We start from the raw sequence: 140,209 nt of genomic DNA, 5'->3' as shown, positions 1-140,209 counted from the left end.
ACACCATCGGTCCTGCGATGTAAATGAACGTATAAACATACTAAGATTTTACAACTTCTTATATCTACAAATGACTTTCTTCAGTCGAGTCTTACAATTGAAAGTGTTTTAGTTCGTCAAATACGTAAACTGTTACATTGTCGTTCGTCTGTCAGGCGTCGATGTCAATAGCGTTTACAACTTCTTCACTTCTTATTTACAAATGATATTATTTTATCTCACAACTGTAAGTTCTTCGAATACTAAATATCTGTTCCGTCTCATCGTTCGTCAAGTCTCGGTGACGGTAAAACGTGTGGCGAAAAATAACATTCGTTAAGTCTAAAATTCAAATGTCTTGTCAAAAGAATAAGTCGAAATGATAAAATATACCAAGATTTCCTGTCCTGTTCATTTAAGCACGCTCTCCGCGGATTCTTCTGGCAAGTTGAATGTCTTTAGGCATAATGGTGACCCGCTTAGCGTGGATGGCACAGAGATTGGTGTCTTCAAACAGGCCCACGAGATAAGCCTCGGCAGCTTCTTGTAGAGCTAACACAGCCGAGCTTTGAAAACGCAAGTCCGTCTTGAAATCTTGGGCTATCTCGCGAATTAGACGCTGGAAGGGCAGCTTACGGATCAACAGCTCTGTCGACTTTTGGTAGCGGCGAATTTCTCTCAGGGCGACAGTTCCTGGTCTGTAGCGATGAGGCTTCTTCACTCCGCCAGTTGCTGGTGCGCTTTTTCGCGCTGCTTTGGTTGCGAGCTGCTTTCGGGGAGCTTTTCCACCGGTTGATTTACGAGCGGTCTGCTTGGTACGAGCCATGTCTTAATGTCTAGCAGCGTTTTTGTCTGTCACAACAGCTTCTCTCGTCTTGAACAGGTCTTCTTGGCAATGTGACTTGTTGAATTTGGCTTGGCTTTATATTTCCTGTACGACACGTGTGCATTATGCAAGAAAAGCTGTCACGTCTGCACGGAGTATTACAATCGCATCTGCTCATTGGCTGTTGCTCTAGCAACTGAAATGCTTGTCACACACAGATGTTTGTGTGGCAGAGAAAGAATACTTATCGTCCGCAAGTTAACCAATCGCTACTACGAATATTTTGGTGGGAGAGTTAATTAGCACCAGTGTGACTTGAATTACTGCGTGAGTCCCGCCATTTGAACGGCGCAAACAACCTGGAAACCAGCTCTCATTGGTTAGTCTCTAGTTGTTTGTCTTTAATGTGCAGGGTGACAAATGTTTTTCGCATTTATGTGTGCTGTATAGCACTTTCCTGTTGCTTCCTTTGTTTTTCCTATAGCTCGATGAAAATGTGATGAAAAAATATATTGCTCCAACAACTGTTGACGATAAATTTTCAACCTGCATTTTTCTTCAACTTTTGTGAGTTTTGTACCTTATAAGAGTTTTCGCGCTTGCTGTGGTACACTGACTTAGAACGAGCACCAAGGCAGTCATTTTTCCGTCTCCGATAGAACAACACTATACACACATAAATTATCGGTTGAATGTTCATATTTTTATTGAACTCGGGTGACAGATTGCATTGTGTGTAGAGCTTTTGGGTATAATATAAGATAACACCAAAAAACAGCTCTGTTAAAAATACAGAGAAATTATTATTTCTCTTCATTGTGGTTATTGTTTGAAAACCGTCCAAACCATTGCCATTGCCGGTTCTGCTCCTTTATTTGTATGTCTTCAAAGCATCCTGCAAAACAAGCGAAACAGTAAATTGGTGTAATTTAAATAAGAGGAAGGAATTAACCGACATTGAGCACCTCAACCCGAATTTCACATGCAATTCTAAGGAATCTTCATCAGTATAAATAAAATAAAATTTTCATGTGATACTTGTTCTTTTTCTTTGACGGTGATGGTGATGATGATGATGATGATGATGATGATGATGATGATGATGATATTTTTTGTTAACGTGTGAACACGGCAAATGACTCAAAGAATATTTTGACATCCCAACTCAACAACTTTGTTATGTGAGCGATTTCACTTGTGATTCCCATTTAGTATTTCGCGCCAAATTTCTCAACCAATGGGAAGCTAAACCAAAACCAAAACCAATCGTGACTTGTTCGCACGCCTTTTCCTGCGCTTGGCGCCGATTACGACTTCTGCTTAGTTCACTGCACTGTTTGCATCTGTTGTGATTGGTAAGAGGTTATTACTTTGGTTTTCGTTTTATGACACTGAATTGGAAACCAGTCTGAATAGAAGCTATGTAATAAACCCAATGCCACAAGAACTGCAACTCTTGCCAACAGTTTTTTCTTTCTAAAATGTAATGTAAGTCGTAAGGTAATGAGAATAATCCAAGAATTGTGCACTATTACTTGGGGTTGGATTTCGACTTGGTTATCTCAAATTTTTTACTTACCTCAAATTGTCGCAACAGCGTGGAAAATATTCCAAATAATTCCTCTGGTTTGATCAATTCTTCGCCGAAGTACTGAACTAATAGGTGAAATTTTCTTTTCACGGTTTTCCTCAGCGCCAACACATCATTAAGCTCTTCTTTGGCGGTAACGGCAAACAGCTGAAAGCGTTGTTAAAGACGTTTTTCCCATCAATTATTTTACTTTAAAGAAAAAGCGTTCAATTTACATGAACTAATTTGCTTTGTATCCCCTTGTCAGCTGTCCTGGGGTCGGCTAGAGTTCATTGACTTTAATGTTACCATGTCGACCTATTTTTTGACAGGCAGATTTTTCAGAAAATGGAAAAGCACTTTCTAAAATGAAGAAAGATTACTTTTCGTACCGTAAGGTTTGTTTTTAGCTCATATTAATGTTCTTAATTGTATTTGATTACCTCGTTCAAATTTTTACACTTTTTGTGAAGGTTTCGGGAAATCCAGAAATCCAATACGGCCGCCATATGGTAATCATGATGTAATAAGTACGTCACATTACGTCATCACCTCTTGTTATTGACCTCAAAGGAAACATCTTTGGACCTACTATTTATCCTCCAAGTGTCACTATCATAGCTTTAGCCTGGTCTACTTAGTGTTAAAACTGAGATTAATAACGACACACCTGCCCTTGCCTCGTATTAATCTTTCCTGAATGGTTTCTGAATGTTAATACAATTTAGATGCAATTTCTGAATAACAAATATTCAATAAAGGCTCTGTAAAGGATACTTCAATGCTTGAACGGAAAGCATCTTCTTCTTCTCTTACACATTCGCTATTTATTTTCTCAACATCTTGTTCAAGGATCTATCAAAGAAATGAATAAAAATGTAAACCTATTCTCACAGCCAAGGCTGCGGCTCGTAAGTATCAGGAGTCTCGTTCTCCCACGTCTCCTCATGTTTTGAAAACACGAAAAATGTTACTTTCTATTTCGTAAAGTTAAAATCTTTCCGACTTTCTCACCTCAATTTCCGAAGTTAGCTGGCCTATCTCTTTGTCCACTGTCTTGAGTGGAACTGAAATTAGACGAGAATAATCACGTTCAAAACCTCAGTGAAACCGGCGATGTGGAGGAGGAAAGAAAGGAATAAACGTTACTGCGTGAGGCAACAAATCCTTACATTGTTATTTGAAATTTTTTCTGTACAATATGTGTTAAAATCAACGTTCAACTTTGACATCAGTAAAAACAAACTGAGTAATTAAGTGTAAATTTATTACAATTATAGCAATGTAAAGAAAAGTGTCGTAATAGATTATAGAAACGTAAAGCACAGAGAATTCTATTGAAAACCAGGAAATTTTAACAGTTTTGTTGCAGAAAGTATGCCTAGCAAAGCGATGTTTTCATGCATGAAAATATCACGTGCTATAAACCTAAGTCTCCAATAAAAGCTCTCATTACCTCGTGACGCCTGTTGCACGTGTCTAAGATCATCATCTAGAGCTGCAATGTGCGGACATTTGTTGATGATGACTCTTGTTAGGTAATCCAGAACTGAGGTGGTCTTATTTACAGACGATTTGTAGTCCATCAGCTGGGAAAAGTACGCATGCGTGAGAAACCAATACTCGAAACAGCCATTTTCGACCCTAGAGACCGCACAATGCTGATACAGAGCCAACGATTCGTTTGTTCAGAGGTTATAAAACTATTGCAAAACCGCTGAGCTTTGAGGACTCTTATTAGCAACAATCAGTTTGCAGTTGTTTGGTTATTTTCTTAGGTAAAATTTGTGGGTGAGTTTGCTACGTTTCTCATGTGAAATCAACCTCGTTACGTTCCCAGCCTAGGGCTTTTCCCTTGTAAATTGGGAGGGACTGAAAAAGATCTTGGCATTGGCTGGTCACGTGCCCTACAAACACCCGAAAATCTAGCTATTACCAGATTATGCATAATTTCTGACATTGACTCGCGTTTCCCGTTAGGTCGCAAATTGTTCGTGATAACGGCGTCTAAAAAATTGTTCTTTCGGCTTGGAGTAGCCCTCATGCAGTAAATTTCCTATGGAAAGTAAGGTAATAAATGTGAACCGAGTCTTCCTTGCTTACCTTAGTTACAAATGTTATCTTAAAAGCACAAGCGTCGCTTCCATTCATAATGTTTCCCATTGTTAAAAGCAGCTGCAAAACAAAAATATCTGCCTATTTACTGAATAAGTTTAAAAGTAACTGATTCTGTTGATATTACCCACCAAATTCAACTCCGCATCATAAAATTCGCAAGATAAGCCCTCTTGGTTACAAAAAGTACACAGGTGTATAAAAAAGCTATACTAAGGCTATTAAAAAGGTTTCTCTAAAATTTACCATAATCTGATTTTCCTTGAAACTTCGTTGCTGCTTCCTCTTAGGTAATGGCCTTACAACTTATAACGAGCAAACTATAAGTATCAACAAGCCATAGACGCCCTGCTATCTTTAAAATACTTTTTGTTCTACCAATATTGTCAGCATTTCGCCTATTTCTTTAAGGCTTGGCGTTATTAACTGTGGAAGAGAATTTTTGTTGTTTTTATTGTATGTGTTTGTTTGCCGGTTTCTTTTTGTTGTTGTTGTTGTTTTCAATTTTTTCTTTTAAGTTTATTGACTCATTTACCTCAATAAATGTTGTGAGTTTTTCACTGGAAATGAGCTCCTGACAGGCTGTTATTACTGTTTCAAGATGCTGAAATAAGAAACAGATTTAATTCTATTAAAGTTGAACGTCAAACTAGCTTTACAACAAAGTTTAACAGGGCCCAAGTGTACGTGGAAGATCCATGGTGCGCACTGAAACATCGGATATTAAGAAAAGAAACGAAGAACACTGAATTAGTTCTAGATTATGGATGATGGACGGTGGAAGAGTACAGATTATGTAGATCATGATCAGAAGGGCCCAACAGTCAATTAAAGCAGCAATTGACAAGCATTCCACGGGTGCGCGTTGGATACGAGATGATGGACAGCCAACGAGGCGCGTAGCGCAGAGTTGGGTAAAATCATCTCGTTATCAAACAAGTTCGAGTTGGATAACTGACCTGCTGACTGGTTGGTCAGCTAATCGTTTTAGGAACTGATTGGCCGGCGGATGGACTGAATGATCGCCTGTCTGGCTGAATGACAGACTGACTGGCTGGTCATCTGAACATCCCACTGACTTATAGACTAGCTGACTGACTAACAGACAACGGCGAAATATCGCTAAAACTTGCTGATTTAGTGATATTTTCATTTCTCGCTGATGCGTTCAGTTACCATGTTTGTGGGGAATGGTGTGATAGCTCACAAACCATGGCTGCTCAACCGGGCCAATCAAAACCGTTACTCTTGAATTACATTATCCAATAATGCAGTTTTATAATTCCAATTAATAAAGGGCATCATTAATATGTTCAGGCATTAGTTATCTTTATCGATTCATCCAGCAGTTGTTTTCCTCGCAACTGGTTTCTAGAGAAGCGTCAACGCCACAGTAGAACCAGGGCAACATCTATCCGCCCTGGTAGAACTGCACCCTTCAAAATCTCTGTTTTCACTGGACGCTGATGGCCTGCAGCTGTATTGTTTTTTATGCTGGGAGAATAGTTCTGTTGTTCGTTCCTTTATCCTCCCGACCAACCATGTGAGACGTTGCAAATGGCGCGGGTCGCTCCTAACCCCACCCTGAGAGTGTGTCTTCTGCCTCGACTCCAGTCGTTAGACACGGAGTCAATAAATTGGGTCAATAAATGAGTGGATGTGCCTATGGTTATTTGCTTATTGCTAAACGTTATTGTGTTCACCTCTTTGCTTGCTTACTCGTTTGTTCTCTTTTATATTATTGGGTCTTACTGGTTTTATTTGGGAGATCCTTTCTTGAAGCTGATCTTTCAGTAACACTGTTCGAAGTCTTTCTTTATACGAAGGAACAGAAGCTGCAATCTGCCAAAATTTCAGAAATACAATACACTTCTTAAGTGACGTCTTAAGTAATACTTATATCGTACACACTAAGTTTATTTTCTCAGCTGCTAGATAAATTTAAAATAATTAGTTTTATCCCCTCTAAATTTTCGTTTTTAAATCTTATTCTCCCAGCTGCAATTTACCACCTGTCTCATTCAGAACTAATCCCCTATAATGCTAATTAAATTTTAGTACAGTGTCACGAATATCTCCCATGATACGGTCTAGACTGTGAAGTCAAGTATGAGGAAACTGACGAGAAAATCATTCATTCTATAGTGGTCAGTAATCATTGGCAGACGGTTCACTGTGTCAGTGGACCTGTACCCTTAATTGAAAAGCTCCATTTTCACTGCACCCTTATAACCCGCAGCTGCATTGCTTTTTAGAGCTGGGAGCATTGTTCTGTTGTTCGTTCTTTTGTCCTCTCGACCAACCACGTAACATGATGCAAACAGTGCTGGTCGTTCCCATTGTGTCCAATCCCTGTAAATTATGCTCTGTCTGTTTGCTTGTTGACTCGGCTACGGAGTAATATCCCCTAAAACCCCCAAGGGAAGTATACAAAATTTTTGATCCGTAATATGAAAGTAATATGAAAGCTCCATTACCTCCAGATAGAAGCGCTCGGCAGGTTCCAGTAAAGACTCGTCTTCTCTTTCTTGTTTTCTGATAGATATTGCCTGTTCAGCCAAAGTTACAGATGGGATAACGAATCAGTAATTTTAATACTTCATCTGAACAAACGAGTTTTTATCAAATCAGCTAACACAACACACAACATTTCCAAAGCAGAACGATAAAAAGGTATTATTAATGCTGGACGTAAGCCTTGCGCAATAATGATGATGATAATGATAGTAGTCGAGACGAACGGGCAATAGATGTTGTCCGTTTTACAAAACATTTGCTGGGAAAGTAGGACAGGACGTCAGCTTATATAGGCGCCCGGGGCACCCGGGGTCTGAACGTTTTCATGCCTGGATTCATAATTGCAAATATTAATCTTGATATTTTGACATTTTATGAAAATGTGTGGTATCCTTAAGCATTGTCATGATACCTGATCTTTCTTAATTAAAAAGATGCTATACATTATCCATGCCAATCAATAAGCAATATTCATCGTAAATTACAAATGTAGGCCTCCGTTCCTATTTAGCCGAATGGGCACTCGCCTACTCAAAACGTTCAGGTAAACTCAGTTGTCTGGGCTCGTAGATAGTGCAACACCCCTCATTACAATTAAGTATACTATCATAAATATAGGAGTAAACTAAACCGTCAATGAACGCGTTCTGTTAAAGGTGCTCGGCTCTCCTATCATTAGTCTCTCGGTGTTACCATAGTTACCTCTCGTTCATCGGGTGCAAATGCCAGCAGTTGTCTGAGGACGTCAGAGGTCAAATCAGAATTCCCGGATATAAGGCATTTCGTTACTTCTTCTGTTTTCAGCTTGTGGTGAGTCATCACTATTGCTAAATGAGATTATGGCGACAAAAAAACCAAACGTTATAAAAAAAGGACCATAGAATCACACTTGAATAGTTATTGCGATCACCTTTATTGTGGTTATCGCAAGAAATTGTGATCGTGATCACTTTCTCTGGTATTTAGTTAAGGATAAAGCCTCGTTTCGCTACTGCGCATAAGTTCTGCCCAGCTACGGCCTACTAAAAGGTATTTTTGCGCGGCTTGCGACTGTTCCGAAAAAGTAGATCTTAACAAGGGCTGTTGGAATTGAAAAGGAAAATTAGGGGTAACCACGCATTCCCAAAGATAACCAAGCTTCAATTTTGAGAAAAATGCCATACAATGTTTAAAAATATCTTAGTTTTTTTCGTTTTCGATGGTCACAAACTGGGGGAAATGCTTCTGTGTTAGGAGGCACTGCACTTAACTGATAAGTTACATATAGTTATTTAATAATCTGCTCAACCTGTAATCAAGCGAATCTTATTTGTGCAAAAGATAATTCAGTTGATACCTACAAACTACAAAACACTCATATCCTCAAAATACTTACAGATGTTGAAGATCTTTTTCTCGTTCATAGCATTTTCTCGTTTGGTTTTCTTTAATGATCCTGTGGAGTAAACATGACGAGTAACCTATTACTGATATAATCGGATATGTCACAGGTATCAAACTGAGAAATGCTGATATCACAGTTGATCAATTTGAGTTTGAATAATAGAATTGAAACCAGTCTACGCCTCTTCAACCCCCATACGTCAAAAAGCCTTCTTAAGATTTCTTCCTTTTAATCTGTGGGAGGGGGAGGGGAGAATAATTTATCAAGTTATCAACTGAGACGAAATAACCTAGAATTGGAGCGACCTGCACCCCGTCCGTTTGCGACGTCTTAAATGGTTGGTCGAGAAGACGAAAGAAGGAAGAACAGCCCTAAAAAAAAAATAAACAATGCAGCTGCAGGTTATCAGGGTCCAGTGAAAATAGAGCTTTAGAAAAATGTAAGTCTGCTATAATTAGCTTAGCTTATATACCTTGAGATGGCATGATCGAAAATTCCCGTATGATGTCTTCAGACTCAAAAATGCCCTCTAAAGGCAAATGTTTCCTAACCTGAGAACGTTTGAAAAAGAAAACAGAACAAGTAATTTGCGTTTAAAGCAATGTCATTACGGGCCAACTAAGCCCGCATCGTACTGTTTAAATTGACGTTTCCTTCTAACTTGACTGCACGTGCTTTGTTATTAAAATTACTATCTCCTCATAGAAAGCGAAGGGGAAAGTAGGAGTTTTTTTTTTTTGGAGTGAGTAGAATTTGTTGACAGCGTCTTTAATACTCCTGCGTGCTGTATCCTCTGTCAGTTTGGTTTTAAGCAGGTTTCTTACACCGGCAGCAAATTAACCGATACTGCATGCTTATATGGCAGATGTTTTAGTTAAAATCACCAAACGTAACCCAAAATATAATCACCGTATACAATTTTATTTTCAAAGCATTACTGCAATGACATCACTGACGTTAATCACTGAACTGCAACTAGCGCAATAGACCAAAGAGTATAAGCGTTGAACAATTAACGTCCGGTGACAAACACTCGCTGCCTAGTGTGGGAAATGCATTTACGTCAATCTAAGTTAGTTTAGTTTTCAACCAAAAAAGATTGAAAGGTTTCTGGATATTTTAAACGTCATATAATTTGAACCGATTACAAAACTTAAAAGCAAACATACAGAAACAACAACAACAGCCAAAAAACCCAAACAAAAAACATTAAACTAAATCGGGTTCCTGTTGTACTGACCTTTTTCCAAATTGTGTCCCGGTTTAGCAGGTCTGGGCTGAGTGTTTCCCAGGACAATTTTCTGCAATCTAATCTGTGTCTTCTGTGTCCGTTAACAGTGTTTGGGGGTGGAGGGGGTGGGGAGAAAGGTGGGGGTGGGGGAGGAGGAGGGGCCGGTGGGACAACTGTTAAATAAGGTGGTTGTTGTCCAAATTCTGCAATTCGTAAATAAAAAATGCCTAAGAAATAAAGTTAATTCTTCTTTCAGGAATACTCGTACTCGCTTGGGACAATTCTTTTCTGCAGACATGCAAATTAGAAGAACGAAGCCCTTGTGATAAGAGCGAAAACTTCAGAACGTTTTTAATTTTAATTTGCTTGTCTCTGTAGAGGTGAATTGCCACAAACGAATATGTAAAAAAGTCATATTAGGATTATTGCCTTATCAGGAGGATTTATCTTCAGTATGTTTATTCAGAAGCAAAGAGGATGAATGTCAATCAATTGCAAATCGATTCCAGTTACTTCCTCATACCTAAACTCATAATCTGCCCGTCTCTAATAACGACAAATCAGTTATAGTTTAGTTTTCGGTTTATTTTCGTTTTATACATACCTTGATGCCTGATTGGAATCCATTTATGAAGTTCTTCTGAGCATACAAAGGAGGCAATAAGAACAGCGAAACCTGTAACGACAAAACAAATAAAATACAGTTCGTTTGGTCACATGAAATTCAGTGTTAGTCCTTAAAAGTATGTTATTGGTGTAAGTATCCGCTTACACCCGGAAAAAAGGAGAGAAGGTTAAAGGTCGGATGTGAACGAACGTCGATTCACCGACTTTATTTTATTTTTTATTTATTGATTGATTTGCTAGTGCCAACATTTCCAACAATATATATTTTACATAAAGATATGCAAGAAACACAGCTCTACTCAATTCAAGAAATTAACCAAAAAAGTACATAGATCTTGAGGTAAAAAAAAAAAAAATGGCGCGTAGCCAAAAAGAAACTATAGAGCCTGTAAATTAAGTCTGCCTCATCATTCCCCTGACATTATAGGTTGAAGCATGGCTATAGCGCGCGATATCAGTATTAAGCTCGTTGAATGATAAGGAAATGATCGCTTGATACAAAGTGTAGGCATTAAATAAATGATCACAGGAACACTGCTTGATGGGTATAACTTTCATAGCTGAGACCTTTTCTGGGGAGACAGAACAATGAAAAGGAAAAAAAAAAAAACGAAAACCATGACTTACCAGGAAAGACCCAAATGTTGACAGCAAAGGTGATATCCTTTTTGGTGAAAAAAGTAGCAGAAAACAGAAGAACCACAAGAGTAAAAGTCAGGGTTAATTTCCAGTTGCTAATAAGAAAGATGGCACGAATGGTTAGAAGAGAGAAATTAATGCAAAATTAACATATGATATTTTGTACTTTTGTATTTCCTTACAAATTTCGTTGTTCTTGTTGGCCTTAAGGCTATTCCTCTCCTAGTTATTACAGCTCATCTTAAGCACCTGTAACGATTATTTTGACCCATCTAATGAATTTTTGTATATGTTGATTTGTTGCATGTCTGTTTGATTATTGTTTTTAAGGTATTAGCGAAAGCTATCCAGAAGTGATAATCTAAGAACAAAGAACGATAATTGGAGGTGTAATAACTACGATCGAGGTTACAAAATTTGATTTCGTTAAAAGCAGTTGAAAATGGGAATGAGGTTTTATTTTTTGTCTATGTCATCAGTTCCCTGATTTGAGTACAGAAAATTTGACTGAATTCCTCAGCTTGTATACCTTTATTGAGAGACAAAATATGTTTTTCACAATCGTCTCAGCCAGTTTGAAAAACTGCTAAATTAAGCAATTATTTCTGGGTCTCCTCAGTCAGAGCTATGCTCTTATTACGCTCAGTTCTCAGGCTTAAATAGCCTAAGTGTCACCCTTTTGTCATATATGAACGGAATCAGGAAAGTAATGTTTATTTAAATAAATACCACTTGAAAAATTCAGTAATGATATTGATGAAATGCCAGTGATCCGGTCTCACATCTGAAAATGGAAAATAAATTTGTAAAAACATTACAAAAACACACACATTATACAAATAATTATAGGGAGATTGGAATCATCCTGAGCCCACAAATTGCAGGCGGCATTCGCTTTAAATATTCCTAAATTATCAGTAAGAATAATTACTGGTCAACGAATGATACATACGATATCCGTCTGCATCCTTTATCGCGATTTTGTTCTCCTTCTATATAGGATATCCATGCGCCGCTCTCCTCCCCTTCCCTCCCCTCCCCTCCTCCCACCCTCACTCCTTGGCCCGCAACCATTACGAGCCTAAGTAAACCCTTTCCGTCTCCTTAAATAGAAGTTTCTGTCAAGTTTGTAAACGAATGCTATGGACTTATGTATCGAGAAACCACGATATCTTACTTTAATTTTACGTTACTCCGTTAGATAACAGCGCGCCAAATGTTCAATGGAAAGGAATAAAACAATGATACAATACGATACGATAACTTTATTTAGACACGGTAATTACATCAGCTTATAAATTAATCATTATCAACTAATTGTCCATCTACCTAACTACAATTATGAAAGAAAAAAATTAAAACAACAAAGACTGCTTTTCCAAGAGGCCGTGTTTAAAATCTCACTTAAAATTTATTTAAAACTGTGGCGACTCAGTTAAGTCTTAAAATCATTCAAAGAAGTCAACTGCTGTAATATAAATTCTAAGGGTGAACTGTTCCACAACTGAGCTCCAAAATATGAGAAACTTCTCTTTAGATAATCAGTGCGGGGTTGTGGAAGAGTTAGTGTGTTTTCAGTATTCCTTAAATGATAAGAATTCACATTAATTAGGTAAAACAAAACATGGTCTAAAATATTCTGGTGTCATCCCGTGTAAGGTTTTATACATCATAATAGATTTCTTGTCTAATCTTTGATGACAGAGGGCAACGAAATCGGGAAACAAAATCGAAAAAAAAGATACGAATCGACAGACTACTGAAAAAGGCTTACCTGACTTTTAGAATAAAACTTAATAACTCAGGGGCTTCAGTTCTGCGCGCAAAATGTATTTACCTAAGTTACTTGATAAATACTCTTTTGTTTTGAGTAATTATTTTCTGTGAGCTGCCTTTCGATGTCTTTAACATGTATGTAAAGTTTTATAAACTGATTGCATTACTCCTTACAAATCTCGAGACCAACTTTTCAATGGAATCCGGCTTCCACAAAATTGCTAAGATTTGTAAGTTGTTTTTGTGCAGGGTAAATGACAAGTTGACAACACTTGAATCAAATTGGAATCTAGGGATTAAGCTCGAGTCTTAATTGAATAAATGTTTGGATTCATTTAACAAAAAAAAGTTAAGTTAACTGAGCCATTGATAGTTTGTTGTCGCCGTTTTTGAGACAAAATGAAAAACACTTCATCAACTATGCATGTCATGGTGGCAACAGTGTTAAAGTTAACAATATACCTGGATAATTAAAGTTCAGCTCTTGGACTGAAGTAACTAATAAAATATTCTGACTGTCAATTATGTATCTATTTTATTTAAACTAGACCTGATATCTAGGAGAAAATTATTTTAGCTTTCAATTATCCAGCCAATCAGTTCCTTTAATGCGGTTTCTTTGTACCGAAATTAATAAAAAAAAATTTTTCCAGATGCATTTACTCTGGATTAGTTAGGAATCGTCCTGCACCATATCACACCACACGAATAAATTCAATGCAACTTTAAGACTTTCCATTTTCTCTGAGTTAATTGTCTTTTTGTTGTAAGGATCACTTTCAAGACAAAGCGCACAGATTTGCACCTTCTTTCAAATTAGCTTTCAACTGGCGCCGCGGCCACACATATTTTTAGAAGTAAATGTACAAGTCCGGTCTAAAGTGAGTACTTTGCTGCATGGTTTTATAGCTTGGTAACATCGTCCTTAAATCACTCAGAGTCTGTAGCATAGGGATCGATAAAGACACTCACTGAACCACCAAAAAAACGTTCTCGGTTCGGAATGAGGGAAAACTTGATAAGCACTTACAGTAAAACTAAATTAGCTCAAAGAGTTCTGCCACATACCTCCTTCTTTTGTTGATTCACTATCCTTTTCCACCGATTTTCTAATCATGCCAAGAAACGTCTTCGAGCTTTTTATGCATGCTTGCAAAACCGCGAGATTTCTATGAATACTACCGCGGGGCTTTCATTTAATTCTGTCCCTTTTTGTAAGAACTTTGTATGATGCAGATGTTATTGTTTACATTGCCCAAGTTATTACTGCATGCAGTTCTAAGCTGTGTTTGTGACGTTTATGATTGTTGCGTCACTGATTGCTTGACGCGCGAGTGATTCTCGCGAGCTTCCTTGTTATCCGCGCGCCCACCAGTCCCGTCCGCAGATCGCGCGCGCGTTTTGGCCGGGTCAGCTGACCGAAAGGATTGCAGCCTCTAGGGTTCGCTCTGTCAAAGGGCTAATGCTCGAAACCTGAGCACTCGAATCTCTTTACGGTGGCCAATTCTTTAGTTATCAACTCTGTTGGTAAACCAAACATTCATTTCGACTCCCCATCGACGCAGCAACACAGTTTCTTTAGAAACTAACCCCCTTATCGGTCCTTATTCTCTTGGAACGAAATTGCGCGCGCAGAAGAAACGCGAGTAATGCACATCATAATAGGCTGGGTTTTTTTGGTCCAGGGAAACTACATGTACAAACGACCTCGTATGGCACGCTGAGTCGAGAAGTCGCAAATTGCATTTTCCTCCCAGCTTTGGTGTGGTGGAGGAATACGGAATAGCCGATCAATTTTTGTTCGTTATTTACAGTATTTCTAACGCACGATCATCAACGTTTGATTGTTTAACGAAAAAATTTTTATCAGATTTTTAGATAACAGAAGTTTACGCCTGGGTAATTTTCCCGGGGGGGGGGGGGTACTCCCCTATATAAGGTATATAGGTATGTGCCGCCCCAAAGGGTATGGTTTTTGAGCCGTTTTGGTCTGAAAACGGGTAAAGATTTTGACAATTACCGTCTGAAATCGGGTCGGGTTCTTGGATCGGGGAACATTTACGAAAGCTTACAAACATATTTTTCTTCTCAGTACGTAACTGGAACGACTAACTGATAGCGAGAAAAAGAAATAGATAAACTATGTCATTCCAGCTTACTTTTACTCCTTGCGTCAACTTCCGTTCGGCACTGATGCATAATTATCAGGTCTGAAAACGGGTATGAATTTTAGAGGTCAGGTCTGAAAATGGGTGTGGAAAATGGCATGTTTAGGTCTGAAATAGGGTCGGGATTTGAAGACCCGGGCGGCACACCCCCACCAAGAATTCCGAGGAGTACCCCCTCCCCCCGGGGTTGTTTTAGTTTTAACTGTGTGTCCGAACCAGATACGCCAGTAATTTTGTCTGCACTGGAATTATAAAGGTGTTCACGTCAAAAAACGGCCGCCGCAGCATCTCTCAGAATCTGAGATCATGAGAGGCTTATGTCAGTCATAAAATGTCTTAGGTCTTCAGTCTATTCCATTTGATTCCGAACTGTATTCGGTTCTTTAAACTGGTCTCCCTAATGAACGTTTGACTAAATATGCATACGCTATAAGAATAGTGATAAGTGGCGTCTGGACGGCAACAAGACTCAATCGGCTTAAACATCCATTACTGGAGTCACAAAAGAGAGGAGTTCACTCCGTTTTCACATTGCTAATATTTCTATTTTCCTATCCCAGTGTTTTCCACTCGAAGACTCAGAAGTCTGGCCAATCTTCCTTTGACTGGCAAAATATTATTTCTTCTCATATTGCTTGTTTTCGAAGTTGACGCTTTCTCTGTGTTCACAACCGGTTATCCATTTTAATGGGGTATATGAATGAGAGTTTTTGTGTATTCGGTGTGCCTAAGCTGCAGCAGATTAACGGCTATTATACCTGACAGATTACTTAAACAATGCAATGCTACACGCCCTTTTTTGTGACAGACATTTCCTTATTACTCCCTTAGGAGACTAAACGGGAAATAACGAATAAAAATAGTTGTTAAATGTTATGAAGGAAAACGACAGAGCCAATACAAGAAGAATTAGGCCGGAACATAATTTTATAAAAACAGAGAACTGACTAATCACACTCTCTTTTTATAAGAACGTCGAATTATGGAATTGAGGCTGAACGTTCTTATTACTATTCTTCTTCTTCTTCTTCTTCTTCTTCTTCTTCTTCTTCTTCTTCTTCTTCTTCTTCTTCTTCTTCTTCTTCTTCTTCTTCTTATTATTATTATTATTATTTGAGCCTGATATTCTTAAGTCACCTATTATAGTATTTCAATAAATCTATGCGGACGCGACCAAGACACCTATCAAAATGAACTATGACTGAATATAGATTGAAATTTTACATGTATTATTTTATCCGTATTTATAATATTCATTTTAAAAATATTTGATCAACTTTGGTTACTTATAGAAAACGTCCTTATGAAAGAAAAAGTGTGTGATTTGATTCACTAACTAACTAACTAACTAACTAACTAACTAACTAACTAACTAACTAACTAACTAACTGACTGACTGACTGACTAACTGACTGACTGACTGACTGACTGACTGACTGTCTGACTGACTGACTCACTGACTAACTAACTAACTAACTAACTAACTGACTAACTAACTAACTAACTAACTAACTGACTGACTAACTAACTAACTAACTGACTGACTGATTGACTGGTAACTCACTGACTAAATAACTGATTAATTAGCTTTTAAGCAGACAAATAAGTAAATAAAAAAGTGAAAAAATAAATTTTACGGGATGTAAGGTCCAGCAAGATGGCAAAACAAAAAAATTAACCGGACGTTTTCATGTCACAGACAAACGCAAGCTAACGCAACAAAGGAGCGGGTGTGTGTGACCAAACTGTTCATATGATGCCTTTCTTTCTTTCTTTTGAGTCTGTGACGAGGGATGTACTTCCTTCTGAGTCTGTTGAGTATTCAATGGACCCACTGATTGTGCAAATTGCACAGATTGTTTATTGTAAATCAGTTAGAGTTTACTGAGCCTACCCCGTGAGCAGAACAGTTCCTTTTTATTTTCCTTGGTTTTTCTAAGAACTGATCGAAAAGAACAGCCTGTTCGAAGGGTAACCTGGGTAACCGGGAAGTCTGTTAAAGCCAGACTTGAGTATCAGGCCTTTCTAAGGGGAGGGCAGAGGGGGAAGAAAGGTAAGGATTCCCCTTACTTCCCCCCTCCCTCCGAAAAGCCTTGTACTCAGGCTGACTTGATACTTGGACTCCATCAGCTCCATTGTAATATCTAAACCGGCAATGTCTCATTCAGTGTTTATTATCAGTTGTATATTTATAGGCTGTGTTATTGATCATATACCGACTATTCTGAACTGAGTGGATGAACTGATAACTGAATTCCACTCAGATATTCAGTTGCTATTGAAAACCAAACGACTGCAACGCATGCGCATCAATGAACGAAACACATCCTGCGTCCTGTTTATTATCATCAAGGGGACTTTAGCCAGTCAGTTGTGGTTTAAACTTAGTTTTCTCTCAGATAGGATTTGTAATGCAAATTCTCGGGTCACACTACGTAAATATCCATTTGATCTGAGCCGGCTATCAGTTGAATTTCAGTTAAGTTTCTATGTCATCATGATTCAAACTTTCATTTCAGCTTTTCTCAAGCTCGGTTCATTTTCGTGTTCATTTTCTACCTCTTGAAGGCAGGTCGTTATAATGTTTTTTTAATTTTGTTGTTGTTCGGCTTCGTGACTGAGCGACATAAAAATTCAGAAGCGACTGGTTGATCTCAAGCTTCTTTTGTTTGATGGGATTAGTGAAAGTCGCCGTGTTTGTTGAAAACGGCGTTGTTGAACTTTCGGTTCAATCAAACCGCTTGTGGGCCGCACTTTTGAAAGAAAACAGTGAAACGTGGGCAAAGGTACAAATGGCGTACAAAATTGAAATTCAAGCAAGATCTCACGTTTTGTAGGATGTCTTACTGATGCAGACGCCTCCACTCTTATCCGCTAAAGGATCAGGAAGACGACATGAGTCGGAAAAAAAGAAAGGAAGTTGGAAGCTCTCCCGTGTTATTAACCTTCCGATAAGACTGCTCTCTGCACTTAACACGAGACTTCGTTAAACAAATTGATTGATAGCTAGATAGCTTGATTGGTTAGCGGAATGCTTTTATCTTGGGCAAAAGAGTTTATAGTAAATTATCTTTCGTACTACAATAGCTTGATTATGAATTGTGATCACACAAGTCAAGGTTCGGTTGTGTCGATTAAAATAACATTTTAAAAGAGACATATCAGAATTACTGATTGTTCCAAAGGCAATTTTTTTGGGCGGCATCCTTTTTGACGTCACACGTATACGTGACGGCTGATTGGTGACGTCACCTAAGTAACATCACTGGCTAATCGCGTGCATGCCCTCACTCAGTCAATTAAATGGAGAACAATAATTTGCCACACTTGCTTGGTTATGGTCATACATCATTTAGCTGACTAGGTCAAGGCTGTGTGCGCTGAGTGGATTTTGCCTTAGGCTACTGCAGCTACTGTAGCATTTTGATCAGTTTGAAACATGAAGTGAGCCTAGACACCGAAGATCGGGTGCTTGGCTAAGGAATCCGCCTTCTTCATAGGCTGTCTTATAGCTATAGCTCTATCAATGACTCATTTTAAAATATACCATTTTGAACTGGACTGTCCGCGAGACTAATGCACCATGCAAAACTATTTTATCTGATACAAATATAAGTGTTAATCATCTAATATTTTTAATAGAAATATACTGATGGAAAAAACGCACGCACGCACTCACCCCCTCCCCCGTCCACCTCAGGAACAAAGTAGTGAGTTTTGTAGTGGATTCATGCGAAAATAAAGCCGTTTTACAACAAGACAAAATTTGGGAGCTGAATTGCAATTCCTATTTACCTCTTGAACTCCTTGGGTTTTCCATGGCTAGAAACTAGAGAACTTCGAAGCAATGTTCGCTAGTTAGTTTCTTCTTCGAAAAACAAAATGCATTTTGTTTGCCAGTCACAAAGTTTACCGTACGCTGAACATGTTTCAGTGAATTGAATCCACCATGCAGGCTTTAGAAGCTTCACGACACGAACAGTTTATGTGAAAGAAATGAGATATCATTTTTTTAAGAGAAGAATGATAATTTTCGAATTTTTGTTCCTGGTTTTCTAGGCGTGGTTCAAATCTAAGTTTTTGTGATGTTGAAAATAAACAAACTTTTCGAAGAAATATCAGACGACAATACTCTTGAATAAATAGTGCAATTGATATTTTAAAATTGGTTTGAATTTTGCAGAGTACTTTGAAGTTTTTATAAAGCAATTTTAATGTGTTTATAATTTCAAGACTGAAGGAATATTTGTTAGTTTAATTCACCAACCGTAGGGGGTTCGGAATTTAACTTTATTCAGAAAAACAACTTGTGGTGTATCAACGCTTTTGTTTCCTGAAAGGCGGCGTGAGGTCAAGAGTAGCAATCAAGTTTGTTTATTATTTCATGGAGGTTCCATAAAACCAAAGGATCGCACGTATGAAACCGTATACTGCATTCCTCGAGTGTAAGCGCCAAGTAAGGACCCTTGAAAAATATACCCAGCGTCCTCTCTGGTTGGGAGCAAAATCTTTGCGTCTATCAAACTTTCATTGTGATTGAATTACTTCGCTTCTCTCCGTTGTAAAAATATAATGCCGAGGATGCATGACAAGTTCGACGCTATGCATTTTAAAAAGATGCAAATTGCGTCGGAAAGCGCTGAAATCGTCATTCATTTGCATGTGTAATTATGGCCACACTGCCGTGTGCGCTAACAGCGTAATTGAGAAGTGAATTGTTTTAAAAGGTGATCGAGCAGCCAAAAAACTAAACAAAGACAAGTTTTTTTCTCAGCGGAGTCTTTGTGGATAAAGTCTTGGTTGATAGAGGAGGAAAAAGTCATCACAACATTGCCAATTCGTCTTCAAGAACACTTGCTAGTGCATTTCGTTGGTATCTGCGTCCGCTGTGGCAAACGGCGAGGTCTTCGTTGCTTGGTTTCACATTTTGGCGTCGAGGTCTTGTCACTCAATACTCACAGTTCGCAAAACGTGCATTGGACTACGTTTTGTTTCAGTTCTTATAAATGTCATCAGTTTGGCGTGGATTTCGATAGCGAGGATTCCAAGCTTGCAAATTCAGTACTGAAATAAAACGAAAGTGTTCCTGAAAGTTTTGAACGACAACAAGTTTTGGAAAGGAGGGCACCTGCGTTATTGTTGTTGCGCTCATTAACGGGATGATTTAGCCCAAGACACGTCAATTTAGCGATAAATTATCGACTTTGTGATTGTAAAAAGCCTCAAGAATACACACAGCGGTGCTCAAGAGTTTCAGTTGTAAGTTAAAGCTATTTTATCGACATGAGGACAAACGAAAATTGGCCAGAAGCCTTTGGTTTCACTGTCGGTGGAAAAGCGCCTGTTGTCATCTTGTCTGTGGAGGAAAATTCTGTTGCACAACGAGCCGGACTTCAACCCGGCGATCAGATCCTCGAAGTTAATGGAGAAAACGTCCAAGGACTAAGCAAAGAGGAAATTATTTTGCTGGCTAAAAGGTCCCGAACAGTACCTCCAGCTTTGGCCGTCATCTCGAGAATGAGAACGTTTGATCTTCGACGTCGAAGAGGTCGCTTTGGGTTTGCAGTTCGCGGCAAAGGTCCTGTGTTTATTGCAGACATTGAGCCAAACAGTCCAGCTGAAAATGTCGGTATACGTCGTGGAGATCTCGTTCTTCGTATAAATAATGTTAATTTGAGACATATGAACGAGCACGAAGTCGGACAAATGATTGATTCTTGTGGTCCCACAATTTCAATAGTGCTCATCGCCGGCGCCGCAGATATCGGAATTACTGACAAACGAGGAGGAAAAAGCTCATCTTCGAGATACAAGCGAGCTAAAGACTTCTTTATCCAGGTACCTTCTAAATCGATCGATTATTGTTATTTATCAAAGTTCTTGTCTTTTTGTTGATATTAAACACAAAGTTTACCTTTCGACCGGGCGAATATTTCTATAATTTCTGCTAAAGCGATTAAGCTTGTATACTCTAAACTTCACAGTTATTTACGTTTTCTATCTAAGTAGGTTGTGGTTTTCATGTCCGTTAGAAATAATTGCAGTGTGCGAGGCTTCGATTTACCAGCTAATTGATGAAACAGAACATATTACGAACGCACTTGTTTAATTTGCAGATTTATCGTCGAAATTAAGCTCATCGAACGTCACGTTCGGGCCGCTTTTCCATGGAGTCACCAGCAATGAGTGACTTTGAAATGCAAACTATGTCAGTGTGTTTATCGAAACGGAAAATAATTGTATTTTCAGAAAGTACATTAAACATACCACCCTTTGTGTTGTAACAGAACAAAGTTGTCGATTTCATTCTTTTAGCTTTAAATGCTCAGTAATTTCGTATCCAAGGTTGTAATAATTGAATTAATATTTGTGAGTTTAAAAGCAAACATAGCTCTCAGTGATATTAGCCCCAAATCAGTTAATTTATTTGGACCTATAAATTATTCGTTAAAAACAGTTGTACTTATAGTTGTATCATACGTTATTTCAGAACCAGTATTTAAATATAACTTTGTTGTTTAATTTGTGGTTGTTTTCAAGATGAATTATTATCTGGCTGGCAACGAGGAGAAGAAAAAAATGCTCATCAAGGCTCTGAATCAGTTTGCAAGGGACAGATCTGTTGAGGTGCTTGCACAGAGCCTCAAAGGAATTCTTCAGCTGCCAGTTGAGAGGAAGCTGTTGAAAGAAATAAGGTAGAACAAAATTATCTTTTGGTATTTTAGTAGCTGTTTGGTAACCTGAGTATCAGACCTTCCTAAAATGAGGGGGGAGGGGGGGGGATGAGGAATTAAGGGAATTCATATAAACCTTGTATTGAATGTCCAGATTGTGGATGTTACGCTGACTGGATGAAACGCAAATGCCTTTTTTGTCACACTGCTGGAAATGAAAACTGGCAACTGCGAACTGAAGTAAAAGTCACATCGTAGCTGATATTTTTAGCCTTACATTTATAAAAACGAATTTAAAGAAGAACAAGAAGAGTTCCTTAAGGTTACTGTATACCTATAGAGGTTTCTCGCGTCTAAGCAATGTAGCGCGTCTGGTTTAAACTGAAGATACCTAAACCTATATATCAAATTAAAGCTTTAAGAGCTGGCTATCAAACTAAACCGAGAATTTTGAAATAAAATGAATTGTCAAATTTTTCACAACCTCCAAATGCAAGCGTCTGAATCACCTTTTGAAAGCTACAAGTCAAAGAGAATTTTGTTTTTCGCTAATTTAATTTGCTCCTCAGTTTCCAGGCCCAAAGTGCTAAAAAAGCGTGTCTGCATTTTGCCATATTCAATTGCAGTGAAAAGTTAAAGAACATTTTCGAAATAGGATTTAAAAAATGTGGAGTGATCGTACAACAATCACTCTCGGAGAAAAATATTTCGAAAGAAAAAATTTGCAGACATTTTTGTGTTGTTTATATGTTAAACTAACTACTGTCCAAATTTGAGGGCAAACAAACAAATTTCCTTTGAGTTTTAGCTCTTAAAAGAATCCCTGTCAAGTGAAAAAAATGATTCGAGAAAACAGCGCTAACAATTCGACAATTCATTGTATTTAAAAATTTGTGGTACAGTTTGATAGCTTGCTCTGTAAGCTATAATTTGATTTGGGGGTTTAGGTATCTATGGTTTAAATCGGACGCACTACATCGCTTGGAGGTGAGACACCTTTAAAGGTAGTTGAACTTGGTATTAAACTGTGTTTGCATAACTAAAAACTGGGTATTGAGAAATCCTTTAATTAAAGTCTGAAGGCATGTAGCAATTGCCTTTGGTCAGCAAATACTGATTTGAAAATAACAACAATAGCAAGAATGGCTTCACAAAGATTCTCATGTTGTTTGAGGTTCAAGAGACATGTTCATGTTTTATTGAAAAGCACAGTCAAGATAAACTTGCAATGGTTAATTTTATTGCAAGTGAAAGTTTTTAAAATAAATTCAGTTTGTCCGAAGCATAGAACCTGAGAAAAGATACATTCATTTTGTTGAGTCCCCTTTCTGGGTCAAATCTTTGGCCTCCTGTCTGTAGTAGGTTGGCCAATGCTCTAAACCACCAACTGGTTAAATGTAGCTTGGTTGAGTACCAGACTTTGTTGGTGGTTGACCCAGGTTAGATTCCCAGCCCAGACCAATGCTTCGGGTCTTAAAATAACTGAGGACAAAGTGCTGCCTCTACTCTGACACCTACAGATGGTTAGACTTTCTTGTCTACTCAAACAAGGATTCAAAACTATAGGCCCTGTCTCACAGCATGTCACTTATAGTCACTCTTGTGGGAAGTAATTTAAAAGAACCACAAGGGGCGAACAAATCTCTGGAAGTGACCCACCCCTGGTGTCTATCTCAAGTTTGTTCATTCACCTTATGCTGGTTCACAGTCATAAAAAAAGGTGGGACCAACAAATGGACTGATAGACTGGCAGCCATTTGTGCCTATATAAGTTGATGTCTGGTCCTACTTCCCAGCAAAAATAATGTAAAATGGACACTTCTGTTGCCCACTTATCCAGACCATCGTCATCATAATCATCAAGCAATAGTTTTGCTGTTCTGATTTTCTGTTGATTCTGTTTCTTTTTCTGCTTAGGGTATTTATTCCCAGGAAGGATCAGCCATTGTATGACATACTTGTTGGAATGAATGGCGAAATCATGCATACAAGGAAAGAGCAAGTTGACGATGATTTATTCCAAGATTTATCGGCTTCCTCTGACCTGGAGTTTGCAGAGTATAACAGCCATGCCCACCACAACACTGCTCCTATTGGCCGGTTTGGGTGAGTAACTTTCAACTTCCTTGAATGAGCACTGTTTCACTACAGTAAAAAGCCGTGAGTATTAAAACCTGAATTTTAAGAACCTGTTAGGGTAAAATTTGTAACTTAGACACCCTTTAAATAAAAACCAGTTAAGTCTTAGAAATCAATTTTATAGATCAAATAAGAACCTGATAAACACTTAAAATTTATATAAGTAAAATAAAATAAGCCCCCACGCATAGGAAAAGGCCAACATTTTATAACACATCTCTTTGTTTTGATGGTGATAAAGAAGACATAACTTACGGTGCACACATTATGCCACTAGTCACTTCAATACACATTAGACACTACCACTAGATTCTCCCAGCCACTATACTATTTTGTTATCAAAAAGTAAGAATCTGTCTGAGAACCTATATAGCCTGCATTTCTGTTAAGCACCATTTATTTAAGAACCTGTTGAGACTACCTTGGAAAATACAGATTCTTACTCATAGACTTTTACTGTACACCATGCAGGCTAAGTGCTATAAAATATTGAAGCAGTAATATTAATAAAACTTAAATTATATTTTGCTTTTTTAGTACTTGGTCGCATGGAAGTCATTTGACAAGACAGAATGTGCGAGAGAACACTGCTGGGCCTCCAAGGTGAGAAGCTTCTGAGCGTGAAAGAAAACCTAAATATGTCAATAAATTGTTATAATATTATATGCTTCATACACAGTATGTATTTCATTTTTTTACATCTGAATTTGTGCAAAGCAAGTGAAACTAGTGTTGCAGCAGTGGGGCAAATGAGTTGTTTGGTTGGTAACTGCAAACATAGAACAAAATTAAGCACTAACCACCTTTATTGTTAACCCTTTAAGCCCTAACAGTGATCAGCATCACAAGTTTTTCCATTTTCCGACATGTTTGTTATTTATTGTATTTTTTACCATTATGTTTTCGTACTCGTCTTGTCCTGCCTGACGACTAGCTTTGTGGCTATTTGCGGGACAAGCCCCTTATATCGTCTGAATTTATAAATAAATAAATTGTTGTTGACTTAGCATCAAATTTCTCCTTGTAATATCAATGTTTATTCAACCCTTGAGGTCATGAGAATCACCCAAAGTGATTTTTTTCTTGAAGTTTTTATAACTTCTCCCCAATACTTTTATAAGAAAGGTATGGGGACAAGATAGGAGAATTTGATCTTTGATATTAGGGGTTAAAGGGTTAATTCTTCTGACCAGTAAGCAAGGACTATAAAAATCATTTATCACCATTATGCAAGTTTGCAGGTATAAGCATTGCTGTAAAATAAATGGGTTGCAATTCAATTTAAACTGGCTCAGATATATTTTACTTGAAACCAACTTAAGTGTCTTTGTTTGGCATCCTTTTTGTTCATAGTTGATTAAATGAGTTTTAATGACTGTGCAGGAATTATTCAACATTATTCGTTTATCAAAATTGTGTCATAATGATTCTGAAACGTTCCATTTTATTTGTTGATTTTTTTCTTGCTTATGTATTACCAAACTTTTGCTAATATCTATATAAATTTGAACACATTTCATCAGAGAGAACTCTGTTTTGAAAACCACTTTTACCACTGCTTTTTTCAGGACTGTGCAAGTCACAAGAAAGGGGCCTGGTGCTGGGTTTGGATTCACTCTCAGTGGAAGTTCCCCTGTGTTCATCAAAACTGTTGACAGAGGTATGCTGCAGCTATCTACATAGAGCTATCTCTTTTGTTGTGATGCTCAGTGGTTATACATTGTATCTCATTAAAAGATAGTTTTTGTGAATGTAAGGGTGTAATTAACTTAGCAGTGGAAGATTTTTTTGTCTATATACCAGTGTGATGAACAGAATTCTTATTTCTTGGAAATGAGTAAGGTAAAGCATGCTTTCATTTTTCTTAAAGGAGGAGCAGCTTTCCATGCTGGGCTTAAAGCTGGAGACCATGTTCTGGAAATAAATGGGCTGAATGTCAGGTACAGTGTAGAACAGTACTTTATCACCTCTTTGTGGCCAACTCTTTCACATTGCTGCATGCCCAACCTTAGTCTATCTTATACTTGAGAACATTTTCTTTTCCTAACTTTTAACAAGTATTTGGTATCCTGTGAACATATTTTGATGTCCTACACTTCAATGCAGAATTCAAAACGCATAACTTGAAAAGTTTCCGGGGATGACTAGCTAAGGATTTCCAACAAGTGAGATTTGTAGCCGATCACAGGCAGAAAATATAGGGCCGTATTCAACAAAGAAAAAGTGTTAACCAAACTCCCTTTTGCAGCTGCAAATTATATACCAAGAAAAGGCAAGTCCCCCGATGGCTTTGTTATGCCTTTGAAGCAGAAGGGCCAATGAAAAATCAGGAAATTGGAGTTTAACTGCCACAGTTAAGTCCCTTTATTGTGGACACCCTAGGACAGTGAAGTAGTGTCCTTAATAGTGAGAGTCCGTAATGGCTGGATTTTATTTCAGCCAAACGTCTGTACAGTGGAACCTCTCCTTACGGACACCTCTCTTAAAAACAGACATTTCACTTGGTCCCTGAGAGAGCGAAATCCATATAAAGCCAACATCTCTAAGACGGACACCTCTATAATACGGACACTTATTCCTGTCCCCTTGGTATCCGTAATAAAGAGGTTTGACTGTACTCTATTTTTGCATGGGATTTATCTGCTGTCTAAATTATCAAGGTGTCCATAATAGCGAGGTGTTCACAAGGCGAGAGTTGACTGTAGATGACTTGAATAAAATTTTAAAACACTTTGGTTGGGATACTCAAAGCAGTCATCTTTTTAAATTCAAACCCATGTTACTGAGGGATTGCCAGTTGCTACATGTACGTTAACTTTCTTTGTAGCAATTGACAAGGCTGCTCCCCCCCCCCACCCCAAACATTTCTAAGTTCTTACACTGCATGTTTTGTTGGGCAATTGGATAATGCATGTATGTAATTGACTGTTGCTACAGCATTCAATTGATAACAAAATGCTTTTCTCACTTCAGGGGCAAACCGCACAGCCATGTAGTGCAGCTTTTAAAAGGAAGTGGCTCACGTCCGACCCTACTTGTTCAGTGGCGGCCCACGAGTGCTTTGAAACACCAATCGTCAATGACATCAATTCCATCATCAAGCAGGTCCTCCCAGCTGTCTGTGACATTTGAAAACGAACGACCTGCGACTGTGTCACGGTGTTCATCTATGGCATCAAAGCCATACTCTATCAGAAGTAATTTGTTTGTGAATGGGACAGGTTTTAGCAGAAATGATCTTCGAATGTTGGGCAGGCAGTTCAAAATACAGGTACAATCTTATGTCAAAGGACCTTAGTTTAGTATCAAATTTTACATAAGAAATCCCCCTCCATCCCATTAGCACTTAAGTCCCCTGTATCCAGGCAACACTTTTTTTTGTCGCTTGCTCACTCTCATCTGCATGTAATCTCCACTTTTCAACTTAATGTTGCACTGAAATAACTCAATTTTACAATATGGGAAGTTGTCTTTTGTATGAAAAAAGTGATGATGGAGGCAGAATAGCAGAAAGAACAGAGATTACTCTGCAGAGTCATCTCCAAAGATTTTCTGTATCCAAAAATAATGCAAACTGAAAAGGATAATTATTGTCTGATTGATCTTTTGGTGAAGGTTGTCATAAACCTTGGTTATCCCTGTTGTCCACCACCTTTGTACCGCCTTTTGTACACAAAGAAATGAAATTGAATCTATTTGAACTTTTACATGGGACATTTTATTTCTGTTTCCATTTGGAAAATTAGGTCGAAGGTTGAAGTGCCGTCACTGCAACTTTTACTAACGAGTCATCTGTATATTTTTATTATTTTACAGATGAGTCAACTTCTTACACGTGGGGAGCAGCTAATGGTCAATCAGAGCCTTAAACAATACAGTAAAGATAGGTAAAGATAGTCATTTGTACAGCAATCATTAACCCCTAGACCAGGGGTTAATTATTTTTTGTACATTTAAAACAGGAATCGTCATATTTCTGAAAAACCTGCCTATCAAAAATATTATTTATTGGTTGCCATGGTAACATCAAATTCAGTGAACCCTTACCTATTATACAAATTTGTTTCCAGATGCATTTCTGAAAAAGTCATGATGCATTGTGTCACTTAAGCTAATATTAAAAAAGTTATAGACTTTCGAAGTCCGTGTGGCCAAATGCCCCCCCCCCCCCCACACACACACACACCCCTCCCCTAGTCTAGATAGGGTTAAACTCTCTACGATCAACACTCTTGAAATGACTCTCTAACATTGGTTCAGTCCTTGCTACAGAGGTGCCCATTTAGTCTTAAGCCTGCAGCTGGTTCATGCATCATGTTCCTGTTATATCAGATTGTCTTCATCTTGCATAATAATGTTTATAATACAGTGCAACAAACTCAACCGGGGCTACCGATAAAACCAACACTTTGAAATTTTCTCGTTTTTGATTGGCTTACAAACTACCGAAGCCAGACTCCTTTGTTGTAAACATGACCTGTGATTGGCTGATCAATGTTGGGTAGCCCCGGTTGAGTTTGTTGCACTGTAAGTTTGGCCCCAGTGGGGGCACTCAGGTGTGAAGTCCTGTCAACCTGATTTCCAGGGTCTTCATGATATTTAAAGTGCCAGACAGTGGTAAAAGACCCCTAAACACCCTTCAAAATACAAGTACTCCATAAATGGTGGACTATTATGTCACGTGGCATACCCTTGATATTCACCTTCACCTCCCTTTTGTGGCTCAGCTGGATAATTATTCACATAGAAAACTTAATCAGCCATGTAGCTGTGGCTTATTGAGCTCAACATTTGAATCAACTGTTGGTTGAATTTTACATTAGTGAACTGTAGGGAAGATAAGCATGATTTATCATCCTTTGGTTACTTCTATCCAATACAATAGGAATGTGCAACGTCTTATCAATGCCCTGGAACCTGTTTTGGATGATGGAGCCAAGCTTCAGCTGTTGCATTATTTGAGTGAGCTTCTCCCAGCAGCTGAGCAGCAAGCATTTGACAAGGCAGCTGCAAGAATGATATCTAGAAAAATGGATAGTAAGGAATAGCTTTTCTTTTTTTGACAGTTACATGTAACTGCACTGTACCATAGACCATTGGCAGTGATATTTAGTTTTTTTCACACCTTGCAATTGCATGGAAATTCAAATTATTATTGATCGTTTCTGTTGTTCAATATAGCCGGTGTTGTTCCAAATCTGGAGACCAACAATGACGAGGTTGCTGATGTGCTGTACCGAGTGCAGGCCATGCGGCTTGCCGATGCACCAAGAGCTCGCACAACCACACCAGGAGGAGGTAAGGAGCCTGCTACTCACACCTGACTGGCTGGTGCTGTATACCTGGACAGTTTTGGATAACAAATTTTTCCAAATTATCTAATTCTGGGTCTTCATACATCTGTGCATTTATCATCAGTTTGTAAATTTGCTTGGGCTGAAAGCTGTTCATATTATTGCTATTTATGGCTTGGTGTTGTTTTCACTCTTTTAATGTATGGTGTTATTGTTTGTTTGTTTTTCAGTTTTATCTGATGAACCACGTGGTAACTGGCCTGCTACAGGTGCAGTCAGAGGCCGACGTAGTCCAGGGTTTGGTTATGGTAAGTGCATGGCAATAATTGAGTGTTTTCCAATATGACTTTTGTACATTTACAGTCAATTCACGTCACGTGTGACCAGTATTTCCGAGAATGAAATGAACATTCAAATTCCTCTTTGTAATGTCTGACATGTGAATGGAATGTTGAACACTTCTCTGGAAATCTTTCCAAAAAAGATGCATTAACAGAAAAAAAAGATTTATAAAAATACAAAATTTACAAAAATACTTGGGAAACAATTGTTATTCTTGAAATACTTAATGCTGTATGTAAACTGATTATACCATCAACAAACTTGGGAAATTTCTATGGGAACTCTGAAATCTTGTTGGCGATGTTCAAAACTGACGTGTAAATTTCAAAACTCCGTTCAAATTTCAAAAAAACCAGCCATGCGTGACATGACTTGACTGTAAGGTGCTGCCATGTGGTGTGTACAACTGAACTGTACAGTATTAAACACATTCTTCCCCAGTCTTGTCTGATCCACATCTGCACCATTCTTTGACTTTCAAGTTGAAAGAAGGAAAAGAACTAGTCAATATTTCACTTATGTATTTCCTGCCACATCCTATCAATGTTGTACTTCAACAATTCTATGACAGGTAATAATAATATTGTTGTTTTGTGTTTACACAGGAGGGTACGACCTGGATACTGTTCCAGTGCGTGACACATCACCCAGGAGGAACGGTACACCTGACTCTGGGTGGGATGATGATGATGAGGAACTTGATCTTGGACTTGGTAAAGATTGTTTTGTTCGTTAAACACTTCACACAGGGTTTTACTTAAGAGGCTTTAGTCAGTTGTTCAGTTAGTATTAATTTTAAAAACATCATTAATTTTGAAAGATATACAATGTACACTGCATATGACCCAAACATAACTTAACATAATGGTTCACTGTTTTCATAATTTATTTGCAAGTTCAGTTAAACAGTTACATGATTGTAAGTGTTTTGGGCTGTTGTAGATGGTCTAGGTGGAATTTGATTTCATCATTAAAGAGTTTGTCCAATATTTGAAGTTCTTTACTTATGTCATTTATGGTTTGAGAATGATATATTATTCAGTGATTGGCACAGGTATACTCGGAAAAAGGAATCCGAGTGCTCCTATCATGAGTCAAACCTAAGACCTTCTGATTGCTAGTTCGGATGCTCTACCACTGAGCTACAGGAGACTCGTGGGAGCTAAGGCCATTAAACTAGGTTCTGGTTTGTTCTGAACTTGAAAATTCATGTGATATCTTTCTTCGAGAATAAACTTCCATGAAAGTATGAAAAGTATAAAGGTTCTGACTGACAGAATTTGTTTTCACCATCAACAGAAGAACTAGCAGATGCATTATTAGCAGATGAAATGAGAAAGGCGAGTGTAACAAGTGTTCAAACACAAGCACAGGTGCACAGCCCAATATCAGCATCTGGAGCAGCAGTGCAGCAGTCACACCCTGCCGGACCTGTTACATCAACCCCACGTTCAGTAGGTTCAGGGATGTCCAGTGTGAGTGTAGATAGTGGCATTGGCGGTGGCTCTGGGGAGGGCTCTGAAGAATCTGTTGAAAAAATCCAGCATCAGTTGGCGATAACTACTCAAGAGCTAATGGAGACCAAAGAAGCTTTGGATAAGAGTGAGAAAGTCGTATTGGAGTTGAAAGAGAGAGAAGAAGCGCGAGGTAAAATTCCAGATAGTGCTATTAAAGTTTGTTAAGGCACATTCTCACTAAAGGTTTCAAACCATTGTTGGCAAATACATAGCTTGCGCACATTTCCAACCTGTGAGTGACAAATTGAGCTACTTTCTCAGCAAGCATTTGGGTTTGGCAAACTCGCGTTTTATGTGTGAACATTAAATGTTTTAGTATGTGTTATTGACATCATAGATGAGCCAGAGAAGGTTGCTACTCTGCAGACAGAACTCAAGTTCTGTCAAACTCAGATTAAAGCAATTGAAAGCTTTACAGGGGTTTGTTGTGTGAAAACATGGGTTTTTCACGGTTTGTGCTTTAATGACAGCATGAGTTTGCCAACTTATGGTAAGTTTAGCATGTGGCGGCGCCATTCCTAAACAGAATGAATTTCAAGAAAACATGAATCATTTTTATTGTGTTTCTGTTCCTTTTCAAGATCATGGCAGTGAACCTAGCTCTCCTAACACGACACCAGAGAATGCATTGGAAGCTGCTGTGAAGGCACGGCGGAAAGACAAAGAAGAACAAAAGGGAGGTAGGATACTAACACAAGATTATCTTTTTATTTTGAGTGAATCCAGGATGAAATCTCTCTGTACAAAAACATTTCTATAACATATTTGCAAGAACAGATCGAACTTGGTTAAACCCTTTTATTTCCAATAGAGGCGTGTAAATTAAATGGCGTGTAAATTGCACGCAGTGCGTGTGGATTACACGCATAATACACGCGCGCAATGCTGCTATGTTAAACAATCATCAGCTTAGGACTAAAATTGGAAAGTGGAAAGTTTAACTGTCACACATTGCAGCTTATAAGTTTTCCCAAATGTTAAAGACAGTCAAACTTGTTTGACTACCAACTCTCCTGTACTTTCGTCAAATACACGCATCATGAATTAATGCTTGTTTACTTTCAGTCGGCCAAAACGTTTCCCAGAATTGGCGAGAGTTCAAGCTCTCTCTCTCTCTTGTTTCACTGTAAAAGAACCTCTTGCGGGCTTCTTGTCAAGTTCCTTTCTTGTTTGCTTCAGTTTTGGTTGTTGATGGAATCAACTTTTGCCTTTTCCTAGGAAACCAAGAAGCTCCTCCCCCACCCCCACCCGTCATGGCACCACCACCCCCACCCCCACCTCCCCCTCCTCCGCCACCTCCTCCCCCATCGTCAGCGCTACTTTCACCTTCATTGGCGGGTCCTGGAGAACATATGCAGCTGAAGAGAGTCAACTGGGAGAAACTGAGCATTGCGGGACTGGAGAACACAGTTTGGGCGCGGGTATGTGTCTATTCAATTTACTGTTACCCTTTTACACTATATGTACCTCTCGACCTTTTGTTTAAATGGTCACATCTATTGATTTGATACACTGACTCAAAAGTTTGAACCACCTTGTACAGCTTGACAAACAGCGTCACAGGAAAATACTGCTGAGAAGCTTTCATTTGAATCGCTCTGACGAAGGGCTAAAGCTCGAAACGCCAGCACTCGAATCTCTTTACGATGGCCAAATTATCTTATCTGTTGACAAAACCAATCGTTTGTTTCACTCACCACCGACGTAGTACAACAATTTCTTTAGAAAACTAACCCCCTTTTATTTGAATGCTCATAGTTTAGGATATTATCGACAGACAAAGGTTAGACTCGCCTAAGTTCTAATTTTCATACTAGGATTTCAGCCACCAAAAGTACTGTAGACCTACCCGCAAAGGAACGTATTGCTCAACGATTTTCTCGTGACGCGAACAGTTACGGTTTAAGGTTTGAAGATGGTTATCAAGGAAAGACCTGATGCTTTCGCGTGCATGTTTCATTTTTCTCTTGTTTGAGCTGAGTTACCACTTTTTTTGTATTCCGTGAGGGAATTGAAAGCTTGTGCTTGAACATAAATTTTCGATCCTGAAAACGAAACTTTTTCGTTTCAGTTGATATAATATGACAGGATCAAGGAACAATTTTTTTCTCTAACATAAATGTTTGACTTTCGTTTACAGCTGGGGCAAAACGAGCCTTCTGAAGAAGTTATAGAGTTTATCCAACTCGAGCAGAGCTTCAGCGCCATACAGAAAGCCTCAAGTATGTTTCTTCTCTTGCGTTCTGGTTAAATTTACACGTTTTGATTATCCACATTATTAACTACAAGATATTTCTTGATGTTATTATTTCTGTTATTCTCAAAGGCAAAGAGGAAAAGAAACCGGAAAAACCAGCAGTAATGAACCCCAAGAAAACTTACAACATCGGTAAGAAAGTCCTTTTCAGGTTTTCTTTCTTTTGATTCCTTTGCCGTTATTTACGTAGTACACACACTGGTCATTGTTTCTAAAATGTCAAATAGAGTACAGTAAACACTCACCTTTAAGAACCTACTTTTTTCAAGGTCAGCCTGAATAAGTCTTCATAAATTTATTGTAAGGTTCTTACATAAAAGGTGTCTAAAACGACGAATTTCAGCCTGGAGGTTCTTAATCCACTTGTTCTTTTATGCGGGTGTTTACTGTATTTGTTACAACAGTAAGCTTGTAAATTTTCACATTAGGGGATTCAGAGCTGGCTTCAGTCGGATATTGAAAGTATTTTCACATTTGCTTTGGTGTTGGTTTACAACGCTTTGTGATTGGTTACAGAACTCCTCAGAATTATAGTTAGTTCATTGGACACACCGTTCCCCACACATTTCTGTTTTGCAGTTTTATTGTCAGCAAGATACGGTTGCTTACAATTTTTTGTTGTTTTTGTGTTTTAGCAATTCTACTCGGTCACCTAAAAATGCCATTTGACGACATAAAAAATGCGCTTTTGGCGATGGACGAGAAAACATTCAGCGAGGCTCATTTAAAACAGCTTCTCTTGTACGCACCAGACAGTAAGGAGGTAAGAGAAAAAGGCGCCATATTCCTGTTAGTCTTCTACGCAAGCGTTATTAGGGTCGTCACGGAACGCTTGTCCCCACCAACTAAGATTTAAAGAGATGTTAAAGAGCACTTCAGCAAAGTATTGACAACTGCAAAGTGCATGTGCTTTGTACCTTTCTCTTGAGTGACTACACAGTGGACTAAGGTTTTGAGCTACAGTAAGGTGACGAATGAAATTAGGAAATAAATTCTCGTGCGTTTTGTCAAAATTCTAATATAAGGCGAGGAAAATTATAAGACTTTTAACCAAAAGCAAGTGAAATTATTTCCTTATTTCACGAGTATACCATTTGATTACCCTTTTTAAAATATCACGAGTACGCTCACAATCGTGAGTTTTTGACTTGTCTGTTGAGATATAAGAAACATTGCCATAGCAATTTTGCCACGTGAAAATATAAATTAACGCTGAAATTTGGCGTCAAAATTACAGAGTAATTTCGCAACCATGATATTATTATAATAGTTTTAATTATTATTATTGTTTTTTTTTTTTTTTTTTTTTTCAGCTTCAGAAGTTTAAGTATTTTGCCGATGATGTTTCTAAGCTGGACAAGGCAGACAGGTTTTGCTATGAAGTACGTAGGTCATGCCTCAATTACTCTTTCCTGTATTCTTGGCTTCGTTGTCGTTATTTTCACTAATGTTTTGTTTGTTGATCAATTCCTAATTTTTACACTGTATTATTGTAGATGAGCAAAGTATCTTGGTACAAACAGCGTCTGAAAGCCTTGCTATTCAAGGCTCGCTTTGCTGACAAAGTGGATGAGATTAAGCCGGTAAGAACTGAATCGTTTATTCAAACATGTGTTGCTGTGCAATTCCTCAGTATTGATTGGATTCCTTTGACGTTTGGTTACTTAACGAGAGCAAACGGAAGTTTGGCCACTTGTATGGTTTTTCCTTTTCCATCCACATCGGCAGAAATGAAAAACAAAGCAAACAAATAAAAAAAAAACGACAACAACAACAAAAAATAGGCAAACTTTCCGTATGAATCTTATGCAAACGCTCTCCGCACAAATTTCAACAACTTTCGTAAACTCAAATTGTCTTGTGCATCGATGGATTAAGTTGGTTACATTTGAAAACAGAGACGGTTCTCGTTTTGATGAAAACGGTAAATACTCGTTATGTCACATCTTGTTTCACGTTGCTTTCGTTTTCTCAAATCCCTTGTTCTTATTTAGGACCTTGAGGCGGTTCTTGATGCTTCAGATGAACTGAGGAAGAGCTCGAAGTTGCAGAAGATCCTTCAGGTACTTGTTTTAATAAGGTCTTGTTTGGATGATATCGTACATTATTATTCAACACATTGTAGCACTGCCCAAGCATGGTGCAATGAGTATTCGTTGTCTGTACACAGCACTAAGATATCCTGCGAGAATTTTGTGTCGGGGAGAAAAATGGCAGAGCGCTTTAAACAACTAACGACCTCGGAAGATCGTCTCCATCTTTCCTGCTTTGCTTTGATATCAATGTATTGAATAATAAAACAATTATCCTGCTCAATCTTGCGGAATATCCCCTAATTTTAACCAACTCGGCCCACTGTTTCGTCGGCTAAGTATCAGACGATAATTATGCCAAACAATTCAGTGGGTGAAATGAGTGATTGTGTGCGTAAGCGTTTGTTTTTCCTCTTGGCAATCGTGGTTTCATTTTTCCAGTTGGTGTTAAAAATGGGGAATTACATGAACAAAGGGAACACGAGAATAGGATCTGCTGCGGCATTCAAGATTGAGTATTTGAACAAGGTAAGTTTCTCTTTATGTTAGCGTCTTCCCCCGTTTCTCTCATCTGCAGACTTTAAACATTGTTTGGATATTTGAATGTAAAACATATGAAACATACATTTTGAACCGCGGATAAAAGATCAAGTAGAAGAAAGATGCTCGCAGTTAGAACGCAACTAAAGCAGCTGCGAAAAGAAAGCCTGAAAAAAATTCAGGCTTGAACGGGACTCGAACCCATGACCTCTGCGATGCCGGTTCAGTGCTCTACCAACTGAGCTATCAACCGGGAGCTGGTCATATTGTGAGTTCGTAATATTCCTCGCGAAGGATGAATAAATGAATGGAAATATATGTTTGGATATTATTAATGACTGAGCTAATGTCATCTCTGTGTAATCAACGAAACACTCTAAGTCGATCAGCGTGTGAAGGTGATGAGCTAGGCACCTCCAGCGAGTGCAGCAGCAAGCTTTACGCTTTTAAAATACATTATCGTGTATACCGTATTTCCTCGAATAATGGCCGTCCCTCGGTTTATCGCCCCCCTTTGACGAAAATATTTAAAATAATCGCCTCCCTCGAATAATCCCCCCCCCCCCCCCCAACCCCCATCTCGCTATTTTCTCTTTCTTTTATCGCCTCCCTCTCAAGTTAAAAGTTGACGTTTTGGGTAACAAACAAGAGTTCATTTAATTGTTCACAACTGGAGTCTGATCCAGTAAAGGTAAACAGTGATAATTCAGGCTCTGACGCCGAAGATGTTGACCTTGAACATTGATTAATCAACGAAACGAATTTGGAACTCTTAAAAAGCCTATATTCGGTTTATTTTTGATGTGATCAGTTTTTTGATCTCATGGTATAATAAAACAAAATATTTAGGGCACGACCTCCTGTGAAATAATTGAAATAATTGAATAATCGCCTCCCTCGAATAATCGCCTTCACTTGAATAATCCCCCCGGCTATTATTCGAGGAAATACGGTTAGTGAAGTTACATCTCAGGCAAAACGTGATTCACCTACCCACCCACCCAACCACCCACGCACCTCCCTCCCTCTCTCAGTCATCGTTTGCGACTTTTACATTTCAAAGTGTCGGTTAATTTAACCAACAAAAAGGTCCGTCATGCAGGCCTCTTTTCCAGTGATAATTTTTTCGCTCTTATTAACAGATCAGCAACACTAAAACATCAGACAACAAGTCAACCCTCCTTCACTTTTTGGTGCAAACAATTGAGTCTAAATGTCCGGAAGTTTTGAACATTAAGGAAGAACTTCCCTCGGTGCCAACTGCGGCCAAAGGTAGGAATTCTTTAAAGCTGTTGTTTTTGTCTGAGAAAGAGCAACAACCTGAGTAAAGAACAAGGTAAATTTAAAAATAGAGTTGTCTGTTTGGATCATGGGCGTAAGTAAGCAACTTTTTTGGTGTGATGGAGAATTCAGAAATGTGAAACTGTTGAAGATGAACATCCAGCGACAATCCCGACATGCTGAACATGTATACGATAGCGGCTTTATTGCTGGTTTTCTCACATGCTCGTGACAAAAAAAAGACTGTTAAGGGATCTATAAGGTTAAAAAATTCAGCTTGTCGAGGAATACCTTCTTTGAGTCTTCTGTTTTGGTCTTCTTCTCTTAGTGTCTGGACAAATGGTCGCTTGTGAAGTGGAGGAATTGTCTGCCGGAATGAAGGTTTGTTTAAAAAGGTTTTGAGTAAAGCTCGAAAATTATAAGTTATGGCTAACGCTTTTTGATATTATGTCATGTTACGTATTTATGTTTGCCGCTCCTAAATTATGGAATGCTCTCCTTTGTTTATTCGGTCTACGAGAAGGCTCACTTCCTTTAAAGTTAAAGTTCAAACTCTTTTATTTAGGAAAGACTGATTTTACACTGTAAAGCGCATTGAAATATTTTATGGTTAATTTGCTATATCAAGTATTTTTACTTAGTTTAGTTACATTTAGCAGTTTCACGTAAGGCCGAGGGTTCGGTCACAGACTCCCCATTGTGGCTTTTTCCTTGGGTAGAAGTTTTGCCTTCGTTTTGTAGGTTTCCATGCATAGTGACGATTTTAGTTACTTCGGTTAAACTTGCATGAACGTTTCCATTTGAGACATGATTTAACACTGTTGTTTATACAGGAGCTGCAGTCAGATCTTGGGGCTTTCAGATCATTGAAGTCGCAGGATCCAAATGATCGATTTTCTCTGGCGGTCAAGGTGAGATTTACATTCACTTGTTGCTAATTATCTAAAGAAACAGGAGAAAATTTGATTTTACCTAATAACCAAACAGACTTTTTTCCCTTTCATCTGTACCGTCCAAAATTATAGCTCGCTTTGAGAATCTACCATTCATAATCTTGCATCTCGTCTTTTGACTCGATATTTTACATACTAAAACAAATGTAAGAGGACTTAACTTTTGAACAAGCCCCTGTCATGTCTAGTCCAGTTAGTCGTGTTATAAGGAAGGCATTGTGGCCGAGTGGCCACAGGCGCGGTCTTGCAATCCAGAGGTCCCGGGTTCAAATCCTCTTCCTGACCACTAGCTTGGATTTGTTTCGTGGTACGCCCCTGTTTCAAATCCTCGGACACTTGTTGTAAATAGCCAACTGGTAAGCCTCTCTGCTAGTTGGGATTTTTTAAAGAGTTATATTGAGTTGGTAATGTTTCTTTGAGTCTTTTACAGTGTCCCAATTTAGTACTGCAATGCTGAAAACATTGACACTCAAAAGTGATTTATTTATAATTTAAGGTGGAGCTTGCCAGTAAGTGAAAAGGTTTCACATTAAAAGTCTAGATCAATCAACCGATCTTATTATTTCCCAGTACACAGTGTAACAGTTTGTCTCCAAGAAATGCAAAGGATATGGGCCCTAAAATCGCTTTTGTTCAAACCCACAGAGTATAATCGACGACACCGAAGGTGAACTGAACGAGCTGCTCGGCTTACAGGAGAAGTCAACCAGTGAATTCCGTGAAACGGTGAAATTCTTTGGCGAGAAACCCACCACTGCTACCACGGAAGATTTCTTTGGCATTTTTGCTGCCTTCATCATGAATTTTGAAGTGAGTAACTATTGAACTATTAAATCTGTAAAAAGTTTCGTTTATACTTTTTTGACTCGTCACAAAATCTTCCTCCACCCTCGAATGCAGCAGCACGTAGGCCTAATTTCTTCGAGAAGACTGCTCAATGAAAGACACTCGCTTGACTTACATTAGCTTCACAACATCAAGCAGGTTAAGGTCCGCAGGTTTTCATAGTGAGTTCCACCATATCTTCGGCTGGACTACCTAGAAGATGATGAAATTTCCCCTGCGGAAACACTTCAGACTTGGTCTTCTTTTGCGTTAATGTATCAGTTTGATCATGTGATACATCAGGTAATCATAGTTAATAAATTTACGTAGTAGAAGAGCAGTAGTTGGACCACACACGGGAACACAGTTTAATTGTGAGATCTATGCTGGTAGTTACCTGCGTGCATGTTGGTGGTAGGTCTTCTTCAAACAAACTTGCTATGACCAGTGAGTTCGAATCCCGAAAGTAACTATTATAATGATTTCCTTTGTTCTGCAGAGAGCGCACGCGGAGAACTTAGCCAAGTTAAAGCTCAAGGAAGAACAGGCGAAAAGAGAGCAGAAAAAACAGGTCTGCATCCGTCACTTGTAACTCCTTTTAAAAATTCAAATAAAGCAGTTATAAGGATGTGATATTCCGCACCTACAGCCGGATCGTTTCACTGTATTTCATGAGATCAGGGATAAATGGGATAGGACTAGGGATCATACATCTGGGATCTGAGATTACAGGCCGTGGCAAATCCTTTAGTCAGAATCAGCAGTTTCTTGTAAAGATCGTGTTGTATTATTTTTGTAAGATCAGGGATCAGCGTTTGTCACGCCACTGGAATCAGGGAGCGAGGATCACTGATGGGAAATTTCTGTGCACACATAACCTTGTGAACATCATGTTTTCTGTACCTTGTTACAACCAGGCTTTCTTTTCGCAACTGCTTAAGGACGGTGCCTACTATTGCTACTGCGCATACGTTCTGCGCATCGCGAGATACTCAGGTTTCCTATGGGTGGTGCCTACTAATACAGGGATATTTTTGCGCGGTTTAAAACTATTCGGAAAAAGCAGAACTTACCAAATGCCTTTGGTATCTCAAAAGAAAATTGGGGGTAGCCATGCATTTTTCAGAGAAAATTAAGCTTCAATTTAGGAAAAAATCCCATACATTGCTTTATATTTTGGCGCTTTTTAGAGATATTGTTGCTTAATTATCTCTGAAAAATGCGTGGTTACCCCCAATTTTCGTTTTGGATTCCAATAGGCCTTGCTAAGATCTGCTTTTCCTGCATAGTCATAAACCGCGCAAAAATACTTCGGTATTAGTAGGCACCGTCCTTAAGTTGCGTAAATAAATGTGAGGGTCTTTCTGCTATCTGATCTTTCACCCGCAATTCAAATATATGTTTCATATATTCATATTCATTTACAGACTTTGTTTTGGTGCTTTTAGGAACGTGCAAGGCAGGGGAAACTCTCCACACAAAAGAGTATGAGCGACCCAGCTTTGGAATCCAAGGAGGAACTGAGGAAAGCTGTTGAAGCGGTTACACGGAAACAGAGTCAAAGCAGCGAGGAGCTGTCGCCTGTTTCACCTTCTTCATCTCTCGGTGGATCGTTTAGTAGTGCAGAAACGAAAATTGCGATGGCGGAGTCCTCAGTTGTGGAGTCACAGCCAGATGGTTGGACTGTTGTAGATGTCAATCGAGATGCGCCGGCAAAACCGACTCCTTCAAACAGCAGCAGTGAAGGAACAAGACCGCTGGTGTCTCCCAAGCCTAAACCAGCACCGCCTCTAAAACCAAAACCGAAATCACCTGTCTCTGATCGCGGCAACTCCGTTAAAAAATTCACTTTCCCAGTAACAACATCAAGTGGAAATGACAAGACTAGTAAAACAGAGCAACCGAGGATGCCCGAAACGACAGCTGCTAGTAATATTGAAAGTACGAAACGCTTCAGTGATTATTCAGAGATTCTGATCAACGAAACGGAAAGCAAGAAGACGGCTAGCGCCTTCCCGGGTGCTGGAGTCAAAAGTAAGACGTCGTTATTTGAGGGCGGAGGACCGGTAAAACCAGCAGTTTACGCCAAACCAGACATGTCCAAAAAGAGTACAGTGGCTAAGAGTACTGTCAACAACGACACAAAACCTGTTACTGTAGAAAAGGCGAAGAAAGAGGATTCAACTGAACCGCCTCCTCTGCTACCTGATCGCCGTTATACACAGGAGGACCTTAAACGTCTTAAGCCTTTACCCGTCCCCCCTTCGGCACGTAATGGTCCTCTGGAAACTTCCCCCAAAGAAAATGGTATCGATTCATTGCAAACTGGCAAACCCCCAGAGCAAAGCTCTGAAAACACCACGGAAAATCCTTACGAGATTGTCGAAGCTCGAAACTTGAAACCCTCAACTGTACTCCAGCAGAAAAAGCCCGTGGTGCCTTCACCACCGCCTCATAACAAACGCGTTGAAAAAAGAAAGGACCTGCCGCCGGCTCCACCCAGTCCTTTCATGGATAGAGTACCGCCTGCTCCTGTGCGTGGAGTTAGCCTCTCTACAGCTTCAATACCCTCTTCTAAACAGCAGGATGAATCGGTGGATTGGAGAGACGTGGCCAAGAGTGGTCCAACCGCGAGTGAACGGCAAGTTGAACCGGACTATTGGGACGTCGAGGAAGCTAAAAGTAGTCTAGCCAAGAGTGAACAGCAAGTTGAACCGGACTATTGGGACGTTGGGGAAGCTAAGAGGAGTTTAGCCAAGAGTGAACCAGAGTACTCGTCAGTGATGGAAGCTATGAGCAGTACACCTAAGAGTGAAAGCCCGTACTCAGAAGTGGAAGACTCAAGAAAGCCAGTGGAGGAATTGGCCTACTTCACAACAGATATTGTTCGTAATTTGCCGACTAAAGGCGGAGTGGAGACAAAACGACAACAACCTGCTATACCTTCACCTTACAAAATGAAGACAGCTACTGAAGGTGAACAACACCTCCCCTCTTCATCTGGAGTGGAGAAAACCGCCACCCCGCCGCCCATACCTCCTCCATACCGGCCTCAAAATATACCTGGGGATTTAGTCAACGCGGCTACCTCATCGCGCGGGGATCAACTTCAATCTCCGGAGACCTCGACTTCACCACTCCTTCCTATTGTGGTGCCCGGGTCCCCAAGGCTTCATTCCGCTAAACTTGTTTCCGATTCTTCGCCTTCCTCGATTCCTTCCTCTCCTGTGCTTTACAGATCCTCAAAGTTTAAACCACCACCTCCCCCACGGGTGTCGTCAATAGCAGATGTGACGAAAGAAGAAGTGACTGACCATGCCTCCGTCGCTGATGGAAGATCTTACTCTCCGGTAAATGGGATCACAGAACGCGAAGATATTAACGAAATCCCTACACGGGATGTCAATGCTCGATTGACCTCTCCGAAGCCATTTGTTCCACCTAAACCTCAGTTTGGATCAACATCGATGTACATGAGCGAAGCGAATGGGCCGCCGCGTTTTAAACCTCCTCCACCTCCAAAATCGTCATCTCTCATCCCCAGAGCGTTTGGTGCAAAACCAGGTTCGATTACGTCTGACTACGAGAGAGGTGCATCTCAAAACGGTACAGATGCGTTTGGGATTATCGCACCACCTCCTCTGGGCTGGATGGATACAAAATATGAACGATCAACTTCTACGACCAGTGTAGACTCTCTAGATCTGAAAATCGTCCCTCCTCCACCCGTGTATTTCAACGAACTCGACCCTGTCAACTTGACTTTTGAAACACAAGATATTAAACCACCGCCTGATTGGCAGTGGGAACGGGATAAAAACGCTAACGTGCGGACGCCGAAAAAGGGATCTCGGAAAAGTGACAGCATTTCAGACTTTGATTTCTCTATTGTCCCCCCTCCCCCTCCCCCAAGCGATCCACCCCCCACACTACCCGCGAGCGGGCCAGTTGATTACGAGTTAGATTTGGTACCGTCGCTTCTTTCTGGCGGACCAGAAGGGTTGAACATTGATGACATCCTTGGCAATCTCGATAAATCTCTCTCGTTGCCATCAAATCATTATGATGGGGTTTCTGATGACGAAGATTCTTTACCTCCAGCTCCACTCCCCCCTGGGGAACGCTATCCTGGAGTACCACCTCCTCCTGGGGATTTAAGAATCAAGCCCTTGGTACCACCACTCAGAAAGCAAAGATAACAATTACCACTGCTTTATACAGTCACTGGATGAAGTACGCCATGTTGGTGGGAGAGAAACAAGTGTGTTACTTTTTTACTGAGGTTTTTCATAACAATGCGCAGTTTCTTTTAATTTTATTTTGTGAACAAAAACCGAAGTAAAAATGAAAGGGTAAAGCAGGGTGAACTAAAGTTAAATCCGTTCTCTGGTTAAAATATCGAAAATTATAATCTTTTGGCTATTAGACTGGCGTATAATTTTATCAATTTTTGGCCAAAAAACGTTTTCAACTTTTAATTATTGAAGCCAAAGTATTTGCTTTTCTTATAACTGTAAAGGTAAATCTCATTACCGGACAGCTATTTTATATCTTTATTTTTTATAGCGCGATGCGGCTTTTTACGCTTATTTATGCGAAGAACATAGATATCGTATGGATAGAGGAAATTAGATGGGTAGCAACGATTGAATTTGTAATATTTACCGCAATGAGTGATCCAAATTACTGGAAGCATTTGTACAGCCCGCCTCTCATAGTATTTGCTTAGAACATGTAAAATATACAATTGCGTTAGTTTGACAACGGTGTGAAATAACAAATAACTATTTTTTTTCTAGAGATAGGTATATTATGTGATTTCTCTTTACGCTACCCAAGATGGGGTTCTTTATCTTCCATGTAGCCTCGAGCGGTACTTGGTCTTGCCCTTCATCAAATTTGTACATCAGCTGGACAATCAGCTGTGTTTATGGTCAGCCTGGTTCCCAGGGCCTCTCCTCTTCACGTCGCAGGGACTGAGAAAGGTGCCCTGGGTAACAGAGGCTCTTCTCGTATACTCTCGTGGAGAAATCTTGAGAAATTTAATTTCCCTTGAGCTCAGGGTTAACACAACCGAGAAACAATATATACTGTATATGTTGTACAGGTAATAGTGTGTTGTGTAAATATTCATGGCAGTGCAGAAGCTGACGATCTGTAACTTTCTTTTACAATCGAGTGAACGTTTCCATCGAATAAAATATTTTAGTGTTTGGTTTGATTAATCTACTTGCATTCCAATCGAACCAAGAAAATCATGGTACGAGGTCAGAGCCATTTCGCTCCCAGATCCAACCGCGTTCAGGTGCCGCTTCGGTCTGCCTCCTGACATTTGGGATTTTTAACGTGTTTATGCTTAATAAACAGCCCCACATGAAAGTACTGCTCCGTAGCTTTCCTTTGAATGGCCACACTTAAGGATTTCACCCACAGAGCCAAAACTGACTTCTCAAACTCATTAATAATTCATCAAGCCAAAACAAAGCAAATCACTACCGTGAAGGAGGTTTAGAGATGTGATCTTAATTATCATAAAATTTTGTGAACTTTTCCTTCGAATTTCTCCAAGAATTATCAATAGTTTGAGAAGCTATATCAAACACTCGAAAGAGTGTTTCCTCGTATTTCCAAACACCTCAAAGTTGGTTAAAAAAAACTCGACTGCACCTCGTTTTTTCAACCTTCTTCTCGGTGTTTGGAAATCGGAGGAAACACTCTTCCTCGTGTTTCATCTATTACTTCAAAGCACATTACATGACAAGGAGTTTGCTAAAAAAATGTGAAGGTTTATTTGTGACATCTGCTGTTGTAAACTAACAATAGATCAAACTACCCTGTTTACATCAATTTGTCGTGTTACACAACTGACGAATGCATTAAGAATATTAACGTAAAGTATGGTGCTATCTTTTTTTTATATTTCTGACATTTCAACCACTCCAACCCGAGTTAAACCATAAACATTTTGGCGACACAGCAATGACACTTTTATGAAAAAGTGCTGACATTTGAACACAACCTATCTTCCATAATTCCCTCACAAACTCTTGATGAAACCAAACAAAATGAGTTGCGTGACGCCCAAAATACCAGTCGTCAAGGAAACAACGGCCTACTTTTGCGTGACGCGTTCTATCAATTCTCATACCATTCACCTCTCATTAACCACACAAACTACAAGTTTGTAGTTTGTGTGGTTATTGAGTTAGTTTCCTGGGGGGAGGAGGAGCCGGGAGAAAGTACCCCAACCTTCCCTCCCCCCTCACCGGTTATGCCTGCTACGCAAGGTAGGATTTTTGCCAGTCTTTAGAGTTTGAATCACAAATCCACGCATGTTATACCTTGAATGCTTCATTCCGTATTAGTAAGAAGGACTATTAAACAGTTCCGGTTGAGATTAAGGACGGTGCCTACTAATATCGAAGTATTTTTGTGCGGTTTGCGACTATGCGGGAAAAGCAGATCTTAGGAAGGCCTATTGGAATCCAAAACGAAAATTGGGGGTAGCCACGCATTTTTCAGAGATAATTAAACAATAATATCTCTAAAAAACGCCAAAATATGAAGCAATGTATGGGATTTTTTCCTAAATTGAAGCTTAATTATCTCTGAAAAATGCATGGTTACCCCCAATTTTCTTTCGAGATACCAAAAGCGTTTGCTAAGTTCTGCTTTCTCCACATAGTTTTAAACCGCGCAAAAATATTCCTGTATTAGCAGGCACCACCCATAGGAAACCCGAGTATCTCGAGATGCGCAGAACGTATGCGCAGTAACAATAGTAGGCACCGTCCTTAATTGTTTTGAGTGTATCTTTTCAAAGCCGTACGGAATACTTCAACGCCAAAGTCCACGTCTTCTTTTGTTATACACATAGGCGGCTTGACTCGAAATACCTGACAAATGAAAGAAAAAATATTTGAACTGTTTAGCTGGTTTTTTGCGCTAATCTTAAACTTGTGTAGGGAGAGTTTAATAACTAAAATGTGGGGCTTTTATAGGATAGACAAATGGCCGAGAAAAAAAGTGTGTATAAACATATTGTAGGTAGCTTTCGCGACAGCCGAATTTCGCGCTTTTTACAGTGACATGTAGTGACTTCAGTAAGGTAGCTACAGTACTGACCAGTAGTTTCCATATCTCAATTTCACTTAAAATTATACAAAGCAAAACTTATTTCAAGCTTAGCTTAAAAGAAGAAAAAAAGTCAGAATCTTGATAGTGTATGTGCGTTTTGAACCCGAGCCGTTTGCTTCACTCATCTATCCGCAATCTCTACACATATGAGGACTAGCTGTCGAGGATTGTGATTATTAACTTACTTATACAGTTACTGTTTTCAAATCCATGCTTAACTTTAAATCTGACTGTTCCTCGCCCAACTGGAGCTCGCTCTATTAACTTAATTCCCTGCCCAATAAATGGGGCTCTGTTCTCGTGTACGCCAGCACTATGACGATAGGGAATACTACCTTATGTAAACTTCGAATGGTGTCCAAAGTCAGTTTGAGATATGGAGAATTGTGTTGACCAGCGTGGGGTGGGTTTTGAGCATGCGTACTTACATTTCCATATAACCCTCCTTTGCCTAGCAGCACTCCCATATCTTTACAGTCCTCCCATATGGGGACAAACTTTTCGGGTGGTAACGGGGTCTTGGATTCCTGCAACGACAAAACAAACGATTCTATCAGTGCGGAATCTTCTCTCTTTTCAGCTCAAAGTTCTGGTGCCTCTCGAAAATAAAACACCTTTTATTTTCACAAACTTCTTGCACAAACAAATTGGTCAAATGTTATCGAGGTAGAAACTTATAAAATCGACTTTCACAATCTTGCGTCAGCCGGAGTAGAATGAGGTAATACAAAGCAACCGTTGTTCACTGAAAATTTGCGAAGGCAATTTTTTCGCGATCCTCGCGGAAGCCCACGAAAAACTATAGATTACCAGTATCTGCAAGGGAAAGCTCTTTTAACGATTCAGGGCAATAGAAACTGTCAACAAACACTTGCAGGTATCTGTCACCATTTCAACGCAAATTTTCAAACCCTCTCCTTTGACGTCACTTCTACATGGCCTCGCGAAAATGCACCCATGACGATTTTAGGACGGTAAAAACGAGCGAGTAATTCAAAATATTGTAAAAAAATAATAAGTAGACGTAACTTACTTTATCTGTCACCATTTCGACGCCAATCATCAGTCCTTTGCCTCTGACGTCACCCACTATATCCGGGAACTCACTTTTGACTTCAAGGAGCTTCTCTAGAAAGTATGTCCCTACAACATGCGAGTTCTTCTGAGTCCCATCTTGATCTATGGCCTGGGAAAAGAACAGAAAGAGCGGTCGTCTTTATACTAGTACCTGACCAATTTAAACGCCAGTTATTGTTTAGTAAGCCGATTAACACACTCGATCACGTGCGCCACACCTCCGTGGCGGGATTTCAAGTGAGAGTAGCTGACTTGGATCAATTTCCAGCCAATCAGAGTTTGACTTTTTGTTTAGTAAACCGATCAACAGGCCACATCCGCGGTATGCCACGCCAGTGGCGCCAAAACTGAAAAGCTCTGCTAGTTAATTACTTGTAAACCACTCAGTGAGTACTGTCTGCCATGCACCGACAGTTGCCGGAGTGCATGGAAAACACACATTAAGCTGCAATATTACTCAACCATATGGTACCTCTAACACAGCCTTTCCAACTGCTGAAGCAATGGGGTTTCCACCGTAAGTGTTGAAATGAATTGCTTGGGCGAAGCTTTGGGCAATTTCTGAAGAACAATTATATAGGACAAAGTGTTCTTTAATTAATCTACTAATGTTAACTCCAGGACGTTAAAAACAAAACACCAACAAAAACAAAAAGCAAAACAATTCATAAAACTGAATATGAAGATGGTGCTTAAACATCCTTGACTGAGTTCAGTCTTTCTTTCTGGAACAGCGATGTTTATATTCCTTGTATCACTACGATTTGCAAATCTCGTTAATAACTAACTATCCCGGCTGCCACGCGACAACCTCTCAACTGACTCCAGTATCTCTCAAGAGGACAACTTTGGGGCTCTCACTCACCGACTGAAGGCAGCAAGCCGAAGTCGTGTCTCGTCTTGTTGCAATCTCGACAGTGCCTCTTGGGAGGCTGCCGAAGAGCTCGTTGTTGGAGATATGACGTAAAAGAGCCATCCTCAACATTCGGGAATAACTATTGCAAAGAGATTTCTTGGAAGTTTAGCTGAGAGACCAAGTTTTGCACCCGCGTGAAGCAAAATAATCTCAAAGACAAACAAGTTGGCTTTCATATCCTTACTCGTGGTTGATTTCCATAACTTCACCTTATCATGGCACACCTAACAAGCAGGGCCTTTCGTACTTAGATGCCCCGCTCGGAGGTATTTACCCATGAACCAAGTTATCTAATACTTACCAGGTGTTGTTACGACTGCAGCCAGGGGGAAGCCGTTTCCAATACCTTTAGCCATGGTCACTGATAACGAAACGCATGCGCAGTGAGTCCAGTGTACAATAAAAGAAACCTAATTACTGACAAGGGCATCGTGCAGCCGAAATTAATAGCACGAGTCAAAATCAGTGGATTATTCAGATACGCTTTACATATTTACTGGGGAAACATTGCATGGTTAGTAAATCCTCAATAAACACCTCCAAAAGTGCACGGGACACGATAACCCTTTCAAAACGTCTTCAACTTTAGTGAAAACACGTCAAACATACGGTATACAAACCCGCTTGCTTGTACGTCTACGTTTAACAAAACTCCACATTGTTGGTGCAGGGGTTGTTGTTTTAACGTTCTTAGCACAAAGCCATAGCCTGTGATAATTTTGCTGAGAAAGACGGTCTGGAAAATGTATGTCTTACGGGAGCTGTGAGATTGGGCCCTGTATGAGCCAATCAAAATTAAGTCGTGGTTAGGAACAAATGAACACACCTGAAGTCGCTTTTTCGTGTTTTATTCTGCTTAGGGTCGGTATACACCTCTCTACTTTTTACTAATGTTTTCTTCTAGCAACAACAAATATAAATAAAAATCGCTCTTGAGATCTTAAGCAACTTAAATTATCAGCATTTTGTGGCATACCAATATCAGGAACAACATCTTGAGTTTCAAAACCCCAGTAATGGGTGCCGAGACGACCGAATCCTGTTTGCACCTACAAAAAAAACAAAGCAACAGTTCACGATCATACCAATAATCAACTTGCAAGTTACACCAAAAATAAAAGTAAAAAGCTGCACTAATATATACCTCATCTGAGATACAGACACCACCTCGCTCGCGTATGAGCTCGTATGCTCCCTTCAGGAATCCTTTGGGAAGGTGAACTGAGCCTCCAACGCCCTGAAAGAGCGACAAAAACAGCACATAAGCAAACAGTAGTGGTTTTCCTGACGAACTATTTCAGATGCCAATCAGATCAGCGAGAATTAAGCAAAAACACGAACTTCGGGAATTGAATCTTGGTAACTTTCCAAACCTGCTCAAAGGATTGAACACGTTTTTGTCAAGGGACATGGGGTTGACATTACCGCGTAACAAAATGGTAGATAGCCATCAGTCACGCGTTGGGTGGAGAGGGGGGTCCGGCACAGGATTTTAATGGCCTCACGTTACAAGCTTTCTTTTACTGTATTGGTTGAACACACTATAACGTTTTTATTCTTACCTGAATGGGTTCAGCAATAAATCCAGCAACCTTCTTCCCAGTGGAGTGAACCAATACATCTTTAAGTTGATTAACGTACATCTTGGATGCCATGCACTCACCTTAAAATCAATACAAGCTAAATATCGTTAGTAAATGCTCTGATTTTCCACTATCCCCGGCACTCCTTGTATCATGCTTTCTTTTCGCAACTGCTTAACTTGCTTATATAACTGCGATGATCATTCACTTATTCACTCATTCTTCCGCAGTTCAAAAACATAAACCCGTGTAGTCTTTTCCCTCTCCTCTCTCTTCTTTCTCCTTTCTTCTCTCTTTCGCGTCATTCTGAGCCTTCTTGGAGCCAAATACCCGTGGTTCAGTGCCGTTTCACGAAAAGCGCTCAAGTTTTCATCGGCCACCTTTTCAAAAATCCGGAGATGCACTGTTTTTAATTACAATTTTTTGGAGAAAAATGGTTTCGACTTACCTGGTGAGCAGTTGCAGGTCCTGTCCGTCTGCAAAAAAAAAAGGAAAAGTTCAAAATTATTGGTGAGTTTTATTTCTTTGTTTAAGCACCCACTGGTAATTTCATAAGTGCCTTCCCCTGGTGACAAAAAAACTGTTAAGCCTCTCACTAATAAGGAGTAAGTTATTCAGAAACAGAGTACTGGGTATAAGGAGATGATTCAATTAACTATCACTGTTATTCTGTACATTAAGGAATTTTGCAGACGGTTTCAGAAATTTCTCAGTGTCAAATTTAATTAAATTACTTTGAGAGGGTAGCCTCCATAACAGGCATTATCAGGGAGGGAGAGGGACAAAAGTGGGAGAAAAACAGGGACTTTTTAAGCCCCCACTCCCCGTCCTCTACCTGGTTACACTTGTTATGCGGCATGCTAAGATATGCTACGATAAAGGAGAATGTTTACTTCCAATGACAAGAAAATCATTGTACAAAATTCAAGCCAGCTTGCTGACTTTAAAAGGGAAAATACATTAAATATATTCAGAATAAATCAAGTACCATGAGGAAATCATAATCAATCCTATTACTGTATTTTAAAAAAGCTCAATTTAACCAAAAACCTACCCACGAGATTGCGCCTATACAAAAAATTCCTCACCTGTGCAATAGAATCTCGGCAGTTTGCCCCACCCCATGGTCCTTGGTACACATCAGGGTTCATGGTCTAAATAAAGATGTGTTTGGTGTTATAATCAACAACAAACTGAAACAATTTGGATGCTGACAAAATTTAAACTATAATTTCACAAATGCGCACATCAAGCCATGTGCAAGGAAAATTGCAGAACTAACAAGTTTTGCCTGATTTCTTTGCTCAGTAAACTATGCTATGAGAAATGAATGATGTCATATAGATCTGCCAACAGACCAAAACTTCTTAAACAACAGTATTTTAAAGTTTCTTTTTTATTAAATCCACTACTGGTAGCTTACCTTTCTGGGATCCCAAACAGAAAGTATCAGTAGTTTCTTGCACAATTTAAGTTGTCCCAAATAGTCAGAATTCACTGTTTACCCATAACAACACTTCCACTTTCTTATAACTAAGACCTGAAGCACTCTTACAACAAATATAAGGAAGGTGAATCTGGAATGCGACTAAAATGCAACCAAGAAAAATTAAACCTTTCGATTAAATTTGAAAATCTGGATAATCGGGAGTACAAAGTTGAAGTTGGCAACAGTGTGATTTCTATGTTGTAAGTACTTACCTGATAAAAACCAAATCCCACAGGTACATTGAGTTTCCATGTATTGTGAGCAAGGATTCCTAAAGTGTATGGACTGGCACCGTGATATGCATTCCTACCACAAAATGGCACAACAACACTATAGTCAAGTTGTCAAGAACAATACATGTATGCAATGACAGAAAAGAGGCCTATACATACTTTCAGACTGGGGGGATGGGAAGAGTGGGCTTAAAATGCCTTACAATTATTTATGTGTAAGCTACTCACTGGTACATGTATAATATTATACTTATAAAGGTAATAATTACTGTACTGCCCTAAGGGGTACAGATCTTGAGTAATTTTGGTCTGAAAGTAAAAAAAATGGGTACATTAGAAACCTGCATATAACCTGACAAAATAACACATAACAAAATAACACCTGACAAAATAATTTATGATGCAAAGCATGAGTAACTGTCTCACCTGAGAGAGAGGAAGTCATAGTTTCCAGTGTGCGCTCTGGCCATCATGATAGCCATGTCATTGGCTTCTGAACCACTGTTAACAAAATAACACACCTAAGCAGAAAAAAACAGCAATGTTGTCTCATAAGTAACACTATCATCTGAAAAGTCTGATGCTGTATAATAAATGTTGCATGCAAATACATGTAGTGAACAACCTGTTAGGTACTCAAGTAGCCAAGACGAGCAAGTTACCGAAAATTAAATTTTAAGTCGCATGGTGCATTGTCAGCTACACATCCGTAACAAACTGGTTTTTTTTTTTGTGAGTGTGTTAAACTTCATTTGAACAGACAACATCATCCATAACATCAAGGTCCCACCTAGTGTATTAATTATCAGCTGTTATGATCAAGTAATCTATCGCAGAGTTATTCCACCATAAATCACAACCCTGATAAGAATGAACATAAAAAGAACAGGCATGCTCAATGTTCATAACTCTGGCTTCATAAGTGTCTGCATCTTCCTAATATACAAGATGTTCCTACCTAACAGCTAGCTACATGAAGAGCGCTCTATCATCCAACCAAAATCTTCCTAATGTCACTGAGGAGCCTATCAGAAGTGATGAACATGAGTTTAAACATGTCTAAATTTAAATAGTTTTATTACAACTGTATTTTCTTTTTTAAATTAGGAGCTGGCCAATTACATCAACATGTGGCTAAATGAAATTTAGGCTAAGTTAAGCTCGAAACAATGCGGGTCAGCAGTCTTCCCTCACAGTGGTCACAGGGGCGGCCCAGGAGATCTAGCAGGGACACGCTGTGACGCTTTCATGCAGTTGTTTTCGTCGCTTTGCTCGCTCAAAGGTCATTCGCTGTTTGCATTTGCTCGGCTGCAGTTAGCTGTTTGTCTGCTGCTGTGATTTTGCTCCCGCTCCCTCCCTCCCTTCTCTATGGTAAGTTTTAGGTAAGTATTCCACTGATTTATTTAGTGTGACGGTGCCGGGTGGTGGCCGTTCGCAGGGTTGCCATGGATACCTCCTTGCCGCCAAATTTCAGCCTGGCTCCACCACCTTTAGGCACCTGTTCCCAAGCTCATCTATTGATGATGAGTTTAACACCTTTGCTCTGGTTGTCATAATTAATGCTAAAATGAGTTCCTGCCCTGTATCACATGAGGTGAGCCAGCCTAGCTCCTGCATATGTTTAAATTTTTGAAGAGGAAGGCATTGAGTAATTTTATCCTCACCTAAGCTTCATAAATCCACAATTTGGCTGCATTATTCTTTTAGATTCAAACAGGTTATTATTTTAAATTATTATATTTATTATCAGTATTATTAGTCCCATTGAGACATAAATATAAAGAAATTTTTTTGCAAACTAGTCTTATCTGTACCTTAAGGTTTCCAGGCAGCTTAGAGGCCATGAGTTCAGCATATTCATGAACCATAGGATGGTAATAGATGTTTGTCGTATGCCACAACTTGTCCAGTTGTTGTTTAGCAGCATTTGTAACATGGCTGCAATTAAAAATAAAATGTTAATGTACTAAGTACAATAACTTGCTAATAGTTTGCAAATGGAATTTGAAGTAATTCCGAGTCAAATTTCCTGAGTATTAAACCACTGTACTTCAAGAGGCGCTGATCATCATCATCATCATGTGACTAATAAATAACATTTGTACACCTGTCAATCACTTTGTAATGGTCATTTGTTTTACTGCAGAAATAGGTAACTTTAAGTCATGCAAGTAATTAGCAGACAGTCGTGCACACCTTTAAATAAATTGGCCGAGGGTTAAGGTTTAATAAAGATACAACAATATGGAGATGATGGATTTGGATTTCCCTGTTTGGGGCAACAGATGAGTTAGTGGACAGATGTACAGTACAGTATTTAGTGGATGTGACAATGAGGACCTATCTTGAAGGCACACATTTTGCCACAGATGGTGCACTGATCAGAGGCTTGGGAAGAGGTGGGTCTTACTTCGTCCTTAATCTTTTTTCCCTGTATGGTGACAGCTCTGATGTAAACATGATTCAAGAGGAACATACAGTGTATTGTAAACATGAGTGAATTAAGTCACTGACAAGAGATTATATTCTTTTAGAAAGGAAAAGGGAACAAAATTAATGTCTAGCAAGTTTTAGCCTGGAAAACTTACGGATGGCAATGCCCTACACTGACAGTCACAATACCAGCAAACAAGTCCAGGTATCTCTTGCCATCACTATCCCACAACCACTGCATGTGACCCTAGAACAGAAAAACATCTGAAGTTAGGAATTAATGAACAATTTGCAGCTCCTGTATAAAGTCTTTACAAAATAGAGATACAACATCACAGTAAATGTAACAGAAAGCTGGACAGCGGGTACCAGTGAACAATAATTATCGGCATGACAAACAACTTCCAATGTGACTGATAATTTTTTTGCAAATAAATAAACTTAATTAAAAAAATACAAATTAAAGTAAAATATTGACAATATAAGTCTTGTATAAAGCTGAAAATTAAAAACAAATTATCTGATTTTTTTTTTTTTTTTATAAATTAAGTAAAAATAAGTAAATGTATACACAATACATACTGTAGTACCTTGGAAATGAAGACAGGATTCTTGTAGTATGTAAACATTGCAGGGTTAAGATTCTTCTTTCTCACATCTTTGGCATGTTCAAATGTGATCCCCTGACATTGGTACATGCAAGTATTATTAATGTTGCATTCTATTACTGCAATCATGGACACTTAAACTAGTTCAGAAGAATGCGAATTTTGCACCTTTATTTCAATCACCCTTATGGTCGAAAACACCATCTAGAGAGTGGCAAACCTTCACTCCCCCCTCCCACTCACTCAATGTTGCTTTGAAGGCTGGACAGTCACCCAGCCTTTTTTTTCTTTCAGCAACGAATCGACATTGATGAGGGGGAGGGGGGAGCTGTGTTGTTGATGTATCACTGTAGCGGTCAAGTTTGTAGATTGACTAAAAGTTTCTTAACAGTTTTGTTCATGATTGTGGTATCCAGTATCAAATTTTGTTGCCAAGTAATTTCCTAAACATGTAGAGGACTAAGCTAGACATTCTTTAAACATCTGCAGTTTTAATTAAACAATGAAAAGAAAAGAAAGAAATGAAAAGAAAATTGCAATCACCTGATATGGCTCAGGCTCAAAGTCACATTTTGGCATGTCCAATCCAGGATCCAATGGTGCTGTCTTTTGAAACAAAGGCCCTAAAAAGGAAACAAAATTAATACTGGTCACAGCAAAGATCATGATAAATGTGAATCTCACAGGAAGTCATTTCAAGCTTTGGAAAAACCAACTCCACAAGGAAAGTAGCTAACCATAAATTCCCATTCTTGTTAATTTTTTTTATTTTTTATTATTATTATTATTATTATTATTATTATTATTATTATTATTATTATTATTATTATTATTATTATCATCATTATTATTATTATTATTTATTTATTTTTTTATCATTTATTTATTTCAGCATGCATGTTACAACAAATTCAAGGCAAAAAGAAAAACTTAAGAAAAGGTGGAGAAGATCAAAGCCTTAGAAGGCTTCTAGAATAAAGCTTCCTCATTACAATGCTGTTACATGAATGGAAAAAAAGGTATATACATAGTAACTGTGAGATGGATAATCCAATAACATTACAGACAGATTTAAATGAAGTACAGTTGAAACAATCATAAACAAAACATGTGAGGTTAAAAGGTTAACAAATTTAATGATGATAACAGATAAATAGTATATAGTTTTTTACTATAACTGAGTTTGAAAGGCCCTTTTAAATATCTAAATGACAGTTTTCCCTATCCTCTTCTATACTTCAGCTACCCTCTTTTAGTATAAATCTACTAGTGTTCTATCACGAATGCCGTTCTCTGATTGGCTACACTGCTCGCCATCTATTCTGTGATAGATAGTGAGTAGCAGTTTTCAACAAAATGGCGGCCACTTTGTCGCGTTTTCGAAGTGTCTGTGATGAGAAAATGGATACAGGTAATTTACTTGTTTTGTTTTGACCGACAGATTTATACTAAAACGATAGGCCTCATCACGGTTTTCGACGCCATATTGACGGGTAGGCAAACAGGCTTGAAATAACAATGTTTGTATGGAAATCCGATGTCAAATAATTCTCACAAAACATCACTTCTGAAAAATTCATGAATTGGAAACTTTTAGCACTAGGAAAAGGATTTTAAGAAAGAAATTGGAGGGATGTAGCTGTGCCAGAAAGCATCCAGTCGTGTTTTGAACTTTCCATACATTTGTCTGTAAAGCGAACCAGCCGTGAACTGCCACTAAAAATAGTTCGCGGGAAACAAATACCGGGAAATGTATGGAAAGTTCAAAACACGACTGGACGCTTTTTGGGCACAGCTACATCCCTCCAATTTTTTCTTAAACTCCTTTTCCAATTGCCAAAAGTTTCCAATTCATGAATTTTTCAGAAGCGATGTTTTATGAAAATTATTTGAAATCGGATTTCCATACAAACACCGTGTTATTTCAAGCCTGTTTGCCTACTCGTCAAAATGGTGTCCAAAACCGTGATAAAGCCTATTAGATTATGAGCTCGAGATTTCTATGCGTGATAACTGATTCGGGATGCGCCCTACTCAGCTATCACGTGATAGAAATCTCGAGCTCATAATTTAATTGTTACATATATCTCCATCCTGAAAAAGGTACCCCTTTCAGGTGGAGCCTCCTGTATAGTCCATTATAGGGAGTACCCTACAGACTTTTCTCATATAAAGGCAGGCTATGTTTTAGCCCAGCAGGACAATAACCTGGGTACCCATGTCACCCACCTTACATGTAAACAGGAAGCACAGCACTCAGCCTTGCATATTATTTTTTTTTTCCCATACTGTCCCACCCTGAGACAGTACGTAGTCTGCATAGCAGACGTGGAAGCACGAGACATCTTATCGCAAAGCACGAGCGCGCGCGCGTGCCTTGTGCTCGGCTAAATGAAAGTCTGTTATGCAGATTAAACAGCACGGGGCAAGAAATAATTAATTAGTGAGCTAATGCATAACAGGTGAAAGTAATTGGGAACAAAATCAGTTGAAATTTCTAATCATATGAGCAGTTGGCCAAAACCTAACCAACCAAAGAACAGCAAAAACAAGCACAACGAACACATCTGCAGAAAAATCACCGGACTGAAGTTGTCAATCAAAGATAAAATACAGTAAAGGGTCATTAACAAGACAGGCAAAAAATGGTACGAAAATGCGGTACGGTCACACAACCTTACAACAATTAAGCTTATTATTGTGAAATGTACAGTGTACGATCGCGAGCTCCTCTGTATATTAAAACACAGCATCGCCAAGCAGGCCAAGCAAGATTCTGGACTCGCCGTCCACTAAAACGTACCTGAACATGTTGCAAGACATCTTCGCACATATTCAAGCCTCGGCACCGCAGCGCGGTGGCGAATTTGGTTCAAAACTGCGAGTTTATAAAACATCTTCAGCACAAGGCACTTCCCAAGGGAAAAGGACTGAGACGAGGCCTGGAGGGAAATTTATTTTCGCGAATTTTCGCGAGGAATCTGGGGACAAGTTTGGTAATTAACCCGTGGGGGACCGTGGGGACGAGAATAACCCGTTGGCAAACTTCATCTCCTATCAAATGTTACCGTATCATTTACAAATGCAGTATTTTTTAATTGTATCCTTCATTGGATCCTCCCTTGTAACCTACTAAGTTGGCCTGTGACGTGCCTCATTGAATTTAAAAACGTGGAATTTAATACCAGTATAACAAAACGATAAGCATAGGCCATTTTCATGATGGCGTCATTTTACTACAACTACCAGAATTCATTTTGTTTTCCTTTTCAAATGCAAATTTTGTAATCCCAGGGGAGAGCAAAGAACAATAACTCCAACTAGCATGAGAAAAGAAAAACCAGAAGGATTCTGGTAGTTGTAGTAAAATGACGCCATAGTGAAAATGTCCTATTCTGAAATGTTCTTCAGGAGTTCTGAGCCGGGCCTTGTAGTAAATTTTCCTGAATTAAAACTGTAACAGGCTATCCGTCCTTGGAGCATGTCTGTAATCTGTAAGGTATTAAGCTGCTGTCACTTGGAATAATATTTCCAAGAGCTTACGATCCTTAAAAACAATATCCTCTTTTTACAAAGCTGTGCGTCGCCTTAAATTCTAGTTGCTATTATTGTATTTGTTATTTCAAGATAATTAATGATTTTTGTTAATTTATTATTGTCCTGAAATTTATTTTCTCGGCAAATCAGCACATCTTGTTGCTAGAGGTCTAACCCACCTCACTCATCCCGTGCCGGTAAATAAATAAATGTATGTATGTAATGTATGTGATGTATGGAAACATCTTTCCGGTCTTGTGTTCGACTAGCACTCTTCTTCCGATTCACTCACGGTTTTCTTCAGCTTGTTATTCTGCCTAAACCTCTTTACCCGTAGTACAGTCATCAAAGTTAACATTTGTCAGCTCCTTGCAGTTATATTGAACCAGATCTTTGTATCCTTCCAGAACTTTCTTATTGCTTGATTCAACAATGATTTTAATTGGAATTTCAAGACCACTCTGTGAGTCAATAGCCTGCTATAATGTCACCCAGCTGGACACCTACCAAGGGAGTTACACGCTTTATGCAATTTTATGAGGTGGTGTCATAAATGTTGAGATTATTGACGACCTCCTCTTGTACAGGATGGTCTTGAAATTCCAATTAAATTCAAAGTTGAAATGGATCACTCGTCAAAGAATAAGGAAATACTGTACTGGAAATATTTTTTATTGTTATTTAATGACAAGCACTAGTGACCCTAATTACAATATAATACTTACAGTTAACACTACTTGGTTAACATACATCATGATCAAAAGAAAACTAGCGACAGTACAGTGCTTACATATATTGCTACAGAAAGGCATTCAAAACTTACAGAGTGAAATATAAATTATTTGCTACAATAGTTACATTTCCATACGATGCAATACATGTATATATCAGGTAACGTTACAATTCGCAAAGGAAATGCGCAATTGCTGATTGCTTATTATTCATCCTAGCTTATCCTTCACAGTTATTCATTCCGAATGAAGGCTTCATTGAATATTAAGCTTTTGTCGAAATTCAGCATTTTGAGGGAGCTTTTCCATCATTTTGCACTGATTCATTTCTATATTTCTTTACCATGAGAATTCCTAATTTTCGGCTCAGTATAGACGTTTCTGAACCCTAACGGCATTATATTGTATAATCATAAAAACGACCTGTTGTTTACTCAGATGAATGAGAATTGTGTTCGTCATTGAACCAAAAAGTCAGTTCTTCACGTCTACCAAAAAATTTGGAGACCGATCGTTGGAGAGATTTTATCTTGAAGACACGAAAGATATCAGTAATATTCATGATCGATATTTCATATCATGACATATCGATCATAAATATTAAATCACGTTTTCGTGTCTACAAGGTAAAATCTCTCCAACGATCGGTCTCCAAATTTTTTGGTAGACGTGAAAATCTTAGAGTTTCAACCCACATATAAAGTTAAACTTCATAATCGCCAAATTTAGTACACTTTTGCTTTATGCATTGACACTAAACACATTGACACTTGATAAGATGATTTAGTTTTTTTACTTTTATTTTTATTATATCTCGTCCAGTCGACAGTATAACCGCTTCGCCTTAGGCCAAACAAAAAGCGGTTATTGAATGGTCTGTGCAATTGTATTTTACTTCATGGTCTAATTGGTAGCTGTAGAATTGCAATATATATAAAAGTGAAATCCGTCCATATATGATTGATCGGAAACTTTTCTCAAATCTTTCTTTCTTTCCGTCACACAGCACGATTGAAAAGCCGCCTTTAATAAAACGAGTTCCACTTAAGAAGCGAAGTTAATTGTGTCTTGCTATGAATCTTAGAAATTAATTTTTCTACAAATCCATCGGCGGCGCAGAATTGCACGAAATTAAAACGTTCACCATAAAGGACTTTTCATTTTTGGAGATCAATATAAAGCCTCCAGCCAAGGCAACTGCGCTGCGGTAGGTTTTGCAGTTATCACTCCGATCTTTGCGTCTAGCTCGAATTGGTAGCCAATACCACAAGGAAACTTAAGGTAATTTTGTCTTGATACTTTTAAGGCTTTGTCCTGTTTAACTCTTGGCTGGCAATAAGGGTAAATTAAATGCCAGTTACTGCCAATGACTACTCAAACTATCATCAGGCCTAGGTTAGCTCTGTCCATAGTACACCTGGTCGCCGGATTTACCAGAAGTTTTATTCAGTCGGTTCCTTCTTGGCTCAAGCAACTCATTGATGTCATATAGGACCACAGCCAGCAGGCCGATTTTTTTTTTTCCAAGAATAGACATGCAGCAGTAAAAAATCAGGGCGCCGAAAAAATTAACAAATTCCGCATACTTTTACCGTAAGGCCATGAGATTTTAGAGCAAACTCCATCAGACAAGTTTGTGTCCGGTCCGGCCAACAAATCGTATTAGTTCTCGTATTAGCACTTCATCCTTACGCGCGGTCTTACTGCTCTTCATAAATTTAGTCGACAAGGTAAATATATTCTTTTCCAATAGCTTGAATTCACAAATTGCTTACTACCGTGCTAACAACTAAATCTTCAACTGAAGGAGTACTGCAACTGTTAGCGGTCTAAGCAATCACAGACCTGTGCGAGCCTTTTTTGTTGTTATGGTAAGTCCACTGGGGCCAAAGTAATGGCAAGACGTACACGCAGCTGTAGGAAGAGTATCAATTTAGATTCACAGCTAATAACTAATTTGGTAATTCCACTGTACAAAACGGAAAGTTCCCTGTTTTACAACGTACACGCAGTAACAATATCTAAAAGCCTCACGGCGTTTACAGTTCGATAAAATAGACCTTATCACGCTATAGTTAGCATCAACCAGGGAACATGTATGGAAATTGATTACCACTAGATCTAAACTCAAAAGTGTATTTCCCCTTTCAAATCTAACCGATACGAGTCACACGAAGCAACCTTATAAATTTCTGGGTCGTAAAGCTGACTTTTTTTAATTCACAAAGGTGTTTCTCCATGCATTCTCTGCACTTCGGTGGCACAAAAATGACAGGAAATAATTTGGGAAAAGTAGTGGAACCCCTATCAGGCGGCCACTGTCAGGGAAAGGCAGCTTGAAATGACTGCTTTGAAAAGCACTTCAAACGCTATCAGGGTGATAGAGTTGGCCTCTAAACAGGAGTTTAATTTATCAGAAACAGTAGCATCAGTACCCCTAGAAACGCCACTTTATTTGAAAACACATAGGACAACCCATTCCTCGCGGATTCAAAGTTACACTGATAATTGTCACAGAAATACTGCAGGTATCCTTTAAAACTAGCGCAACATTGGCCTCTCAAGAAAATATTGTAGATTGGGTCTTGACTCAGATCAAGAACCATATAACGAAAGTCGACATTAACATGGTTGGAATCAGTGCTTCAAAAAGAGAATTGTATTCGGATGTTTCCAATGCGACAGGGACAAAGCCTGAGTCGGCAAACTCAACTTTTATTAACTTTTTGGCGACCACTTAATCGGGGTAACAACAATAACAATTCAACAATTGGTCGCGGCCTCTTAAAACAGGTGACCACTGAATGGTGGTTCTATTCACAGTTTTTTGCTGACCGAACAGTTTTGAGACTTTTAATCACTGGCCGTTCGATCAGAGGCTGAAGCAGATTAATAAGTGGCGGCTTAATAAGGGTTTCGGTCCCTAAAAGAAAACGCGTTAGACTCTATCTTGTCATATTGATTTCCATTGTTGCTAAGTACACGGTAGAGTAAACAAGCCATTTTATTGTTTTGTTTATAAAATTTAAATTTTCACACAAGCCAAAAGTATGATTAAAGACGGACTGGAATAATTTTTCAGATCATAACGCTGACTGGAATCACAGATTGCTGCATGAGCTGACAGTTCTGGCACTGTCCTCGACATTCTACTGTCCACACAATTTCACTCCACATGACAGTCCGGCTACTGTTCACACCATTCCACTGTCGACAAAATTTTACTTTTCACGACATTCCTCCGCCGGTCCACTAATTTCCAAGACATTTCATTATCCAATCCACTGTCCACAACATTACACTCCCTGCCGTCCTCGCCTTCCATAAGATTTTCACGGGATAATTTGCGGTCCTACTCTAGGGATCATTTGCGGTTCAGTTTGGGGGTCATTTCTAGTCGGGGATCATTTGCAGCGCGTTCAGGCAAAGACTACAAACCCATGCGCCCGATGCATGAAGTGAAGCAAGCGTTTATCCAATGAAAATTCAGCTTTATATCGAGTTTTGGCTCAGTCGTGACCATTCTCCCTTCAATGTGGATTCACAAAATGACTAATGCCCGACGAATGCCCGAAGACTGGTCAGGGTTGGAAATGAGTCATTTCATTTTGAAGTTGGTAGTTTCATTTGAAGATCGGATCACGGAAACGAATAATGAAATCAATAAATTGCAGTAATCGACTTCAAATTTAATCCATGCTAGCAACACTCAACCTGGAGTCGAAGGTCTTCATGGGGGTACTGAATTCTCTCCTGTCGGGTTATTTTCATATCAATAGTATCCCTCTCATTAGCCCAACAGTGATGTGGATCATTCGAAGATTTCCAAAGACTTTCGAGTGATTTCAATCGTTTTCGGGACTTGGCCGAATTCACGACCTCGTTGTTAAGTTATTTGCAAGTAAAATTCACACTCTAATCAGGCAAAGTTTAGTCATCTAAACTAATATTAATATTTCTCAGCTATCAGTTTAAAACAACACCCTTCCTTGGTTGACAGTTAAAATTTTTGCCAATTCTCAGCTGTCAGCCTTGAATGCAAACCCTTCTACCATTAATGACCATTAATTAATGCCGTGGGAAGCATATGCACTTACGTAAATGTCGACCATGGTCACCATGGTAACGTTAGACGGAGAAAATGATATCTCCAAAGGGAGATATGTGACTTGTTAGTTTCAGGTCATGGGCTTCTGGGATCGGCTCATTAGCCTTTCCCTTATGCTGATACCTTGGATGGAAAATTTTTGGAGTGAAGTGCTAAAAAATATTTTTCCTGGAGGTATTGACTACTTAAATTGAAGTAGTGTTTTTTTCTATCTTCTTCTTCTTAGAATTTGACGGCTGCATCTTGTAGGAACTCAAGACAAGCGAATAGATTCTATTCCAACAGAAATATGAACATGACAATCAATGGCACACTATTAGACGTCTCCAAAAATTCATCAAACGACACAACTTTTAACCCACAGCAATCTTCGCCATGTCTTCCTCCTCGGATTCTGAACGCTATTAACATCAAGTCTGTGTACGTTAGTGACGTCATGATAACTATTGTCAACTTTCCGTCCGCCATCTTTGCATTCCTGGTCAATCTGATCATCATTGTAGCTGTCATCCGTACTCCTTCACTTCACCGCCCAGTCAATGTGCTGCTGTGTGGCCTGGCCACCGCTGATTGTCTTACAGGCCTGGTGACCCAGCCAGTGTATATAACATGGCGCCTTTCTTTGCATCATGCCGAGAACCCATGCGCATTAGTACACCTCTTCCAAGCAAGCAAGTCTCTTCTCTTCCTTGTTGTCGGCTGCACATTCTTTAACTTGACAATCACAAGTGTCGAAAGGTTATACGCTGTGTCCAAGCCCCTTGCTCATTCGACAAGGGTAACATTGCCAGGTATGTTCTGATCAATTCTGAACAAAACACATCCAAACAACACCGAAATTGACTCAATAGTAACCAAAACTATCAAATAACGCTAACTGATAACCATTTAATTTTTTTTCTGCTTTTCATCAAGAAACCACTAGAACACGAAAATTAAAGCTTTCAAATACCTGCCTGCCAAAACACAGTTTGTAGTTATGCTATGGCAAGAAGTTTTCAGAAAAAGTGTAAAAATCGCGAACCTTGGCGACTTTTTGGTGAATATCGAAAAGAAACGTATAAACCGGTTCACATTTCCTTGAAAAGAATTCGTCCACACTTGGTCTGAATAAAAGTTAATTTACATATACGAACCAATTTTTCGGCCCAATTACTAGGTTCAATCGCATGAGCTAACTCACATGTTACAATTTGTCGACCATTTTCTCAGTTTTTCTGTTGGTGTAGCATGGGATGGAAATCAGCCTGATTCAAAAAATCTTTTGCATTGCCACAGATCTGTATAAACTAGGCCAATTTCCATCCGCTCACTCATTTTATGAACCATTCGGAAGGGAATAGGTAACTCGGGTGGTAATTTTTTCATATGATTGCGTTATTTCGCATGCAAATAACTGTAAACACATCAACCGTGGAATAAATCCTACGGGTCAACGCTAAATTCAATATCAACAAAATATGAGTACAATCCACTAGCATATTCTGTGAATTTTGTCAACAGTCATTTTGCTTGGACTAATTATAGAATGTGATTACTGAAGTACATGTGAGTGGGTTTTTCAAGGCCATAAAGTTGATAAGAAAGAGAAACAAGCATTTAGATTCATGCACATGCGCTGAAATGTGAACCCCTCCCTTTAATGTTTAATAGAAATTATATTAGTAAATTCGGCTATGCAAGGATTTTTTAAAAATATATATGTTTTTACAGGTATGGTGAAGACTGTGGTTGGTGCATGGGTTATCTGGTTAGTTTACACTGTCCTTCTCGAGACTGTCGCTCCTAAAGTCATCTATCAGCCACTGGAAAGCATCACCCTCACATCAGTCATGGTCATTCCTATTGGCGCCCACATTCTGACCTTCCTTGCAATCCGTGCTTACAACAGGAAGATCTTTGATGCCACTCACAATTTGCAACAGGTGATTCTCTTCAAAAGAGAGAAAAAGGCCTTCAAAGACATGGGTTTGTACACGGTGACAACGCTATTGTCGTTGCTACCGGTACTTGTACTCCTAAATATGGAACGAAACATCGTCACGTCCAATATCCTGTTTCCTTGGGCGGTCACCATTAGCTGTCTTGTGTCTTCCTTGAACCCCGTTATTCAGATTTTGCGGAATACTACCTTGCGTCAAGCGATGAAGGCGATCATCCCCAGTAACCCCTTTCTGTAAATTCTGACGCTGGGAAACGTTTACCTGAAGATTCGATGTATAAAAACTTCAGTGGACTCTTTTACATTTATGATTTTAACAACCTCATAATTAATAAATGAAAAAAATTGCATGGAGGTTTTAAGCAGAGGATTATATTCGTAGTAACACCTGTATCACACCTGTATCGATTACTTGCAGGAAAGCATTAAAAATTGCCTGGCAACTAATCGTACTTTTGGTTCCTGTTTCTTTAAAAAGTAAAAGTGAACAAAAATTCACATTTGACCATTGTGTGTTCTGGGTGGCGACAATTCATGGACACTATACAAAAAACTTAATTCAGCTGACACAGGATCCCTAAATAAATAGTAACCAAACAACTGCCAAGTGCTAGCCAAACCGTTGAAGTACGCAAAACTAATTATGATGATGTTGATGAGGATCGACAAGACAGTCAGATATTCATATTTGCGTATGGCCACTGCGTCTTAAAAAATTCAAAATGGCCGCCACACTAACAAGAGTCACGTTAGATGAACTTTTTTCATTCATTCGCTCTGATATGAGAGCATCCTATGTTAAAATTGGTACTAAGTTAATTAAAAGGGTTCCTCAACCACTAAGGGTAAGGTTAATGAAAACAAAGAGACACATTTTCCAAATTTTAAACAATAATAAATCAAAACAACTTCTAAACCGAGATCTGATGAACTCTAATAACTATTGTTATACAAATGTGCAGTTGATCAAGTTAATTTCTGTCACCCTATTTTAATTTGCGTGAAAATTCGTTATCAATCGTCGCTGATGTAGTTTAGGTTTACTGTTTGTGCTTTTGCAATACCGTATAAAGAATAGGTTCACCCGAGGTGTAGTGGTAATATCACTGCTGCCTTGAATGGTAGCGACACTGTGTGACAGTAATTAAATCGTATTTTCACAGAGGAATTGCCCCTGCACCTTGTCACAGAGACTCATGCATCCTTACCTTGTGTTATAATATCGCCGATTGGTTGCAAGAACTTTTCACTTCAGCAACTCGTCCCCTTGGATTTGTCCACCCAATAAGGTCCCTCACTCAAAGTTTTTTCTTTGAACGTCTGGATCTTCAGTAAATTTATTAGAAATCTAAGGAAAATTTAAAGTCATCTTTGCATCGAAAAAAATTCTTTCCGGTGTAACAGAATGGCCGAATTGTGTTAAAATCACCTGTTTCAGTCGATAACAGCTTTTAAGACGTAAGTGCTTTAAAACTCCTCATCCGCTTTCACGTTCAGGGACATTACAATACAATGCAAACTTTAATGACACTCCCTGAAAAGGGCTTTTCAGTGACAACAATAAATATTTTACAACATTATATATAAAAACGATAGCAAATCTAAAAGTTACAAAGATGCAATGATTTATAAAAGAAAAGTAAAAATTAAGCTAAAGAATGGTCGCTAAAAATAACGAGAAAATCTTTACGTAAAAGCTAAGACAGACTAGAAAGGAAAGCGGCGAATAAGTTGGCTCGAAGTTTACGCTTAAAAATAAAAACAGAGTTGCAGAGTTTAAAGGAATTGTCCAAACTGTTCCACAGACTTACTATACGATAATAGGATGTCCTTTTCAGCCTTTTGTCCAGATCTAGATTTAAATAGGGGGATTTGCAAAAGTTGGGAGCTTCTAGTCGTGCAACCGCTTACTTCACCACGTATTAGAAACACTCATTCGTATTGTGTACATGACAAATGCTCAACTTTGCATGGAATGGCCTCGCCGCCAAGGAAACATTTCTGTTTCAGTCGATAACACTTTTTAAGACGTAAGTGCTTTAAAAGTCTTCATCCGCTTTTACGTTCAGGGACATTCATTCAATTGTGCACATGACAAGCTCAAATGCTCAACTTTGTATGAAATGGCCCCGCCGCCAAGGAAACATTTCAGTCGAAATAAAACATGAAATGAAACATTTCTGTTTCAGTCGATAACAGCTTTTAAGACAAAATGGCTTTGCAGTTTTACCATACATCAAAGGCGTCACTGAACCACTTACAAGAATTCTTAACAAGAACGGTATCCGTGCCACCACCAGACCGGTCAAGACCCTGCAACAGGAATTTGTGTCTCCTAAATCTAGACCCCCATCAGATCGGCAAACGAACTTTGTCTATAAAATCCCCAGTGTGGACTGCACATGGAGTTACATTGGAGAAACGAGCAGATGTTTACACGCTAGGAAAAAGGAACATATTCGAAACACCAAAGCTTTTAAAAGTGGTTCCAACGTTGCCAGCCATGCGTGGCTCGAAGGCCATACTATTGATTTTAAGAATGCGCGTGTCATCGACAGAGGCAATTCACGCGTAAGAAAAACGCTGGAATCTTGGCACACTGCGCTAACGAATCTCGTACCCTGATCTCAGTCGGTTCGGGAATGTCGAAATGTGAGATCTGGGTACGAGATTATGCAATAACTAGCCAGGCAGACAATAATGCTAAACATCTGCAAAGACAATACTCAATTTTATTATAACTTTATTCGATTCATGTCATCAATATTTTTTCTTCACACTAGTATTTCCCTTGTATTATTGTATTTATTCATATTTGTTCGTTATATATTTCTGCCTTCGCTTTTTACATCTCACTTTTTAAAGATTGCAGACTGGCAATCGAAAGCTTAGTGTTTTTAAACTTTAACCAGAGAACGTCTTTAGAAAGCTTTTAAGACGTAAGTGTTTAAAAGTCTTCATCCGGCTTTCACGTTCAGGGACATTCATTCAATTGTGTACATGACAAGCTCAAATGCTTAACCAGCTGCTTAACTTTGCATGAAATAGCCTCACCGCCAAGGAAACACTGCACGCAAGAATCAACTTGGTTCTGTTTCTCAACTCTTAGCTTTATGTTCTTTGACATCTTGTTTTGCTTCCCTCTGGTGCAACCGAATGTTCAAAATCTTGATATTCAACGTGAAATTTACTTTGTTTAAGGAAAACGAGTCGGTCAAGTGGGTCAATATTTACATGGTTACCAAAATTATTTATGGCTTGTTTTGACATTTAAAAAGGATCATGCTTCTGGCGAACTAATAGGCCATTTCCGAGTTGCTGTGAACCTCACTATGAAAGCGAGGCTAAGTGCAAAGCTTTTCAAATGAAAATTAGTTTTGTTTGCATACGAATGAAAACTAATTTTTATAACAAAAACTTTGCACTTAACCTAGCTTTCATAATGAGGCTCAAAGCAACTCGGAAATGGTCTATCGCAATGGATTTTCAAAGGATCACATTTGGTGTAAATTAAAATCGCATATAAATTAATCAGTGGGGCCACTTTGCAGGATATTTTGACAACGCAACTGCCACGAAGCACGGCATGAAATTTTAGCCGGTAAGGATTACGTCCATCGCAAAATTACTAACTTAGACTTTATGATATTCAAATTTAATTGCTTTTCTTTTTTAAAAAACGAGAATTTACGTATTTTTAGCCTTTTCTGTAGTAACCCGACTAAATTTGGTAACAAATCTCAGTTACCACTGAAAACCATAAATTTCTCCGCTTTAGCAACATGAAAGTGATAATGATAACGATAACGACACTTTCTTTAACGAGGTATTTACACTTAGCTTAATCAGCTGGTTTACAGGAAAAACCACGGCTTAGTATATACTAAAAATTAGAAACTAAAAAATTAACAACAATTCATGGTATAAAAACTGTAAAAACTAAGAACTAAGAATCGGATGAAAAAAAATTCTGATAACAGTCAAAACTTAAGCGATCGGATTTTGTTCTTCACTTCATTAGTGCCGGCTTTAATTCTAATATCATTTGTTAGCTCGTTCCATATCTTTGCGGCAAAATATCTCCATGATTTTAGACCGTATTTAGTCGTGTTAACTTTTGGCAGAGAAAGCCGGGATATAATCATGTCGAAGCTCATACTTGGTCGAGCGTAAGGTGATTTTCATCATTTAAGTGAGATTTCATTATCATATGTTCCCGTTCAAGGCTAAATGTTTTTTTAGCTTTCTTTTCGCAGCTGCTCAAGTTGAGCGCATGACTGCTATGATCTCCCAGTTATTACTACCTACTTTTTCATGTAAATAAAGCTACGTACAACAACAACAATTTATTTGCATTCCCATATACATAGATGGTATTGCATACAAAAAAAGAACATAAATAAAAGTACAGTAGTAATTATATTAAAAAAAAGTACATAGCAGTTGAATCACAATCATGTTCTTTGTTTACTTTTCTGAAAAGCCTCAGAAATGAAATAATCTAGTTTTTTACAGACATAAGGGTCAATGTTATTAAAGAGAAATAATATTTTCTTTTGTTCACTAAGAACATCAAACTCGGGATATCTCAAAATTATATCATTGAAAAACGTTTTCCTTATTCACTCAGTGCTCATGTAAATTACAGTGAAAAACAAAATGGGTTTCATTTTCTACCTCGTCAGAAGAACAATGGGAACAAATTCGTATATGTTCAAGGATTTTTGGAGCACAATGTCTACCAATTTCAATTTTTAAGTCATGGTTACCACATCTTAGCTTTGCAACAGATTGCCTGTGATTTACGTTTTTAATTAGGTCAAGTGATCAAACAAGAGTTTTTAAATATTGGGTTCTAGAGGTTTTACAATGCACAGCAACTAGTATCAATCATTTTTGTCTGCGGGTGGCTGCGGTGAAAATGGATTGCAACTTGTATTGTGGAGAAATCGCTAAAAGCAAATTTTAGTCTATTCTTCCTCGGAGAAATCATTTCATATTTCCCTCCCGGGTTCTCTAAGAGCGATTCCCCCGGGGGAATGGAGTTTAATTACCCCTGACCACCTTGCATGGCGGCTTGTAAACAGACAGACAAGTAGACAAATGGTTCGAAAGCTAGTCAGCCTTGTTTCCTCTTTACAGTAATTATTATGATCATTATTTATGTTTAATATAAACGGTGGTCAAGAAAAAGCCCGGAAGCCGCCCATTCGTGTTGTATTTATGAGGAATTCACGCTATTTTCACACGTCTGAGTGAGTACTTTAGGTACATCAGGCCATTGTTATTCGTCTACATTGGCAGAGTAGAGAATTAACTCACGCACAGACTATTTACCTCTTCAAATGCAACTTTCTCGCTCCCAACGTTCACTCATAATTGGTACCCAATAAAATAAGTAATATTGTAGGTAACACTGTGTTCAGCAGGTGAATCAATAAACCGAGGGAGGGCTAGTTTGACAAGACCTTTCTCAGTAATGTCCACAATTTCCGAATACACTTCTGCAGGCCTTTTTTTAATTAAAATTGAGTTTAATAAACGACCTTCAGAAAGGAAGTTACTGCAATGTAGTGGAAATTACATAGTTGGTGAGACTTCAAATCCATCCCTGAACGGTGTTATTCTGCTGTCTTGGCTAAAATAATATTGGTAATGTTGCGCCCTTAGGCCATTTTAATTTTCATTTAATAACTGACCAGAAACTTAACTCAGGTGAGGCAATATAAATGCAATATATGCATGTAATATTTATAATTATTGGACTCTTTACATTCTGTCAACAAAATATATTTAATTAATGAAAGGAATATTGGTATAGCCTTATAAACGTAACGGCCGGAAAAACATTCATTTTAATAAGATTTTGCAAACAAACCTAGAATGTTCTTTCTAAAGAAATTTTAAAACACTTAATTTATATGGTCTTGTTTCTTTGCAAAGCTTTGAAAAGCTTTTCGTTTTCTTACTTAAGGGAGACCCTGGTAGAGTCAGAAATTGAGTGCCGGCAAACGCAACGAGGCTTATCCCGAGAGACAAGAACGGAAAATATTTGAGGTTAGTAATCATGCATTTAAATGTTGGTCGAAAAAGCATGCAAGCTTTCCCTTTGCATGTTATCTTAAATGTAATAGCTGTATTTCGTTAAGGAATTTAATTTTTGAACAATGACTTGTTTATTGAAAAAAACTAGAAAAATTCAAAACCATTTATTGACAATTCTAGATAAAGAACATTTCAATTTGCAAACGTGGAACAAATCACGACCTTGTTGGATATAAGCTAAGGTTATCTTAAGAACTGAACACCACAAGCTAATGTTCAATTACAAACTAGTCTCCTGCGGTTCTTGTTAAATGCTACAAAACGTGTTGTGTTTTAAAAAGAGACCTGCAAATGTACAGTTAACTTTTGTAAATAAATAGTAATTATGGAAGTTCAGCATCTCAGTGATGAGTGGCTTTAAGTGTTTCTTGCTGTGGAGAAAAAGCAAATGTTACATAGCTCAGTAAAGAACAAAATATTGAGAGACGATTTTCAGTGGTAGAGCTCTTGTTTCATGTAATTCAGGTTATTTTTCTACTTAATATCAAAATCCTTTCGCCAATGTAACCAAAAAATGTATAACAAAAACCTCGATGTAGCTTTACATCTTTCGCTATACGTAGTTGTCGCAAGGTAAGCCCACTTTATCAGTAATTGTGATGACATTTTCACATTTTTACTAAGGCAAATTTGTCCTTCTTTTTAACGTAATAAAATGATTATCTATCATTCATATGTAACTGCAAGTGTAAAACGCAAAATGTTTTCTAGGAAGTGACTTATTAACTTTTATTTTAGTAATTTTTCACTTGGGCCGTTTATACGGTCAGGGCTTATGGCCTTGTGGTTTCTGTAGCATGAAGCACTTTAGAGTATTGCTACTCCCCCTGGATGGGATGCTAGTCCATCGTAGGGTTACCCACGGCAGCAGTATGTTGCCGATACCCATTTAAATACACACCTGGGTGAAGAGAAAGAAGAGAGACAATGTGGTGCAAAGTTTCTTGTCTAAGAAAAAAATACAGTAATAAAGAGACCAACCTTACCTCGAACCACCAACCCTCCTATCTTCCGTCCGCCCGTTAGATCGAAAGTCTGACGCGCTAACAACCTAAACCACCGCACCTCACATTAGTTGTTGTAGTGGGTAGCCCATTTTTAACTGGATTTTCGTTCATTTCTAGGAAATAAAAGCATTGAAGTATTGAATCTGACATCATCGAACACTTCACTGAGGACGGGAGAAAAGATAACAAAGATGGACAAAAGCAAAAATGAGAACCTAAGCAACTCGTCAAACAGTACATTACCTAATTACGGGCAATCCTCACATTGCCTGCCTTCTTCGACACTCAACGCCATAGGCGTCCAGTATGTGTACGCTAGTGACGTTACAGTAACGATTTTTAACATTTCGTTTGGCGCCTTTGCATTCCTGGTTAATCTTGCTGTCATAATAACCATCATTCGCACACCTTCTCTTCACCGTCCAGTCTACGTGTTGCTGTGTAGCCTGACGGCTGCTGATTGTCTCACTGGCCTGGTAGCTCAGCCAGTGCACGCATTGTGGCGCTTTTTATTGCATCACGTCGCGGACCCCTGCAAATTGGTACACCTTCGTCAAGCCAGTAAGTCCCTTCCATTCCTGTTGGTCGGCTGTACCTTCGTGAACTTGGCAATAACAAGCTTGGAGAGGCTGTATGCCGTGTATAAGCCAATCACCTATTCGACATGTATCACAATGAAAGGTATGTTGGAATCCATTTTAGCAATATACATGAGATGAAGGATTGTTAGATTGTACTGTATCATGGGAATTTACAGGGTTATGTATGGGCAAACCAGTTTTTGAGGACTCTCTCAAGTAATTTACAGGAGAAACGTAATTAACACTTCCAAGCTTGCTAAAAAAAAAACAACCATATGACCGTTAGGGTTTCCCAGCCTCGTTCCAAGGGTCATCTCTTCCTCTCTCGCGGGTGGAAGAGATAAGACTCTGGGAACAAGATTGAGGGTTTCCTAGTAAATCTGTAAGTTCGCCCGTGGATCTAATTTGATTTAATGTGGAGCAAAATTTTGTTTCAGGTATGATAAAGACCGTGGTTGTGACATGGATTGCTTGGTTCGCTTACGTCATTATTGTAGAGACTGCACTGCCCTATGTGGTTTATCAACCAATAGAAAACGTCACTATGATCCTACTGATTGCTTTCCCCATTGGTGGACATATTCTTACCTTCCTTGTGATGCGCACTAACAACAGAAAGATCTTGAACGTTACTCACAATTCTCAACAAGCTATCGTCTTCAAAAGAGAGAAAAAGGCCTTCACAGACATGACTATTTACACTGTAGCAACGCTATTGTCTATTCTACCCATACTATTGCTACTGAATCTGGAACAAAATATCCTCACATCCAATGTCTTGTTTCCTTGGGCAAATACTATTACCTATCTCGTGTCCTCTTTCAACCCCGTGATTCAAATCTGGAGAAATGCTTCCCTGAGGCAAGCTATAAAAGCAACATTCACACTGACTAAGTGATACCATGCAGAAGACCGCCTAAACGTTTTGACCAGATTAACTTAATGCCATAACATTGAACTGATCTGCATGCCAAGCAAGTTTGTTCAACTGAAGAGGTGATGAAGATCTCTCATAAAGTAAATTAGCTATCAGGCCCCAGTTGTTCAAAGGCCGGATAACTTTATCCGCTGGATAAGGCACTATTCGGGGTCTAAAATATACTTCACGTTAAACGTTGTCCAAGGTTTTCGTACACTCCTAAACTAAACTGTGGTTAGAGTGTGCATATTCGCTGGTACACGAGGAAATACTGTAATCTTTGCACAGATTGAAACTATCGGATAGTGACTTATCCACTGGATAAAGTTATCCGGCCTTTGAACAACTGGGGCCGGAGGAGTACTCAGTATCGTCTTTGTCTAATTCAACTGAAACTGACCTGACTCTTAGGGGAGGCCAAGTTCACATATTAGATCTGCATGTTGTTACACTCAAACAACGTTAAGAGGAGAAAAAGTGTCCGTTTTGATTGTGTTGGTAATGTCCGTGATAACGAGGTAACTGTTCAAGTCGCCGGGTGCCCGCAAAAGAGAGTTTGATGGCATAGTCAGCTTGAAATGATCTTTCTTCTTCTACTTACGACGTGGCTCGACATTCGGCATAACTTGGACGAGGTAATAACATTAGACCAAGAAACGTTACATCAGTTTTTTAATGCCAGGAAATGAAAGTGCATTGGCCGGTATGACCTTTGCAAATTATAATGCGAATTGTGAACACGATTGCTATCAGAACTTAGATCTTATCCTTCACACCGATGCTCATCAGAGTGGAAGCAGAGTGGGGATATGAATTCAGTGACCATTTTTCTGATGTTTGCTTCAGTCTGCACGAAAATTCAAACGCTGAACAAGCTGAAGTGACTTGAAATCGAAAACTAACTTCCAATGCCCTCCAACCCTACAAAAAACACAAACTGATTCATATATGAATTTGTCTTTAAGTTGATGGTATTCTAATGAGCATCATAATAGATAACTTGCTTTATCTTCGATTTATTTCACTTGTTGTACAGTTAACTTTATCAAAATGTCACAATAGTAATGTTACTGACGACGACAGTTCTAGCTGTCTAAACATGCCTTATTTATATAAAATAAAAAGATAATAATTATATTTGTTCTTTTGCAAGCGTTATTGCTCTTTCAAACAATTAACCCGGGGCCGTTCTCACCTCCGGTTGTAACGCATGACTATGAGCTACCTGTATTTACGGAATAACAGCAGGCAAGAGATAATCTTCACACAACACACGGTTGCTATTTTCATTCGAAACTGAAGATAGATGTAGGTCATCCGAAACGTGTATTTCAAACTTAAAACCGTGTGTTGTTACTTGAAGTTACCTGTATATTTTTCATGTTTTATTTCCGATCACCCAACAGAACCCACCGGGAGAAAAATAAAAGAAATTTTGCTTGTTCAAATTTGACGCCATAGCTTTCACTATACTTCTATATCGTTCAAGTTTGTCGGTGTTTATCAGGTAAACCCAGACAAAACTAGATTGGGACCCCATCACTAATCTGGGATGCCACTAAGAAAGTACCCTGTCCAGAAGTCCCATCTATCCTATCCTATCTCGTTCCACCTATTCCCATCCTATCCCATTTATCCTGTCCCATCCCATCCTATAACTAACCCACAACCCCAGTTCCTGATTCAGTCATCATTCGGACACGATATTCGAGTCTATTAGACATGTTTGGAGTCTGTACGCAGGAAAAAAAGCAGTTGCTGTTTCGGCTTTGTTAACTTAGTAAGCAGTTCTTGTGCGGATACCACGCCTCGAAGATCTGCGGTGACGAGGTCTCCGTCCATCGTACTCTTCATCGCGCTTAACTCTTTTAGCTCCTGTGTTGGACGATAGTTGCTTATCACAGAGCGAAGAGATGGCTTTGGACCTCCAGGGACGAGAACCTTCAGCTCTCCTTCCCGACTGCGTTCTGTGTCGCATGCGTGGTTGGTCTTGTTCTTTACGTCTTCCAGTGCGCGTTTCATCGAACGCCTTTCTCCTGTTTCCCCGAGAGTATGGTGATGGTGGGCCGCGAAATCGAGATATTTGTTGATCACGATCAAACTTCTCATCTTCAGCCAATGGTGACATCCTTCGTTTTCTATCGTGATCTTCTTTCCTTGGTTTTGAGCATTCTCTCTTGCGATCTCTTCTTTCCACAGCGTCGCTTTTTGACCAGCTTCGCGGATCATCAGTTGCAAGAGTTGTTCGCTCAAAATCAGCTTCATAAAAACCTGAAGACCTGGACTGTTGATATTGAGCACCCCTTTCTCTTGAACGCGGCATTTCAAGATCGCGCATGCTCCTTTCTCCGGCATTTGCGGTCCTAAATTCAATCGACTCTTCTGCAAGGCTTTCATGTTGAAAACGGAGATCATCGACGGACTGGAATACTGATGTTGTTGTTCTCGGCCAAGATTCCTCAAAGCGTCTGTTCATAAGGTCCATCTTCATTTCTTGTTTTCTCTGTGTTTCTCCCATTTCTTCTGTCTCTTCTTTCTTAATCCAATCAGGTTCTAAGAGCCTGCGTTTTTCATGACCAGTGGTCGCCAAACAAGGAGAACGACGGTCACGTGGAATGGAGGCTCTAGGCACTTGATTCTCTGAACTCCTTTGCTGCTCTCTTCGCCAACCTGCGTAATAATCCTCCATCTCGTTGATGTACCAGTCACGCAGGAATGCGTTGTCCAGGTCACGCGGTAACACTTTCGCTGTCACGCCCGTGCCTTGCGAGTTGGGATCCCACTCAATCATATACACAGTTCCATCTTCTTCGACGCAGACACTGTTCTTGATCCAAGAAAGCATATCACTCAGAAACAGCAAGTACTTGTCTTTGTCAAGATTTTCCAACCCAACACGGTCAGGAATCTCGTCAGTTCTAATCCCTTGGATGGCTTTCACGTGGCCATAGTAGTCTCTGGTGCCATACACAATGAGCGGGGTACCGGCCACGACTGACTGACACCACCAGGGTACCAACCTCTTTTGGTTGAAGGCCCAATGAGCACGGACTATTGTTTCAGTTGTTACTTTGAGTTCCACGTATTCTGAATGCTGTTCACCTTGACTCTGAAAGTAATTAAAAGAACAAAATATGACCTACAATCAAGGACAAAAGTTTAGGGACAAATTCTCATTTACGTTATTTTCCTATGCCGGCAACAGAAACATTTATGCAGACAGAAATGAAAACTACCCATCCCCCAACCCCCACCCCCTTACAATGTTGATCCCGTGTACCGACGATACTCTGTGCACTTCAACATTGTCTTGGGTGAGAGGGTGGGGAAGTACAATGTGATCGAAAATGGATAGAGGAGGGTGAATAGGGGTATGTAAATCCGGCGATCCGCTAAAATTAATGGCTGAATCCGTCGATCCGCTTAAAAAATCAACTAAATCCGAATCCGCAAATTGTTTGCCGCGTTGGATGATACGCGAGATACAAAGCGACTTCAGTTGTTGGAGTTGCCTTGCGTGATATTGTGTTTTAGCGTTGAGGATGACTATCAACGAAATATTTATGTAACTACCCGGCGAGCAGAGGTCCTTCCATCTTCGAAGCGCATCTGCTCGCAGGGTATTATGTAACCAACCTCTGTATCGAAACAAAATCTTGCAGATGCGAGTAAAAAGAACAAACTTGAACTTCCTAACAAGCAAAATCCAAAATCCGCGCCCCAAAACTGGATAAAACCGCGATCCGCTGTGATCATAGGATCCGCAGATCCGTTAAAATTTTGCTCTGAATCCAGAATCCGGGCTAAAATATTTACCAAATTCGCCGATCCGTAGACCTATTCACCCCCCTCTGGATAGCATTGCTTCCTGGTCAGATCGTACTACTGATGACATCTGCAAATGGTTAGACTTTCTAGTCTTCTCGGATAAGGACGATAAATCGTAGGTCCCGTCTCACAACCCTTGTTCATAATAACTTTGTGGGACGTTAAAGAACCCACACACTTTTCGCAAGAGTAGGAGACGTAGTTCCCGGTGTTGTGGTCTGGCCTTCTATCTTTCACACTCATGCTTGGGTTGAGTGGGTGGGTGGGTGAGATCTAATGTGGACCGATAGCAACTGCCAGAGGCGCCTTCACATGCTGACGTCCGATCTCACCCCATAGAAATGTAAACCGCCATGAGACTTGGTAATATGTGCGGTATATAAGAATTCATTCATCATGATGATTAGAGATTGATAATAACACGTTGTAACTTTTAACCCCAGCTCTTCAGCTTTTGTCCACCACTGTGGGTCACTCACTCGCTCTCAGAGTTTTGTTGCTCCTTGAATTTAATTCTGGTTGTATTTTACAGCCAATTTTTGGCACAGTATACTGCCTTCATCTCATTTGAGGTTCACCAAGTGCTTTGAACATCCTTAATTGAAATACATACGCCATATATAATTTAACCAAGAAAATACAAACCAAACCTCTTCGTTGACTTGATCAACTTGCGTTTGCGCGTCTACTTCCGCTCGCAAAACTATTGTGTGGTCTTCCAGCTGAAATCGCACCACTGAAAAGAACCCTGGGTAGGCTTTGATGGGCCCATGTCTCGCCGTTTCATGGTCGCTTTCAAGCCTTTCACCGCAATCTGGTATGGTAACCTCCTTTTCAAATCTTTTCCCCCAGTAGCACACCCTCTGTCCAAAGAGAGACTGATCTTTATCGCTGTCATTTTCAATATGGCTCAGATATACCGTGTCCCGGTACCGTGTTGCCAGCATACTCCAACCTTTACTGTTTTGGCCGCCCATGGCGTTGAGCATGCGTGCAAGGTTTCCACGTGACGTGACGAAGTCAACATTAAGCCTGGAGACGTCAAAATAACAAAGGGATGTCACTGAGGTCGAGTTGAAAAAGACCTTGAAAAAGAGGAACCCATCTGCACATCTCAACTGAAGCCAAAATGTACCTCTCGGAAAAGTGATGGTAACTTTCAAACCAAGTTAATATGAAAATTAGGCCAAAAATCTAAGTACTGTATATAGTATAAGGATGAAAATTAGGCCAAAAGTCACAGTATACCGCAGAATTCTTTAAGTGACGGCCCCCGTTACTTTCGGATTTAATTTAGCAGGCCTAAATATTCAATATTCAATATTCAATATTTGGGTAGCCGTTACTTTCGGATAGTTAAAAAACGTCTGTAATTCATTAATAATTTTAAAAGATGACGCGTAATATGAAATAAAAATATACAGGAGAAAGCATGGTACGATGAGGAAATGATGATCTACGAGGTACCACAGAGTACCTTCTCGATTTACTTGTGTGGTATTAGCGTAACAAGTTTTCACATGTTCTGGCTATTTCATGCAATGTTCATTGATGAAACTCAGTACCCTGCTAAAACGGGAGGTAGATGTTGAAATTCGATGTAAATTAAATACAAAACATTTTCAAATCACTGCCCAATTGTAGCTGTAAGCACCTATCGCGACAGGTGGAACGTTGTAATCAATACAACATATATTTCTTTATGAGTTGTCATTTTGGAGGGACCGTTTCTTTCGGGAGGATCGTTACTTACCGTTACTTTCGGGATTTAATATAAAGGTAAAAAGTTAATATTACTTTCGGGGAGCGTTACTTTCGGTATAATATTAGGATGAAAATTAGGCTAAAAAGCAGAGTGTGTAGTGTTACGAAGAAAATTAGTCCAATAACCATATTCGGATGAAAATAACACCAAACACTAGATTGTATAGTATTCGGATGAAAATTTGTCCTAACTGATCCCATAGTGTACAGCCCATTAGCAGTGAAACGCGTTTAAAACACGTTTGACAAGTGTTCAAAACCCCTTTCAATTGCGTTTTGAACGTTTTTTCCCACCGATATAATGAAGAAAAGATTGCAACCGCTCCAAGGAATTTTATTTTCTTTATCACCAACTAGATTGGCAAAAATTGACGATCTGATAACGCCAAGACCTTCAAACTGGACTCACTGAAAAACCCGATTACACAATAAAATGTTGTGGATTCAGAAGTTTATTCAAAAATTTTTGGATCGTGAAGAATCTAGGAACTTTGATTCGCCGGTACCTTCATTTTTGGTGTGAAAACGCTAAAACGATCGAAAAACTCGATTTCCGGAAACTCTTCCTCTTGCGCTACAATTACGTGCGTGGAGGATCAACAGTACTACCCAGAATGCCAGCGCTAGAAGGGAGGAGGGGGTGGGGGCACGGATTAGATAGAGCGCCCGATACTACTATGAGTATTAAAACTTCGGCGTCGTTTCTAAAAGGAAAAGATGATCTCCGTTCTGCGAGTGAATAACGCGCGAGGAAAGTCGTCCTCTCCACGTTCGTCCCGGTGGAGGTGTTTCTACATGTAAATATATCGTGCATAGTGTAACAACATGAAACTTGAATATAGCAATACAGTACAGTACCCAAGATCTGCAACTGTCATTTTTTCCTTGTTGAGCAAAATCCAGAGCAACATGGAATCCAGGTGTTGCTGAACATTCGGCAAGTTCTTCCATTCTTCGAATCCCGCGTTCAGGTCTATGTCGAGATGTTTGCAGTCCTGCGGGAGGTTCAAGGTGCTGAGTTTGGATTTGTTCGACAGGAAAAATCTATCTTGATCGATGGAAAAGTAACCTAACTCGCTATGAAAGTAACTCGCTGGTTTTCTAGCTATGGATTGGTAGGCTGAAACGATGCAGAATTGCAATGGATCGGGGATCCTGGAAGCTGACATTTTCTTCAAGATTTAAAAATTCTCGGAATTAAACTTGTTCCTATTTTCCGGGAAAAGTTCTTAAAGGCCGAAGGGGGATTGAGCACGAGGAAATTATTTTTACCCTGATTTTTACCTATGATGCTTTGCGGTAACCGGTGCTTCAGCGAAATGGAGGGCAAGACGGGTTTTATGGAGTATTAAAACGCTATCAGTCGCTTTTGGTTCTAATTGTAACGAACTCATGATGGAACCAGTCAACAAAGACGTCAAAGAAGCTGTGTTAAGTAAGTTTTTATTGTATTTTGTTGTTGTTCTTCGACGATTCGACTGGGTGATTTAAAGCACGCGTTGTGTTCTGAACTTGAACGTTGCACGCAGTTAACATCTTCGGGTCGAATTTCCACAATAATTTGTTTGATGCTAATTTGAAAGGGACATATAACAAGGGAAAATTGTCCACCAGTAAAGTGTATGCACTATTGAAGGAGAAGGATAAGATGAGAACAGTAGTTTCTTCGCTAAGTTACACCGTACCCTCACATATATAATTATTACATGCATGACGAATGCAGTTTATTGCTAAAAACTATGTATATGTAGTACGTAGATCTTCCTGAGTTATTTCTTTTCCCTGTGTAAGTTTTCTATGTCCTGGCACTTTTCATAAAGGTAATAAATAACTCTATTTCACTGCATATTAGCAACAATTGCAAGAACAAAATACACAGCATCATTACATTTCAAGTTTTGTATTATTTACCATGCTCACAAATAACAAAAACAGGAAATTTCTGAACATAATGAAGACTGAAGGGAAACCTTGTAAGGCCTTGAACATTAACCAAACTTCCTTGTTGTAGATATAAGGTATTTTGCTGGTGAGTAATTACTATTATATCGGTCGTTTGAGCATAATGCTCAATTGTCCTACTATTAATAGCAAATAATAAAATTATTTATTGACCACTTGTGCATGACCCATGATCATTATTTTGCATAAATATTTAAAGGGGCAGTGTCACTTATTTTTGGTGTCACTTTGAATAGCCAAAAATCATATTTATATGGTTGTAAACATGCAAATGATGTTTCTGTTTTGTTAACAATAACACTGCAAGTGCACAGAAACTAGTGTCATTCATCTCTTACTGCAGATGGATAGGATGGAAATGGATTGCAGCTTGAAAAAATTGGCTAATTTTTTCAAGTTTCTCCTGAGTATTTTGGAAAAATTGCTAATTATAGTTTATTCTTCCTCTGAGAAATCATTTCATATTTTCATCCCAGTGCTCCAAGGGTAATTTCATGTTACAAAAGAGGTTTTTTCTGTAGTCAAATATTTGAGCAGTTTCAACCCCACGTACAGCAAAATCTCTGTGACAGTGCACCTTTAAAGGGACAGTATCATGCTATTTTTAGTAACATTTTGAAAATCTAAAAGATGCTTTTCGGTTGACAGCAGCCAAAATATAATGACCAAAATTTCATTAAAAGACTATCAGAATGCAAAGAAACTATACACGGATATTTTCGCCTGCAGGTGACCGAAATAAAAATGGGTTCAAATTTGAAAACATCAGGGTGACATTTTCAATTTTTGCTGTCATAATGCACTAAATATCGGTTGTACTACATTTTGGTTCAACCTTCCGTCTCAAGTCAGTAGAATCACTATTAAATGATTTTGGGCAAAAATTTACTATATTTTAATTTTGAACACTGTGAATTAATTCTAAATCACTAAATTAGTGATTTAGAATTAATTCAATTCACTAAATTTAAACTTTGAACACTGTGAATTAATTCTAAATCACTAAATTAGTGATTTAGAATTAATTCACAGTGTTCAAAGTTTAAATTTAGTGAATTTTTGCCCCAAATCATGATATCTTCTATGATACTGTTCCTTTAAGACACCTCCACTTTTATACAAAGCTTCTACTCAAACACTCAGCTGTAGACCTACAATAGCCAAGTACAGAAAAATTAATGTTTTGGCCACCTGTAGATATGCTTATCAGTCATTTGATAATGTTGTTCAGTATTGAGGCTTAAAGGATTAAAATTGATAAACAATTTAGGAACACAGAGAAACATCTGGACAATCAAAGTCTAAATGTTTGAGAATCTTGATTTTTCCTGTTGTTTTTCAGATGCTGATAAGTTTCTTTCAGTCACATTGGCGCAGGAGAAACTATCACCTCCAGCCGAGAAAGAACGCCGATCGCTTGCAGAAAAGTTCAAGAATTTAATAACACAACTTGGTTTGCAAAGTGAACAGTCTGGAGTTGGCAAGCCCCCACCACGTCCACCTAAAGGTGGGATACCTATTCCTGCACCTGTGCCTAACACAGATGAGGGAGGAGAGGAGCTTTACGATGACCTAGCCGGTAAATGTGGTGCTTCTTTTTTACTTCTGTGTCTTGTAATTTGTGTTAAAAAATTGAGCAGAAGAATGTTAGGACCAGTTCTTTGAATGAAGTGTGACTTACAGAATGTAACAAACATGTAAAGTTATTTTAGACCACAGTTGTTTTAAAATCAGCCAAGTTGTAAACGTACAAAGATTTGCAATGTGTCAGTCCCATCAAACAACACAGAGTGGCAATTTCTTCAAAAATACAAAAAAATAAAATAAATAAAAACTGAAATCATTGTTTTCAATAGCATAATTAGGGGTTTCATGAAAATTTTTCAGCAGATGGGCAAGAGGCTATATATAGGTTAGTGAGCCAGAGCAGGATAACTTGGATATGATTTTTGAAGCAGTCAGGCAAACTTGTATTTTCATACTACAGTACTCTGGCATAAATGCAATATCACGGTGCCTGGCCCCAAATGAAAACCTCCATATAGAGAGGTCTGTCTCCATTTTGTTTTAGCATTTTTTGTAAAGCAAGCAAACCACCCAAGCATGCGTGAAGGTAATATTGTGTTCTGCGAGGAGGTAGGAAGCAATTTTCATACATACGCTTGTGTGGCTCACTTGCTTTACTATCCCTAAGAAACATAAGAGACTGCTGATAGTTATAAAACAAATATAAAATAACAATTGTTGTTGTTTTATAGCTGTAGCAGATGATGACCAGGAGTATTCTCCGATGGCTCCAGGTGGCGAGGAAAACGCCGCAGATATTGGCGGCGAAAATTATGAGGTCATGGCAGCAGATTCAGAGACTCCACAGGATGGAGGAGAAGACTATGTGGCCATGGAAGATGACACCACTCAAGCTGAACAGGAAGATTATGAAGAGCCTGCGCAAGCTGAGGAAGGTACTAAACAGGATTCTACACCAGGCAACGAAGATTATGAGATGCCAGGGGCAGAAGATAGCATGGACTATGAAGGTACATGTATGCACAAGATATAATGCTCATGTTGTGGTTAAACAAGGACTTGCACTGTAAAAGGGATAGCTCCTCCCACTCTTATTATGTAGTCAGCGCTTTATTGTCACATTTATGATGGCAGATGAAGTGAGAAAGAAGGATGTGGACAATTTCGAATCTGTATTTCAAGAAAAACAGCCAAACATATACTCAGAGAAATAACCTAAGGTTAAAAGAATGTTTTGGACAAAAGATATTACAGTAATCAGCTGTAAAAGTGTAAGCTGTTCAGCTTTTTGGTCAGGTCTCTAGGTTTGTTCATGAGGTAAATCAAATACTGATTTCTATTTTTATTCTGTCCATATTCTGTTGTATCTTACTGCATGGATGGTGCAATTTTGACAACTCAGCACCTGCAGTGAAATGACTGGCAGGGTGGCAATGCCAGCTTTTCTTTTGAAGTTAATGTTGTTTAAATTTGATGTGGTTTTCTATGTTGTGCATTTATTACAATAAATTATGAGGTTCCTTGAAGTATTCATACGTATGAAAGATCATTGAAAATTCTGAGCAGGGGGGAGAATGGGTTGGTGGAGTCTTAACAGCCAAAGGTTTCTTCACTCTAAGCAGTCATTGTAATTAATTTTAAATAATTGACATAATTTTGGAATAAATGTGATGGAGGTGTGATGATGTGTGACATATGCAAAGTTAATTAACCCTTTAACCCCTAATATCAAAGAACAAATTCTCTTATCTCAAGTGTCCCCATACTTTTCTTGTAAAAGTTATTAAAATAGCAAGAACATTCATTTTGGGTGATCATATTCTTAATTCTCATGACCTCAGGGGTTAAATAAACATTTGAGAAAAAACAAGGAGAAATTTGAGGCTGATTACTGTTAGACCTTAAACCAGGTTCATGTGAATTTACTATCATATTATTTTGTTCCATTGCATAATTATGTGCCACAAATCAACATTCAAATCCTGTCATTATACAGGATGTTTTTTCACACGAATCTAGTGCAATGGCTTTTGCTCCCACGAGTCTCTTTTAGCTCAGTGTTAGAGTATCTGAACTAGTAATCAGACGGTCACAGTTTCAACTCCTGATTTGGGAACAAGTTTGAATTTTTATTATTGGAATTTTGATTTTGATAGTTGCAGTTGGATCAGAGGAAAGTCCTGCAGACAGTTTGTATGAAGGTGTTGAGACTGCTAACGAAAGTTCAGTTGATGGTTTGACAAGTAAACAAAGATCAGGGACAATGATCTTTGAGAACCTGACAAAGGACACGAAACCTGAAAACATTGAAGGTGTAATTAAGAAAGGTATGTAAGAATTATTTGCTGTTGAACTCTCTGCCCCAAGGCTGTTTTATGTATGCTAAATGATAAGTAGTATGTGACTGAAAAAACCAACCACTGTGTAAGATCATAATGTACAGGAATCTGAAGATAATAAACCTGATTGAAGAGCCATGAGTCATGCTTGTTCATTATTAACATTGTAAGTTTTAGTTTCAATACTACTTAATTGATCATGAAAACTTTGCATTAGTTTTGAATAAAGAACTTTTCGTGTCTAGGTGTCCTGAACAAGCATCGCAAAGATGGGAAGGTTTATCTTGGGAGCAGATGGCAGAAACGTTACTGTGTGGTGCGAAACCATGTGTTGTACTACTTCAAAGACAAGAAATCAGCTAGACAACAAGGATTCATCTTACTGCCTGGATATCAAGCTGCAGTTGCTAACAAGAAAGGCCGTGAGTTCACCCTGACTCATCCAGAAGGACACAGGTCTTATCAGGTATTAATAATTTGTACAGCTGTACTGAACTGCTTCTGTAATAGATGGTTGTGAATGTGGTAGCTAATTTCCTCCCCAGATTAGAATGGTTAGTGAAGGGTGCTGCCTGAAAAAAATTGAAGGAACTGCATGTAGATGTTTGTAACCCAACATGTAAAATGTTTGGTGCTATAGCAAAAAAAGTTTCAGTGCTTAGGTATTTTGAACAAGCTTTTAGCTCATTAGATGTAACATTGATTGATTGATTGATTGATTGATTGATTGATTGATTGATTGATTGATTGAGTGACTGAGTGATTGATTGATTTGCTAGGCTTCTGGGATGCTGTTTGACAGCAGCTTCATGTATAGTAAGAATAATTTATTACTTAAAACTGTCTTGGGCATTCCAGTCCTAGATAGATAGATAGAGATAGATAGATACTTAATTATAAACACCATTGCAGCCATAAGCTGAATTACGGGATATTTACAAATTCTAATAATAACAAAGAGAAAATACAGGTGGGTTTTATTGACTCATTGTTAGAATGTAGTGTATGCCTGTATGGATGGGAGTTCTAGACAAGGTCTGAGTTTGGGATGAAAGCCACTGAGCCTTTAAAAGGGATTTGGCATGGTGACTATTATTGATTTTAAAGAAATATTTGTACAGTTAATGGTTTTAAACCAAAGGATTTCCAGACGGTTTTCTTTCTGAATTTGTAAGACAATAATTACTTGTACTGGTACATGCAATATTAATTTTGATTGATTAAAATAAATTATTTTCCTGTACATCTGCTTATCATGTTTCACTGATGGCATAATAGTCTTTGTAAGGTTTCAAACTATTTCAACGATGAATATCCAAATAATTTCTCAAAAAGGTTTCCATTTTAAGTGTTGTACTTTCTTTCCCAAGGGTTAACTAATAACAATAATAATAACATTTTGTACTTTAAAGTTACATGTAGATGAATGTTTCATACATGTACATCTAGCATATGGCAAGCCAAATGTAGCAATATTCAATTTGTCTAATTTTATATTCAGTTCTGTATTATATATTCAACTATGAGTTTAATATTCAACTTGTATTCAACATTCAACACGCTCTTTAACATTCAACACGTTATTTAACATTCAACTATTCATTTGACATATCTAAATTAAATATCTTGGATTGTTAATTGATGAAAATTTATCCTGAAAGACACATATTAATTCTGTTGCAACAAAAATAAGTAAGACAATTGGGCTAATCGCAAGGTTACGGCATATTGTTCCTACTTGCACTCTTTTGAATATTTATCAGTCTCTAATCGTACCTTACATAACTTATGGTCTCATTTCTTGGGGCAATGCATGTAAAACCTTCCTTGATCAAATTCTTGTTCTTCAAAAGCGCGCATTGCGGCTAATATATTTTGCTGAAACAAACGACCATGTCATACCTTTTTTTGTTAAAGCAAAAATATTACCAGTACAATTCTTGTATTATGAATCCGTTTGCAACCTCATGTTTGATATAAACGAAAACACTGCCCCAAGAAATATTTTGAATCTGTTTTCTCGAATTTCTAGTGTCCATTCCTATAAAATGGGCTCCTCTACCTCTGATCATTTTTATATTAAGGAATCTCGCATTAATGCCACACGAAATGCATTCTCGCGTGTTGGGGTCAAGATTTGGAACAGGATACCTGCAACTCTAAAAAAAAGTACAAAAAAATCTTTTAAAGAATCCCTAAAAGGTTATTTGATACACTTGAAACTGTAGACTCCTATATTGAAGTGGAAACGATAATTAACTAAATGAAAAACTAAAACTGATCATCCATGATATTCTCTTTGCCAGTATAATCTGATTCTCCTTTTCCCTTTTCATCTCTTTTCTATTGTAATATTAATGATAATAAAAAATTACATATAATTTACTTTAATTTTGATATATAGCCTTATCTAAATCTACGTTATAATGTAAAGTTAAATTTTCCGTTTGCTAGCATGTTTGTAATTTTCTGTTTGTAAGAATTATTAACTCACACAGCCCGCCTCGATTAGCTCTGCTATATGCGGGCTGTGTGTATTCCTGTAAAAGATATGAATATTTAATAAAGTTGTTGTTGTTGTTGTTGTTGTAACATTCAATTCTTCATTCAACATTCAACTATTCATTCAACATTCAATTCTTCATTCAACATTCAACTATTCATTCAATTCAACTTTCTTGAGCCCTCACTATTTCTGGTCAGTGATGCATAGCATGGCGGCAATGCCGGTTACGGAAATGGCAACCTATGAAGATGATGACACAAGGCTCGAATTCAAGGTGGAGTCTGACTTGCCAAGGTTTCTTAACTCGATCCTTCAGAGAACTGACCAGATTTCCCAGTTTACTAAACGACCTGAAATCTTCTAAACCATAATCTTTGATCCTCCTTGATATAGTCCAACGAGATACTCCCAACATCTCTGCAATTCTAGTGTAAGTAAAGCCCAAACCCAGGAGGTCTTCCAGGAGCTCGGCAGGGATGTCGAAAGCTGGTCTACCGGGCTCATCACTTTTTAGCCTGGCACAAATATTCTTTGCCACTGAGGTTGGAGACAAAGATGCTATGGCTAAACATTGCTGCAGGGCGGATAAGATATCACTGAAAGCTGATCAGAGATTGTCTAAGGTTTCTTTCTCATAAGCGTTAATAATTGAACTGCTGTCTCGGAGCGTACAAAGCAAACTCACCGTTTGGTCAACAACAACATGCTGCTCCACAATTTCGTTATCCACTTTTGACTGGGAAATCTGGTCAGTTCTCTGAAGGATCGAGGAAAGAAACCTTGGCAAGTCAGACTCCACATCGAATTCGAGCCTTGTGTCATCATCCTCATAGGCTACCATTTCCGTAACCGGCATGGCCGCTATGCTATGCGTCACTGACCAGAAATAGTGAGGGCTCAAGAAAGTTGAATTGAATGAATAGTTGAATGTTGAATGAAGAATTGAATGTTGAATGAATAGTTGAATGTTGAATGAAAAATTAAATGTTAAATGAATAGTTGAATGTTAAATAGAGAGTTGAATGTTAAATAATGTGTTGAATGTTAAAAAGTGTGTTGAATGTTGAATACAAGTTGAATATTAAACTTATAGTTGAATATATAATACAAAACTGAATATAAAATTAGAGGAATTGAATATTGCTACATTTGGCTGGCCATACTAGCACTTGAGATTTGGGGTATTTTAAAGGTTTCAAAATGGTTTCTGCTATGATTGTTTTCAAATGATTTCCAAATTATTTCCTTTTTGAACTTAAAACAACTTCCAGAGGCTTGTTTTAAAGAAAATAATGAAACAGCTCTTGTTGGCAATGTACGTTTTACACTGTGGGTTACATTTTTTTTTTAATTTATCAATTTGTAGTTTGAATCCAACTCAAAGAAAGAAACAGAGGAATGGATATTAGCCATACAGAAGGCTGCTAATGCACCCATGTCAGAGAGCAACAATGTTCATTTACATGAACTGCGTGATAAGCAGGCATCTGGCGATGACGACAGCTTGCATTATGAAGACACAGGGCCGAGAAAGAACAGCACAATGGAAGAGCAAGAGGAACCAATAGAGGATGAAGGAGACGTGTATGATGACACTAACGAGGATCTGTACGAAGTAGTCGGCAGTGTTCAATCTCCCACTCCCACCCAGCAGTCCAGTCCACAGTTACCAGAATATGAAATTACTGGTCCAACTAGTGTTGTTGCACCAAAGCCTGGTTAGTACTTTGTGTCTTGCCAAGTTATGGTTTGTTGAACATTAAGACCTTCATTTGGCGTGAATGACCTCACATATGCGCAATCTTGTGCAAAGAGCTGTCTCATAACATAACCATCCATTTTTGTATGGATTGTGTTGGACAGTGCAATGATAGCCCTTGATAGCCCTTGATAGTGGCTGCTTGAGGGATCTGTAGCATCTCCTCATAAAATCTGACATAAAAAGAGGTTATTCAGGGGGGAATAATATGGTTACATGTAGATATTTTTCTGAGTCATGTTTTTTTGTCAATCTTTTGACGTGGGAAAAATAAATTGCATGCAAAAATTAAAAATATCTAGCCATGCTCTGGAACCTTCTGCAGAATAAGTTGCTGAAAAGTGCATGATATGGCATTTTCTTCCTTCTAATAATATGCTTTTAAGAGTGTTTTTGTTGCATGCACTGTGGAATGGTGTAAGAGGGTCTTTGTATTTTGTACTTTTTTCGTGTTAATATTACTGTATATTACCTGTACCTCCCTTTAAGCCTAAACAGTTGAAAATCAAATGATTATACACAGCTGTAAGGGAAGGTGGGATTAATATTTTATTTAAATATGGCCCATTACTACATCTAAATGGCATATTTTGTGCATGAAGGTTGAACAAGGAAAATCTGAGGCCAGAGAGTGTGGAATTCTTCTTATTTGACAAAATAATAATTATTATTATGATAATTATGTCTTACTAAAACCTAGACCAAACTTCAGCATATAATGTGTCCCAGCTACCGTGTTCAGTGCTGCCATGTATTGTCCATAGGCTTTATTACAAAGCAGGATTATTGTTGTTATCAAGATTGATTTCAATTTTTCTTACATGTTCATTAGTGGAGCCAATAATGGAAGAGGATTATGAACTGCCAGAGCAGTCATCGCCAGCACCAGCTCTTCCCCCGCCCCGCCCTGTCAAATCAAAACCACTACCACCTCAAGATGACAGTCCGCCTATAGTCCCACCTCCACGGTCTTCTAAACCTCAGCCACCCCCTCCCACACCACCTGCTTCTGCTCCACCTGTACAGGACAAAGATGCTGGTGACTTACCACCACCCCCTCCCCCAGGAGAAATAGAATTAGAGGACTATGAACCACTGGAAACCTTTCAAGAGCCCCAAGTTCCTGCCCCTGTTTTACCTCCCGTGCCAGTTGCAGTACCTGTTCGACCTCCCAAGCGGAAGGTATCACCACCGTCAAATGATGCTCTCCCACCAAAACCACGTAAGTGTTCTTTCCATATCAGTGTAACCTTTCCATATCTGCCACAAGTTCTTATCTACTTGTATGCCTGTGTCCAGGTACGTGTACCACTGAGATGCTCACTTTTTAAACATTTTCTCAACATTTCATGCAACATGCTCCCTGAGAACATAATTTTTGATGTCTGGTTAAACGTCTGCCCCTCCTTAGGAAGGAAGAATAGGGGCTGTAGTAGTCCTTGGGAAAAAAAAGAGGGGAAGGAAGAAGAGTAAAATTATTAACTTAATGAAATAATAAAATTTGGGCCATGCAACAAAAACAGACAGACAACTCAATTGCCTCAATAATTGCAAAAATGAATAAGCAGCCACAACTGCAACTGAACAACAAACAGACAATAGTGTTATGCCAAACCAAGCAATGGTATGGCATGCACGAGAACAGCTGCATGAGAGATTTCCAGCACAAGAGGCCTCCTACACAGTGTATATACGCGTACAGTATTCATGTTACATGTATGGCTGTCTCTATATTGTTGACAGGTCAGTTGGACATCATAGAAACTCTCCTTCTGTTAGGCTGGAACCCTGGTTTAACTTCAACTTTGTTAGGTGTTTGTATAAATTTACATGTACAATAATGGTGCCGCAGGTAGCAAAGCTAATCTAGCCAGGCCAGGATGACAAAAAGAAAGAATGACTTTAACTGCTAAGTAAGAAGGCAGACTGAGCTTTAACATCAAAGATACAAGAATAAGGAAAGGTTTTTGGGAGGACTAAAATAACAATGAAGAACTTTTTTGAGCTTCTTTAAAGGCCACACAGGAGAAAAGACAAGGAAAACATGAAATAGGGTAGGAAAGAAAGGAATGACAAAACGGTGATATACAACTATGTCAGTTGTGATTTGAATTTTGTTACTAGAGATTCAAAGTCGTCATACCCTGCAGTATGAACAATCTATTCTGTCTTAACTGGTATAATTATTATGTAGTTTAACCCCTACCAAAGGGACAATATTGAGGTGCCATGTTACTTAGGTTTCTGCACAGGGAGCCCACAGAAAGTCTGAGTCTAACTCTAATGTGTGACCATTGATATAGTTGCCAAATACAGCATAATGAAATGTATGGGAATGTGAGGAAGTGCACCACGTGTGATAAGTACCCCAGCAATAACTTACAAAGTTTGGTTTGAAATGGCTCTTCGAATATTTCAAAATGGTGTGATATTTTTTTTGCTTATACACCTTATTCCAAAGTGGCTACCATTTTAACATTATTTTGTTGGTATTCAAATTAGCCCTTCTTACCTCATTTTAAAGTTCAAAAATGAAAAGAATATTTTGTCTTGAACGAGACAAGAAGGGCTAATGTGAATGCAAACAATAGAATATTAAAATGGTAGCATTTTAGAATGAGGTTTATGTGCTTACCTGAAAAGGAGGAGGCACTTTCCGGAGTAAATACAGTGTATTGGTCAGGACAGAGCATTTGTTCACGTGGGATTTCAAAAAGAGTGGTCACTTGCAACCATTCATTTGTACGATGAGCTTTCCTAACGCCAAGCTAAATATAGTGCTCCAAGATAGTCCCTTAACTCTTATAAACTTTTCCAAACCTCAAGTTATGCCACATTTAAGATGAGGTTCACTGTGTTAGAGTGAAGTGAGGAGAAATCCTTTAACTTCGAGCTGTTGAATATGAAACATTAGCCCTTGACAGAAAATTTTTAAGGCAACTGAAATTCAGATCCGGTAAATGAGTAATTGCTCTAGGTGTTGATGAGTCAAAATATGAAAGAATATTAAGTTGTTCATACAGTAATTAGTTAGGCAATAAGCCCCTCCCCCCTTCCCCGCCTCTCACCATCAAGAGACAGTGCAGCAAGTCTCCTTACTGTCTTAAGTCTCGCTCTCATGTGGTATGTTCATTGTTTTCCCATCTTGTTGTTGTTTGATAGTGTGGTAGGGAGTTATAGTTGATTCTCTCGTAAGCGACCACCCTTGCTATCAGAAAAGTGGTCGTCGACGAGAGAATGTCGGTTGTCAGATATCGCGAAAACTGCGCTGTACTGCGAAATAGGCATTGGATTTTATGAAGATGGTTGTTTTAAAGAGATGTTTGCGTACATGGTTGGTCGCTTACAGAGATTCAACTGTGTTTGTCAAATCCAATCCACAAAGATGTTGTCAGCTTCAAGACCATGGCTGTCAGTGGATCACATATTTGGACTGTGATGACAAAGGAAGCAGAGCCGTGCTAATCAAATTCCTTGCACGTTTCACTTTAGATGCAGACAGTGGTGGTGGAGCAAGTGGTTCTCGCGATGCATCTCTAGCAGACAAGGGCTGTAGCTGTGGCTCGAAAATAAGGACAAGGGGTGTGTTAGCCTGTGGCAAAAAAGGGGAAGGAAAGCATGTGAGGTGTCCCTGTGCACGCAGTGGAAAACTATGCACAGAAAAATGCAAATGTCGTCATTGTAGCAATATGCCCTTTGGGCAAGGAGGAAAGACAGTGCTAAGTGGTTGCAGATGTGGAGAGGCTATATACCGAACAACCAAAAATCTTGGGTTTGTAGCCTGTGTTGATGTCAAGGGGAAACGACAGACAAAATGTCCGTGTTATGGTGTCCAGCAAGGATGTGATGAAAAATGCAGGTGCTTCAACTGCCAAAACAGTTTTGGTGCCTCAAACAGGCCTTTTATTGTTCCTCAACCGAGAACGAAAAGAACTGGGCCTAGATTAATTGGGTGTCGATGTGGAGAGGAGAGGAAGAACGTCGACCCTGAGTTTGAGGCCTGCGTTGATGTGCAACGAAAAACTACCATAAAAAAGACAAGGTGTCCATGTTTCAGAGCAGGAGTGGCATGCCAAGAGTATTGCAAGTGTTTTAATTGCCAAAACAGCCCATGTCTTTCGAACAAAGCTGAAGAAATTCCTATACCAAAAAGAGGGAGACTGTCTCTTGAGTTTAATCTTGAAAACGATACAGAGGGACTCAGTGTGTTCAGCATGTGAGGGAAATGGTAAATATCTGATGTGTGGAGGATTCAAGACTCAGATATTAGGACTTCTTTCGGCAAAACGGCATGTTTGCCTAGCTTGTTGAAAACCTTTATTTACGAAAAGAACGATAGAGAAAAAAAAAAAAAAGAACTCCTTATTGTTGCTGTGGTTTCTGTTTGTTTCATGATATTTAACATTTCGGTCAATCTTTAACACTTTAGTGTAGGGATTCTGGAAACCCACCTGTTTCCGCCTATCATTCATTACTTTATCGAAATTTGTGTAAACTTATTCAGAAGATTTCAGCATGTCCACACTTGATTGACACAAATCATGTCAGTTTCCACTTTTGAAAGTGTTTATGAAAGTTTCGTCGCTGATGAAATGGTCAGTATTCGATTATTTTAGTGTGGATGGTAGATGAGGACATGTTAACAACTACGCAACGCGTTTTCAAACGGAAATGCATTGGTATCTTTAAGTCCTCTGATCCTTGCAATTGCAGTGCGAGTCTCAAAATGGCCAACAATTTGGCCAGGTTATTTCAATGCAGTTCATACGGTGTTAAACAAAACTGCTGCCAAACTGATTTCAGCATAGCAAATGCGACTATATCAATGTTGTGTATTATAAACATTGTCAATTGACCAGACACAGACTTGTCAGCTCAAGCCAACCGACTTATAAACATAATTTTATACACAGCATGAGTTAGTTTGCTTACCTGTGGAAGTTTAGGGTTTACAGGGAAAAGGTGGTTTTTACTAGGATGGAGAAGTTACTACACCATGGTGTAAGTTAGGTATGTAGGTTATGTGATCGGAGCAAAACCAAGCGTTGGATTAAGAATCACTTTAAGACGGTAGTTTAACCCTTTGAGCCCTAATAGTGATGAGCATCAGATTTTTCCTTGTAATATCAATGCTTATTCAACCCCTGAGGTCATGAGAATTAAGGATATGACCACCTTATGGGGAATATTCTTGACTTCTCCCCAGTACTTCTGTAAGAAAAGTTTGGGGACAAGATAAGAGAATTTGTTCTTTGATTTAAGTTGGTAAAAGGTTAAGAGAGATGGAGATTGTAGTAACTTTGTGGCCATGTGACATATTTATGTAAGAGGGGGGTACTGTAAGGCCGAATTTAGCAAGTCAAGAAAGAAGGAACTCACAGGGGGAGGGGGGGGGAGGGGGTGTTGCCTAAATTAACAACAAACCTCAATACCAACAGAAAATTGAAAACAAAAAAGACAAGGAAAAAAGTAACGAACTTTTTAAGCTCATCACGTCGTTGCAAGTACATGTACATGTATTATATAATTCTCACATTAAAAACAGATTTTGTTAATGGGTGTATTATCACTATATTATTTTATTGGTGGACTTTATTTAAGTGTTTTAGAAAGGTTGAAAGGGAGGAAAGTTTTCCTGGGACTGCGTTGTTGTCACAGATTTGGCTCCTTTGTTTGGATTACGTACTCATGTTTGTAATTGTTCATGTGTAATTCTGTTGTTTTAAATCTTGGTGCTGAAGTAGTCATATACCTGCACCTTTGTTAAGCTGTATGTTAATAAAGACAATTTTCTCAGATTGGTTTGGGCTTTCAGTGCCCATTATTTTTAAGTAACGGTTTTGAACAGTTCACTTACACCGAACTGTTAAGTTTTGAGAGCATTCGAAGAAACTGCTGGGTAGGACTTTCCTGGGATACTGTTGATTATGCTGTACAGGATGGTTCTAATGTTTTGAGTCTGTGGATGAAATCCTAAATTGTGACCATTCAAATGAAAGCTACCAAGCAGTACTTTCCTATGGTGCTGTTTATTATGCTGTACAAGGTGGTTCTATTAAATCTGTGGATGAAATCCTAAAGTGTGACCATTCAAGTGAAAGCTGCTAAGCAGTGCTTTCCTATGGTGCTGTTTATTATGCTGTACAAGATGGTCCTAACTTTTGAGTGCATGGATGAAATCCTTGATTGTGACCATTCAAATGAAAGCTACTGAGCAGTAAGAACCATCTTCAAAGGCCTGAGGAATCTATATTCCCCACAAAATTAACCAATGTTATTTCCATTGACTTTCACAGAAGAAAACGTTCCCGTGCGACCACAGCGGCCGGGCCCTAAGCCTGTAACCCCAGCACGAGCAGACGAAACTCCAGCAAGTGCTGTGGAAGAGGAAACTAACTGCATCAACTATGCAAATGTCTACCAGGCGCTTTGGGATTGTGCTTCTAACGAGAAGGACGAGTTGGGATTCCGACGAGGGGACCTGATTTACATCTATGAAAAGCCACATGCTGATTGGTGGATAGGATCCCTGTTTAAACCCCAGGGGTACTCTGTGGGGCTAGTACCTAAAGATTATGTTATGGAAGCGTATGAGCTCAGCGCATATTAGTTTATGATTGCCGACCCCATATGCCGAAGATTTCAGGGGCTTTTTTGGCGAGAAAATTATGACTAGGCCTCGAAGCCATCGTATTTAAAAACCCACTATGTGGTATTGATTTTTGTTGTACAACAACCAATTCCATTAGATATAAGATAATAGAATATATTTTTATAAATATCTCAAGCTTGCAAAGATTTTTCGATTTTATTTTATAAGCGTAGCAATACGTTTTCTACGTTTCTATATATTTTAACTTGTAACAATGAAACTTAGAAAGGAAAATGAAATATTGAAATATTTTGGTATTGTCATTAGCTTGTAATAGGAAAATAAATAATATTTTACTCTCTCAAATTAGAATGAATATGCAAGACGCCGAAATGAACCAGTTGATGAATTTTGTACGTGTTATCTAACAAAACCACCCTAAAGTTTTATTGGAAATTCTGGGAAATCAAACCTTTGTTTCTCCTTTTATTTACTGACTCAAAAACTGAAATATACCGTTTCATCTGACGATGTATCTAAATGAATCTTTTAATAGGTGAAAGACTATCGTAGTTTTTGAATGTGAATTGAAAAGTTTTCTTTCGGTTCATGGCTGTGTTAAAACCTTTCATCCTCAGTTTACCCAGAGTTCGCAGGTGCCATGGTTACAATCCAACCCGGGAAATCCGACGAGTGAGGAGCCGAGGACTCTGGGTACCATCAGATTAAGACAATTGACTGCACCTTACCCTCTACTACCTTCTAAGAGACTTCTGGCGGTCTGTTCCAATTCGGGAATTTTCTGCCCCCCCCCCCCCCCCATCCCCCTGGATAAAGTGGTAATGGTACATGCACCCCATTGCTTCTTTTGCAGCTTAAGATTCCTACAATTTCCTGGTGCATGGTGTGCTTCTCAAACCGTTTCCCAGACCTCTCTGAACCTTCTTGCCTTTTCACCCATGTCCGGGTACAATCCATGTACCAGAGGGCTTGACTTGGTTAAATCGATGGATAGTACTTTGCGTAGAATGCGAGAAGTCCTAAGCAAAGTTCTCTTTCGTGGTTGATGTAGTTTGCTCTTCCCGGCCAAATGTTCTTCAAGTTCTCGTCAATTTTGAGTTTGAAAACTACTAAAATTGTCAAGAACATCAGGCTGCTTTGCACTACATCCACCAAACCTGATTTGAAAATAACAAAGAAACTGGAAGAACTACCCTCTGCCAGCTTTCGTAAACATGTTTAGTTCCAGATCCTAATGTAAATTATTAATTATTGTTAATTAATTATTATGTAAGTAATGTAAGTTATTAATTATTTTTGCCTGGCAGAAACAACGACAGGAAAAAATTCATGATATTACTGAACTTTTCTTTTTATTAATTATCGCAGTTTCCCTTTACTTCAGAGGTGGCTAAATTTAGAATCTTCCTCGTCAGTAATGTCGTCATCATCATCATCATCATCATTATTTTTTGATGCCGTTTTCTTCCTGAAGGCTTTCTCTTTCCAGTTTTCAAAGAAAGATTGGAAACCTTTTTGCTCCACATATCGAAATCTTTTCTCCTTCACTAAGCGGTGATGTGTGTACTCCTGAAACAATAACAATCAAAGTTAAAACCAACATGAGGTAAACCATTCCAGGGGTCAAAGATACGAGATGCCATTTATTTGAACTTAGGAAATTAAAACGATTTTCGAACCTTCAGCGAGTCCACATTCGTCCGTACGCATTGCGGTGATTCTCACAACTAAAGCTCAGCCGAATTTTAAATTCCAGGTATTATTGCCTCCATGTTGGTGTACAAAACAAAAGAAAATTTGTTCACACAATTTGTATAAAAATGGAAGTGAACTCGCAGAGGAGAAAAATCTTATTGTTCCTGTACACCAACATGGATGCTGTGACATCACATGCAAACCATCAATACAAACTACACTTCGTTTCCACTTGGATATTGCTGTAGGGCTACGATGGATGCCTGCTAGCTTGAACACTCCAAGCACTGAAGGAGACAAAAATTCCTTCAAGAAGGAGGGAGTTCGAGATAGCTTATAACAAGTGACCATAAAATGTTTGCGAGGGGAGACAAGTTTCTGCTTGAGAGAACAAGCCTTCACTAGTCTTTGCCTAACGGTATTCTACCACATCCCGTAAAATTTCATTACCTTGAACCAATTGTGAATAAATTACTATTTCCCCGAGTTAGATACAGTTTGTAGAATGTACTGAAAATTGAATAATTAGATTGTATAAACCTGTCAACCATCCCAATGACACAGTGTGCAGTATCATACCTTCATGTAGGGTTTCTTACAGGGTAGGCTGTAAGTACGTTCAAGCACTGTCATTATCCTCTCATTAGGCTCCACACCCTCACTCGCCATCCTCTGAAATATCAATAACTATAATCCATCAAATATTTTCGCCCGTGCGCGATTGGTCCAAACGCCTCACCTGACCGAATATACCCCAGCTAAAACTGGGGAATATCCGATGATATTCCCCAATTTCTAAAACTTCAAGGCGCGTCTTGTTTACAATTAAAATTAATGTCAAGATGGGGGAACGGTTTGCTTTTGTGACAGAAGGAGAGATAAACCTGCTGGTCGATACAGCAGTATCAGAAAACAAGACGTTCTAAACGTTTTTGACGGTAAACTGTTCTTAAACGAAATGTTCAAATACTCAAGCTCGTTGCTACATGTTGCGAAAAATATTTGAAGGATAATAACCACAATAGCCTCCATTTGGCTTTAAAAATATGCTCAGATATTTGTCCTTGGACATTATCTGTTCCTCAAAGCTCACAGTTTTCCTTGAGCTTCGCTCTCGGAAAACTGTTTGCTTCTCGGAACATAATGTCCGCGGACAAATATCTGAGCATATTTTCGCACCAAATGGAGGCTATTGTTTATATACCATTAAAATTGTATTGTAAAAATTATAAATCATGGCATGGACTACAAAAATTTGATTTAGAGCAAACTGGTTGTTCTGCCAGATTAACTTGCACTCTGACAACTACACTGATGTAGTTTATTCTCCACATGGCGTCAGAAAAGTTCAGTGGGATTGAGAGCAGTTGTTTCAGCTAAACCGACAAAACTAAATTACAATGAACATCAAAGGATTGAAACAAACCTTGACAAGCTTGACAAGATAAGTGAATTGTCTCTGTTTAGCTGCTCCTGCAATCAATGTTCCATACACGGACTGAGCTGAAGTAATTCCCACAGACTGTGTAATTAAGGCAGAAAACATTCATCAATTGCTAAATGCAGGGAGTAAATCTCTCTACAGGTATGTTACAGTACGAGTAGAGATCACAGCAAGTTCATTCAAGTCCCAAAGCTTATGTGTCGATCAGTCTGTATGGAGTATTGGTGAATCATTTGAGTAAGTTGTTCCCTTGGAAGAAAGTGCTGAGTCAGTGTTTAGGACAAGAGAAGCTAAAAAAGTATGTTTACTTACTGAATCACAGTCGAGTTGTGCGAATCATTCATGGCTGAACCCAAGCCAAAACAAAAGCTTACTATAATGTCAGAAACCAACAATGCCCGAACTCCCCACCCCCCTCTGCCTGCCACCACCACCGTCCCTGTAAGGCACCTAAATTGTAACCTTTTAAAAGGAAACTTTCACCAACTTTTTATGCTTCATACACTCTCACACTGAAACTCAAATTATCTTTTCTTATTTTGTTTGAAATTTAGTAGAAAAAAAAATTCATACTTGGATCTCGTCCAAAAGTGCCAGCCCCTCTTTTGGGCCTCTGCACCCACGTGCTAGTGTCTGGTAAGATTTTTCTGATGGAGGAACCTTAAATGTTTCCTCTAGCTTCTTCATGTGTTCCTAAGGATAACAAAAATGGAAAAAACAAACAAATTAACAAGGCTGTGGTGCCAGCAACTTTTAACCAGAAAAAAGACGTAATCAATAATATTATTTTGTTGTTCTTACTCATGTCTACACTGTACATGTATATGGTAGGAACTGTTACTGTGAAAATAAGAAAATTATGAACACTAGAAATATTTTTTTTTTATGTTTATTGTTTGGATGGAAAACCAATCAAATACAAGAGGAAAAATTGCAAGCTGTAATGGTAATTATTTTTGTGGTTTGTGGTTTTTTCTTGCTGTTTGACTTTCCCTCCAATGATATTGGTCACGGAACATTAAACATTCAGGAAATAGGAAAACAGAATTAGCTCTCAGGATCTAAAGAACTTAAAGCAATACAAGCTTTTTTTATGTCACGTGACTTGAGGTGGAGTGAATCACACAACAAAATGTCCAAAAAGACTGCTGGTAGTTCATAACTGCTGTCTCAAGTGATGTGACATAAATTGACCTCTCACTTACTTGAAAAAGATTCTGCAAAGGAATCAAAAGCTTGTAATGCTTTAAAGATATTAAATCCTGAATGCTAAGTTTGTTTATCAAATCTCAAATGACAGGATCAGGAAAGAATTTGTTTTCTCAAATTCCAGAAATAATTCTTAGTGTTCCCAGTTTTCTTTGTTTGGCAGTACAATGTAATTTTTATTCTGAAACTAATTATATCCCTGGTTTTGACAAGCCATAATACAGAATAGCATAACTATTTTTGTCAAGAACATGTACAGGTATTGTACCTTGGCTTTCTGTAAGTCCCCTTCAAGGGCATTCCTTTTCACCAGAGTATTAAAAAAAGGAACATCTGGAGAAATATTGCAGCTCTTCATAAGTTCCATCAAGAATTCTTCTTCTGCTTTTGATGAAGTCAGGTAGAGTAGCAGCTGAAAGGTTCGCACATCTGGATAAACATCCTCAATGGCCATCATCTGTATAAACTTCTCGGCTCCAGGGAAGTAACTGTGTAATTTGAGACCCTCGTTATTTTGCTCTCTGGTGTTTTGGTCAACTTCTAGAGAGCTGTTTGATGCATCTTTTGTGATGACTGCATGTTCTGATATTTCCTTATCATGTGCATGTTTTGGATCACTTTTCCCACTTTTTGCTTCCGTTGCCTGAGAAAGCTTGTTCTCAGAACTTGGCACAGGCTTACCAGGAAACTCTGGCCTTTGTTCAAGTCCATTCTCAGAACTTGGCACAGTCTTACCAGGCAACTCTGGCTTTTGTCCTTGGAGGAAAACTTTAAAATCTCTCATGATCTTTAATATGCAATTAAAAATATAAATATCTGGCTTTATTTTGAGGCTCTTCATTTCTTCAAGCATTTCCATTGCTATGCTGGGCCCCTCAATTTTATCAAATGAGCAAGCAGTCAATAGTGAAGAAAACGTATGTCCATCAGGCTTAATGTTGTTGTGTTTCATCTCTTTATAGAGTTCAAAAGCTTGGAAAGGATCTCCACAAACAGTGACGGCCTGGATTGCAGCATTGTAAGTGATCACATTCATTTCCAGGTCATCTCTAGCTATTCTTGTGTTGATTTCAGTAAGAAGCTTTTCCACATTCTCCAAGGAACGTTGCGGAGATAAAGACTTGGTACAAGCATTGAACAGACTGGTGTACGTGTGTGGTGTTGGTTGCAAGGATCTCTTCTTTATCTGAACAGGAAAGATAACACATGATTGTGACACAGTGTCATAATTTTGGTGAGTGGGCAGCATCAGAAAAGAAAGTATAATAACCAACCAAAAAAGTCATTTTTCAATGGGTTTGAGACTATTGATGGCAATAAATTATTTTGATGTAGGCAGTTAATGCAATTAAAAATGTTGTGGATGTGTTTTAGGTTTAGTAAATTTTATTTTAATACAGTACTGCTCTATTGAAAACCACTTTGTGTGATATACATGCACGCCATCTGTATAAAGAACTTTCTTCTTCTTCTTCTTCTTCTTCTTCTTCTTCTTCTTCTTCTTCTTCTTCTTCTTCTTCTTCTTCTTCTTCTTCTTCTTCTTATTATTATTATTATTATTATTATTACTATTATTATTAAAATGTTTGGTGAATAATCAGGACACAGTATTGGTAAATTTTAATTGGCAGCAGGCACTAATTATATATAACAAAAACTTCATACAACTGTTTGCTTAAGCTTCTAGCCAGTTGAAGCATAACATGCTTGTTCTCATCATTGACCATGATCACAAAATGTTAGCTTTCTTGAAGCAGCATTGCGAAGTAAGCTCAACAAAAGAAGCAATAAGTTAATTGAGCAGCCCAACAAAACTACGTACATGTTTGTCACACAGAAGATTTGGTTATCATGGTCACATTATAAAATTATTACAAAAAGATTTTGTTTTCAGAGGAAACATTAAACAAATCAAACTGCCACTACAATGAAAATTTATGCAGTTATGAAAAAAAAGGTAAAAGTTAGTGCACTAATGAACTTTATATGACTGTGTGCAATAAAAACGTGATTATAATAATTAAACCACTCATCGCATTACATGTAAGTTTGAAGTTTTGTACCTCATCTTGTACAACTGCTGGCATGTTTTTTTCTGAAGTGCATTTAAAATTAATAACAAATTTGCCTTCTACTCGTAACTGGATCCCAACCAACAGCAACTACATGACGCCATGTTACACCACAGATAAAGGATGTACATGCACATCTAACATGCAGTACTCTTGACATTTTATCTGACAGTCTCATAATTTCAAGAAAGAAAACTTATGGCATAATTTATCAGTAGCTTGCTAATGACATACTGTCATCAGAACATGCTTATAGTGACTTACATCATTGTAGAGTTTGAATGCTTCTCTCACTTTTCCCTTTTTAGCATATGAAGAGATGATGACATTGAAAATCTCAACAGTTAGAGCAACTTTCTCTTCTTTTATGGATGAAAAGAGCTCCAGAGCTTCATCAATCTGATTGTGATAAAATGGTAAGATACAGTGTTATAATATTATTCCTGTAAAACTTAGGGGAAACGAAGACTAAACAAAAAAAATAATGAAATAATATCTGTGAAGATAATGTCGTCTTCATGCTTTCTCTGCGGTTGAATTTTGGGAGAGGGGAGGGGGGGGGGGGGAGTGAGGTAGGGTGCCAAGGTGTATAAAGGCTGCGTTAACCTGTTTTGACTTGTTTATTGGTTTATTGGTACAATGTATAGGCTAGGTCAAATTACATATATAGTGACATACATACAATCGTATAGTTAATGGTCAAGCTGAAAATATGTTTCCTACAGAAATCTGTTGAACTGTTGCATATCAACAGATTATTTATTTTTCCGAGCTGAGCCGAGTTAAATTTTTAGGAAAAAACAAAACAAAATTGTACATAAAATTGAACAGCAGGGGACAGAACCGACCTAGAAAAGAGTGCTTTTTTAGATGGCTTTTTGTTGTTTTGGCTCAAATTTGCTGGGTATTGTACATAATCATGGCTTTCTATTCATTAAGGAAATGTTGCCTTAAAGTTTTATTTGCAGGGCTGCACTTCGTTTGCAGTAAAGACCCCATGACTATGGGCAAGATTTCTGTTTTTGTCTCTCACCTTGCCCTCATTGGTGAGTCTTGACATTTGCCTTGCATACCAACCCGCTTTGCCTTTGGAATCCTCAGGAATTTCTCGTCCCTCCCATTGCTTTTCTTCATTCCATCCTCCACGATCTCTAAACAGATACTTGGAGGGCCGCAAAATTTTTGTGCGTGCAGATTTTTGACTTAGCTTTGCTGCTACCTTCCCAGTTTTCTGCTTCAGTTTGCCAGATTTGCGGCCCACATCCTCTTCGTCTTCACTCTCTGAATCAGATTCGGAGTCATCCTCCTCGTTGCTGTGATTTCTATTGCTCGATCGCGGTCTTGTTTTGAGATCGTCCCGACCAGAGGTCCGCGGTCTAGCAAAATCATGATCTGTTGTACCCGCGGCTTCCCACTTTTTCGCCAAGAAAGGAAGCGTTTTAGAATACAACTTGCACGTACTGGTACTAAATGTGCTTCTTAATGCAAATCTTTGTGGCAGAGAGATTCCAGATTCGTTGAAAAGTCGAAGAAACTGGTAAAATCGCTCGCAGCGCAAGTTCCTCATCACAGCCGCCATGTTGGATCTTGGTTCTGATGGGGATGTTCGCTGACCGGATTAGCTTGCGGACGCACTGAAATGCACCATGGGATATTTACTAAAATAATCGCCCCTCCCCCGGCCCTGTAGAACAAGAAGAGGCTTGCTGATCGACTACAAGAAGTAATTTTGTCGCTGCCTTCTTCAGTTCTGTTTTAATCATATTATTTCTGAGGTAAGCATTACTTCAATGAGATTATCTGAATCGAAAGTGACGGAGCGTTAGATTATTTATAACCAGTCATTCAATCACCCTAAAACAACTTGACCAGCAGTACTGAGAGTTTTTGATAACCACTTCAACTTGAACCGTGTACGACCAAACTCGCTCTAAAGGTGTTGGATCAAAACAAAATAACTAAATAGACTAGTGCGCGAAGACTACCGCAAACTGACTGATCAAATTGATGCGTATTAAAAATTGGCTGGCCAGCGCCAGCCTTCATCTGGTTTATTAAGGGCGGTTTTACATGGCATGTATATCAGTTGGAAACAGTAACAGACGCCGGAATTGCGGAGAGCTAGTGTGATGTGATCGATGTGTTGTGAAAAAGCGAAATGAAGTAAATAATAGTTTACCTCGTTGATAACAAGTATATAATCACTCAGGATAAAGGAAAAAGTTACATGTCATCACGTTCGTTACAACTTAATGCCTAAATGTTCTAGTGCCTTGGCTGCAGTCGTGAAACCTAAACAGTTGGATAAAGAGATGGTTTTAATATTCGAGAAATACATTTTCAATTTCGTGAGAATTCTTAACAATTCAATAGATCGCAGGAAAAGCAAAACTTCCTTCTTGGGTCACCTGCAGTTGAGAGCAGATCACGCAAGCACAATCTGTTAGCGTGACGTCTAAAATTTATTTGTGCCAAGTTTTCAGGCTACAGCCAGCCACCAAGCCGCCGTTGCAAGAAATAGGCCAGTGTAAGAAAAATCAGCGAACATAGCGTGCACAAAGCGGACAGGTAGGAAGATAGCCTTTTTAGCAAAATGGTTCTTTTTTTATCGAGTCAAAGACCCATACACTGATTGCTTGGACAGGTTTGCATCATTTTCCATTTCTCGTGCTGATTTCAGTTTCCCATTCTGGCATCGTAATGTATTATTTTCAGTTTCCCAGTACTAGTGGTATCGAATTGTTCAGTTTTGTTTCCATACATCGTATCGTGTTTTTTTTTTTTTTTTTAATTTTTCGGTTTCCCAGAATACGTCAGTCTTGTGTGTCTTATTGTATTCCCAATGATAACAAGTGTGCCGATTGCGCATGGAGCTACTATTGTATTAGGAACTCTCAGGTCTGAGTTCGAGTACAAGATTGAGTTAATTCGAGTACGACTTTAAAATCTCATACCAGTCCCGTCTCCTGAATTCTCGCTTCTTCCCTGTTGTTTACCAGCAGATTAAAATACCCTAGAAACAAGATTGGTTTGACAAGTGATTATCTAAAGTACGCAACGTGATTTAAAAGTCGTACTGTTTTCAAGAGGGTCACCTTTCACGGATAATATAATGCTAAAATACACTGAGCATTTCTCGTTTCGCGAGTAAAGATCGTTTTCGACACCAAAAATTACAACCAACGAACTGGCTAATTCATGACGCCCCCTTTATCCATTTTGTGTTTCCGAGTGTTTGTAAGTAACAAAGTCAAATAATAAAAACGATAATAGCAGTTTAAAACTGAACAAAATCGAAGCTTCTGGGTCCAAGAATACTCTTGGTCATGGAATAGTCTGTCCGGTTGTCTTTGAAGCTACTAATATATCGTAACCGTTTACAAGGTAAAAAGACATACGAACAAAATCACGTTTCTCAATATTAATCATTTATGCTTAACTGCTCTTATGAAAAATCTTCCTCCTTTCTTCTCCCTTTCACGTCATTCTGAACGTTTTCGGGGCCTAGCTAGAAACCCCGGCGTCGCCATTCGCAGTCGTTTCACGAAACGTGTTCAAGTTTTCATCTGGCTACCTTAATTTTCCAAAAATTGTCTAGATATATATCCTGTTGAAAACTCGAAAAACACCTCCAAGTGTGTATTAGCAAATAAAATTATTATTCACTGCTCATTAACAGGTACATCATAGATTAACGTCCTTCTGAGCCTTGTGGGACTGAATCTTACGTCTCCATTTTATTCATCTGGCCCCAGTTGTTCAAAAAGCGGATTACCTTAAACAGTGGATAAGTTGCTATTCAGCGGAGCAAATGTACTCAAACCGATAAAGCTTTTGGCAAGTTTTTCACACAATCCCATTCTTAAATTAGACAGACGCTTCTACTTTATACACAAATATAGGGCTATAGGGAAATTCTTGTACACATTTTATCTGCAACATAGCGACCTATCCAGTGGATAAAATTATCCACTCTTTGAACATTTGGAGCCTGGATGACACCACTGCACAACCATTCCTGTGGTACTGTACATCCTTGAGACTTAAATACACAGTTTGAATAAATTAGCATCAAACTATGAATTAACAATGTAAGGCTTCAAAAGTTCCGCCTGATTTGATTGCGAAATCATAAATTAGACAAATATATATTGAACATCATACCCAAGGGAAAACACAACACGTATGGAAAACTCGACAGTGTTCTGTGTTGTTGGAAGGTAGGCTTATATTTATCTGTTTCACTGAAAAAACTTTGGCATCCGAAGTATCCTCTCATGTAATTTTATTTAATTGCGTTACTTTACATCTTGCCAATGCCAATACATAGTACCTAGCATAAATTCTCGGTGAGGCGGGATTTCACGGCAATATCGTAAATGCCCTGAACAATCAATATTTATTATTTGGTTTAATGAAAATCTTTTTCAGGCATGAATTTACTCAACTCTTCCTTTCGATGCTTTACTTTGTGGTCGAAAATCTGAAGTCGGTCCAAATGCTTGTATTAGCCTCACTGGTAAAAGCCGGATTTATTAAAATGGAAGGCTATATGAAATTATGCTGAAATAAGTTCATCGAGTACATGCATGCCGTCGACTTTTTATACAGTCCCTCTAATCAAACCAACTTCTAAGAAACAAGTTATCCCCGAATCAGGTTTGTTGTTCTTACGAAGTACCTGAACAAGTGAATATTTTCAAACCAAAGCAAGATGGCTCCTAGCGGTTTTTGCCACCTGTTTGCCACCATGCTTACAGCAAATCCACCTGGACATGTTTTTTACAAAACACTTATTGTTGAAATAACACTATTGTTAAGGACCTGCCTGAGGGCCTTGTGTTTGTCGTTAATATGAACCTCCCCAAATGAACTAAAATATTACATTTTCAGAGGCGCAGGCTCAAAAGAATCACCAGCAGAGGACAGTCCCGACTTCGCAGCAAGGAAACCGCAAAGTGACGCGTCGGATAAAAACAAGAATGCTGTTCGATGGAGTCAGACATCTCAGAAGCGAGGTAGCTATGTGTCTGCCATAAGTTCGTCGCAACTTAATCTAGAAAGGCTGTCAAAAAAAGGAGAAAGTTTAACAATGGACGAAATGTTACTGCTTCAGAGCAGAGAACGACGAGGAGGCTCAAACCGTGAGGAGCGAAATGGAGTGCTTGATATGGTAAAGTACTTCGAAAATTTGTTTTGAGGTTTAAAAATTTAAAAGAATGAAATTGATTTATTTGGCGACTTTCTGTGCGCGTTACTGAAGTTGTTGTGGAGTTGTATATTTCAGGATATTTATGCAGTGAACTCTGAAGCATTCAAAGTATGCGGAGTGTGGGACGATCCCGTACCGTTATGAAAACGGCCTCAGTATGCTTTGAATCCGTTCACTGGGTGAAAGGCTGTTTATTTTACTACCCGCTATATTGATTTTTTTTTCTGACAACGTTCTCTTTCTACATAAAATATGTCCCTCCCCTCCCCTCTCAAACATAATTTTCAATGAAGTTGATTTTAAAATAACACAGCACACTGATCCTTATAGAAGAAAGGAAAATGTGAGACAAAGGAAGCATGAAAATAAAGATGCATCTTATTTCAGAGCAACTTACTTGAGGCTCTCCCTGCGACTTCAATTCAAACGCTTCTCTATTTCTCTCCCCTCCCCTGACTGTGGTTTTAATTCTCTCATTGCTGGACCGTAGTTTATAATTAAGTTCCCAGACATTCGGGGGATATGGTTTCATTTCAACCGAACGCCGTTACGAGCGAAAGCTGAACCAAGTCAATCCCGTATTAGCGAATTTGTTTTGTCTTACAATGTGGAAAACCGTCACATTTACAGAAGTAAGTTCTTGACATTCTTATCTAAATCGTAGTTTTCTTTAAAATTAGTTCAAATTAAATCAGGAATCAACACGATGTATATCGCCTTGCAGGCGTACGCAATAATTCATGATAAAAAAAAAAAAAACAACAAAAAAAAAAAGGATTAAGCTGCCCAAGGTGGAAATCTGTCTGACAGACAATCGTCAAATATTTATGTTGTGGCAATTATTTAAGCGTTCAACTTTTTGGTGTCCTGCGCAGACAAGGCAGAAGACGCGTAGAAATGAGCTTTATTTAGCGGAATTCGTGATGCTTTCATATAAATTCTGAGAGGGTTTAGTCGTATGTGACGAGTTTCTCGTCTGAGTTATTTCATCGACACCATAAATATCCTGTTAGGTTGCAAAAAATTATTATTTTCTTCAAAAATAGTGTCGCTCGCGGTACGGCAATACATGGAGAATCTCCCGATCTCCACGTGGCGACCCCAGGGTGCAGGTTAACCTGCGATCAATACTTTTCATTCGTTGTCTAAATGTCCGCTCAAGTCTGCCCTTCTTTCAACTGTAGCCAATTTGTCTTCTTCTGAATAGCCTGCAAGAAGACTCATTGGATTATTTTTGTGCGACATTTAAGTGGCAGGACCACCCTGCGAATGAAGTGGTAATGGTGATCAGTATCAAATTTCTCCTTTTAATATCAATGCTTATCCAACCCCTGAGGTTATGAAAATTAAGGTCATGATCCCAAGGTACTTTTTTTAAGAAAAGTATGGGAACAAAACGGGAGAATTTGTTCTTTGATATTAGGGGTTAAAGGATTAATATCGCGGCTCGGTCGGCCATAGTACACGCGTGAACAATCCATGAAGTATGCCAATTTTGAACAATTGAAGTATAGAGCAGTTTTCATTTGACTGTCCTAAAACCAAACCCAAAGTAATTACTCTGGCCAATCATAAGAGATGTAAACAGCGCAATAAACCAATCAGAACTCGAAGCAAATGCAAATAACCCGTGCCGAACGCGGGAAAACACGTGCGAGCGAGTCACGATTGGTTTTGGTTTTGCTTCTCATTGGTTGAAAAAGTGGCGCCAATTTCGCTAACCAAGCACAGAGTGAAGTAAAGCAAAACCAAAGCAAACGTGAAATTACTTTCGACACTCAACTGAAAAGCGCTCTAAGTAAACGGGCACTGTGTTCCGCTGTGTTTACTTATGCCAACTTGTGTTTCCTTTTGTGCAGAAAGTTGACTATGTGTTAGTATATTCTGAACCTGAACCGGACAAAGAAAATGACGAAGAAGAAAAGACAAATGCAGAGACGAGAGAAAAATACGAGGAAAACCTCAGAAAGCAGGGACTTTTAGTAGAACATGTCAACTTCACAGGCGACCAGGTTTGTCCGGCATTCATTTCTAGGTTTAGGCTGTTTTGCTTCCGGTTTGTTCTTGCAAAACCTTGGTGAGGGAGGGGAGGGTGGGATTAGTAAATTAAAGTGTAACAAATGTGGGATGCCGCTGTAGATGACATAGTCTCAAGTACCGTACATGCGTACTCCGATAGCACTGAAGTAGGCACAAACTCAAACGTTGGTAGGGGGTATTACCCCTTTGGGCTGGGGTTATTCTCGTGCTACGAAGACAATAGCTAGGGTGGGGGATGGGGAGGGCGGAATTTGGGATGGCTGAGGTACTTGATTCCTTGATTATCAATATGTTATGAGTAATTTTCTTCAAAGTCAAGGATTGTTTGTACTTCTATTTCCTCCAAGAATATGCTTGTTACCAATTCTTTCTATTTTGCGGAAACAGTTCTAGGAACTTGAGGAAGTATTTAATTTGCGCTATGTCATATGCTCGGTCTCCACTAATAAGGAGTTGACCGCAGCAATCGATTCCCAATTTCGATTTTCATGATCTTTATCTCTGTCCCATGTCCTCCTCCCCTAATGCTCGGTATCCTGGAAAAAAACGTTGTCGTAACGTGACATGTGCTTTGTTTTTCGTAGTCATAATTAGATCTTTTATAACGACACAGGAAACATAAAAATCTCTCTTAATGTTTGCTTTGCAGGAAAATGTCGTTTTTGTGCTCATTCATGCCCCTTGGGAGGTCCTCAGCAAGTGCGCCGAGGAAATGATGATCCGAGCCCCTGTCCGAGACAAAGATTCCTCGCCCACACATTCCCCCCGCAAAAGCAAATGGCTTCAAAAGGCCAAGAATATACTGAACATTTTTCAACTCCAAGATGAATCTGCTATGAAGAAAGACCGTCAGGTTACAGCGTTTTTCAGCAGGGCGAAGTCCGAATGCTTCCTCATTGAAGACCAAGAGACTTTTTTCTCTGATATTGACCGGAGTCGAATGACCCATCGCCTGCTGATGTCAACAAAATACTCGTCCGAAGACGAAGAGTTCGGGATATCTCGGCTCTTATACAAAGGAGTCTACACAGACGCGTATCCCTTGCACGAAGATCTTCTGGAGGCTCCCGACAAAGATCTGCCAAGAAATGAAAGACAGCGTCTGCAGGAAAGCTGGGCATCGTTTAAGCAGTGGTACAAATACCAACCATTAAACACGGTAAAGAACTATTTCGGCACCCGAGTGGCGTTTTATTTTGCGTGGCTAGGAATGTATAACCTTATGCTTGTAATTGCCGCTTTGGTTGGTCTGTGGTGTTTCGTGGCTGGTTTGGTAACTATAACGACCTTTGTACCTGTAAAAGAAATATGCGACGAAAGCAACTCGAAGTTGTTCTACATGTGTCCGCTGTGCGACAAGGACTGCAGCTATTGGACATTAACGCAAAGCTGCGATTACGCCAAAGTAACGCATCTGTTTGATCACGAAGGAACAGTGTTTTTTGCTGTGTTTATGTCACTCTGGGCGACTGTGTTTTTAGAAATGTGGCGTAGACGGGAAATAAGTTTAGCCTACGAATGGGACATGATGCATTATGAAGAAGAATTCGAGCCCCCAAGACCAGCTTTTGTCGCTAAAGCAAAAACAAAAAAAGCAAACCCTGTGACGGGCAGACTCGAGCCTTATATTCCTTTTAGGTATCGCGCTGGAAAGTTTACTTGCGGGTTTCTTGTCGTTGTTTTCATGGTGTTACTCGTGATCGCTACACTGGTGGGTGTGGTCGTTTATCGCGCTGCTGTGGTAGCAGCACTGTCCGCTCACCCGAATGAAGATATTAAACAAGGTGCACGTGTGATAACATCCCTTACAGCTTCAGTGTTGAACCTTGTCGCCATCACAGTGCTGGGGTTGGTGTATGAAAAAATCGCGATTGCGCTGACGGAGTGGGAAATGCCTAGAACGAAAACAGAGTATCACAACATCTTGACACTAAAACTGTTCTCGTTCCAATCAGTCAATATGTATTCTTCTTTGTTTTACATTGCGTTCTTTAAGAGCAGTCGGATCATTGGCTATCCTGGGAATTATCGTCGTATCAATGGCGGCCGCATGGAAGGGTGTGATCCTTCAGGCTGTTTTATTGAGCTTTGTATTCAACTGGCTGTGATCATGGTGGGAAAACAGTTGATCAATTCCATCTACAAGTTTGCTCTGCCGTAAGTTGAACTATTTATTATGGTTAAAGGTTTTCCCCTTTCCTCCTAAACAAACACTTGCGAATTACAAATCCATCTGGATAGAGTCCCCAGTTAGCAATCTGTTCTTGTTACCCTAGACACGTAGAGACACTCCACAAATTTGTTTAATTTATCAATTCATGTGTGACTTATTCTTCTGCGTGATTGCGTAGATTTAGAAAATTATTTAAGCGGAGTAGACCAACATATTTATTACAACATTAAAACACAATAAGTAGAGATAGTTACTTCAATGCAGTAAGCAATTTTTTGGCAACTATGCACAGCACAGCTAACACATTCACCGATCTGTGCAATCTTTGCCAAGTGTGGGAAAGTACGCAACCTATGTCAAGCGCGGAAAATCGCTTTGAAACGGCGAACCATAATTTCTTTCAACAGGCAATCTAAAAACACCCAAATCAAAGATGCTTTCTGTCCACTTAGGTTTTGAGGTATCATTAATGCCTTCTTGTTAATCGTGCTTGTTTGTTGTCCACAGATCTTTGGTCCGTTGGTGGTACGGTAGAACAACTAGGACGGCCACAGAAGAAGCTGAACATCCTCGGCAGTGGGAAACAGATTACCTTCTGAACAGCGAACCTGAGCTGAGAATGTTCTACGAGTACCATGATATGGGTAAGTGGAAATACAGCGTGTGCATGAACATTTTTGTCAGTTAATAGTTAGAGGTTGCGAGAGTACACGCCTTTTTCTGCCTTTGTTTTGCGGCAGGTGGAACACAATCCTGAAAAGGTTTCTGCTCTCGCAGTTTAGCTAATAGTTTATTATTTTTCTTATATACGAAAGGTTCGAGAATCTAAGCCTGATTCATAAAATTAAGTTACCGGTGCCCTTTCGTGCAATGTAGCATTCAACGATTGCCAAGTTAAAATTTTAGAAAATAAATAGTTCATCTCAGTTTTAAAATATTTGGCCGACATACAAAAGTATATGTTTTCTCTTTCTTCGGTTGCGATAAGTGTCATTTTGAATTGCGTGATATTAACTTTAAAAGGACGGTTAAAAGTCCTATTCCACGTATTTTTGGCGGTAGTGTCTGCAGTTTCGTTCGCAACTATCCTAGTTCATCAGAATGAAAAATGTTTAGCCACCCTGGGTACAAGGATGCGCGTAAAGCCGTGTGAGTTCGAAGGAACGTTCTTCTCTGTCATTGCCGTCAGCTTTTTCTCAATGCAGCAAATAACTCTGAGATTGCCAAAGGATCATCAACGTTTTTCCTCTTGTTAATTTTCAGTTCTTCAGTTTGGTTTTGTCACAATGTTTGTGGCAGCGTTTCCGCTGGCCCCATTGTTCGCACTCATCAACAACATCCTGGAACTACGCATAGATGCAATCAACTTTGTGGTGAACTTCCGCAAACCAGTAGCAGAGCGGTCTCAAGGAATTGGAGTGTGGTTCGGAATTTTACGAACGATGAGTTGGATTGCTGTCTTGATAAACTCGTTCGTAATTGCATTTACTTCTGAATTCATTCCTAGGTATGTAAAGTATAAGGTGTTTCCATGGAAACAAGAATGATTTCAACAGCCCGTTTTCTCCGAATTTAGATTATTTCACCTTTTCATAAGAAATTTTAAGTTTATTCTCGTAACTTTAACAATCTTACACCCATTTGATTCTGGTTTTTTAATATCGTTTTTGATGAATTTTGTTCAGTTTTGGACGATTTTCTGCGCGTCTAAGATGGCGGCGGTGAAGAGCAAATGACTTCATTGTCACGTGATATGATCTCATCGGTTCACTTTGTGGACCTCAAATGAAACGGTTCAGGACATACTATATACCCTCCATGTCTCACTGCCGTAACCTCAATGGCGTTGGAGTTGCAAGGGGGGGGGGGGGGAGAGTACCGGGAGGACTTTGAGTCCCTCCCCGTCCCCGTACGCTGATAGGGTTAACAAAGCATCCTATTTATTCTTGTTTAATGAATGACTGCTGTATTTCACAGGGAAGTGTACAAGTACGCGTACAGTCCTGATGGTAGTCTAAATGGCTATGTCAATAACAGCTTGTCTTACTTCAACGTGAAAGACTTCAGTGCGATGTCCCTACCCAGAGATCCCTTCTTAAATTTACCGTACAACAAGTCCTATTGCAGGTCAGTAAATAAATCAGTGTCTCAGAGAAACATGTCATACTTCAAGAAAATAGTTGAGATTTTGTATTTTCCTGGATTGTGTCAGTGGAACAAATACAGCCGCTAAGTGCAAAACATTCCCTTGGTTATTTGATAGTTACTGAATTGATGTATCTCGGAACAGTGAAAGCAGACGAATATTTTATACACAAGATTAGAAACAGGATTACAATACTTGAGAGTTCTCATTTAGGTGGCCTCACCTTAGGCTTTTATCCACGCACCTGACTGACTTATTGGTTACTCCTTTCAATTTCATCCACACACTTAAACGTCAGAACCACTAGTACACCAAAATAAACTGTACTTTAGGTAAATACTGCTCACCAGCTTTCGTTGGTCACAAAAGTTTGTACGTATACCATCTTTATTTGGATTCTATCTGTTAGGTCAGTGGGTAAAACATTTCTGTTTTTCCTTTTACTTCCAGGTATAAGGAGTACTTTGAGCCTGTCCAACCTTACGATTTTAATCGCCAATATTTCTACGTCCTGGCCGTGAGATTTGGTTTTGTTATCCTCTTCCAGTACTTTGTCTTCGTCTCCGTAGGAATCTTGAACTGGATCATTCCCGACGTACCTCGAAAGCTTGAAGTGAAGATTAAGCGGGAAGATTTTATCGCCAGGGAATGCCTGTCCCGGAGCGAGGCTGAGGCGTCACGTGATCTGAACGCACGCGTGTCGTACCATGAGGGCTCCAGCCATTCCGTGTACATGTCTTGTGAGAACCTTCACGGAAACAAGAAGTCAGGTCTAGCTGGAAGCAGACTAAGTGTCAACCGGATCTGATGTGACCCAATTCTATAGAGAATAATCTGGCTGGGTGCTTTAAATAAACTTTTGCTGGGCTTTGGCCCGCATATCGGAACAAATTCCATGATCAATAAAATCAAGAAAAATGCCAATAAAAAGTACGATAGAATGCTATATCTGTCAGGTCGCACAGAATGAAAAATAATTGGGCCTCATTCACTATTCTGGTCACCACGCCATTTGGTTGAAACCCATCCAGCCGGCTCCTCCACTCATTTGATATACGTAGATTAAATATAGAGTTAAAGTGGAACGCAGCCACTTACAGGCCATTCAAAGTTTGACGTACCATGATTTAGTCACTGCACCCCTTTTTTTTTTTTCTCAGGTGTATCATTGTGGGGTATCCCGAGCCTTTTGATTGATGTTTTAGATATCCATAGGACCCATATAACATTGTTTTGGTGTTGTTGTTGTTGTTGTTTGTTTTAATTTTGTTTTTTCCCGCTTAACGTACTTTGAAAATGCTTAATGATTTGTACGTTTTGACTTGAAATCATATGATGATTCCTAGGTCACCTTACTGTGTTTCTTTAAAACACGTGAAAAAAATAAATATACGATAAAACCAATCAATAAACGATAGTTTGGCTGATCGCCGGCGAAACTTGGTTCTTCATAGGTAGGAAGTAAATTTAAAAATAATTTGTTAACCGCGCTCCGTTTTGTATGTTTTACCCAACAACCTAAAAACCAATGACTAGGAGTTTTCTCCCAGTTTTGTTTCCTTAAAAACTGCAAGGAAATTTATTCTTTTTGTGCTGTTTTTGACCAATAGCTCTATAAGCTACAATAAACCCTTAACGCAAAGTACAATGCATCGTTTGTGCTATCTCAACACTGAATTTCGCGTGTTTTTGTAACGTGCTCTTGTTTTATGTCTCTGGTAGACTGATTGTTACCTCCTGTGAGTTTCCTTTTGCCCTATTTACCTGTCAATGATCGCATTTGAAAAAATAAAAACATACTTCAGTCGCCTACAGTTCTTACCTATCATTACAACACATATCATACACAACATGCAAGTATATACAGTTAAGTGACGGACTATTGTGCAACCTCGTGATCTGATTGGCTCAGAAGGAGGCGGCGGGAGAGGAGGTCTGATTTCGATAAACTGCCCAGAGAACACGTACAAGCTTGGAAATTCAACCACGGAGCCCACAAACCAACATGTTAGCAATAAACCATCTATTTCCAAGGTCTTTATTGTATGTATCCATCAGTGGGTTGTGCAAACAAATTCCTATCGACTTGGAATCATAGTTAATCCCTTAAACAACCTCAAATTGCTCTCCGATATGTGAAATAATAGAATCGAAGGGGAAATATTACGTTTTCCACCTCAAGAAGTTTCAAGAAGGTATTGCATGGACGTCGAAATTCTCAAGAATAAGTTCTTGAAAAAAGCTAGCGAAAGACAAAAATGACTCAAAAACAGCAAAAATGCATATATTTTTTCAGTTGAGATAGGGGTGGCAAATATTTTTTCGCACGAAATTATTCTAATTTCCAGAACCTGATTGGTGCATGACAGGGCACTCTATTCCACATGTATTGCGAATAATGATGAGTTTGCAGCTTTTCTTACAAGTTCGTCGTTAGCGACCGTGTGCATTAACGTAAAGTTGGTGTTTAAACAGTTTGAACTCTACTGCCTGAAGTCCAAGTCTGCAGATTTCAAGATAAATGGAGAAAAAGAAACTTATTCAAGGGTTAGTTAAAAGTTTAACGAATTAATCATCTCTTTCTCCTGCTCTGTTGAGGTGACCGTCCACCGCCATGCTACAAACTTCACTACAGTTATCACTTAAATAGGAACAAGCTATACTCTAGGACCTTAAAATGTTTGAAACTGCGGTTGAAATCTATAACAAGAAGAACAAGAGAGTAGATATTGCTTTTCTTTTGGTCGGAAGTTGATTAAAAACGTTTGCTTCAGCTTCTCACCAAGTTGTCGGAATTGTTGAAATTTATTCTGCCATTCAGATGTTTGCTTACTCTCTCGGGTCCGAGCGGAGCGACTGGTAAGCGAGTACAGAAGATTGCTAGCTTTGGTTTTAGTTTCATTCTTTCGTTTATTTGTTTGTCGAGTGCATGTTTGTTGTTTTATTTCTCAATCTTTGTTTGTAGGAATGAAATAATGTTTTCGTATGGTGCGATGGATGAAAACAAAAATATGCCCATAGCTAGCAAGAAAATGTTGATAGCCAGGTGAGTGTTTTCAGTTTTAAGAAGGTGTTTATTTCTTATTTGCTTCTAACTGAACTATCACCAAGAAGAAACATCATGAAGAAGAACGATGCTAAACTTAGAGCAAAAGTAAAAGAGCTTGTTTGTCCCATTGATAAAATATCATTTGGCTTATGATTAGTTCTGCTCTCTCGGGAAAACTTAAAAAAGGGCAAAAAAATCTTTGTCAGGGGTACGACTTTGTTCTTTCCTTGTTCAACTTGAACTCTGAGAGTTTGCAGTTGTATGACTGGATGAATAAACGAGCGAAGGACCAAGGAAGAAGGAAACAAGCCAGCGAGCAAATGAATGAATGAATGAATGAATGAATGAATGAATGAATGAATGAATGAATGAATGAATGAATGAATGAATGAATGAATGAATGAATGAATGAATGAACCAATCAATCAATCAATCAATCAATCAATCAATCAATCAATCAACCATTCAATAGAAAAGTGAATTACTAATAAATTACACCGTGAAGATAAATAAATTACTGGCAAAAACTCTGATATTCTTGATTTCGTTGTCTGTTTGACCAAAATATTGTGTTTTCCTTTTGCCTTTATAAATGACTAAGTTTATAGTTTGCCGATTCACTCTTGTGCTGTAGACGTACGTAGCCTGGTTTTCCTTAGCTAACGATATCCAATGTAGTCAATGTCTGGTCGTTTTTATTGAGGATTTGCATGATTTTCTTGCAGAAAACAGCAGATGCATGAACAGGAAACATGTGACGAAAATATGAACGCAGTTGACGGAAACATGAACACAATGACATTTGCTGGGGAGACCTCTCCGCCAAAATCAGAGGATAAAAGGTTAGTTCTTGCCGAATAGTTGTCAATAACATCTGGGTGTAAAATAGGGCTATTCCTTTGAAGGCGGCTCGAACGCATAAAATTTTACTGGGAAAATGCTAATTTATTTTCTCACTTTCAATACCTATAAATATGCCTTTCCGTTATTTCCATTTTACTCATTTGACAATGACGATATGGTCGATATGAAGTCGTCGAAACGTCATGCTGTTTTACTATCGTTAATTTTCTTGTTGAAAAATTAAATGCACGGCTTTTAATTGATATACTTTGAAAATATAACATGACCTTTGGTGTCTGCCTGCCTAAACGTGTCTAGTATCTGATACGGCCAATAATAAAAGGAAAACAGCAGTTTAGCGTGAACTGTTTCCAATAAAGCTTACCCCCCTCTACCCTCCCCTCGGAACTACGTAAAACTAAAGTGATTGACAGTATAAAAGATGAAGCAAATGAAATAATAACAAAAAATAAAAATAATAATAATAATAAAAAAAGCTAGTAAATTTCTTCGCGAATATTGAGGCCGCCTTACGGAGTGAGTCTCGGTTAGAGTAAACTTTTTCTATGGGGATTAATTGCATGTCGTTAGCGGTGTGGTTAGGGGCGGTGAGGAAGTCTGGGAAGTGTTCTGTGGCTGTGGTGGGTTAAGAAATCTTAACCTACCGGAGCGGTGAGGAAGTCTGGGAAGTGTTCTGTGGCTGTGGTCGGTTAAGAAATGTCAACCACACTTCCTCACACTTCCTCGACATGCAATTAATCCCCATAGAAAAAGTCTACTCTAGCTGAGACTCAATCCGTAAGGACAGGGAAGCTCAAAAGGCAGAGCACTTCTTACGCATGGCCTCAATATTCAGTACCTTTTTTTCTTCTATTATTTTTTATTTTTTGTTATTATTGTTATTTCATTTGCTTCATCTTTTATACTGTCAATCACTTTAGTTTTACGTAGTTCCGCTATTGTGCAAATATTTGTTATATAAGCGTATGTCCCATTGCAAATTCTCATTGTACCTGAAGCACAGGGAGACCCGAACAAACGGTGTGACTGGCCGGACTGTGTACAAAATTTATATATATAAATGCGCAGGTAAACGACGAAAGCAAAACCTTCAAAAATCAGCTAACTTCGCCGTTTTCAGGCAAAAGTTAGGACAACGGCACAACGATTGAGGTAAGTTTACATTTATTATGACTTTTCAGATAAACATTTTCCCTAACATTTGGCTATAATACGAACCCTATAATATTTCCATACAACTCCTTTAACTTTTGTGAGTCACCAGTCACACCGTTTGTGCGGGCTCCTGTACCTGAAGAAGGCTGGTTTGGCCAGCCGAAATCTAGTAACCTCTAAAACGTAATTCTACGTTGTATCGGTCTCTGCTTCTTTTATTATTCCTTGCTGTCCGCTTTTTGTTTGGTAGTCCGTGCCATTCAGAGTACGTGCACTTTCCACTTCCGATAAAGTGTTGTGTTAATTTTAATCTCATTAAAAATTATGCGAACTTCCCAGACGTCACGCGCGCTCCACGCGTGCACAATATTTGGGACAGTTATGTGACATATGACAAGCAGCTCCAATATTATCAGAAATCTGAGATCGTGTTCCAGTATTTGTAGTTTGAAATTAACTATTTAATTTGTTGTGTTCCCGCAAATATCAATGGCACACCCTAGTGGAAGCGAACTACGCTCTCGCATACCAGCGAGTAACGGGGACGGTTCGAGGCGATCAGGAAGTTCCGCTGATCAAACGCCGCTGCTAGACGAGGAAGCCTTATTATCCAAGCATCAAATGATGGAGGAAAAGACGCTGGAGATCGAGTTAGAGCACATTGATGTAGAAAAGAAGGAGAAGGAGCGGCTGTGTTTTCGTGATGGGGTGAGGTTTATCGACTATGTGCTGGCTTACGAGACGCCAGCGGATGATTCCGAGCTAGACGAGGAAGACAAAGAAAAACTGCAAGAGAAGGCTGACAAACGAGAAAGGTTTGAGAAAAATTTACAAGAAGCTGGACTGGAGATTGAATGCGAAGACGAAGTGACAACAAAGGTGGGTCATGAAATATCTTGGTATTTTATAATCGGACGTCTAGGCCTATCGACCTCGGCGATTAAAATACAGACTGCCCATCCCTTGGGTATATTATTATTTTGATGCAAATTTCACACGTGTTTATGATGGAAATAAAATGAAGGCCTACGATTTTAAATCGTTTATATATGTCGCTCGATTTCTAAGGGTCTCAAGTACAAATTGAAGATGACCAAGCGACCCGTTGTTGTTGCATCTACTTCGAGAGATCTGGCTTGTTTACTTGTGTAGTCTTACGGAACACGCTTACATCGAAATAAACAAACAGTTATATGTTCCTTTGAATTAAGTTGACTCAGATTTTAAGTCAAATTAATTTCCCTTGAAATATATCATGTTGAAATACGCTTTCGTCGGGTAATTGTTTCTTATCAACCGAGCTAGAGCTGTTAAATTTCAAGCAAAAATATGCAGCGTATTTTTTTACCATTTTAGTTGCACGAGTACAATTACATATTCATTTTCTATTTCTCTTGTTTCTCAAAATGATTCCGCGGTCTCTTGTTTCCCCTTAGGCAAATATTTTCGGGAGTATTTCTTTTTTTATAAGTTTGAAATAGATTTTGTTATTTATTGAGAATAAATATGGTCGTACGATCAAGAGCGCTCTTTTTACGACCGCAAAGTTGAAATTTACATATTCTTTATGAGTACAAATATCACATCTGTCACGCCAGCTCATTTTCTCATTTTACATACAGTTCAGCCTTGTTTTCTAGAAATGTCCCCAGGCTAAATTGCTAAAATCCTCTCACTAACCGCACATACCTACCAAAACTTAGCGATTATACTCGAAAATTTCACTTGATCCGCTGTAGAAATGTTTGGAATGTTTTCTGGCCTTTCAAACAAAAAACTCGTTTTCGTGTTCTTGCGTTACAATTCAATTCAAACAAAAATTAAAGTCAATATCGCATAAGTGTTTTTGTGTCGGTGTAAAAAATGTAAATTTCCACGCTTCCCGGGAGGGGGGTGGGGTACAGCCCCCTTTGTATACGTATGTGCGGCGCCAGAAGGTATGGTTTTTCCAGCCGTTTTGGTCCGAAATTGGGGATGGATTTTAACCATTTTGGTTTTTAAAAAAGTCTAAAAATAGGTATGGATTTTACAGAAACGGGCACGAATGCTAGAAACCAGGGGGCCGTTTCTCGAAAGTCCCGGTAACTTACCGGGCCCGATAAATGTGTAAATGCTTCTTAAACAGAAGTCAATTTTTGTTAGCTTTGAAAACTACATTTTAAAATCTTATAATTCTATGGAAGATTGGCCAAATACCACGTCTATAATCACCGTGTAATCGGGCCCCTCTAAAAATGGTTAAAATTTTAGAGGTTAGGTCTGAAAATTACATAGTTTGGTCCGAAATAGGGTCAGGATTTACCAGGCGGCACACCCTCACCGAACATTCCAAAGAGTACCCCCCGGAAATGCCGGAACATACTAGTGAATGCTGAAAATAACCACAGGTCACAGGTCATACAAGTGATGTATACATGCCAACACGCCTAATCGACTTTTGTTTTTTTTGTTTTTTTTTTTTAATCTTCTTTTAATGTCATGTTTGTTTTTACTTAGAAAAATACATTGCCGAAATTCAACTCCCTTAAAGATGCGTTGAGCATAAAAAAAAAACGCTTAAAAAAATGCAGTAACAGAAAAAAACATTACCGAAAAGATGCGACAGGAATGCGCCGCCACTCGCCACATGCCACGCTTGGCTTACTGATTCTCGTGCGCCCCATGTGTGTCCCGGTCCGTAGAATCTGGTAGAATTGAACGATTAGGAGTATTTTGTGTGCTCTCCTCCTCATACCCCACCCACTTGCTTGTAAACAGACTCCCAAGTGGGAGTACGGACCAAGCCAAGCCTGGTTCTCTTTGCCGGCCCCACTTGGGAGCCTGCTGACAAGCTTCTCACCACTACCCCCATTCCCAAATGGGACACTTCTTCATCATGGGGTTACTCCAGCATGTGTTAGCTTTTCTTATTAGTCACTAGCACCCATGTATATAAATATATACCCTGGCTTATGAAAGGGGTAATATGGAGTCATTGCTAAATGGAAGAGACGTTTGAAAATATCTTCAAAGTTTATGAACTGTTATTAAGTATCGACATATTAATTGTTATTTGTATTTTTCTCAGGATGACAAGACGAACACCCATTTTGTGAAAATTCATGCACCGTGGGACACTTTGTGCAATATTGCAGAGGACATCATGATGCAAATGCCGATCAAGGTACAATTATTAGCTTTCCAATCTTAATACCTACCCTCCCTCCTTTCTTTAAGTCCTTGGTTTCCATTGATGGCTACTATCGCAGAAGCGAAAGAAGAGAAGAAGTAGAAGTAGGCAGCAAGGGCTTGAAAATAAGGCCTTCAGATGGTTGCATCTGGTGCATTCTGGCGGTAAACTCAGTCCTATTTTTAACAGCTTTAAGATCACGCTCTTTCAAATCATAGTCATTTTCCACTAGTTGCTTAAAGTGCCCATAACGGAATTTTTTTTATTTTCTCATCTGAATCTCTACATCACGCAGAGAACTTCCGCGAAAAAAATTTTCGATTTGCATGAAACGCGAATTTTTTATTAATTTTACAAATCTTTAAAATCCTATTTTATTGCGGTCCACCCGCCCCGCTGTTGACAATGCCGACGGGCTCACAATAGGGCCACGTGACATAGTCTGTGACATACATTCAGGAACTCTCGAGTCTACGCACTCACTTGACCTTCAGTAAAGTACATCATAAATCGTCAGATTCACCGGTAGGAAAGAAAAAATTACCTCCAAATAAGTATATCCCATGGCAGAAAACTTATCTGACACGGAAAGTGAGCAAACCGCTGAAGAAAGCAGCTAGGACGAATTTGAAAGCGTCGAAGTCGAGGCGATAGATGGCGTCCACGAAACAAGTAATACGTGTGAAGATACACTCGAACCGTACGCGGACGAGCCGATAGCAGACGAAGAATGGCTAAAAAGATATCGCAAGCAACAAGAGGAGAAGCGACGACTCGAGGAAGATTTAACGAAACGCTTGGAGAATAGAGTGCGTGTTAGTGGATGGTAAAGTTCTCACCTTGCATTTTGAGTACGCGCTCTTCATTATCATCTGTCAAAACTCTGGCCAAGTACTCACATACATTCGAACGAATTATTTTACATGTAGGTGTACTTGTGGTAACTGTAGCCGTGATCTGCTAGCAAATATCAGCGAGTGCTACTGCTGCAAGGAACTCGAAGGCAATTGGGAAGCGCTGACTAGCGACATTGTTCTCGCGGAACTACAGGAAGGACACGCGTTGAACTGTGATAATAATAGCTTGTCTCGTTCTCGGAAATTTTGGCCAAAAATTTAATTGTAGGATGGAAGTTGTTAGCTTGTTCAATGAACAGGTTAATTTCCTTTTTGTCACTGATGGGTCTGAAGATTACAGTTTCTAACAAATTGGAATGAATTTTCCTGAAGAATAAGTTTAAGTATTTCTTTGAGGTACTGTGTGACAGTATAGGAGGTTTATTGCTGTGGAATGCCTCGTATGCTTTGCATACTGTTGTAATTCCCTCCTCCTGCGGTATATTTGTGTACAAGCTTGTTGCATCCATTGATATCTACATAGCATCTTGAGAGACCTTGGTCTTTCCTATAAAGTTTACGAAATCCATTGTATCTTTCAGGCGCATACGTCTTGCGAAATGTTCGAAGTCTAACAAGAGTTGGCGTCTGATGTAAATATATATTCGCGTCTGTCACCGGTGTCGGGACAAATTTGAGCCCTTTAGAAATATTAAACGCTAACAGGCTGTCGCTAAGTTGTTGGTTTGAAAAATTCTTTATGAATCATATTTTCTCGTCTTTTTCTCCTTGTGTCTCAATCCGTTTTTTAGCCAATTTTTTTCTGCGCTCTTTGCGCTTGTTATTTGTTTTGTGCCCTTTTTCTATTTTGAACCCCCGTTGTGGTGGTTAGGTTTTCAGAGATAACGCTGTTATACTTTTCAACATTTTTATTGTTTGCAGAATTCTGCAACACATGTGTGTACAATATTTGTTTGAGCTCGTTGAATTCTTGCTGCAGTTTATCTACCTTATCTACATCGTGGTTTACAATGTTTTCTGTGTTCGCCGAGGGCGACTGTTCTCGCATCGATCTATTTACATCAGTGGTAGCATTTGTGCTAGTATTTTTTGAGAGCTTGGTCTCAACGAAACTTCGTGGATCTCACGATCTATGAGAATATATACCAAAACAATTACGCCATATTTTATAAAACTTGCGACTGAGTTAACAGTGAGGTCAAACTATAAACCTCAGAAGGTCACAACGCTTAGAATGTCACAAGCGGGTGTGAATATTCAGTATCGAAAGCGGCCGCTTACCATTCGCTTTTCCCTGCTCAGCTCCTCTTCGAAGGTGGCTCTTGGTCTTCGTCTTCCTTTCGCTTAGCATGTTTTGAAGGATGAACACAAACGCCGATGCCATCCTACTTCAGTTCACGTTTTAAGTTTAAACCTGAATTCGTCAGCCTTGTGAAATCCTCGTCATTGAAGTGCATCGAGCACAAGGACGAGGTCTTTCCAGGCGGGCGTCCACATCTTCCTCCGCTCTAGCATAAAATCGATCCATTTCTTTCGCCTCCTCAGTCTTTGCGGGAATGTGGTTCCAAAGAAAGGAATCCTGTGCATGCTTATTCCATTCGCTTCGTCTTTGATGTTTCCACATCTCGCTGCAACACATCTTTCCGGCATTTTCGAGAAACGTGCAGAAATACCGCGACTTGTTTTCAGAAAGGCTGAAGTCACGTGTTCCTGAATCTACGTCATAGCCCTTGCTAAACCGTGAGGAGACTAATGCGAATGGTGGGCCAAAATGGCGGCAAATTTGAACGTCTTATAAAATTCATAAAAAATTTGCGTTTTATGCAAATCGAAATTTTTTTTCACTGAAGTTCTTAGGGTGATGTTTAGATTCAGATAAGTAAATAAAAAAAATTCCGATATGGGCACTTTAAGTCGAAAAAGTAAAGGTAGAATTGAAAACAATGCAAAATGCAAATCAGCAAAAGTTGAACATTTCAGACAAAATCTGTGCTCGTCCGTTATGGAGTTGCCTCTTAATTTAGTGACAACTACAGGTACAGATTTAAGACCTTTGGTTTTGATTACAATTTGAACTAGTGTGCCTCGTATTTCTTATTAAATAAGCGCAAGAGTATGCGGCCAAATTGCCTGATAGTTGTCGCAAAGGCAAAGATGTGAGTTGCATCTCCGACAAACCAAATTAACACAGTCATGCATATTTGCAAGGTTTGTGACTTTTAAGAGACTTTATTCAGCGTTATCAACGTTTTTTGTCTGTTTGTTTGTTTGTTTTTGTTGTTGTTTTGTTTTTCACATGTTGCGCGGAATGACCGTCTATACTGCGCACATGCAAAATAGTCTGAGCTCAAAAACAGGAATTGCTCTCCCTCTTTAGCCAAACGGTGTTGCTCAAACAGCTGTTTAAGGCAATAAACGACCTTGTTATGTTCCGGGAGGGTGATAGATGAGGTCACGTGAATATCGATTTTTCTACGAAAAGGCCTCAAGACGGCTTTTTTTCTGCGCTTGTTGGTTTGACTATTTTTTGTCTGCTTTATTACTCAGGAAAGTGATATCCAGACAAAAAACTGGTACGAAAACCACGTTGGCAAAAACATCCGCGACATGATTGAACGTAACAACCCGTTCGAGATCCATGACTCAAGTATTAACAAAAAACGAAATTACTTCATGGGGTACTTCAAGAAGGACCGCTTGGACATGTACGTCGGACACGGAAACAAAGAAACCTTCTTCAGTCGAACAGAGCGTAGCCGCATGGTGGAGGGGGTCTGCAGGACAATCCGGTTTGGAGATGAAAGGTATGATGTCGGCATCAAGAAGCTTATTCACGAGCAGAGCTATGTGGCAGCCTACCCGCTCCATCCCGGTCCCGAAGAATGTCCCGAGGGTGAACGCCCCACGAACAGTCGGCAGAAGCTGAGACGAGAATGGGCGCGGTTTGGTCGCTGGTTCAAATTTCAACCCTATGATGCCATCAAGGATTACTTCGGGACGGAAATTGGCCTGTACTTCTCATGGCTTGGTTTCTACACAGCTATGCTTGTACCTGCCGCCATTTTTGGTCTCGTCGTGTTTCTGTACGGCATCATCAACGCACGCAACTTCAAACCCGTCCAAGACGTCTGTAATAAGACAAACGAGAAGTTGTTTTACATGTGTCCCCTGTGTGATTCTCAGTGCCCTTACTGGTCGCTGATTTCCTCTTGTTACTACGCCATTGTGTCTTACGCCTTTGACAATGACAGCACTGTGGTGTTTGCTATTTTTATGTCTGTCTGGGCGACAGTGTTTCTGGAGTTTTGGAAGAGGAAACAAGCTGTCCTCGCCTATGACTGGCACATGATGCACTTTGAAGACTTGGAGGAACAGTTCCGCCCAGAATTTGTAGCGACAGCCCCAACCTTGCGTAAGGACCCGGTCACCGGAAAGGTGGTCCCCCATATACCTAAGATGACTCGGTACCAAAGGTTTGCAGGAGTGGGAAGCGCTATTTCGTTCATGATTTTTCTGGTGTTGGCGGCAGTCGTTGGTGTGGTGGCCTACAGAGCTTCGGTGTATGGTGCTTTAGCGAAGAGTAGCGATGCCAGGACACGTACGAATGCCAAGATTCTGACCAGTATAACAGCTGCCTTGATTAACTTGGTAAGAAGTGAAAAGTGAACGATACGTTACCTTGACAATATCGTCATGATGACACCGAAACGGCGGTTTTTATCGTTCGATTTGCTTTTCTAAATATTCACACCTTTTCAATTTTTTGTTTGTTTGTTTGTAAGATCTTACTGGAAAGTTTAAATCTATGGATAAAAATGAAAATCTAAAACATTTCTTTCTGAACACATACACTGTAACTTTAATATGTCAGTGCCACGCACACAAACATTGCAATAGGCCATCGTGTTTTGGTTGATATACTATTGTCTGTTCATTCGTTACTTTATATACCGCTCTAGCTAGTCCTCACGCAAATGTCTACTTTATCCTCCGTCGTTTGAAAGATAGACAACGCACACGAGCAGGCTACTTATGGCGTTTGTTACCGATTTTGCTCCCATAGGTCTGTATCAATCTATTGAAGTTCTTCTACGAGCGGCTGGCGTTATGGCTGACCAACTGGGAAAACCCTCGAACCGAGACGGACTACAAAGACAGCTTCACGTACAAGATGTTCCTGTTCCAGTTTGTCAACACGTACTCATCCATCTTCTACATTGCCTTCTTCAAGTTGAATTACGTGATTGGTACCCCAGGGAAGTACCGGAGACTGGCAGGTGGAAGACTCGATGGATGTGGGGCTGGGGGCTGCCTCCTAGACTTGTGTATACAGCTGGTGATTATTATGGTCGGTCAACAGATCATTGGCAATATCACCGAGATCGCTATCCCGTGAGTATAAACAACGTTAGAGTTCTTATGCCCTTTTAACACTTTAAGCCCTAACAGTGTTCAGCATCAAATTTCTCCTTGTAATATCAACGCTTATTCAATCCCCGAGGTCATGAGAGTTAAGGATATGATCACCCAAGGTGAATTTTCTTGATATTTTAATAGCTTCTCCCTAGTACTTTTATAAGAAAAGTATGTGGACAAGAGAGGAGAATTTGTTCTATGATATTACGGGTGAAAGGGTCAATCAAATCCCTCTCCGACGCCGGCTTCCTCGTCCCTGTCTAGAGATAGCAACGCTGGGCAATTGGCAAACAGGAAAAGGACTTTTATTTGAGCAAAAGAGTTTTTCCTTTTTTGTTTTATACTGTTAAATCCACTGGCGTTTTACTGAAATTTCATAGATTAATCAAATGTTTTTTTCAATGCGTGTTATTTTGGCTTGAGAAATGTAAGATTTGAAAAAAAAAAAAAAAAACCACCATTTCCAGAAAGGGTTCAGTGTGCGATGTAATGGCCCTCTCAAGGGAACAAGTGTTAATTCTACCGGATTCACGAAAACGAATCTCCACACGTGTGCATGTAGTTGTTGGGTCAACAGCTCCATGGAGCTGAACTGTTTAAAGGCGCTGCTTCACGGGGAAATTTTTCTTGCAACTTGTCTTGCCATCTCGTTTCGTCGTTGAGATACAAGTTGCACGGATCGTTGCGTAGTGTACCACCGATACCCTGAAATGAAACTGTCTTGTAACGTTTTTGTTGCAGTGTTCGTTGCACGAGGTAGAACTGACTTCAACTTCTCACTACGGTTGCAGTAACAACAACATACGAGACATGGTTCAAGGCACGTTACACTAGGCAACGATTCGTGCCACTTGTGTCACAACAAAATTGCGAGACAAGTTGCAAGAAAAATTACGCAGTGTAACAGAACCTTAGTTAACGTGCAGGTGCACTCGCTTGTGGAGATTGTAATCTTTTGCCTCATTTTTTGTAGAGGCCTGATGAAGTGGTGGAAGTTACGTCAAGCGCATAAAGAAGTCATGGATATTCCTCAGTGGGAAGAGGACTACAAACTAAGCCCCCTGCCGGATCATCACATGTTTTGGGAATATCTCGAAGTGGGTAAGATGTCTATCAAATTTGAAGACAAGCATACGGCAGTGATACCCCATGCACTTTATTTTTTGATCCTTTATGAACTTGCACCTGTGAAAATACCAATCCTGCCTCCTCATGTTGTGAAAACTCTTGGTCATTTATGTTCAACAGTTTTCAGTTTTTTTAGGAGTTTAGCGCTTTTATTTGTATCACGAAAAATTAAGAACTATAGGCGAAAGGAAAGCAATAGAGTAAAAGCCGAGCAGTGTACTAGTCATTCGACGAGACAGAGACTCGAAGTCCAACTAACGCCTTATTCATTTCTCCCTTACAGTATTGCAGTTTGGTTTTGTGACCATGTTTGTTGCCGCATTCCCTCTCGCTCCGCTGTTTGCTTTGCTGAACTGCGCAATGGAACTTCGCGTTGACGCTGTCAACTTCACCTGCCAGTTCCGTCGACCCATAGCGCACCGAGCCCAAGACATCGGAGCCTGGTACCGAATCATGGAAAGCATCGCGAATTTGTCAGTCCTTGTTAATGGGTTTGTGATCGCTTTCACCTCTGACTTCATTCCCAGGCTGGTTTACCGCTATTCTTATAGTGAAGATGGAACGCTAACTGGTTACGTTAACAACAGCTTGTCGTACTTCAATGTATCAGACTGGGATACGCTTAAATTGACTGGCAAACCAGATGATAAATATGCGTATCAGGTGCTTAACTACTCAATGCCTTATTGTAGGTGAGTGGAAATATACGATTTTCTAATTGCCCACTTTTATCCATCGAATTAATCACTATCCAAGGTAGCCTGCGTAGCAGTCTACTTTTTTGCTCCTTTTCCCCCAATGCCCTCGCGCGCTTACCCCGCTTGGCTTGAAGGAAACGGAAACGACTGCTACGCAGGCTATATCCAAGGTAGCCATTTAAGACCCAATTTATTTATTCATTTCTTGGTATATTTCTATCAATGTTTTTTTCAGGGACATCCAGTTCAAATACAAGGTTGCACCATGTTCGCGTAGATAGAATCCTTTCTGATTGCAGAAAGGTTTTAAGGATTGAAATTAGAGATTGGGGATTTTTTTTTTGGGGGGGGGGGGAGGGGGATTAGAAATATTTTGGTAGATTTTTTAGGGGGTTGGTTTGGGGAGATTTTTATGTGGATGTGAATGACGCCTTGCTACTTTCTGGGCCGTTGAACTTTTTTTAGATCCAGTTTTAACCGAATATAACTTTGCGGGTCTAACAACTTGGCCCCATTCGCACCTCCCCAGACCTTTAGATTCTAGTACGACTACGAGTTTTTCCAAAAGAGACAGAGTGCGCACGCGTGAACCAGTGTCATTTTGGCGGGAAAACGATATAGCTGCCGTCATTTAACTACGAATTTTTGTGAGGACGGCATAGTGGCGAAAACAAGTCCTCGAAACGTAGGTGATCTCGTCTTTTTGCAATAACGAAAGGGTAATAGTTTTCATCATTCAAAACAACTGCGTCAAGTTCGTCACTCGAATGGTGCTCGTACTAGATTTTAAAGGTCTCTCATATATCATACTTACCCCTCCCCCCCTACTCCAGAAACCTTATTACACTACTTCCCGCTGACTTAGTACTGAACTTCCCCTTCACAGATACCCAGGGTACCGCGAACCTCATATTCCTTATGACGTAACCAAAAAGTACTGGCACGTGATCGCTGCGAGGTTGGCATTCGTATTTGCGTTTCAGTATATCGTGTATGGCATCACCAAGTTTGTAGCTTGGCTTGTACCTGATCGACCTAAACTGCTTGAGCTTAAAATCCGGCGAGAGGAATTCCTGGCTAAAGAAGCTCTTCAACAGAGAGGTATTGAAGAGATTGATCCTGGTTTAGAAGTGGTCGCCTAGCGAGGTAAGATTGCAGGAACTGTAAGTGTAAAGCCCATCTTACAGCTGTGTGCTTAGTGGCTTGGCCTTTGAGTTGAAACGAGGCTGGTGTTCACTTTCTTTTGATGTAAGCCTTCTTCCTTTTGTATATAAACGCCACTAGTTACCATAAGAAAAGCAGTGAGGCTTGTATCACAAAACTGGGGATAAACAAACATTTTCCAGAGATGATAAGCAACTATATTAATAATTATAAAATGCTTTAAAATACATAACTATGTATGCAATATTTTTTCCAAATGGAAGGTTTTCTATCTTGAATTTCTTTGATATGGCCCATACCATTTTATGAATGTGCCATTTTGAATTTTTAGAGCCAGGGCTGGCCACTTCTAGTGGTAAATGAGAAAGACCCTTAATTTGGTGATACATCTACGTTCTCGGTATCAGGTAATGGATGTTGCTGTTATGTGACTACTGTGAATTGACGTTACCACTGTTTTGTTTGTATTTACAGCCACTTCCAACTGAAAACGGATCGGAAGCTCCTTATTTACAAGAAACAAGGACACCACAACAACAACATTTCCAATTTTTGTCTCAGAACATTTTTCTAGCCTAACTAGTATATACAGTATTCAAGTGGGTACATATCATATCGAGTGTTGAAATGCCTTAGTTCAAAGGTTTACTCAGTGTCTCAGCCGGTGTGTCTATCTTTCTGTGTGTCTGTCTGTCTGTCTAGAGGGTGGTATAAATGAGAATCGAATGAACTCAAATCTCACAGAAAATAAATCAGTTGGTGCACCTTTTAAAAGTTTAGCTCGTGATAACGATTGATTGCTCACGTTAGTTTGGGTAAGGGTTAGATATTCGTCAGAGATCCATCAATTTGTTTGTTTGCATATGAATGAAAACTAATTTTCATAATAAAAACTTTGCACTTAGCCTCGCTTTGATAATGAGGTTCACAGCAACTCGGAAATGTCCAATTCTCCTTCAATTTATAATTGTATTTTTTCCACTACACTTCTCACTTATGCATGACATATAACAAGAATTATTGAAAATTACTCCCATTGTCCTGGACCAAGTTTAGTAAGGACGCCAAATCGTGTTTTCGAAGGTGTCCCGATAGCGCGAGCTGACTGTATTCGGGTTTGTTCAAAATAGCGTGAGAAAACGTGACCAAGTAGCATTACCTAGCGTGACAAGTCGCATTTAAAAAAAGATATAATGACTTGAGTGCTTCGCTTTTCGCCAACTCTCCATAACGGAAAAAGCAATTTATGTTTATCCGAATTTACTTAAATTAATATTTGGCCGACAAGGAACAGAGAACTGAATGCGAGTGAAACGCGCAGAGGGTCCTGGTTCGTATCTGAATTATGGACCGTTGGAGGCTTCGTGGTTTTGTGTCATTCTTATAACTTTACAGTCGTAGGTTTGGTTTTTCTTCTCTCTCCTACGCAAAGGCCGCTTTCGCGTTCGAGTGGACTGGAGAGAATAAAATAACGAGGAGCGCAGGGAACGCTGGGTTTTTCTTCCCATTTCAGATTTTTCGCTCCTCTAGTTTTTCACTGAAGGAGGCTCAACAGAGGAGAGAGAGAGTTTTCCTTTGAAGAGTTTTGTTAAATAAAATTGCGCATTAATTCTTTATCCTGTTTAGCTTTAGATTTGTGATCAGGTTTAGTGACGTTTAATTGTTTATTCTTCTGGACCTGATGACCAAGGAGCCCATGTCCTATAACCTTGTGATTGTTTTCGCTTGCGTAAAGGAAGCAAAATGAATGAACTCGAAGCCTTTGCCTGCGAGAGCTGCAAACGTCTCTGTTGGTGAAACAAAACCCGGAAAAGGAGTCTCCTCTCGCAAACTACGCAGGCTATCATAGCTGAGACTGGTACGGCGACAAACATAACGTGCTAAAAGTCTACTCAGTCCAAACGATGTAGAGTCGGTGTTTCGTGGTGTTAGAGAAAGTCTTCGTGTCCGTCAAGTAACAAGAATGTATATGACTATTTTGTTTCTGCTGCGTTGGTGACCCTACTGTACATTTATTTAATATTTAACGGATAAATATGTGTGTCATCAGCGGTGTCTCTCTCATAAGCCAAACGATGTCGAGTATCATCCGAAGAACGTTCGAAAGATTCCGAGACTTTACGAACACTGCTTATCATCCTCTAGAACTGAACAACGGGTGCTCCGAGTTATTGTCGTTAGCAACTTACTCTCCAGAAATTGGCTAGTTATTTGCAAGTGTAAAATTAAAGAAATGTTTACATATCTCAACTAACAGTCTTCTTAATGTTCCTCAGCTCTCAGTAAAAAAAAAAATGACATTTCTCAGCTGACAGGGAAAACGGCCCTTCGTCCCGGCACTTTGTAGACTTATGCGCCGAAAGAGTAACATTAATTTCGTTAATTTACAGAGTCCATCAAGAAGACAAGGGAGGCTCACACGGTCAGCGAAGAACTTGTTCTTACACAATAGCCTAGCGAACGCATTTTCGGTAACCTCTAGTTATGAATGAAACGGAATGAATATGTCTTGGACATTTTCAACCCGACTTAGCTTGATGACTCCTGCGGATCCACGGTCCACTGACAAGTATTCGTATCCGCATAAACTTCGTCCTTAAACGGCAAGAATCACGATCTCATCTGATTTTCCATTTAGTATGGCTCTGCGGGTTGTTTCTAAAAATGCGAAAGAGCACTGACGAAATAAAAAAAAAAAAGAATAAAGGAAAGGACTTCTTACGGATTTATTAAAATCCTGATGTTTCTATTAAAATTCAAAGTTGTCTTGTGTCCACGGCCACATGCTAATTATAGAACACTATCGATAATAAAAGTATAACAACTGTGACCATTATTGATGAAATTAATTTCAGTAAGGTACCATTTTTTCCAACAATAATGAATTGAAAATGATCATCTCAGTGCAATAAATCTTTTCTGCATTAGTAGGCACCGTCCTTAAGGCTTATTTGCTTGTCTTCATTAGTTTTCGTTGAAGTTAAAGCCATATGAAAAGTCGTACGCGTTCAAGTGAGCCGTGACAACTCCTTTAGTCTACTATGGCTCAGCGTTTCTAACTTTTTTTAAATTTTCCTACAATCTTTGTTTCTTAGCCATAAATGGCCTGAAATTTGTTTAAGATTATTAATTACAAACGCCAAGGATTTCAACCAGCTGCTAAATTTTTCGCCTTTCATTTCACAGCGGAAAGACAGCAAACAAAGACGACGAACGCATACCTTTTATCATTGTTTTAACCTGCTTAGTCATCAACGGAACTGGTTCTACGGTTCATTGCCGAGCATTGACATCCGCTATAAGATCGTCTTTCCATAAACGCAGTCAGAACACAGGCCAAAACCGACAGACTAAACTCTATGCAGGATTCAGAATAGGTCCCTGTAAATTGATGTGAAGGTCCAACGGACGCTAGGCTCTTTTTTTGCCTTCACCTTGAGTGGAACTGAAAATAAGTATCACAGTTACAGATGTTATGTTTTGTGCGGTACACTTCTAACTGTGGCATCCGCTGAATCGAAAAGAATTATAGCCAACAATTCCCTGTTGGAAACATTGCTATTCACAGCCAAAGAAAGACAACAGAACAACCCCATGCATTGTGCACGAAAAATTTAATGTGTTCAGGGTTAGAAGTGCAGCCTAGCAAACGACTATAGCCTTCAAATAAAGTGTTATTTTTAACCTGTTTGGACAGAAACGGAACTGACGAGATACAAGATCCGACGGATCTACGGTCTACTGGCAAGTATTTGCATCCGCAGTAACTTGGCCCTCAACAGGTGCACGGGAATCCTGAAGTTCCATTAATTTGGTTAATTTACAGAGTCCATCAAGAAGACAAGGGAGGCTCACACAGTCAGCGAAGAACTTGTTCTTACAAAATAGCCTAGCGAACGCATTTTCGGTAACCTTTAGTTATGAATAAAACGGACTGAATATGTCTTGGACATTTCAACCTTAGCTTGTTGACGGATCCACGGTCCACTGGCAAGTATTCGAATCCGCATAAACTTCGTCCTTTACGGCAAGAATCACGATCTCATCTGATTTTTCATTTAGTGTGGCTCTGCGGGTTGTTCCTAGAAATGCGAAAAAGCACTGACGAAATTAAATAAAATGAATAAAGAAAAGGGACTTCTTACAGATTTATTAAAATCCTGATGTTTCTATTAAAATTCAAAGTTGTCTTGTGTCCACCACATGCTAATTATAGAACACTATCGATAATAAAAGTATAACAATTGTGACCATTATTGATGAAATTAATTTCAGTAAGGCACCACTGTTTTTTCCAACAATAATGAATTGAAAATGATCATCTCAGTGCAATAAATCTGACCAATGATGCTCATGGTTCATACACCTTTCTTACTGATTATCACTAAAATCGACAAGTGGTGGCCTGAAGCAACGACATGAGTTTGATTTCTAGTAGTATCGACAAAGTGCTAGCAGATCATTTATATATCTGTTAAGAAGTCTTTTTTGATTATATTGTTTGTTTTTCAGTGACCTCTCAGTCCAGTACAAGGGTACTCAGTCCAAACGACGTAGAGTCGGTGTTTTGTGGTGTTAGAGAAAGTCTTCGTGTCCGTCAAGTAACAAGAATGTATATGACTATTTTCTTTCTGATGTGTTGGTGACCCTACTGTACATTTACTTAATATTTAACTGATAAATATGTGTGTCCCGATACACATGACTAGTCTACTCGAGGATTTGTGGTATATAGGGTAACGTGGAACTAAAAGCTTCGATAATTCAATCAAATTAGCGCTAACATCTGTAAATGCATTAGCATCCTGGGACGTTTGGGAGGTTCTGTATGGATTCTCGGCTATCCTTTTCTCATGCAGCTATCAAACATTTCGGTCATTTTTTCAGCTACAGTATGAATTTTTGCCGGATCTCTGCAGTAAACTTTTACTCCACGTATTTTTAAAGTTTTGTGTCTTATCAGCGGCGTCTCTCTCATAAGCCGAACGATGTCAAGTATCAGCCGAAGAACGCTAGAAAGATTCCGAGACTTTACGAACACTGCTTATCATCCTCTAGAAACAACGGGTGCTCCGAATTATCGTCGTTAGCAACTTATTCTCCAGAAATTGGCAAGTTATTTGCAAGTGTAAAATTTAAGAAATGTTTACATATCTCAGCTAACAGTCTTCTCAATGTTCCTCAGCTCTCAGTTAAAAAAAAACTGACATTTCTCAGCTGACAGTTAAAACGGCCCTTGGCCTACCTTGAAGACATGCCTTTAGTCGTCTTATGCGCCGAAAGAGTGGCCGACGACCGATGAACACTGAGAAAGTATACCCACCTTGTTATATTTACACAAAAGCGGACCAATTTGGCGGCCTCGGCATCACCGGATATGACCCCCCCCCCCCCCCCTCCCCTCTTTTACTCTTTTTTCAATCAACAGAACAGCCACTGTAGGCGAGTGGCAACATTGTCAGAGAGAGGAAATTTTAAAGAATTCCAATTCTGGTAGTTGTGAGTGAAAGGCAAAAGTGTTCCAAGACTTGTGACGGTAATTATAGATTTACAATGAATAAAGGCAACAATAGGCCTGTACCTGTAGCAAAGAAACATAAAGGGTACCCGGCCAGATGGAAAGGGACAAGCTTTCAGTTTTAGTATATTACTGTATAGCCGACAAACAGTGGACTGGACTGTAATAGGTAGAGTGCCCCATATAGCTTGGAGTAAGTCTCGTTATTATTCGCCCATGAAGCTTTAGGGAGAACAGAAGTTAAGGCCTTTTGCTACTGTGCATACGTGCTACCCATCTCAGGAAGCTCTGATTTCTTAAGGAAGGTGCCTATTAATTGAGCGGTAATTTTGCGCGATTTATGGTTATGCGGGAAAAGATCTTAGCAAGGCCTTTTGAAATCCAAACGAAAATCAGGGTTAACCAAGCATTTTCAGAGATAATGAAGCTTCAAAGTTAGAAAAGGATTCCATACATTATTATGTATTTTATAACTTTTTAGAATTATTGTTACTTAATTATCTCTGAAAAATGCGTGGTTACCCGCAATTTCCTTTTTTTATACCAATTAGAATTGGTTCATGCTTAGCGTGCGTATATCGAGTAATGGATGTACACGGGAAGTTGGAGAGCACGAGAGAGGCGTAAGAGTTAAGCAACTCTTGCTTCTTGAGTGCCCTCCAAACTTCCCAAGTGCATCCATAACTTGATATACGCACAGCTAAAAGCATAAACCAATTCTTTTTTTATAACATAGCACGCGCATGGTTCCTCCATCTGACTTGCACACGTCATCGGATGGACGCACGGTCGTGTGTATGTTGAGAAATGTACTATCAAAGGCGATAGAAACCGAGAGCGAGCCGTCTAATTGTTTTAGCATACCTCAGTGATCGATCTATGAAGCAAAAAATATTTTAATTTCATAAATGTTGATATATTTGTGCAATGATGCATACTAGATCGCGCGCGCTCTGACAAACTGCCGTCTATCGATCGATGGACGGCAGTTTGTCAGAGCGCACGCGATTTAGCATGCATCATTGCACAAATATATCAAAATTTATGAAATAAAAAGATTTTTTTGCTTCATAGATCGATCACTGAGGTATGCTAAAACAATTAGACGGCTTGCTCTCGGTTTCTATCGCCTTTGATAGTTGGCTCGGGGCTTCGCCCCTCGCCAACTATCAGCCAATAGAAACCTCGAGCTCGCCGTCTAATTGTTAAATAGCTCTTGTTAGGGTCTGTTTTTCCCATATAGTATATAGCCATAAAATGAGCAAAAAATCTTCTACATTAGTAGGCACCGTCCTTAAGGCTTATTTGCTCGTCTTCATTATTTTTCGTTGAAGTTAAAGCCATATGAAAAGTCGTACGCGTTCAAGTGAGCCGTGACAACTCCTTTAGTCTACTATGGCTCAGCGTTTCTAACTTTTTTTAAATTTTCTTACAACCTTTGTTTCTTAGCCATAAATGGCCTGAAATTTGTTTAAGATTATTAATTACAAACGCCAAGGATTTCAACCAGCTGCTAAATTTTTCGCCTTTCATTTCACAGCGGAAAGACAGCAAACAAAGACGACGAACGCATACCTTTTATCATTGTTTTAACCTGCTTAGTCATCAACGGAACTGGTTCTACGGTTCATTGCCGAGCATTGACATCCGCTATAAGATCGTCTTTCCATAAACGCAGTCAGAACACAGGCCAAAACCGACAGACTAAACTCTATGCAGGATTCAGAATAGGTCCCTGTAAATTGATGTGAAGGTCCAACGGACGCTAGGCTCTTTTTTTGCCTTCACCTTGAGTGGAACTGAAAATAAGTATCACAGTTACAGATGTTATGTTTTGTGCGGTACACTTCTAACTGTGGCATCCGCTGAATCGAAAAGAATTATAGCCAACAATTCCCTGTTGGAAACATTGCTATTCACAGCCAAAGAAAGACAACAGAACAACCCCATGCATTGTGCACGAAAAATTTAATGTGTTCAGGGTTAGAAGTGCAGCCTAGCAAACGACTATAGCCTTCAAATAAAGTGTTATTTTTAACCTGTTTGGATAGAAACGGAACTGACGAGATACAAGATCCGACGGATCTACGGTCTACTGGCAAGTATTTGCATCCGCAGTAACTTGGCCCTCAACACGGTGCGGCACGGGAATCCTGAAGTTCCATTAATTTCGTTAATTTACACAGTCCATCAAGAAGACAAGGGAGGCTCACACGGTCAGCGAAGAACTTGTTCTTACACAATAGTCTAGCGAACGTATTATTTTTCAGTAACCTCTTTAGTTGTGACTGGAACGGAATGAATATGTCTTATGCATTTTCAACCTTGGCTTGTTGACGGATCCACGGTCTACTGACAAGTATTCGTATCCGCATAAACTTCGTCCTTTAACGGCAAGAATAATGATCTCATCTGATTTTCCATTTAGTATGGCTCTGCGGGTTGTTCCTAGAAATGCGAAAAAGCACTGAAGAAATAAAAAAAATGAATAAAGGAAAGGACTTCTTACGGATTTATTAAAAGGCCTGATGCTTCTACCAAAATTCCAAGTTGTCTTGTGTCCACCACATGCTAATTATAGAACACTATCGATAATAAAAGTATATCAATTGTGACCATCATTGATGAAATTAATTTCAGTAAGGCACCGTTTTTTTCCAACAATAATGAATTGAAAATGATCATCTCAGTGCAATAAATCTGACCAATGATGCTCATGGTTCATACACCTTTCTTACTGATTATGTTCACTAAAATCAACATGTGGTGCATGGCCTGAAGCAAAGACATGAGTTTTATTTCTAGTAGAATCGCCAAAGTGCTAGTAGATCTTTTATATATCTGTTAAGAAGTCCTTTTTGCTTTGATTGTATGTTTTTCAGTGACTTCTCGTATGCATTTCTAAAGGTAATACGTTTAGGCAGTTTCACTTTACATTAATAGCTTCCGCTGCTATATTGCCTGAGGCAGAAATTATCTTCAGGTGCAAGTTCACATTTATAATACAGTTATTTTGCGGTTTCCTGTCCCACCCAAGGTGTACATGTATTTATTGACTTATAACATCCTGTTTACTACCTGTAAGCCTCAGAAGTCGGTAGATCCAGAGGTCTCAGGATGGCAACAGCGGCTTCCAGTTTGGATTCTGCTGACCCTAAAGTCGTCGAGATTGACATGGAGCCATCTGACATGGAGCCATCACAATACGCAGAAGACGATGAGACTGAGCCACTACATCGTGCGACGGACGCGGACGAAAACATCGACTATGTTCTTGTGTATGAACGATGTCCAGAGGAAGAGGAAAAAGACAAGCAGAGAGCAAAAGACCTACAGACGATGAGAGAAAATTTTGAAAAGAGCCTAGTAGATGCTGGTTTGAAACTCACATATCCCGACCCAATACCCGAGAAACGTCAGCTGGTATGTTCATGGCTTTTCTTAGTGAAAAACAAACAAACAAAAACTGTCTATCTTTCTAGTGTTGAAGTTGCAATATCCAGATTTCTTTTCCTAGACGTTTTATGTTTTTTAGACCCTTTCTACGTCACCATCTTGTAACTAAGACATTTCCAGTTTCCATAATAATAAGGATAAGGACGATAAACCGTAGGACCCGTCTCCAACACTTTCATGTTCATAACCTTGTGGGACGTTAAAGAACCCACACACTAATCGAAAAGAGTAAGGCATGGAGTTCCTGGTGTGCTGGTCTGCTCTTTGTGTGTACAATAGTTGGGGGTTAGTTTGCAAGGAACTGCGAAAGTTCTGTTTCTTTTCCCCGTCACACTTAGTGACGAATTTGACTAAATCTAAATAAGAAGAGAAGCTTTTTGACTTTCTTCTGTGTTCAGACGGCGGGTGTATCTCTTTTTACCCCTGGGTTATAAGATTAAATTTATTGACTGGCAATTTCTGTAAGTACATTGATCCTCTCTATCTTGTTCTTAGGATGTAAAGAGGGAAATTATAAGGCAAATGAATATCGCACTTGATCGGGTTTGTGGCCGGCAACCACATGAACAGATTTCTAAGGTAAGTCCGTCAAGAATTATGTGACCAACATTGTGTATAACTCAGGCGTTTCTTGGTAATAGTTTGCGCTTGGTATTCATCTAAACGTTTTACAATGCCAGTCAAATTGCATAGAGCTTCTTTCCGTTTATGCACATGCAGTTTTCAGTTAGGTTGATTAAACGAAACCCTTCACTAATTATGCTGCTATTTTATTGAGGGTCCGATGTGCTTTAAAGTTTAGAATCAAAATGTATACACTTGCCTGCGTACTGGGTGTTATTTGTCATTCGTGCCAAAGACCATTAAGGTAATGAAATACCTATTTCCAGATATTATTTTAAGAAGGAGATATATTTTTGGCCTGATGAAACTGTTTTTGAGTTTTACATGTAATTGCTTTCCTTGTGTTTGCCAAACTGAGAGGAAATTACTTTAAAACTTCCGCTCTTTAAACTGTCTAGTATACCCCCAGTAGACCAGGATTTCCTTCGTTAGCCGCTGTAGATTTCAAACTCGATTTCGTTCACCTGTTGCTCGGCCAAACCCAACAGTGATGCCGCTGTTATTGAAAATAACACGAGGGTATATAAAATTATACAAGCTTCAAAAGAGGTGTGTCGCAGGTTAAACACTGCTGAAAAGTCGTGGCTATGTTTTGTCAGGTATGCAAGGTCTGGGGTGAGCAGTTTGGTGGTTATGCACCCCATTCATTCTCGCCCTTAACCATCATGTTTTGGATCGGCACAGTTTCAGTTACTTCCGGCACTTTGCTTTTTAGCTGCAGTAGGTCGA

The 140,209-nt window shown here is 39.2% G+C and overlaps 12 protein-coding genes across 17 annotated transcripts in view; 7 read left to right on the top strand and 5 right to left on the bottom strand.

The window, feature by feature from the left end:
• LOC146458043 (histone H3-like) overlaps positions 1-1,351 on the bottom strand; it is a 1,414-nt gene extending 63 nt beyond the window's left edge. Inside the window, exon 1 of the mRNA XM_085091273.1 lies at positions 1-1,351. This exon is cut by the window's left edge and continues 63 nt beyond it. Coding sequence (XP_084947399.1) covers positions 395-805 — 411 coding nt within the window. The 5' untranslated portion in view covers positions 806-1,351 and the 3' untranslated portion in view covers positions 1-394.
• Positions 1,352-1,515: 164 nt separating this feature from the next.
• LOC146458042 (disheveled-associated activator of morphogenesis 1-like) lies at positions 1,516-13,972 on the bottom strand. Its single transcript, XM_085091270.1, has 17 exons — positions 13,733-13,972; positions 11,618-11,672; positions 10,877-10,983; positions 10,227-10,298; positions 9,632-9,825; positions 8,864-8,942; positions 8,383-8,442; positions 7,710-7,834; positions 6,968-7,039; positions 6,243-6,332; positions 5,026-5,094; positions 4,479-4,550; positions 3,832-3,964; positions 3,390-3,442; positions 3,153-3,230; positions 2,385-2,543; positions 1,516-1,700 (listed from the first exon to the last, which is right to left on the bottom strand). The coding sequence occupies exons 1-17, from the start codon at positions 13,779-13,781 to the stop codon at positions 1,677-1,679; spliced, it is 1,491 nt and encodes a 496-aa protein (XP_084947396.1). The 5' UTR covers positions 13,782-13,972; the 3' UTR covers positions 1,516-1,676.
• Positions 13,973-19,331: 5,359 nt separating this feature from the next.
• On the top strand, positions 19,332-43,908 carry LOC146458041 (delphilin-like). The gene is made up of 28 exons (XM_085091376.1): positions 19,332-20,670; positions 21,373-21,527; positions 23,424-23,612; positions 24,183-24,248; positions 25,214-25,305; positions 25,516-25,585; positions 26,619-26,916; positions 27,462-27,532; positions 28,531-28,682; positions 28,827-28,943; positions 29,170-29,247; positions 29,887-29,994; positions 30,581-30,928; positions 31,380-31,478; positions 32,017-32,219; positions 32,939-33,020; positions 33,125-33,187; positions 33,691-33,818; positions 34,369-34,437; positions 34,552-34,638; positions 35,050-35,118; positions 35,530-35,616; positions 36,771-36,900; positions 37,238-37,290; positions 37,743-37,820; positions 38,508-38,672; positions 39,187-39,258; positions 40,136-43,908. The coding sequence occupies exons 1-28, from the start codon at positions 20,116-20,118 to the stop codon at positions 42,884-42,886; spliced, it is 6,435 nt and encodes a 2,144-aa protein (XP_084947502.1). The 5' UTR covers positions 19,332-20,115; the 3' UTR covers positions 42,887-43,908.
• A 544-nt stretch (positions 43,909-44,452) lies between these two features.
• Positions 44,453-57,121, bottom strand: LOC146458040 (alanine--glyoxylate aminotransferase 2, mitochondrial-like). Its single transcript, XM_085091377.1, has 18 exons — positions 56,967-57,121; positions 54,707-54,786; positions 54,146-54,238; positions 53,711-53,802; positions 52,937-53,060; positions 51,549-51,643; positions 51,102-51,195; positions 50,489-50,554; positions 49,849-49,876; positions 49,380-49,480; positions 48,962-49,054; positions 48,794-48,866; positions 48,119-48,178; positions 47,374-47,462; positions 46,858-47,010; positions 46,253-46,351; positions 45,486-45,583; positions 44,453-45,088 (listed from the first exon to the last, which is right to left on the bottom strand). The coding sequence occupies exons 1-18, from the start codon at positions 57,058-57,060 to the stop codon at positions 45,085-45,087; spliced, it is 1,536 nt and encodes a 511-aa protein (XP_084947503.1). The 5' UTR covers positions 57,061-57,121; the 3' UTR covers positions 44,453-45,084.
• A 5,648-nt stretch (positions 57,122-62,769) lies between these two features.
• Positions 62,770-64,857, top strand: LOC146458039 (trace amine-associated receptor 7a-like). The gene is made up of 2 exons (XM_085091337.1): positions 62,770-63,330; positions 64,253-64,857. Exons 1-2 carry the CDS (start codon positions 62,829-62,831, stop codon positions 64,717-64,719), a joined length of 969 nt encoding a protein of 322 aa, XP_084947463.1. The 5' UTR covers positions 62,770-62,828; the 3' UTR covers positions 64,720-64,857.
• Positions 64,858-70,115: 5,258 nt separating this feature from the next.
• On the top strand, positions 70,116-73,936 carry LOC146458038 (melanocortin receptor 3-like). Of its 2 annotated transcripts, XR_014858329.1 has the most exons (4): positions 70,116-70,538; positions 71,711-72,274; positions 72,612-73,213; positions 73,452-73,936. XR_014858329.1 is itself a non-coding variant. In XM_085091267.1 (3 exons), exons 2-3 carry the CDS (start codon positions 71,785-71,787, stop codon positions 73,070-73,072), a joined length of 951 nt encoding a protein of 316 aa, XP_084947393.1. In that variant the 5' UTR covers positions 70,116-70,538; positions 71,711-71,784; the 3' UTR covers positions 73,073-73,441. The 2 variants fall into 2 exon arrangements, 1 of the variants encoding a protein (XP_084947393.1); XM_085091267.1 differs by lacking the exon at positions 73,452-73,936 and having other exon boundaries at positions 72,612-73,441.
• A 153-nt stretch (positions 73,937-74,089) lies between these two features.
• On the bottom strand, positions 74,090-79,922 carry LOC146458037 (uncharacterized). Its single transcript, XM_085091266.1, has 3 exons — positions 79,544-79,922; positions 77,572-77,953; positions 74,090-76,202 (listed from the first exon to the last, which is right to left on the bottom strand). The coding sequence occupies exons 1-3, from the start codon at positions 79,852-79,854 to the stop codon at positions 74,871-74,873; spliced, it is 2,025 nt and encodes a 674-aa protein (XP_084947392.1). The 5' UTR covers positions 79,855-79,922; the 3' UTR covers positions 74,090-74,870.
• A 40-nt stretch (positions 79,923-79,962) lies between these two features.
• LOC146458036 (uncharacterized) lies at positions 79,963-95,736 on the top strand. 2 transcript variants are annotated; one of them, XM_085091263.1, is made up of 8 exons: positions 79,963-80,120; positions 81,990-82,226; positions 82,906-83,184; positions 84,331-84,501; positions 84,759-84,979; positions 88,386-88,737; positions 89,611-90,000; positions 95,075-95,736. In XM_085091263.1, exons 1-8 carry the CDS (start codon positions 80,078-80,080, stop codon positions 95,386-95,388), a joined length of 2,007 nt encoding a protein of 668 aa, XP_084947389.1. In that variant the 5' UTR covers positions 79,963-80,077; the 3' UTR covers positions 95,389-95,736. The 2 variants fall into 2 exon arrangements, with proteins under 2 accessions (XP_084947389.1, XP_084947388.1); XM_085091262.1 differs by lacking the exon at positions 95,075-95,736 and adding an exon at positions 92,271-94,576.
• Positions 95,562-103,518, bottom strand: LOC146458035 (pentatricopeptide repeat-containing protein 1, mitochondrial-like). The gene is made up of 7 exons (XM_085091265.1): positions 102,845-103,518; positions 102,076-102,210; positions 100,008-100,925; positions 99,104-99,223; positions 98,513-98,608; positions 97,666-97,758; positions 95,562-96,960 (listed from the first exon to the last, which is right to left on the bottom strand). Exons 1-7 carry the CDS (start codon positions 103,388-103,390, stop codon positions 96,772-96,774), a joined length of 2,097 nt encoding a protein of 698 aa, XP_084947391.1. The 5' UTR covers positions 103,391-103,518; the 3' UTR covers positions 95,562-96,771.
• On the top strand, positions 103,465-114,486 carry LOC146458034 (anoctamin-4-like). 2 transcript variants are annotated; one of them, XM_085091257.1, is made up of 8 exons: positions 103,465-103,586; positions 106,705-106,984; positions 108,883-109,035; positions 109,713-111,220; positions 111,744-111,880; positions 112,500-112,743; positions 113,214-113,363; positions 113,833-114,486. In XM_085091257.1, the coding sequence occupies exons 2-8, from the start codon at positions 106,904-106,906 to the stop codon at positions 114,188-114,190; spliced, it is 2,631 nt and encodes an 876-aa protein (XP_084947383.1). In that variant the 5' UTR covers positions 103,465-103,586; positions 106,705-106,903; the 3' UTR covers positions 114,191-114,486. The 2 variants fall into 2 exon arrangements, with proteins under 2 accessions (XP_084947383.1, XP_084947382.1); XM_085091256.1 differs by lacking the exon at positions 103,465-103,586 and adding an exon at positions 105,760-106,031.
• Positions 114,487-115,778: 1,292 nt separating this feature from the next.
• LOC146458033 (anoctamin-4-like) lies at positions 115,779-130,786 on the top strand. Of its 2 annotated transcripts, XM_085091254.1 has the most exons (11): positions 115,779-115,929; positions 116,348-116,428; positions 117,157-117,273; positions 118,954-119,329; positions 121,518-121,613; positions 125,024-126,124; positions 126,540-126,868; positions 127,866-127,993; positions 128,304-128,712; positions 129,605-129,864; positions 130,357-130,786. In XM_085091254.1, the coding sequence occupies exons 1-10, from the start codon at positions 115,904-115,906 to the stop codon at positions 129,858-129,860; spliced, it is 2,919 nt and encodes a 972-aa protein (XP_084947380.1). In that variant the 5' UTR covers positions 115,779-115,903; the 3' UTR covers positions 129,861-129,864; positions 130,357-130,786. The 2 variants fall into 2 exon arrangements, with proteins under 2 accessions (XP_084947380.1, XP_084947381.1); XM_085091255.1 differs by lacking the exons at positions 115,779-115,929; positions 116,348-116,428; positions 117,157-117,273 and having other exon boundaries at positions 118,824-119,329.
• Positions 130,787-136,740: 5,954 nt separating this feature from the next.
• LOC146458032 (anoctamin-3-like) overlaps positions 136,741-140,209 on the top strand; it is a 10,453-nt gene continuing 6,984 nt past the window's right edge. The window contains exons 1-3 of one of the 2 annotated variants that reach the window (XM_085091259.1): positions 136,741-137,616; positions 138,486-138,823; positions 139,352-139,435. In XM_085091259.1, the coding sequence (XP_084947385.1) occupies positions 138,518-138,823; positions 139,352-139,435 (390 nt within the window). In that variant the 5' untranslated portion in view covers positions 136,741-137,616; positions 138,486-138,517. Of the gene's footprint in view, positions 137,617-138,130; positions 138,824-139,351; positions 139,436-140,209 lie in introns of those variants that run through there. The other variant, XM_085091258.1, reaches the window with a different exon arrangement.

The sequence above is a fragment of the Pavona decussata genome, unplaced genomic scaffold (assembly GCF_977016875.1).
Source record: "Pavona decussata unplaced genomic scaffold, jaPavDecu1.1 SCAFFOLD_234, whole genome shotgun sequence".
In the NCBI taxonomy this organism is placed as follows: Eukaryota; Metazoa; Cnidaria; class Anthozoa; order Scleractinia; family Agariciidae; genus Pavona; species Pavona decussata.
This window is presented reverse-complemented; position numbering and strand designations above follow the sequence as displayed.

What these genes read in the sequence shown, in the direction of transcription:
- LOC146458038 (XM_085091267.1), top strand. Translation starts at nt 71,785, where the DNA reads ATGGACAAAAGCAAAAATGAGAACCTAAGCAACTCGTCAAACAGTACA. An exon ending in GACATGTATCACAATGAAAG is followed by an intron (nt 72,275 to 72,611) that starts GTATGTTGGAAT and finishes ATTTTGTTTCAG; the next exon opens with GTATGATAAAGACCGTGGTT.
- LOC146458036 (XM_085091262.1), top strand. Translation starts at nt 80,078, where the DNA reads ATGATGGAACCAGTCAACAAAGACGTCAAAGAAGCTGTGTTAA. An exon ending in CGTCAAAGAAGCTGTGTTAA is followed by an intron (nt 80,121 to 81,989) that starts GTAAGTTTTTAT and finishes GTTGTTTTTCAG; the next exon opens with ATGCTGATAAGTTTCTTTCA. An exon ending in TGAAGGTGTAATTAAGAAAG is followed by an intron (nt 84,502 to 84,758) that starts GTATGTAAGAAT and finishes TTTCGTGTCTAG; the next exon opens with GTGTCCTGAACAAGCATCGC.
- LOC146458034 (XM_085091256.1), top strand. Translation starts at nt 105,997, where the DNA reads ATGGAAAACTCGACAGTGTTCTGTGTTGTTGGAAG. An exon ending in GAAATGGAGTGCTTGATATG is followed by an intron (nt 106,985 to 108,882) that starts GTAAAGTACTTC and finishes CCTTTTGTGCAG; the next exon opens with AAAGTTGACTATGTGTTAGT. An exon ending in TACAACAAGTCCTATTGCAG is followed by an intron (nt 113,364 to 113,832) that starts GTCAGTAAATAA and finishes TTTTACTTCCAG; the next exon opens with GTATAAGGAGTACTTTGAGC.
- LOC146458037 (XM_085091266.1), bottom strand. Translation starts at nt 79,854, where the DNA reads ATGTCAGCTTCCAGGATCCCCGATCCATTGCAATTCTGCATCGTTTCA. An exon ending in ATGACAGTTGCAGATCTTGG is followed by an intron (nt 77,954 to 79,543) that starts GTACTGTACTGT and finishes TGACGTCTCCAG; the next exon opens with GCTTAATGTTGACTTCGTCA. An exon ending in TTGATCAAGTCAACGAAGAG is followed by an intron (nt 76,203 to 77,571) that starts GTTTGGTTTGTA and finishes AATTACTTTCAG; the next exon opens with AGTCAAGGTGAACAGCATTC.
- LOC146458039 (XM_085091337.1), top strand. Translation starts at nt 62,829, where the DNA reads ATGAACATGACAATCAATGGCACACTATTAGACGTCTCCAAAAATTCA. An exon ending in GACAAGGGTAACATTGCCAG is followed by an intron (nt 63,331 to 64,252) that starts GTATGTTCTGAT and finishes ATGTTTTTACAG; the next exon opens with GTATGGTGAAGACTGTGGTT.
- LOC146458041 (XM_085091376.1), top strand. Translation starts at nt 20,116, where the DNA reads ATGAGGACAAACGAAAATTGGCCAGAAGCCTTTGGTTTCACTGTCGGT. An exon ending in AAGCTGTTGAAAGAAATAAG is followed by an intron (nt 21,528 to 23,423) that starts GTAGAACAAAAT and finishes TTTTCTGCTTAG; the next exon opens with GGTATTTATTCCCAGGAAGG. An exon ending in GGTGCCAACTGCGGCCAAAG is followed by an intron (nt 36,901 to 37,237) that starts GTAGGAATTCTT and finishes TTCTTCTCTTAG; the next exon opens with TGTCTGGACAAATGGTCGCT.
- LOC146458042 (XM_085091270.1), bottom strand. Translation starts at nt 13,781, where the DNA reads ATGATTAGAAAATCGGTGGAAAAGGATAGTGAATCAACAAAAGAAGGA. An exon ending in AGCTAACTTCGGAAATTGAG is followed by an intron (nt 3,231 to 3,389) that starts GTGAGAAAGTCG and finishes TTTCTTTGATAG; the next exon opens with ATCCTTGAACAAGATGTTGA. An exon ending in CGCTGTTGCGACAATTTGAG is followed by an intron (nt 1,701 to 2,384) that starts GTAAGTAAAAAA and finishes CTTGTTTTGCAG; the next exon opens with GATGCTTTGAAGACATACAA.
- LOC146458040 (XM_085091377.1), bottom strand. Translation starts at nt 57,060, where the DNA reads ATGTTTTATAAACTCGCAGTTTTGAACCAAATTCGCCACCGCGCTGCG. An exon ending in TATGACTTCCTCTCTCTCAG is followed by an intron (nt 51,196 to 51,548) that starts GTGAGACAGTTA and finishes ATTTTGTGGTAG; the next exon opens with GAATGCATATCACGGTGCCA. An exon ending in TGCAGTCGTAACAACACCTG is followed by an intron (nt 47,463 to 48,118) that starts GTAAGTATTAGA and finishes ATTGTTCTTCAG; the next exon opens with AAATTGCCCAAAGCTTCGCC.
- LOC146458033 (XM_085091254.1), top strand. Translation starts at nt 115,904, where the DNA reads ATGGAGAAAAAGAAACTTATTCAAGG. An exon ending in CCAAAATCAGAGGATAAAAG is followed by an intron (nt 117,274 to 118,953) that starts GTTAGTTCTTGC and finishes GGCACACCCTAG; the next exon opens with TGGAAGCGAACTACGCTCTC. An exon ending in TTGGGAATATCTCGAAGTGG is followed by an intron (nt 127,994 to 128,303) that starts GTAAGATGTCTA and finishes TCTCCCTTACAG; the next exon opens with TATTGCAGTTTGGTTTTGTG.
- LOC146458035 (XM_085091265.1), bottom strand. Translation starts at nt 103,390, where the DNA reads ATGGCGGCTGTGATGAGGAACTTGCGCTGCGAGCGATTTTACCAGTTT. An exon ending in GACTCACCAATGAGGGCAAG is followed by an intron (nt 102,211 to 102,844) that starts GTGAGAGACAAA and finishes TATCACAATCAG; the next exon opens with ATTGATGAAGCTCTGGAGCT. An exon ending in CATTCAAACTCTACAATGAT is followed by an intron (nt 100,926 to 102,075) that starts GTAAGTCACTAT and finishes TTTCCTGTTCAG; the next exon opens with ATAAAGAAGAGATCCTTGCA.